Below are 112894 nucleotides of genomic sequence, written 5' to 3' on the forward strand. Positions count from 1 at the left end.
ACTAGGGTTCACTTGAAAATGAGGGATTTCCTCAGAGGGTCATGGGTCTTTGGCGCTTTCTTTCTCAAAGGCAGTGGAAACAGAGGTAGACAGACACTTGATAAGCAAGCAGGTGAAAGTTTATCTGAGGGTCACAGCAGTGTAAGTGGATCAGCTGTCATCTCATTGAATGGAAGAGAAGGTACAAGCAGCTGTCAGGCCTTTTTCTGATAAATGCATGCTCCATCAGGAAGTAATATGTTTCAATAAGATCACTATTCATTTTTCTGAAGTTCAATGGACACCCAGCCTGTCCAATCCTTCTTCTAAAGAAAAGCCCCAAATCCTGTATATCAATCAATTAAACCTTCTCTGAATTGCTCCTAACATATTTATACTTTTTTTTTGTTTTTGATTCACTCATGGACTTGGGTGCTGCTGGCTGTCTAGCAATTATTGCCTGTCCTTGGTTACCCTGGAGAAGATGGTGGTGAGCTGCCTTCTTAAACTACTGCAGTCCATGTACTGTACATTGACTCACAATGTCTTTAGGGAAGGAATTCCAACATTTTGACCTACAACAGTGAAGGAATGGTAATACTTTCCAAGTCAGGATGGTGAGTGGTTGGAGGGGAATTTGCAGATGGTGCCATTCTCCCGTTTCTGCTGCCTCTGTCCTCTGAAATGGACGTGGGCTTGGGTTTGGAAGGTGCTGTTGAAGGATCTTTGAGGCAGTGCATCTTGTACAAAGTACACACTGCTGCTGAGCATCGTTAGTGGAGGCAGTGGATGTGGTGCCCAATCGAGCCGGGTGTTTTGTCCTGGATGCTGTCAAGTTTCTTGCATGTTGTTGAACCGTACTCACCCAGTCAAGTGGGGAGTATACCATCACACTTCTGACTTGTGCCTTGTAGATGGCGGACAGGCTTTGGGCAATCAGAAGCTGACAGTATAGGAGCAGCACGATGGCTCAGTGGCTAGCACTGCTGCCTCACAGCACCAGGGACCAGGTTCGATTCCAACCTTGGGTGACTGTCTGTGTGGAATTTGCACATTCTCCCCATGTCTGCGTGGGTTCCCTCTGGATGCTCCGGTTTCCTCCCACAATCCAAAGATGTGCAGGTCAGGTGAATTGGCCATGCTAAATTGCCCATAGTGTCAGGTGCATTAGTCAGGTGTAAATATTAGATAAGGGGAATGGGTCTGGGTGGGTTACTCTTCAGAGGGTCAGTGTGGACTTGTTGGGTCTAAGGGTCTGTTTCCATACTGTAGGGAATCTAATCTAATCAAAGTATTCCAAGCCTCTGACCTGCTCTTGTAGCCACCGTTTATGTCATGAGTCTGGATGGGTTTCTGGTCAATGGTAACATGCAAGGATGTTGATGGATGATGGTAAGGCCATTGAATGTTATGGAGGTGGTGGTCAGATCGTCTATTATTGGTAACAGTCATTGCTACACAAATGCCAGGCATAAATGTTACTTGCCACTAGTCAGGATAAACCTGAATTTTGTCCGAATCTTGTTGCATTTGAACATAACCTGCTTCAGTACCTGAGAAGTTGTGAATGGTGCTGAACATTGTGTAAGCATCAGCGAACATCCCGATTTCTGACCTTATGATGGACGGAAAAGTCATTGCTGAATCAGCTGAAGATGGTTAGGCCTGGGACACTACTCTGAGAAACTCCTGCAGAGATGTCCTGGAGCTGAGATGGCTAACCTCTAATAACCACAACCATCTTCCTATGTGCTGGTATGACTCCAAATAGCAGAGTTCGCCCCCGATACGCATTGATTCCAGTTTTGATAGGGCTCCTTGATGTCACATTCGGTTGACTGCACCCTTGATGTCAAGTGCTGTCACCTTCACCTCTGGAATTCAGCCCTTTAGTCCATGTTTGAACCAAGGCTGTAATGAGGTCAGGGACTGAGTGGCCCTGGCAGAACCCAAACTGGGCGTCACTGAGCAGGTTAGTTATTGTTGAGCAGGTCACTGTTGATGACACCTTTCATCACTTTTCTTAAATGAGGAGACCAAAAATGTACACACTGCTGCTGAGCATCGTTAGTGGAGGGAGTGGATGTGGTGCCCAATCAAGCTGGCTGTTTTGTCCTGGATGCTGTCAAGCATCTTGCATGTTGTTGAATTTTACTCATCCAGTCAAGTGGGGAGTAAACCCAAATATGGTCTCACCAAGGACTGCACCAATTTCAAAATATCAGTACTTTTCTATTCTATTCCCCTTGAAGTAACCAACATTCCACCTACTTTCCAGTCACTTACTGTATCTGCATTACTAACTTTATGATTTCAGAATATCTAAATCCTTCTGCACACTCTCTCCATTTAAATAACATGATGCATTTAAAGTTATTTAATTTCCATTTGCTTTGCCTGTCTGTAGTAGGTTATGCTGTTGGATGTTTCCCTTGCCACTTTTCCCCTTATCTCATGAACTTTGGTCTCCACTATTCTCAGTAAATTAGCGTTGTCACACACACCTCCCCTTCTCCCATCACACTGGCCCATTCTGTCTGCTGTCCCCATGTAACCATCGATGATCCTTATATTTTCTTTCCTTTTCCTCACTCTCTTTTTGTCCTTTCCTCCAATTCCCTTCTACCTACCCTTATCCTTTCTCTTCCCTCATTTTTCTCTCCATCTGCATCGATATTTCTCACCCTTCTTTCTTCCATTTCACTGTTTCCACCAACCCCCCCCCCCAACGTTTTCCTCAGGGCCAACTCTGCCAGTGTGACAAAGAACAGAACCAGCAGTTTGCAGAGAAGTCAGTTCCCAAATGTATTTTTATTCCTAACTTGGCCCCTCATTTGCACTATCAAACACATCCGCGAAGAGGTGACAAGTTGGTTTTGACTGTTTTGTTTCGAAAAGTACACTATTTACAGATGTGGCAGCACCAATTGTTCACAACATGCTGATCCTCCCAATAACCCAGAAAATGGTAAAAAGCAATTACTTGAAGTTTGAACAGGTTAAAAACAAAATACATTTTGAATTTTTCAAAGTTAATCAGCAAACACACGTCACCATGGGGACACAAGAATCACTCCCCTTAGACAAACTCTGAGGGAAAAACTTAGCCAAATGAGAGGAATGGGAAGAAATAAGAAGAAATTTGGAACATTTGCCCAAAATCCCTGCCCAAATTCTTATTTACATTATTGCAAATGGAATTTCACTGGATACCTGTTAGATTATGATTGGAAGGTTGTTGTGGAGTTGGTGGTTGAAGTAAGTGGTAGCAGTGTAAGAGTAACTTAAAATAAACAATCAACCTAACAGTGGTAATTTAAGGGATTGCCTGATGGACTGCCTAAGCTGGAATACTGTGACAGAAATCCAACACTAATATAAGCCCTTTTCTGCCCAAATGAAGTAAACTGTAGCTCATAGGCTGGATTGGGAAATAAATTTAAAATATTCAAACAAGTGGAGAAATTATTTCCCATTTCTCTGACTTGCACCACATCGTCCCTTGCAGGTATCAAGTCTCACAGAGCATGATTCCACACATTTCTCATCCAGGTGTCCTGCTGCTACTTCATCACCGGTTAAGAAATCACAACCAAATCATTAATTAATGCCTGCAGGGATAACAGTGGAGCGATCAAGAGCAGGAAGGACTCAGGCCCAGTAAGACTGATGTCATTTATGATATCCCCAACTTGATTGAGACCAAAAAATGTCGCAAAAGACCCAATGATCAATTACTGGAAGATGACTAAGCAGCACATCCAACAGTGCATTGGACTGAGGAGAGGAAAATATATATTTTGTAAAGTTTTACCTGAACCTTTATCTTCCACCATGTCTTGTTTCATGTTTTTTTTTAAAAACAGCTCAAGAATCAAAAGCTCATTATATACAAATGCATTTATATTTTCAAAAGTTATTCCAAATTGATGGACTTTAGGGGCACTGGATAACTTAAACACAAATAAAATACAATATTTTTTAGTGACTCCAGGCTAAACACTAACCAACGCTCTTTGAGAAGTTGTCCTTTCATACTTTGTTCTGTAATGTAGTGTCCGTAAGCCCTGTTGATTGGAATGCACATTCCCATCATCTTGAATATAGTGAGGTGCAGCACCACAGTACAGAAATCATCCATTTGTCAGAAAAAGGTATTAAGTAAAGTGAAAACACTTTCATAACCTCTTTGCATTGTTCTTCCAACTAGGCAAGTCTACAGATGTATACATGATACCAAGCACAGAATTCCAATGTGCTAGTATCATTCATTCCATAAGTCCTAATTATAAGTCTAAAATTTCTTGGGATAAGTACTTAAATCTCAAATTTGAGATCTTTACCACTTTTGAGCTGGAAAACCATAGAGTGATATCTCTCAGCACGGTGGGACCAGTCTCCTTTTCTTGATGCACTCCCAGATCCAATTCACAGAGACCTTTGACGCATGTATATTATCCTTTGTTTCACCAACCACATGTGTTGCTGTAGCCAGGTCATATTCTGTAACCAGGTCACCATCATATGCAATGAAGTATCGTCGGAGTTTGCTGTAATCTTGCACTGATGTGGGCAAATAAAGCTTTACTCCAGTAAATATGTTCAGCAGGGTCTGAGGAAAAACAGTATTCTGTAAGTAAGGGAGGTCTCAATTTCTCAAAGCCTCTGAAAGACTTTCCTTAGTTTTATTTACCATTAAATATAAAATGCAATGTCCAGCTCAAATTCAGTGAACTAAAAACAGCAATAACACACCTGGGAAGTTCCAGAGGATTGGAGGTTGGCAAATATTTATCCTTACTTAAGGAAGGTCCTCGTAATGTCCAATCAATTAGTTCAATGTTGATGACGGGCAAGTCTTTATCAACAATAGCCATTTTAAAAAGTCAACAGAAACTTGAAAAAGTTTTGAGTTATAATGGATAGTCAACAGAAATTTGAAGTAACAGAAAGTTGGCAAAGGGAATGCAATGGATGTTATCCAAATGGATTTTAAGAAAGAATTTGGGAAAGAACCACCTAAGAGGGAGTTTAATAAAACTGTATCTCATGGAATAAGAGGGTCAGCGTGAACTAAGGTAAAGGTGGCTTACAGGCAGGAAATTTTAAAAAAAGGATTTGATTATTTTTCAGACAAGAGGATGACAGACAGGAGAAATTTAATACAGAGAAGTGTGAAGTTATAGGTTTAGCAGAAGGGGTCAGAATGTAATACTTCAACTTAATGGAAGACTATTAAGACAACTTTATAGAGACTAAATGATACCTTGGAAAGAGTTTACAAGAACAAGGGGACCTCTGGGTATTCCCATAGATTTTTGAAAATGGCAGAAAATACAAAGATTGTTTAAAAATGTTGCAGTCAGTTTTAGTTCATCTTTTAGAATGTGCTTTGGCAACCGAAGTTAAATGGGAGATGATCACAAACAACTGTTTAAGAAATTAGTACATCTGAAGTAAACACAAATTGAACAGTTCTGAATGTAGTTAATCAGTGTTATCCTACAAGGTCACAATTGATCATGGGTAAATATTGAACAAGGGCTGATCCAATTTTGAATCTCTTTGTGGATGCCCATCATTATTAATGTATGCTAGCAATTCTGAGAGTGACTTGCATACTCCATTAGAGTATAAGAAATTATTCATATACATTACAAAATCAAAGAGCTGTGTGGAAAGTAAATAAGAATTTGCATTTCTGCTGCATTATTCAAAAGAATGTCATGCTGCCATAGAGATAAGCAGGGAGATTAAAATTTTTCTGTTTAATTTACCTGCATGTGTTTACTCAAAAAGCAAGTGGCCAATAGTCTGTTAGCTAGGGACAGGCAGAGAGAAAGCATCTGCCATGAGCTGGGAATCAGCTGGAGCACCAGTTATGTTATGAAGAGCCAATAGGATCCCCTTGTATAAATCCCGAATCAAGAAGGCAGTGAAGCGCATGCTTGAACTTAATGGTTCATCGTCCAGAAGCCTTCAAACAAAAATGGAACATAATTTGTCAAAACTTAAATGAAAGGACCCCCGTGAAATTTCATACCTGAGAGAGGGTAGCTGGAATACCAAGAAGAATTCGAGTAAGTATACAGGGCTGTGGCATACTTCTGAGTTGGTCACTAAAGTGAATGGACCTTCAAAATTTTGTAAGATAAAGGAACTATCTGAGCAGAACCATTAAGTTGAAGTCAATGTATAGAAGTCTTCATAAATTATAATATTACATTCTTTTCATCCATTCATAGAGATATAGAGTCATGCAACTTGGAAACAGACTCTTCAGTCCAACTAGTCCATGCTGACCATGTTTCCAAACTAAACTAATCCCACCCATCTGTATTCGATCCATATTCCTCCAAACCCTTTCTATTCATGTACTTATCCAAATGTCTTTTAAATGTTGTAACTGCACTCGCATCTACCATTTCTATAAGGTTACCACTCAACCTCCTACGTTTCAGTGAAAAAAGTTCCAGCCTACCCAGTCTATTTTTACAACTCAAGCTCCCCATTCTTGGCAATATCCTGGTAATAATAATAATAATATCCAGTTTAATAACATCCTTTCTATGACAGGGCGACCAGAACTGCAGACAATACTCCAGAAGAGGCCTCATTAATATCCTCTACAAACGCAGCACAACATCTCAGTTCCTATTCTCAAAGTTCTGAGCAATGAAGGGAAGCATGCTAACCACTTTCTTAACCACCCTGTTTACCTGTGATGCAAATTTCAAAGAATTATGTACTTGAATCCCTCGGTCTCTCTGTTCTACGACACTATCCAGGCTTTACCATTAATTGTATAAGTCCTGCCCTTGTCTGTTTTACCAAAATGCAATACCTCGCATTCGTCCAAATTATACTCCATCTGCCACTCCTCAGCCCAATTGATCAAGATCTCTTTGTAATCATAGGTAATCACCTTCACTGTTCACTACATCACTGCAAACTTACTAACCATACCTACTATATTCACATTCAAATCATTTATATAAATGACAAACAAAGTGGACCCAGTACCAATCCTTGTGTCACAGGTCTCCACTCCAAAAAACAACTCTCCACCATCACCCTTTGTCTCCTATCGCAAAGCCAATTTTGTATCCAAGTTCACCCTGAATCCCATGTGATCTAACTTGGTTAATTTCATAAATAATAAAATTTGTTCTGGCATAAAAATGCAAAATTGTGCATGTTGTTCAGTCAATCATGAGGTGTTAAGATTTCTCTCTTCATTAATGGTCATCAGCAGGATTGTAACAGAAAGAATATTCAAACTTGGGCTTTATAAATAGATGCTTTGAGTACAACAGCATGGAAATTATGCTGAAACTTTAGAAAAATTTGACTTAGGTCACACCCAAAGTATTGTATTCAGTCTGCTCACCCCTGTAGGAAGGATGTTAAGATCCTTCAAAGGATACAGAGAAGATTTACCAGAAGTTCCCCAAAAATTGGAGATTTCAACAATAAATTTTAAATTGAAGCAGCTGAGCTTATTCCTCTTGGGAAAAAGCAGATTGAGGGGAGACTGGACAGTGGTCTATAAAATTATGACAGGTTTTGATGAAGTTAAAGTAACTCCACGGAGGCCAATATCCCATAACTAAGTCTGCCTTTATTTACATGTGGAGAGTCCCTAACACTGATCCAGTTCCCTCAGAGCCTGCTCTCGGAGTGAACAGAACCTCTGACACTCCAGGTCTTATCAGTCATCTAGGGCTCCCTGATTGGACCAGTCAGGGAACTCATATTCTATGAGGTCCACCTGGCTGACCTCATTACAACTACTACAAAGGTCAACAAAGGAAAAACTATTCTTCATCACCTGGCACAAGGACATGGGGATGTAGATTTAGGCAAGAGGAGAAACAAAAGGAACAGGAGGAAGAATTTTATTTTAAATTAACACAATGAGTGTTAGCAACTTGGAAACCTCTGCCTACGAGGAAGGTGAAAGCAGAGACAATGAACACTTTCAAGGAAATGAGGTAAGCATTTGAAGGAAATGAACTTGCAGGTCTGCAGGAATGGAGTGGAAGGAGTGTGACTGACTAGACTGCTTCAGAGAGCTATACTGACTCAAAGCACTGAAGAGCTTCTTATGGTACTACAACTGACATGAAGGTTCTAAATCAAAGACACCAATCTAAATCTGTTTTTGCTTCATCACTGTAGAATTCTCATATTTCCTTGGTTTTACCAACATTTGATAAGCTCCATTTAAACTGACCAGACAAACCAAAACTCTATTTAATAATGAGTATAACAAAGAGATCTGTTCACAATCATAAACCTTACATTCATGTTTACAGTGTGTTAACCTACACATTCTCTCCACACTACTATAAATCCTATTGTGGATCAGAGCATTTTAAAATCAATCAATGTTACAAATACAAAGTAGAGACACAAAAGACAAACTGAAATCATACTCTTACAATGCCAGAAAACAAAAATATTTTCCCTCTGTCTGACTGAATATTATTCCACCAACTTTGTTTTTGTGTATATGTGAATAAAACCATTTATGCCAACTGTCTCAATTCCAATTGATATGGAATTTCACATTAGCTGCATCTCTATTTGCCAGTTCAGAAAACAGGCTTTATCTAAAGCCCTTATGATGAGCAGAACAAGACTTAGGGATTCCCCTTTCATCCTTGCCCCATTAGAAGTATGGTGATACTGTTGGACTTTATGAATTAAAAGAGTTTTACGTACTAGATTTGGTGAGTGAACATGCAACAAACAGCTTATCATCAATTCATTGCTAACATGTTCACTGTAGGTTTTGTGGAGCTGAGTAGGAAGTAGTTCAGCTGTCAGCAAAGTTATACTGGAATATCACTGGGACGAGTGCTCAAGACCTGGTAATGGATTAGTGCCAAGGCAGCTTCAACAACAGTGAGAACTACCATTTTAACTCAAGGAACCCCTATGATTCTTGTTATTATAGATCAGATCATTCTTCTGAGTAACGGTCACTGGACCAGAAATATTAACTCTGATTTTTCTACACAGATGCCAGACTTGCTAAACTGTTCGAGCAACTACTTTTTTTTTGTTGTTGTTAATGTTTCATTGATGTCAGGGAACTAAAACAGACAGCAGCATGTTGTTGAATGCATGCATGTACTGGAAGTACAGCACTGTTATTTTATTTGCATCTTTGAAAACAATACTGGACAATACTCTTTTCGCTGCACACTCTGGTTGACCAGTCGGCTCAAATCTCAGAAAATGTTGTTACAATTAAGAGATTCATGAGATTGAGTTTTGGGGGCTTTGTTTTAAATGAAGGGGTCAGCTGATCTATTCTGAAGCCTGCTCGATAGTGAGTGTGGGCGACTCAGTTGCCAAAGAAGGCTTGGATTGTTTTACTGGGAGGGTACAAGGTGCTTCAAGATAACAGCAGCAAGACTTAAATTTACAATGCAAGTCTCCTAAATTGCAGAAAAATGTTAATAGCATCATGTAGTAAGCAGTTATGCTGAAGGAGCAGCACTAGGAAAGCTTGTGATTTCAAATAAACCTGTTGGACTATAACCTGGTGGCATGTGACTTCTGACTTCATCCAGGACAAAGCAGCCTTTTTCATTGGCACCAAATCCACAAACATTCACTCCCTCGATCACCGATGCTGACTAATAGCAATATACACCATCTACAAGATGCACTGCAGAAATTCACCAAGTCTCCTTAGACAGCACGTTTGCAACTAACACCAGGAGGACAAGGGCAGCAGATACATGGAAGATCGCCACCAGCAAGTTCCCCTTCAAGCCACTCACTATCCAGACATACATATATATCACCTAGTGTTGCTAGGTCAAAAACCTGGAAATCCCTCCTTTAGTGGCATTGTGATTCAACCTATACCAAATGGACTGGCGCAGACCAAGAAGCAGCTCACTACAACCATAAGGGCAACTAGGGATGGGTAACAAATACTGCCTACATCCCATGATTAAAGAAAGAAAACTTACTTTCAAGATGAAAGGAGAGTTAGGGTGAAAAATAGCTAATTAGCTCCTCTATCCAAATGCACAGTTAATGTGTTTCACTTTGTCTTGGGGAAGAGGATAGAGGAAGCTACTTCCAAGATCCAGCTACCAGCTTCCCAACAAATCACACTGAGACAGTAGGGGTTACGTGTGATCAGCAGAGAGAAACTAGTTGGCAAACTCGTACAGTCAGATGTCAGAGTTACATCCTGAAGTCTCTGTGGATTCTGGAAGATTTCCTTTGTCTTAGTCAGGGACAAGAATCGCTGTAACAGGCTTTATTGTAGGTGCTGGATTTAAAGAATCTTTCCAAAATCTAAAAAGCACTTGGAAATAGTTACTCAAAGTTACTATTTAGTGAAACAAGGATGCAGGAACTTATTATAAGTGACAGCAACAGTGGGCCAATTGCTTTCAGGAACATAATTCCACAGAGAGTGTAATGCAAGGTAAATATAAAAGGGGAATATTGCTTACTGTTGTTTTAATTGCCTAAACAAAAGTAAAAGCTATTAAGTCATTTGTTACAGTAAGAGTTTTAAAATCCTGAACATGCTATGTCACTCCTTAAGTTATCAAGTGAAATCTCCAATCTCTTTTTAAAAAGGTCAAAAATCAAACAACACTAGGATTATGACCTTGTCCACCTCAGTCCAAGGTTATCGGTATCTATGTAGATTGTATCAGCTATGTGAATGCACTTGTTGATACTTTAAGGCCTATTTTCAGCTACTGTGCTCGAAAGGAAACTTGAAACTTTCTTCAATTTTGCAGCACAAGGTGCACAGATTTATAGAAAAATATAACTTCTCAACAAATGTGCTGGGGAATAGATCCTCTTTATAGATAAGAAATAAGGCAGCTTTACAATCATTCATGTTGCAACATCAAGAAACCATCTGAGTAAAGCATGTTAAGCAATCAAGCTTCATTTGCACAGCCAAAAAAGGATACTCAACAGAACAGCAGAGCAGTGATTTCTAGAAACACAAAGAATGAGGAAGGATATTACCACATCACCACAATGACAAAAGTTGAAAGCCTCCGCAGCTGGGACATTTTGTTTATCTCAATGCCTTAAATGAGTAAAGGCTCAGGCTAATAGAGTCATAGAGATGTACAGCATGGAAACAGACCCTTCGGTCCAACCTGTCCATACCGATCAGATAGCCCAACCCAATCTAGTCCCACCTGGCCCATATCCCTCCAAACCCTTCCTATTCATATACCCATCCAAATGCCTCTTAAATGTTGCAATTGTACCAGCCGGCACCACTTCCTCTGGCAGCTCATTCCATACATGTACCACCCTCTGCGTGAAAAAGTTGCTCCTTAGGTCTCTTTTATATCTTTCCCCTCTTACCCTAAACCTATGCCCTCTAGTTCTGGACTCTCCAACCCCAGGGAAAAGACTTTGTCTATTTACCCTATCCATGGTCCTCATAATTTTGTAAACCTTTATAAGGTCACCCCTCAGCCTCTAACGCTCCAGGGAAAACAGCCCCAGCCTGTTCAGCCTCTCCCTGTAGCTCAAATCCTCCAACCCTGGCAACATCCTTGTAAATCTTTTCTGAACCCTTTCAAGTTTCACAACATCTTTCTGATAGGAAGGAGACCAGAATTGCACACAATATTCCAACAGTGACCTAACCAATGCCCTGTACAGCCGCAACATGATCTCCCAACTCCTGTACTCCATACTCTGACCAGTAAAGGAAAGCATACCAAACGCCGCCTTCACTATCCTATCTACCTGCAACTCCACTTTCAAGGAGCTATGAACCTGCACTCCAAGGTCTCTTTGTTCAGCAACACTCCCTAGGACCTTACCATTAAGTGTATAAGTCCTGCTAAGATTTGCTTTCCCAAAATGCAGCACCTCGCATTTATCTGAATTAAACTCCATCTGCCACTTCTCAGCCCATTGGCCCATCTGGTCCAGATCCTGTTGTAATCTGAGGTAACCATCTTCGCTGTCCACTACACCTGCAATTTTGGTGTCATTTGCAAACTTACTAACTGTACCTCTTATGCTCGCATCCAAAAGATTTATGTAAATGACAAAAAGTAGAGGACCCAGCACCGATCCTTGTGGCACTCCACTGGTCACAGGCCTCCAGTCTGAAAAACAACCCTCCACCACCCTTTGTCTTCCACCTTTGAGCCAGTTCTGTATCCAAATGGCTAGTTCTCCCTGTATTCCATGAGACCTAAGCTTGCTAATCAGTCGCCCATGGGAAACCTTGTTGAAAGCCTTACTGAAGTCCATATAGATCACATCTACTGCGCTGCCCTTATCAATCTTTTGTTACTTTTTCAAAAAACTCAATCAAGTTTGTGAGACATGATGTCCCATGCACAAAGTCATGCAGACTATCCCTAATCAGTCCTTGCCTTTCCAAATAAATGTACACCCTGTCCCTCAGGATTCTCTCCAACAACTTGCCCGCTACCGAGGTCAGGCTCACTGGTCTATAATGTCTGTTCAATTCATCCAAATAGATCCCAGGGACAATTTCTAGCTTCTATAAGTCAGACCTAGTTTAAGCCTTAATGCTTCTGAGGAAAAATTCCTACATTTAATCAGTATCCAGTCTACACTGCTGGATAGGGAATGAGAGATTTGTATTGAATAGCCTGTTGACGTTCACTATGGACATTCGCAAGAAGGTACCAGAGCATTGCTGGAAACACAAAACTCACTCCCAGCAATAGTTGATGTTTTTAGGGGCATCCTGACCACAGGAACAAAGAAGCTTATTACAAAATTGCTAAACATTATTTTAATTAAAGGAATTTATTGTGCTGGACTTTTTAAATGGCTACTAGAGATGACATGACTTATAAAGATGGCCAAAACTCCATAAGCTTCAAATAGTGGATTGTCAAGGGATGTGCCTAGAGAGCTCACACCTGTTATTGTTTGGACATACTGTAAAACAATGAAGCAAAGAGAACTCTGAACAATGGTCTCTGGGCCAGGCTCAGTTACATGAGTCATTGTGGAACAACAGACCACCAAAAAATTGCATATAGAGTCACTGAGATTCACAGTACGAAAACAGACCTTTCAGTCCAACTCAACCCTGCCAAACAGACATTCTACATTGAATCTACTTCTGTTTGCCAGCATCTGGCCCATATCCTGAAAAACCCTTCCTATTCATGTACCCATTCAGATGCCATTTAAATGTTGTAATTGTACCAGCCTCCACCACTTCCTCTGGCAGCTCATTCCATACACGTACCACCCTCTGCGTGAAAAAAGTGCCTCTTAGATCCCTTTTAAATCTTTCCCCTCGAACCTTAAACCTATATCCTCTAGTTTTGGACTCAACTACCCTGGGGATAAGACCTTGTGTATTTACTCTATCCACGTCCTTCATGATTTTATAAACCTCTGAGGTCACTCCTTGGGCTCCAATGTTCCAGGGAAAACATTCCAAGCCTATTCAGCCTCTCCCTGTAGCTCAAACCCTCCAATCCTGGCAACATCCTTGTAAGTCTTTTCTGAACCCTTTCAAGTTTCACAACATCTTCCCCAAGGCAAGGAGACCAGAGTTGAATACAGCATTCCAAAACTGACCTAACCAATGTCCTGTACAGCCACAACATGAAATCCCAACTCTATACTCAATGTACTGACAAATAAAGGCAAGTGTACCAAATGCCCCCATTTACCCGCAACACCGCTTTCAAGGAAGTATGAACCTACACCCCAAGGTCTCTTTGTTTAGCAACACTCCCTGGGATGTTACCATTAAGTGTATAAGTCCTGCCCTGATTTCCCCTACCAAAATGCAGCACCTGACATTTATCTAAATTAATCTCCATTTGTCAGCAGTTGGCCCATTTGTCCTCTGATCAAGGTCCCGTTGTACTTGGAGGTAATCTTCTTCACTGTCCACTACACCATCAATCTTGGTGTCATCTGCAAACTATCTAAGCATACCTCTTGCATTCACATTCAAATCATTGATATAAATAACAAAGCGTGCTGTAAATCTGAAATAAAATCAGCAATTGCGAAAGAAATTCAGCAGGCCTGCTAATATCTGTGGAGAGAAAACAGTGTTAACATGTTGAGTCCAGTGACCCTTCTTCAGGACAGATTTGAGATAGCGGGAGGTGATTCTGATGGAGAGAGAGGTTGAGAGCTTGCATGTGGCGGTGCATGGTACTGAGTTGGGACCCCAGGATGTGACTAGAACAGCTGAGGAATACAGTTGAGAAGTGATGCACATCGCTGAGATGTGACGTACAATAACAATGATAGGGTCTTCACTTTACACCCCACCAAGCTCCACATCGAAAGGTTTCAAAGGTGACCATTTCCACCATCACCAGACACATATTTCCCTCCCCTGTCAGCATTCCCTAGGGACCATTCCCTCTGGACACCCTGATCCACTCTTCCGCCGCTCCCAACACCTCTTACTTCCCCTGACAGAAGGTGCAACACTTGCCCGTTTACCTTCTCCCTCCTCATAAGCCAAGACCCCAAATACACCTTCCAGGTGCAGCTATTTACCTACACATCACACAATCCAAACTACTGGATTAGCTGCTCACAATGCTCCTCTGACTGGAGAGAGAAAATGCAGACTGGGTGACTGCATTTGGAATATTACATTCTGTCTGTAAGTGACCCCAAGCTTCCAGCTGCCTGGCAACGTTCCCTGGAAGAAAGTGAGGACTGCAGGTGCTGGAGATCAGAGTCAAAAAGTGTGGTGCTGGAAAAGCACAGCCAGTCAGGCAGCATCCAAAGAGCAGGAGAGTTGCCGTTTCGAGCATAAGCTCTTCATCAGGAAAGCTGCCGATGCTTCCTGGCTAACATGTGTCACAGGCCTGCTGCAGAACTCCAGTGGGCTGAGCACAAGCTGGAAGAACATCATCTCATTTTCCACTTGGGGACCCTGCAGCCTTCATGACTCAATGTAAGTTCAATAATTTTACAGCCTGATCACCTCCTTCCAAGTCTTATCCCCACTCCCACACCCTAGGTCCTGTCATCACATGGGCTGGGCTACTTTCAGCACAGCCAACCTATTCTCACTCATTCATCATTCCCATTATCACCTATCTTGCTTATTTTCTTCCTTAGAAACAAATAAAAACTGCAGATGCTGGAATCCAAAGTAGACAAGCAGGTGGCTGGAAGAACACAGCAAGCCAGGCAGCATCAAGAAGTGGAAAACAATTTGGGTATAACCCTTCTTCAGGGCCGGCTAACTACAACAACCACTTTGCCTACTTAACCCTTCTCCTCTCCTCCTATGTGGACTCCATCTCCGCCAACTGCTCCCTCACTTTCATCCCTTCCCCTATCATGAAGATAAATATCACTTTTTCCTTAGATGCTATTAATTCTGAAGGAGGATCACTGGACTCGAAACATGAACTGTTTTGTTTCTACAGATGCTGCCAGATCTGCTGACCTTATCCAGCAATTTCTGTTGTTGTTTCAGACTCATTGTATGCAACTATCTACCCCTTTAGAGTGTTCAATGGATCTGTTCCAGGGATGCAAAGTCTTTCACTAACATGAATAGCTCTTTAATGGCCACCATTATCTGTTCACGGTCAGCAATATGTGACTGAAGCTCCTGAAGAATTCCAGATAGCTTTAATCAGACATTTGGGTCATTAAATTAATCGGAGACCTATTGCCAAGAATGCAACAGACTCCAGATCAACAGATACACCTGTCTCAAGGTCAGGGACTTCCAACTTGCTTTTGAAGAGTATTGAATTCCTCGAAAAGCAAACAAAAAGCAAAACTTTGTCTACTGGCATTGCCATCTTGCTGCCTTATCCACAACTTCAAAGGAATTCTACAATGCCTGACTTCAGTCATCTGAACTCTGACTTTGTTTGAAGATCTGTACCAACTAATGTTCATAAATAGAAAATTCTGTGTGTGCGGGGGGGTATGGGTGTGGGGTGTGATTGCATGTAGTGTGTGGAGGGGTATGGGAGTGTGTGTGCATGGATGTGTGGAAGGGGTGTGCATGCGCGTGATGCAAGGCCACTCAAGAGTCAGAGATGTACAACACGGAAACATTCCCACTCATCCACTCCCACTCATGTTTCTAAAATCATGACGGCATGCATAGACTGGATAGCCACAGTCTTTTTCCCAGGGAAGGAGAGTCCAAACCTAGACAGCATAAGTTTAAGCTGAGGGAGGAAGACTTAAAAGAGACGTAAGGGGCAACTTTTTCACACAGAGGATGACGTATGGAATGAGCCGTCAGAGACTAGTACAGTAACAGCATTCAAAAAGGTACCTGGATGGGTGTATGAATAGGAGGGTTTAGAGTGATATGGGCCACATATTAGCAAATGGGACTCCTGACTTCATAAAAAAAGTGATTTGGGAAGTATACCCCAGTCATTCAAAAAAAATTAATCCACTCTGCTTACAAACAGAAGATAGGGAGAAACAAAAGAAATTCAGTTGTTTGTCTCTTTCTGGTTCCTGACAAGGAGAAGGGAAAGAAGTTACATAAACAAAAGAAAAAGAATGATGGTTGACTCATCAGACAATTGGATCCAGAGATATCTTGAGAATGATACCTGCATGTGGCCAAGGACAAGTTACTACTGCAACACTATTAATCCAGTCACCCAGGACATGTTTGAATCCTACCATACCAGAAATTTGGATTCAATTAAAAATCTAGAATTAAGAGTCTAATGGCGACCACTGACAATTGTCAGGGGAAGAAAACCATTTGGTTCACTAATGCCCTTTAAGGAAGGCCTAGAGGAACCTTGATTATCCAAAGGACACGGGCTTGGAGTATTTTGTTTAGTTAATCAAAGCCAAGCATCGGGACCTTGCACCTTGTCCAATAATCCAAAATCCAGAAAATCAAGGTTTCTCTGTATATGCAATTTGCAGCAATGTGGTTGATTCTAAACTGCCCAAGTAGAGACAATTACAAATGCTGGTCTGGCCAGTGATACCCATATCTTGTGAATGAACAACAAAAATGTACATTCAGTGGAGCACAAGAATTCAAGATGGTCTTCTTTTCAATTAAAGGAAGCCAAAACAGGACATTGATCCACCTGCCTTGGTACTATATCCTCTTTTACGTTGCTTGCAAAATCCTGTCAACTGTTATTAATCAAGGACACAGCTAATGTTTCCTGAGGATGAAAATTCAGCACTTCTACAGGTTCCTGAATGAAGTGAAAACTAAATTCTCTCCTGAATAGCTGGACTTTGATTCTAAAGTCATGTTGCAGTGTCTTAAGATTCCACCAATAGCAAAAACAGTTTCTCCCCACTAACTCCATCAATTCCTTTCAAAATGCTAAAAGGTCTTGCGACCACCAAGGAAAGTGGATCCAAGGCAATGTTAGAACCAGTGTGAATATCACAAAGTAAACAGCAGCGTTATCATATTGCAAAATGTGAGCAGAACGTCTTCCTTCCAAAAAAATAATAATTGAGTACCTGGTTGGAAGAAGATGACGTAGATGGGCTGGAAAGCAAGGAGCCGTTACTCTTTTCAGTTATGGGTGATGCGGTCTGTTGAGAGAAATAAAACACAGGCCAAGTTAAGTAAATAAAAAGATACTTTCAGTTAAACTCTGGAGGTTGCAAGGTGTATTTTAACCAGATTTCTTTATGAGTAGTTGAGTGCTCATATGTGCCAACTTAATAAAACCTTGTTTCTTGGAGCAGAGGTCGTCAGAAGAGATCAGCAACCTAGAACAGGGGTGGACAGAGGTACTTAAGACCTCACTTTTAATTATCTTACTATATTAAGCACAGTATTGATATCTTTGTGGTCAATGAACAGGTCACTGCAAAATGGAATGAAATTAAGACGCATCACATTATCTCATTCCTTCTCAGGATCTGAAAACTCAACAAATTCCTTCCTGCCCTTTTTTTCTGACAATCCATGTTGTTTAAAAGGTAAGCTCGGTATAATTTCAAACGCTGCTTTCAATTTTTCTTTGTCTTAATGCAATTTAAACATTCGGGTCTTTGTTTCTCAATCTAAAACAAATCTGCCAATAAAAGGACCACAACAAGCTCAAAATCCACTCAAAAGACAGCATGGGTTTACCTTTGCGCCAAAGTTTCTTTCCTACACCTACTCCTCCTCTACTTCTTTTTGATGTCTTGCTAATACACTCACAAACACCAATAATTTTCCTACACTGGCCTAAGTGAAAGTCATAGAGGTCTACAACCACAGAAAAAAGCCCTTTCAGTCCATGCCAAAGTTTTGGCATATATTTGGCAATGGAATGCGATTAGCAAAGCTAGATTCTCTCATCACCCAAATCCTAGATACAGTCCTGTTAGGATTGGGAATTCCAACTAATTTCTGGGCCCTTCTTAGAAAAGGGGACTGAACTCATTGTGCTCCTAGAGGTGCACTGCAAATAACTAACTCTGTACAGATTGAGGAGGAAGCTAGTATATCACTGGTATCTAGAGCTCAAGTACTCAGTGGATAATCCTAGTGTCATCAGAGAAAATTTTACAAACGTGGTCTGGATCAGTGCTCATACTTCAACAAAACAGTATTGATTACTGAGGCACCAACAGCCTATTAAAGTCTGTGGCCTCTCTCCCTAGGGAAGCACGTGATTTCCCATAATGCTGTCCTCAACCTTCTCCATCAGGCAGAAAATACAGAAGCTTGAGCCACTCACCAACAGGTTCTTGTTTGCTATGATCTGCCTGTACTGCTTGCAAAACAAAGCATTTCACTGTACTTAGGTACATGTGACTACAATAAATCAAATCATATCAACTCTTCTACAAGGCAGTACAGTGACAACTGACACCTATGTGGAAAGCACAGGTACCAATCCTTTTCCTCTAGTTCTTACAGGGCATTATCTGTAAAATATAAATCGGAAATAACATACAGGGGTAAAGATTTATTAAGAAAAGAGCTTCACCTTCTTTCCATTTGGTTCAACTGCTGTTAATTTCCGCTTCACCCCCCTTGCTGCTGAGGAATCTGAAGGTACAGGTGGCGATTTTTTGGAAGTATGGTTAGCTACAAAAGAAAGAATTTGAAATGGAAATTTTTGCAATAATACATTAAAAAACTGAAAAAAAGTTTTAATTGAGCGGAATGGTCTTTGTGTAGCTAGTAAAATTTTCCAGTAATTTGTATAGATCAGGCATGTAAAGCAGAGATGCTCACTTCTGTCACTTTCCACACTATAATTGTGCATTTAGTTGTTCCCAGTTCATAAAAGTCTGAAGGAATCCCAGAGGTCTAATGGAATGAGGAAAGAAGTAATGGCTATGTCAATTAAAGATTAATCTGGTCTGAACTGGTTGCATAAATATAGGGAGACAGTAACCAGTTTGGTGTGAGCTTTATGGAGTGTGATGAACTGAAATAAAACTCTTACAAAGTGTGGACTTGGACTCTAAAATACAGTTATCTTCTAGTGTTTAAAACCTGTGCTGTACTGAGAGAATGCAGTGATGTCTTAAGCAGTGCTTTTTAGGTAAAAAGGGTCTGCCTTTCAGGTATATCTAAAACATCACATTTCATTCTCTGAAGAGGATCAACAAGTTCTCCAGTGTCCTGAACAGCACAAATACCTCAAGCAATATTACTGAAACACTTTGGCTAATGATTCACCTCATTACTCTTACATGGTTATTATGAATCCAGACAGGCGTCCACATTTCCTAAAGTATAACCATTATTACTCTTAGGAGAGTAGTTATTGGCTCTAAAGTGCTTTGCAATGTCTTGAAGTCATGACAGGTACCACATAAAAGAGTCTGTCTCCTTTTATTTTATAAGGGTGAAAAGTAACAGGCTGCCCATTAGTCCAGACTGGATTCCCTTGTCCTAAGGTCTAAGCCACTATATCAGGTTGTTTCTCGAAATACAGTAATGAACAAGGAGACACTCACTCACCTTCTTGGCTCTTAATTTTCTTCCCAGATAATTTGAAAGGAGCTTTTGAACCCTGTGACGTCAGTTTTGATGAACCACCAGAGGACCACTCATCATCATCTTTCCCAGAAGTCACAACAATATCAGTCTTCTCTTTTGAAACCCTGTACAATTCCTAAAAAAGCAAGTTTATTGAAAAGCTTAGTAAAAGAGGGAATTCGAAAAGTAATTGTGGGTAATACAGAGTTTCCAAACATATCCTCACTGTGACCCCATTTCAAGATTTGCTAATGTCACAACCACTCGGAGAACTCAGAATAGCTAAACAGGCTCCTAGGAGCAGAGAGCAGGGTAGAATTCCTGCTAGAGAGGAGTAGTGTTCCTGCCTCAGAGTTCACAAGCCCAAAATTCCAGCTCACTATCCCTCATGGGGCCTAATTTTGGCAATTCCTGATTTAATGTTTTAAATAAAATGATATGAAAATGGACAATCAAAATTTTAAACATTGTTTGTAATTAGACTATAATGGCAGGAATTAGTTGGAAAACTTCACTGAACCCAACACACGATTAATGCCCAAGAATATTTTCATCACTGGACTCCCTGCATAGACAAATCTCAATGTACCAAGCACAGCTCTTTCAAATCATTCTCTCCCTCGCCCTCCCTCTGCCTGTCTTCTCCAAGCCTCCACAACAGTAGCACAACAATGGACACGGAAAAGCTGGTCAGCATCACATTCCAATACCAGAGTCAAGTCAAACTCCCAATTTTACAATGTTGTAATGAATCTGCAAAATCCTTGGACAGAGCTTCCCAGGGTTGAGTTATGACCCCAAGTGGGGTCACCAGCTGACATTTAGGGTCGTGAGCTCCAAAGAAGCTATGTCTGCTGCAGAGTTCTGCCAAACTCTAGCATGCCCACACCCCGCACCCACCCAAATCTTCTCATCACAATTTAAACTCAATGTTATTCAGTGTATACAACTTGCACATGGAACAAACATTTAATAATTACCATTTAAAACATCTCAATCATGCAAATTTAACTTACTGTCCATAATTAATCTATGATTTCATTAAAATTTACTTTCCCTGTATATTTTGTGAGAGAATACAAATTGCTCTATTAAAGTAACATTATTCATGCACGTTATGTCAAAAAAATTCCAACATGACCCACTGTTAAATAAATCAGAGACAACAATGAATTTTTGTAAACTTCAATATTCTACTTCAACAATATATCCAGTGATCTTGTGCAGCAGTGTTTTTGTCCCTACCTCTGAGTCAGAAGTTTGGGTTTCCAATCACAAGCTAGGACTGAAGACCTATTATGAAGCCAACCACTACATGCCAATAGCAGACAGTAAGACGACTGATTTCTTATGACTGAAGATCATAAAGTCCTGAAAGCTGGAATGTTCCTCAGGCAAAAATGAGATGTGCTCTTCCAGCTCTCAATGGAGCACTGCAGCAGGCCTGAGACAGACATATTGGCCAATGAACACAATGGTGTGTTAAATTGGCAAGCAACTGGAAACTCTGAACAAGTTAACTAAAAAATATCTTGATAGGTGCCCTTTTTTTTTTAATTCCATGCAGGAATTCTAAGATTCTTGTGTCCTGAAATGCATCATTTATCCTTAGACAGCATCTTCCATCTAGATGGACGAAGGCAGCAGATACATGGGAACACCACCACCTGCAAGTTTCGCTCCAAGCCACTCATCATCCATGTTTGGAAATATTTTGCTGTTTTTTCCTGGAATTCTCTGCCTAAATTCACCACCACCTACTCAACGGCATCTAGGGATGGGCAATAAACACTGGCTCAGCCAGCGACACCCAAATCCCGTTCGTGAATTAATAAATATCCTCCAACTCCCTGCTATCGTTGATCTTAAACCCGACCCCCTTACCCTCCACGAGTCGACTCATACTTCTCACTCAAGGGTCACAGCAATTTTCAGACCTTGAAATGGGGCCAGAGGAAAAACATTTGAGAAGAACGGTCCTAGGACACCTTGCCAGATAGTCCATTTGACTGTTTGTGCCCACTTCTTTTCTGATACAAAGCAATGCCGTGACCTTATTTACCTTGAGTTGAGGAAGATTGGTAGCTGTTTGCCAGTCTTTGTCATCACGAATACGCGTACACCGTGGAAACCGAATTGAGATGCCATCTGCAGAGTGCGCCTCAGATTTAGAAAACTCAGCCCCAGTGATTTCCCACACTGGTGCTTTCTGTAACATAGAGAGAAAGCAGTGATTGCTGTGTTCATTAAAAGATGAAAACCAGAAAAATAAGTCTTGAGAAACATCCGCCAAGAAAGGAACCAGGCTGATGTGCAGAATTCTCCTGAAGTGCCCAGAAGGCATTGGTCTTCTTTATTCAGGATTAAGTCAAATCCAAAACAGGAATGGCCTCAACTTGGATGGTTAAGACAGAGGGATATTTCATAGAATTCACAGAATCCCTGCAGTGTGGAAACAGGCCCTTCAGCCCACAAGTCCATACCGAGCCTCCAAAGAGTTACCCACTCAGACCCATTCCCCTACCCTATATTTACCCCTGACCAATGCACCTAACCTACACATCCTTGAACACTATGGACAATTTAGCACTGCCAATTCATCTAACCTAAACATCTTTGGATTGTGGGAGGAAACCAGAGCACTCAGAAGAAACCCGGGGAGAAACCTGCACATCTTTGGATCGTGGGAAGAAACCGGACCACACGGGGAGAATGCGCAAACTCCACAGACGGTCACCCGAGGCTGGAATCGAACCCGGGTCCCTAGAGCTGTGAGGCAGCAGTGCTAACCACTGAGCCACTTAAGCCATTATTTATGAGAGGCAACTCTATGGCAATATCCAATTAAGAACAGTTCATAAGCCTACCTTTGGATCTCTGACAATAAAGTCTGGCGTATAGTTCTTACTGACATTTAGCCAAGCTGGCACCTTGCTTGGATCCTGCACCAAAGGAAAGTTTATTTAAACAGCTATAAAAAGATCAAATTGAATTTTAGAATTCTATAGAATTATTTAATATTTCATAATATATAGGGTAAAGAATATACATTGTCAGAATTGTCACATTACCTTGCTTATTTTCACCATATCTAGTTCATTCTGTAAGCGTGCCAATGTCGCATCATCATGGCCGCCTCCACATTTGGTTACTGTGCACCACTGTGAAGAATCAGGGTCATAGCAACCCATCAAGAAAATGGACATCATCCCACCTGAAACCAGTGCAAGAAACCTATTAACTCCACTGACCCACGGTTACCCACATAGCATACAGCAATTCTCTAAGGTCAAGTCTGTTCCTGGCGCCACAATAGTATTATGACTTTTTTTTAACCAGGGCAACTAAGACGATGTTAAAAATTGTTCTAGTGCTCCCAATTATGGGCAGGAGCAACAAATAAAGTCAATGCTCACGTGTAACTCTGCTGATAAGATGCATGTGTGTACAGTTACAAATTGAACACTGTACTTGCTAATTGTACCTTCCTTATTAAGCCTTGCTTTATAAAGCAAATTTATCTCCACACCCTTCACGCTGAATTCAAATTAACTTAAATTAAATTATTTCGCATTACTTTATTCTATTTCACTTCCCACACCTCCACCGAAGCTCCCATCCCTGGGAGTACCAGTCATTGTACCCGTATTTTTGTCCCCCCAGCCTCCCCCTCCCAGGGCCCCATAAGCACCCAAATGGATTCCCACAGCTATATCACGGCCCTAATTAATATTGCCAATAAGTCTACATCAATATAGCTTAAAGGACCACCATGTCTTATAAAATTGCTCAGTTTTGTGGTGCACCATATTTGTGAGGTTGTCTTGGGGGAGATGCTCCATCACCAGCTTGTGCCACCCCATAACACCTGGGGGCTTTTCCAACATCAAATTCATTAAAATGTTCTTCCTCGGACAATAGATAAGAATGTTACAGTCTCTTCATGTGTTCTCCCAGAGGGCAAATTTTGCAACCCCAGAAGAAAACCCAGGTCCACTTTGACTTCAATTCCAAGGATTTCCTTCAGCTCCCTTGCTCCAGTATCTCCAGATCTTGCAATGTGACCAAAAGCAGTGTGTAAGAGTTTAATTTTACATTTGAGACATCCTGCAGATGCTCCTCTCTTGAACTTAGCTAACCTCTCTGGTGCCATATGAGCCCTGTGTAAAATCATCAATTGCATGGCCTGCACTTTGTTACATATTGCGATTTTCTTTATGTTTTCTCAAATATCTTTCCATGTTTCTATTGAAATATCCGGTCCTAGTTCCCCATTCCAAGTCCTACACAGTTTCTCCACATTTCCTAAGGCACGTCCTTTCTGTAAATGATATAAAGTACGAACTGAAAGAGTGCCCGTGCACCAGAGCACTCTTTCCTCCATGTCTGACTTGTAAGGCTGAGCCAGGAGTGTGGTCTTCCTCTGTATAATCCCTTATCTGAAAGTACCGGAAAAGGTCCCTATTAGGCAATCCATATTTCTGACTTAGTTGGCTAAAATGATATCAAGACCTCTCCCTTGAATAAATCTCCCAAATAAGAGATTCCCTTATTCTCTCATAGCTTAAAGCCGAGTCCATTGTCCCAGGTTTAAGTCCTTGGGCTCCCACCAATGGGGTAAACAGTGAGGTCTTAAGCCAATTGACCTTGTCTTGCCTCATTATCCTCCAAACTTCCACCGTATTTAAAATGATTGGGCTTTTACCCTGCTCGATTATGGATTTCGTCTTACCCGTGAATAACAGATTAACTAGGAGACATCTCGAATGCAAGGCTTCATAAGCTAACAGGGCACTTATTTAATATTTTTTCAAGTGCCTGCGACACCAAATAAAGGACCCTAGTCAACCACTGAGCCTCCATAACACTCATCTGGGTAGCAACAATGGGAGCATTCTCATGGGGTACAACAGGCGACGAAGAACATTCATTTTGATCAGGGCTATTCGGCCTAACCATGAGAACAGTAATCCCTCCCACTGTTGCAAATCCTGTTTTATCCTCTCCAATTGCCCATGGTTAGTTTTATACAGCTGGTAGAAAGCAGAGGTAATAAAAATTCCCAAATATATAAAAACTTTTGATGACCATCTAAACAGGAATTGCATTCCATCCTTCAGATCAGGCTCCACTAATCCCCTCACCGGCATGGCTGCCGATTTTGAGAAGTTGATCCTGTATCCCGAAAAACTGCCAAATAAATTAATATTTTGAATCAATCTAGGAACGGAGTCCTCCAGATTGGCCAAGAAACAAAAGGACATCATCAGCATACAGGGTGATCTTATGCTCCCCCATTCCCACCCTTGGTGCCACTATTTCAAGATCCCTCCTGATAGCCTCAGCTAACAGCTCAATTTCCAAGGTAAATAATAGCGGTGAAAGAGGACACCCCTGACAACTATCCCTCCCAATATTAAAGTTATCCAATTTAGTACCATTTGTGATGACTGCCACCTTAGGATCATTAGACAACATCGCCACCCACCTATCAAAGGCTCCCCCCAGACTAAAGCACTCTAGTACCCCAAACAGGTCTGGCCATTCAATCCGGTCAAATGTCTTTTCCACGTCGAGGGAGACCACCAAACCCAGAATCAATCTTTGCTGGCAGACCTGTACTATGTTCAGTACCCTCCTACGGCCCTTGATAAAACCTGTCTAATCTTCTTCTATCATATAGAGCAATACCTTTTCCAACCACAGGGCCAACACCTTTGACAGAATTTTAAAGCCTACATTCAACAATGAAATGGGTCTGTATGAAGCACGTTCTTCGGGTCTTCCCCTCCTTTAAAATGAGGGAGATATTAGCCTTCCTAAGAGAGGGTGGCAGACAAGCCTGTGTATATGAATAGCTAAACATCCCCAAAAGTGACTCCACCAATACATTTATGAATTCCTTATAAAACTCACTCAGGAATCCATCTGGTCCTGGTGCTTTGCCACCCTGGAGATGCTTTATTCCTTCCTGCACCTCTTGTATCATCATAGCGCATTTAACAGGGAGACCTGTTCCACGCTTATACTAAGGAGGTCCAGGTTCTCAAAAAAGAACTGCATTCGCACTGCACTGTTTTCTCTGCCCTCCGACCGGTATAACTCTGCAAAGTATTCTCTAAATCTAATATTGATCTTTTTCAACTCACAGGTAACTGTGCCAGCCTTCACTCTAACAGACATAATGGATTGGGAAGCATTTTTCTTTTTAGCCAGATATGCCAGATACCAACTGGCTTATCTCTAAATTCAAACAATCTTTATTTAGCAAAGGAGACCTCTTTTTTTTGTCACCTGTGTGTGCAATGAGTCGAGAGCAGCCCGGAGAGCTGTGACCTGCTGCAGTTTGACCAATGAAGGCCAATTATAAATATGCTTCCTCAGCTCCCTTCAGCTGTGTTTCCAGCATGCATTTCTGCTCCTCCCTCTGCCTCCTCCTCGTCGTTGAATACGAAATGATCAGGCCTCATAAAAGTGCCTTAGTGGCCTCCCAAAGTACTGCCAAATTACTGGCCATACCAGAGTTGATATCTCAGAAGGCCCTGAACTCTCTTGTAATGTACTCAACAAATCTGCTTTCCCTTAACAGGAATGGGTCCGTGCACCAGTGCTATGTATATATTCCACTACCCTTGATTATAATATCTAAATACTGGCGCATGGTCCAAGGTAGTTATATTCCCAATTTTGCAAGCCAATGCTCTGTCCAAACAAACTGACTGCATGAGGAACATGTCAATTTGTGTGTGGCACTTATGTGGGTTGGAATAAAAAGTAGTCTCTTCCATTTGGGTGGAGATGCCTCCAACATCCACCAATCCCAACTCCTCACGCAAGTCCACCAGCTGTCTAGATTGCACGGGTGTACCTGCCGGGGCCTTAAGCATCCTGTCTACCCGGGATCCATTAGGCGGTTAAAATCCCCTCCTATGATCATGCGGCGCACCACACGATTCATTAATTTTGAAACTGCATCAATTAGAAATTTAAGAGGGTACGCTGGGGGACAGTAAACACTCAAGATGTCATACGCTTCTCAATGCTTTAGAGCCTTAAGAATGATGAACCACCCATGATCATCCTTAATTTGCTCAATTTCTGGAATGGGAGGTTCCTTCTTACCAGTATAGCCACTCCTCTACTCTTGGAGCTAAAGGAGGAGAAGAATACCCCTCTGCTGCAGCTTCAGATGTTCCTCATCAGTTAAATACATCGCCGGCAGCAGGGCAATGCCCACCCTTGCCTTCCTAAGGCTTGACAGCACCTTCTTTCTTTTAAGAAGAGAATGGCTCACGTTTACATTCCAGGTACATCACCTGAATGAATCACTAGCCATGGTCATTAGGGCAGCCCGTGGTTTCCCAAGAGGAGGAAGCTTATCTTGAGGTGTGGCGACCAAAAAAGACATTGACTCTATAAAGTCTAAAAACTACTACAACTAAAAAAACCTGGAAGGCCAAACCTGGCCTTCCTTCCCAGACCTCCGCCACGGTCTCCAATACTGCGGTCTTCTGCTCCACTGCTTCTACTCTTTGGTCCAGTGTTTGAATCTCCTGCTCACGCTTTTTCAGCAAGGCAGAAATTGGCTCCATCACTGCTTCAATCTTTTCTCGGAGTTTGGGAAACTCAGAGAGTAAATGCTGCTGCTCCATTAAATCCAAAGGGGCCACCCCGGGAGTTTGAGCAAAGTCTATGAGCACCCCCAACACAGTAGGGGAGTGCCCTGCCTGCTGTACTCCTTTCGCCCCTTTTCCTTTATTCACCTTCATCTTGATGTTAGAGCTGTCACACCACAATTCTAGCAGCTCCAGATGTTTGGTAACATTTTATTATTGACTTTTCTCCAAGGGTGGTTAACGAGGTGGGGGTAAAGGTCCACCTTGCCAGGGGGTATGGCACAGAGCCCAGCACAGCAAACTACACAGACCGCCGCCATCTTGGATCACCCCCACCCCATAAGCTTTTAACACAAAACTGTTTTAGGTGGCTTTTGGAACTGTGGTTAACTTAATTGTACAGTTCAATAATCCAGAGGAGAAGCCTATTAAATAACATGCAGTATAAATATTTATATTTGATGCAAGTGTCACCATTACCTTTATTCCCTTGCCCATAGAATGCTCCCAGCACCACAAGGTCTGCAGTATCAGCCATTGCACCTTCATTGAGATAGTCCTTCTTCACTTTCAGCCAATGACGTTTGCCTGGTTCATACAGACTCTAAACATAGAAAACAATTCAGTTACAACTACAACATTTATGTAAGGTATCAATATTTCAAAAATTAAACCCATTTAGTTTGAGCTGCTTAGTCCAAAACTTCTCAAATATATAAATAGATCTGTATGCTAGATGCCCTGTAATTAAAATGTAGCACCAATAGCCACTTGGATGGGATTGAGTCGTCCTAAACTCATTCACATTTGAGATTCCTCACACACATGCTTTTAAAGGTTCTGCATCTGTTCAGCACCTCAGAATGCCGTAAGTTCATTACAGCGAGTTAAGTACGTAGAAGGTAGGAAATATTGCTCACAGCAAAGTTCTTTAATCAGCTACATGATAATGGCTAGATAATCTTTCAATGTTATTGATTGATAGACAAATACTGGTTATTCTTCAGGGAGAACACCCCAGCTTTCTGTCCAGTCAATGGCATGAAATATTCTATGTACAGCAGAGAAGTGGCTTGAGTTTCCATTTAACATATCATCCTGACAGATACACCACAGTCTGGATTTTGCAATCAAGTACTTGAAGTAAGGTTTGGACCAAACAAGCCAATTTCTCTATTATTTATGCATATTACATATACAGTCCCATTTGTGGTATGAGACAGCTGACATTTCACTATATCAACTGAGGTTTAGCAAAAGCAGCAACAGAACTGGCTGCATTAGTAAAGTAGCCTGCAAGAAATGTACAGATATAAATAGAATGATAGAAAGCAAGAAAAAACCTACACGAAGAGAGTAACACTGAGAAAGAATCAGACTCAGTGAAAAAAACATCTTAAGAGACATCGAGTGGCCAACAGGAAGCTAATGGATCACAATGGGTAAGACCATGAAGGATAAAGGTAAGATTATTTTTCTCATTACCCTCACGGTCAAGCTTGAAGTACAAAATGTCCTAGCTTGCTGAGGAAAGGAAGGGTGGAAATTCAGAAGTTCTAACCACAATTTGCACTGCTCCATCCAGGCTGGAATAGAGAACTGAAGGATGTGACTGAATATCACACCACATCAAATGGAGAAGTACAAAGTCAGCCTTACGTTGGTGATAAGGAATCTTTTAAAAACAATAATCACAGGCACTATTATTTAGCACATGGAAAAATGAAAGGCAGGATGAATTTTTTAAAAAAGGCAATTTACAACTGAATAACTTGATTGGGTTTTTTGATGAAAAGAGAGTTATTGAACAAAGTGAAGTTGAAACTCTCTCAAAACAACTTTCCATAAAACACAGGAGAACAATTAGGTCATTTGGCCCCTCAAGTCTGCTCTGCCATTTGTTCATGGCTGACATGTTTCTCAACCTCACTCTCCTGCCTTCTCCTCTTAGCCTTTGAACCCCTCACTAATCAAAACTTACCTATCACTGCCTTAAAGATAGTGATCTCCCTAATCTCTAGAGGGACATCCTTTGAGACCTAGTCTCTCCTCCTTGTGAAGATCTCTCAGTATTCTGTAGGTTTCAATGGGATTCCTCTCTCATCCTTCGAAACTCCAACTGCAGACCAAGCGTCCTCAACTGCTATATGACAAACCCTTCATTTCCAGATCATTCTTGTAAACCTCTTCTGGAGTCCTTCCAATACCAGCACATCATTCCTTAGATATGGAGCCCAAAACTGTTCACAATATTTCAAATGTAGTTTGACCAGAGTCTTTTATAGCCTCAGCAGCACATCCCTGCTCTTGTATTCCACTTGAAATGAATACTAATACTGCATTTGCCTTCCTAACTTGCAAGTGAACCTGCCTTTTAACATTAAGAGTCTCCTGACTTGGGCTCCCATGTCCCTTTGTGCTTCAGATGTCTGAGGAGGATGACAACCAGGAGGAGGACGACGACGACCAGGACCAGGAGGAGGAGGAGGAGGACGACGACGACCAGGACCAGGACCAGGAGAAGGAGGAGGAGGAGGACCAGGACCAGGGGGCGCAGGGAGCCTGTGTGTTTGAGAGAGAGTGATGTGTGAGAGCGAAACGACCATGTGTATGTGACGGAGTGGTATGTGTCTGTGCGAGAGGATGTCAGAGGATATGGTGTGTGTGTGTGTGTGAGAGTGTGAGAGTGTGAGAGTGTGAGAGTGTGTGAGTGTGTGAGTGTGTGAGTGTGTGAGTGTGTGAGTGTGTGAGTGTGTGAGTGTGTGAGTGTGTGAGAGAGAGAGTGTGTGTGAGTGTGTGAGAGAGAGAGTGTGTGTGAGTGAGAGAGAGAGAGAGAGAGAGAGAGAAAGTGGGGGGGATATGTTTAGGAGTGGGAGAAAGTGAGTGCGTGTACGAGCGAGTGTGTGATTAAATAGGTTACATTATTGCACAACTTAGTCCGCATCAGAGTGATCATATGAGTGCGAGAGAGACATGAGAGCAAAGTGCACATGCACAACGTGTATTTGAGTTACTTGTGTATGCAAGAGGCACACATGTCTGTAAGTGACTTGTGAGTGAGACAGTCATTGTTTGTATATTATTTTCGTTGGTATTACCAATGGATTGGAGTATGATAGTAAGGTAAAGACATTCAGTTAATGTAGCACTGCAAACAGAAATTAAAACTAATCTGGGAGCAATTGCCATTTGCTGATAATAGTTCCAAACTTGTATGCCCCTTGAAGTCATTAAGAACACTACTTTAGTAACTTCCCGCTTGCCTACTTTGAATTCCACCTCCCTCAGTTTTCCACATTCACTGAAGATAAATTATTTTATAATTTCAGTGCCATCTGGGTGACAATGCTGGCTATCCGGCTCTTCAAAACTGTGAAAACACAATGAATCCAACACATATACACACTTCCATTCAGCAGCTTCATTTAATTGTAGATACTTCCTTTTTTTTAATTTTAAGACACACTTGAAAGCCACAGTAAGACAGTGTGACATTTGATAAATCCCTGTGGTTGGCATAAAATTTCAGATTAAAACTCTGAACAAGGCCTCACACTGACAATTCAGGGATTGATCTGGCAGGTCAGCTTTTGGTTAGAGTCCAAGTACAAACTTTCAGAGCGGTACTCCCTCATCAGGTAGTTAGTGGGGCAGGATCATAGGACACAGAATTTATAATAAAAGATCAAAGTGTCATACAACTGAGGTAATGTATTAAACAAACCTAGATTGCCATTAAGCCTTTAATCTCTTAGAATGGGGAGGCAGGTTTTGATTCATTAATATGTAAATCCCAGAAGTCTATAAGGTGAATTTGCATTTGCAGGCACATTCTATTTCATTCAAAAAGCACACAGTTTGTAGGCAGTCAGTCCATATAACATTTCATAAATTCCCACTTTAGAAATAGAAGCAGTCTGACTCAAGGTTGGAATACAGGCAGACTCTAATGCAATGTCTAAGCTGAGATGTCACGTTTTCTTATAAAACCTTAAGTTATCTATGGAATGGACTTGAAAGAAGTTCTAGGATTTACATATCAATGAATTGAAATCTGTATCCCATTCTAAGTAATTAAAGGTTTAACAGTAATCTAGGTGTGTTCAATACATAGTATCAGTTCTATGAAACTTTGATCTTTTACTATAAATTCTGTGACCTATGATTCTGCCCCTGATGAAGGAGCAGGGCTCTGAAAGCTTGTACTTCCAAATAAACCTGTTGGACTCTAACCTGGTGTGTGTTTTTTAACTTTGTCCACCCCAGTCCAACACTGGTTCTTCCACATCATGTCATCTTTTGTTTAATCCTATCACTTTGCCTGTTTGAAGTTTGGAAAGTTAGCCAGACACTTAAGTATTTAATTATCTCAAGCAATGACTTTTAAATAGAATCTGGAATTCAATTTTAATCAATCAAGACCTGCATTTCCCTTCTAACAGAGTTCTCCACATGCAACTTCTCAGAAAGCAAACAAACATCTCCACAATGCAGGAACGTAGGAAAGAAAACAGCTTTTGAAACACTTACCCTTGCACTAGAGAATTCCAGACCCAAAGTTAAGCCTTCTCACTTCCTGCACCTGGTCATGGACCATTTGAGTTAACATAGTCCACCTCAGTCTAATGGAGAGTTTTATAGAGATAGGGAGAAGTACAGGGACAGATGTAGATGCTGGAGGGGGTGACAGCAATAGAGAGGGTGCAGAGGCTGAAAAAGATTTAGAGATAGGGAGGAATACTGGTTCTGGAGAAATTTAGAGACAGGGAGAGGTGTATGTGCTGGAGGAGGTGGCAGAGGTAGGGAAAGGAACAGGATTGGATGAGGATGTAGAGATAGGGAGGGATGTTGGTGCTGGAGAAGGTATAGGGTGGGGTATAGGGATTGGAGGAGATTACATGACAGGTTGGTGTGTAGTATCAATGAGGATAAAGATGTGCAGATCTGTAACTGCTGCACGAGGTTACAAGGATAGTGAGGGATGTAGGGGCTGGAGAGGGCTACAGAGATAGGGAGAAGTGTGATTGTAGGTGGAAGTTACAGAAATAGGTTGGAGTACTGGGGATAGAGGAGGTTACAGAGATGGGGGTTGGGTTGTAGATACTGGAGGAGGTTACAGAGATAGGGAGGAGTGTTGGGGTTGGTGGAGGTTACAGATGTAGGGAAGGATGTGGATGCTGGAGGAGGTTACATTGATAGTCAAAGGTATCGGTGCTGGTGGAGAATACAGAGATAGCAGGTATAAGTGCTGGATCAAGTGTTAGAGGAAGGGAGAGGAACAAAGGCTGGTGAAGGTTGCAGACATAAGTCAGAGTGATGGGCTGAAAAAGGTTACATCGAGAGAGAGGAGTGTAGGTGCTGGAGGAAATTGCAGAGAGAAGGAGGGTGAAGAGGCTAGGGCTTGTTATACACAAAGACAGTATTGTAAATGCTGGAGAAGATCACTAAGAGGTTGGATTGTAGGGGCTGGAGGAAATTACGTAACAGTTTGGAGCACAGAAGCAAGGAGGATACAGAGATATGGAGAGATATACTGGCTGTAAAAGATTATAATGATAGCAAGGCATATATGTAGGGGCTGGAGGGGATTACACAGAGAGGGGTGGATGTAGTTGCAAGAGGAGTTTACAACCATAGCTCAGAGCATAGGGACTCGAGGAGGTTTGATAAGTTGGAGTGTAGGGGCGAGGGGTGCAGGGAGGGTACTAAGGGCTGGGGCTATTACAATGATAAGGTGGTATATAGGTCTGAAGGTTACAGATATGGAGGTGTGTAGGGGCAGCAGGAGCATGATAGAGGCTGCAGAGAGATGAGAGAGATGGGGAGAGCTGCAGGTGTGGGGAAAGGTAACAGAAATAGGAAAAGGGATGGGGGCTGGAAGTAGTTAGAGGTTGGAGGAGGTGTCTTTGGGCTTGAGGAGTATTCTAAGATATGGAAAGGTCGTAACTGGTCCTAATTTGCAGCTTCCTCATTGAGCAGCTTCTTGCAGCCTTTGGTGATCACTAGTGAATGGACTATTTCTCAGGATTAACTCCACACCTTTCAATTTGTCTTCTATCAATGGTCAGTATCAACCTGCCATCAATCCACCGTGACAAATGTCCAATGACTTGAGATGGTGTTAAACCATCTCTTCCTTTTGGACTATTTCACTTCCTTTTTCATTGACCTGATTATTGCTACTAGATCCTCTTGACTTTGACATGTGCTTGGAGCATTTATTTTGATATTTGCTCCCACACCCTGTCCCTGATCTTAGCCTACAGAGAAATTTCTCTCTGACTGGTTATGCTGATCAAAATGTGTTCAGGATATCACTCTGGCCCCGATCAGACCTTGTTTCCTGAGATAGTTGCTTTACTTCTGTTCTGCTGACACCATTTGAATGCCATGTCTTCGATTCTGATCTCCACTGTCTGCCATGAGGAGAGGGGTGGGGTGGTTGGGAATGCATCAGCTTCCTTTCTGTGGGGGAAGATCACTGAGGGCATGACCTCCCTAGAAGACATCTATTCAATGTCCTGTCTCTGGAGGGCACAGCCGCATTGTTATTTCCCCACACAGGGTTAGTTGGGGGTGGAAAAAACCACATCACTTGAGGAATGAAGAGGACCTTAAAAGGAAGCAATTTGTAAAGGATCGGCTTCCAAGGGCACTGATCATCATCTAAGCCTTCTCCACGCACGGCTGGCAATGATACAAGTGGGACTGAGTGTGAGGAGGCTGCAGGGAATCAGACACTTTAACAATGAGGGACAGAAATGATGAAAGTGAGCTTTACCCATGAGCGCCATATTACTGCTTAATCCAAATGTGATGGGCATTGCATCTGAACAGCCAGAGCATCAATCAGGAGCAAGCAGGGTCCAAATCCAGATCAGCTTCGTGGTTGGGTCTAGCGCTGGTGCCCATGAAGAACACTCACTTTCATCAAATTATCTTGGATGGGCCAATAGGCTGAGAAGTGGCAGATGGAGTTTAATTCAGATAAATGCGAGATGTCGCATTTTGGGAAAGCAAATCTTAGCAGGACTTAGACACTTAATGGTAAGGTCCAAGGGAGTGCTGCTGAACAAAGACACCTGAAGTGCAGGTTCATAGTTCCTTGAAAGTGGAGACGCAGGTAGATAGGATAGTGAAGAAGGCATTTGGTATGCTTTCTTTTACTGGTCAGAATATTGAGTACAGGCGTTGGGAGGTCATGTTGCGGCTGTACAGGACATTGGTTAGGCCACTGTTGGAATATTGCGTGCAATTCTGGTCTCCTTCCTATTGGAAAGATGTTGTGAAACTTGAAAGGGTTCAGAAAAGACTTACAAGGATATTGCCAGGGTTGGAGGATTTGAGCTATAGGGAGAGGCTGAACAGGCTGGGGCTGTTTTCCCTGGAGCGGAGGCTGAGGGGTGACCCTATAGAGGTTTACAAAATTATGAGGGGCATGGATAGGGTAAATAGACGAAGTGGGCGGCACGGTGGCATAGTGGTTAGCACTGCTGCCTCACAGCGCCAGAGACCCGGGTTCAATTCCCGCCTCAGGTGACTGACTGTGTGGAGTTTGCACATTCTCCCCGTGTCTGCGTGGGTTTCCTCCGGGTGCTCCGGTTTCCTCCCACAGTCCAAAGATGTGCAGGTCAGGTGAACTGGCCATGCTAAATTGCCCGTAGTGTTAGGTAAGGGGTAGATGTAGGGGTATGGGTGGGTTGCGCTTCGGCGGGGCAGTGTGGACTTGTTGGGCCGAAGGGCCTGTTTCCACACTGCAAGTAATCTAATCTAATCTAATCTTTTCCCTGGGTTTGGGGAGCCAAGAACGAGTAGGCATAGGTTTAGGGTGAGAGGAGAAAGATATAAAAGAGACCTAAGGGGCAAATTTTTCACACAGAGGGTAGTGCATGTACGGAATGAGCTGCCAGAGGATGTGGTGGAGGCTAGTACAATTGCAACATTTAAGTGACATTTGGATGGGTATATGAATAGGAAGGGTTTGGAGGGATATGGGCCGGGTGCTGGCAGGTGGGACTAGATTGGGTTGGGATATCTGGTCGGCATTGAACGAGTTGGACCGAAGGGTCTGTTTCCGTGCTGTACATCTCTATGACTATGGACTAAGACCATTCAGCCCATTTGCCTATAGTGTCTAACTGATCACTATAAAAGGCCAAGGACTTCCTGCAAAATGTTATTGGGGGTTGAGGGATGGAGTTTGAGTGAATCGATTCGGGGGGAAACAAAACTTGGCACCTACTCTGACACTTTGCCAAACGAAAAGCATGGATAAAGAGAGAGGACAACCTGTACATGGAGAGGAAGGGTCAGCAAAACAAAGGAGAACATGGAGAGATTAACTGAGAAGAGAAACAACAGTCCAGCGAGTGAGGAGGACTTGTAACATTAAATTGATATACTACCTTTTGAAGCCCATGGAACTAAAGAGGCAGTGATTGTATAGATACAATATTTGCTAAGAGTCATGCCCATCCAATATGTGACTTTAGTCACACAGTAACATGGTCAACTCTTAACCGACATCAGCAGTGGCTTAGCAAGCCACTCAGTTGTACAGGGGCAACTAGAAATGGGCAATAAGTACTGCATTGCCACTGACACCCACAATTCAAGAACTAGTTTTCCAAAAAAATCTCCTACACACAATTATTCGGTGATAATTTTCATATAAACAGTCAATTCTGTCCACTTGCAGAAGACAGGGCAATAGGTAACAACCCACACTGAGAATATCTCACCTTAATGTCTTTCAGTACGAGTCCTTCCAGGCCCTCTTGAATAACGCGGTTGATCATCTCTCTCAAATCAGAGGCCCTCTACCAAAACAGGATAGAAGATTTTTTTTTTCTTAAAAGAGTCAGAGGAATGTATACACGTTTCATCAAATGGACTGATTAGCCACAGAATTGGTCACGAGCAATTTTTAGATACACGAAGAAACAACCTTGGTTTCTATTTTCTGTTACTATCTTGTGATCAAGACAACCAACTTCAAAAGCTTGATGTTTAGGTAGAGCAGCAGAAATTCAAGTTTGAATAGTAACAGTTCTGGGGCAAAAAAAACTTGCATTTATCTAATGCATTTCTGGTAGCAACAGTCAGTGACAAATTGGGGCTGTTAGAGCATTGGGAAGGGTGACCAAAAGCTTTCATCATAGCAGTGGGTTTTACAGAAGGTAAAGGGGGACAGAGTGAGCAATGCTCTGTCAAAGCTGCATTTATGTATTCTTTTCAGCAAATATCGTGATGATTCACATTAATGTGTAAGCTGGGATGTGTATGATGTCTGACAGATTACAAACCTTTGTATACCTATCAGTGGCCCATTGTACCACTGATAGGTATACACTAGCAGAAGCAGCTGAAGTGGACAGCATTTAGTTGACTAGGTTTTGTCAAAGTATCAGGAAAACAAAATGACTACCAATGTAAGAACACAAAGAAAGAAGGAATAATGGACAGGTGTAACCTGCTCACTGTTTCAATATATGTCAGGAGGTACAAAGGTTATGAGCTGATATTATGAATTTTCACCATTGGCACAGACACTGTGAAATGGAATCGCAGATTAGGAACTCAGGAAAGAACGCAATTATTGGAGAGAAAGCTTCTGTGATATGTACAGTGCCTGACCCAAATCATGTATACGTCTACACAGAGCACTACATTACACAAATTTAGCATGAAGCGATCTCCTTCCTCATTAAATCACCTTTTCCAGATCTTTGTGGGTCCTGTTTGATGACTAACTCTTGGTTTAAAAAATGCTTCAAACAAGTCGACGTTACCCTCACATTCAGTCATGGTTACTACAACATTGAGTGGCATTTGTATAAAGTTTCATTCAAAACGGGACTATACTTACGGTCACATGCTTCATCTCGGAAAACATGATCCGATTGGGGATTTCAACCATGTTGTCATGAAGGAATTGCTTTCGTTCACTGATTGGTCTATAAAGGATATTAATAACATCTCTGTGACTTTTTTGAATGCGAGTGCACATAAAGAAAGCCATTAGGACAGTCTAACTCAACCTTCCATAGCAACCCGCACTTCAAACAAGACATTAGAAGCTATTGAGCCACTATATTTTAAGATAGAAACTAAAATTTCCAAGTTGACCAAGAGAATATATTAAGATATTCAAGCCTTTCCTAGTCTGCAGCAATACTAAGAATATGTGCTAGTATTCCCAAGGCTAGTGATCAGAGAAAACTATTGTTTTGTTTTAGGAATACATCTTTGAATACTTTGTCAATTTATTTTTGGGATTGTGGCTTTGAAAACATGACAGTCAGAACAATCAGTGTTAGCTGCACAGCATAAAATCATTTAACTACAATTAAATAATCTCCAATGTCAGTTAAGATCCAGGATCATTAGGAATTTCAGTTGGATGCTGGTTTGATAGAAATGTACAGACCTGTTCATGAGGCTGACACCATTGAAATAAATGCAGTCGAAGACAAAAAGACAAACATTAGCATCCTTGAAAGCAGCTTTCTGGAAGAGAAGAAAATAGAATTCAAATGGTTTCATGCATATAATTCTAGCTCTACTAATTGCTAAAGAATCCAAAAAAAAAGAGCATTCCAAACTACATCCCTCAGAATGAAGGCACAGACTTTAAGTGAAGTACAATTTCACTGTCAGCAGTGGTAAATACCTCAACCAAATGGCCATTTTCCACTTGAACCTATATATCTCCAGCAAACAAACAACAGGATGCACCTTAGATGGGCTAAATCCATTCAAGTGCATGCATTTGATAATGATCAGGACTGAGCACCTCATCTGGAATTCCTTCCAGCTAGCCCGAGGAGCTACTGTTATAGAGGATTGTAGGCCTGGAGGAGATTACACAGATAGGACTTGTAAACAAGGATGAGAATTGTGAAATCAAGACATTACTTGACAGGGGGAAGGGGGTAGGGAAGGAAGGGGGCGGGGAGAGAGAAGGGGGGGGGAAGGGAGAAGGTGGGGGGGTGCCGAGAGAGAAGGTGGGGGAAAATGAAAGGGGGGGGGGAAATGAGAAAAGGGGGGGAAAGAGAGAAGGGGGGGGAAAAGAGAGGGGAGAATGAAGTGGTGGGGGGTGGCGAAAGAGAGACAGACAGACAGACAATGATAAGTAAAGATGAGATGAACTGCATTTCTTGACCAAAGTAGCACAACCACAGATGAACTGGTCCTTGGCCCTGCTGTCCTGGCATCTATCCAAGATATTGCTTCGACACCAAGTTGTTTACCTTCTCAAATTGTCCAAAGTAAAATATTTTCAGGTACAGAAGTTTTGGTTTCATTATTTTGAATCATTATAAAATTATGTTTTCATTCTCTACAGCCAACATCTCTTCAAAGACAGGCTGTCTCTGAGGAAAGAACGGGTTCACTTCCAGAGTATGTTCATAAATTGATTTGTATACAAGTTGGAACACAACATAAAGGAGACTTTAGTAAGTATGAGTATACACTTGCATGTCAAATGCTTAAAGTTAATCATAAAATGGGATCTTGCTCATAGGTAACAGCATTTAGAAGTCAGATGTTCGTAAATTGGGGACCTCTTATAATAGATTAAAATTTTTGAATATTGCATCTTTAAGTTTTGAGGTTTAAAGATCTCTCCTCCAAAAGCTTTGAGTTAAACACCACGTGTCGACAAGTTGACCATCAGGTTTCAAATGCGACTGCTGGAATGTATGCAGTTTGCCGAACTCAGCCGGTGTGAGAGTAGAGGTGGTGATCATTGACCTCACCAGTTAGGGTTTGAGACGTGTTGGAGAGAAACCACCCAATCTTCCTGAGTGCTCATTTATGACGTTATGCTGAAAAAGATCAGGTGCAATCAAATAGCCCTCCATGGTCAGTGACTGAGTTCGTCAACAAAGAAATGGTTATTTGGGAGTCAGGCAGCTCAGTTGGCAAGATGGCAAGTTTTCAATGCAGAGTGAAGCCAATAGTGTGGGTTCATTTCCCTGACTGGCGAAGGTCCCACCTTCTCAACCTTGCCTGAGGCAAGGTGACCCTCAGATTAAATCACTATCAGTCAACTCTCTAACGAGAGAGCAGTCCTGTAGTGCTCTTCGACTTCACAGACTACCACTTGTCAAGAGTCTAGACTAAACTCAGAAATCACATCCCAGCACAAGTTTATATTTTAATTAGAGGCAGAAACAAATGGCAAGAATTGTTTTTAAAGGTTTCCAATTCGTGCACAGGAAAGCTGAAATTCAATTATTTAACTGCAGGCCTCAAACACCTCTGAATAACAGGCACGGGATCATCACAAAATATTAGGGGAACACATTAAACCTGGATCCGTCAATCACATTACCTTATGGACACCCAGTGTTCCAAAAGGGAGTGGTTTTCCACTCTGTGTATCAATCAGCAGCACTTCAGAATCCAAAATCATGCTGTCACCTCCGACGAAAGCTTTGGGGATAAAATCTCTAAAATGGGCAACCTGGAAGAAAAGAAACGCATGAAAAAGACAAAATTGTTTTTGCAACAATGCAAGTCTGCTGAATCGGTCCACCTTTGTCAAACTAGAACTCCGGAATTTATATAGTGTTATCGACTTGATTTAGTCAGTTGGGCAGAAGTTCAAGTCTCATTCCAGCTGAGCACAAAGTAGATTGACCTGAATTTGTGTAGATGCCAGTTTATTTTTACTCATTAGTAAGAATTAGAAATTTTTGAAATTGTAAGGTGTCCAGCAAAATAAACCAAATATCAAAATAATAATTGTTGATATCAAATTTATTCCAATCCCATCCATTTCTGATGGAACTTCATCTGTTCAACAATAAATATGAGAGGGGACAACCATATGATTTATTAAGAAACCACATAAACTTAACTAAACAAGTTCAGGGGCAGAGGGCCCTGCCAATTTGTTCAATAATCCCAACTTTGATCTATTTTCATGATGTAGTTAATCCCAGTTAGTTTACTACTGACTGTAAGAAACATGATTGAATCATAGAATCCTTACAGTGTGAAATCAGGCAGTTCAGCCCATTAAGTCCACACGCACCCTCTGAATAGCACCTCACCCAAATCCACCCCACTACCTGATCCCTGTAACCCTGCAATCCCCATAGCTAATCCACCTAGCCTTCACATCCCTGGACTGTATGGGCAATTTAGCATGGCTAATCCATCTACCCCGCACATCTTTGGACTGTGGGAGGAAACTGGAGCACCCCAATAAAACCCATGCAGACATGGGGAGAATATGCATACTCCACACACAGACAGTCAACTGAGGCTGGAATGGGTCCCAGGTATTGTGAGGCAGCAGTACTAACCACTGAGCCACCATGCCGCCCCAAGTGAAGCAAGTCAAAGGAAGGTTAGCTCAACATGTATAGAGGGAGGTGGTTTCCTCAAATTAAATCTATACAAGTGGATAGATATAACCAAGAGTTTTCATGATCACAATGGTTGCTAGGATAAGACTGACCTCCACAGTATACTGTTACAGTTAGCAGGGAGATGAAACTAATACAAAAATAGTCAATAGAAAAGTGAGTAAGAAAGAAAAAAGAACATCAAGTGAGGTAACTGAGAATATACAGATGCTCTTGGATATCCCTGGTCCAGGTGAGATATTTTCATACAAAATAAAAGTTGCTGTTAGAATATAACACAAAATAAAACATCAAAGGTCCCTCACAGAGACATTACAAAGCAAAACAAATTAGTAAGATGACCAAACACTTAGTCAAACACTTACATTTTAAGGAGTGCATTAAAAAGGAGGAAAGTTAGGTAAAGCTGGTGAGGGGTTTATGAAGGAAATTACTGAGCTTTTGGTCTAGCTGGCTAGGGCAACAGAATCAAAAGAAAAAGATTTTTGGAGATTGTGGAACTAAAGTTTATTAGAGATCGGAAGGAGCAAGGTCACAGAGATTTGAAAGCTAGGAAGAAGAAAAAAAAATCGATCATCCACTTAATCAGGAGCCAGTGTAGCTCAGTGAGCACATGGGCCGAGGGTTGGAGGGGTGTGGCAGCGTATGGCATTTGTTCAGTTAGTAAACAAGAACCTAGTCTTTTAATGACCTTGTGTTTAGGGAGAGTAGAATCAGCCTGGCCAGCCAGACGTGCTTTATAAAAGCATAGCCTGGAGGTGAACAAATGCAGAGAATCTGAAGCAGGCATAAAAACAGGCAGCCTTGTCATTAGCAATACCTGACTGACAGCTCACCTCAGGTTAAAAAAAAACAAGTTTGAACAGTCTGGTTTAGCATCAGAACAGCTGTCAGGAAGAGAGAGATGGAGTGGGTCAATGGGGAGTGATGTTTGTCATGGGGATCAAAAACAACAACTTCAGTCACCCAATATTTCATGGGTGGAAATTTTTATTCACCCAGAAATGCAGCCTGAAAATTTAGGGACAATAGAGAGGATCAAGAAAGGTGGTAGTGAGTTAAACCTGAACATTTTGTCAGCATCTGTGTGAAAGGTGAGAGTCATTTCACACAAAGTCACTGCAGAATGAGAAGTAGAAAAGAGCTGATAAAAATAGATCCTAGGAACATCGGAGGAAAAGCTGCAAGTTTGGGAACAGAAGCCACTGAATGGGGTAGGTCATGCGGGCTCTCGATCCTGCTTCACCATTCAATGAAATTATAACTGATCTGATTATCATCTCAAATCCGCATTGTTGTCCCTCCCATTCACCTTTCAATCCTTTAAGGAGAATCAACCTGCCTCTGCCTTAAAATATTCAAGGACTCTGCTTCCATGACGGTTTCACAAAGAAAGAGAGTTCCAAAGACTCATGACCCGCAGATTTTAAAACAATATCTAATCTCTATTTTAAATGGGTGGCCTCTAATGTTTAAACAGAGATTCCTAGCTGAAGGTTTGCCCAAAAGAGGGAACATCCTCTCCACATCTGCCCTGTCAAGGCCCTTTCAGGACTTTGCATTTCAATCAAGTCACTTTTATGTTCTAAACTCCAACAGATACAATCCCTAGTCTGTCTAACCTTTCCTCAAACAACATACCCATTCCAGGTGTTAGTCTAGCAAACCTTCCCTGAATTGCCTCCAGTGTATTTACATCCTAAACTGGAAAAAGCTGATATGATTGGCTCTGTCACAGATTGATGAAGGTAGACCAGCAGGAGGCTGGAAGAACACAGCAAGCCAGGCAGCATCAGGAGGTAGAGAAGTCGACGTTTTGAGTATTTCTTTTCTTCAGGATTATATCTGAAACATCGACTTCTCCACCTCCTGATGTTGCCTGGCCTGCTATGTTCTTTCAGTTCCTGCTTGTCTATTTTGGATTCCAGTGTCTGCAGGTCTATCAAAGATTGTTGAAAGCTGAGAAGGTTGTGCAGGGATAATCTGTCTTTATCACAGTCACATAAGCTTGCCAAATATGACTTTGACAGAGCTGTTTCAGTACTATGGCAGAGACAGAAACCTAACCGGAGAGTTCAAACATGGAATTTCAGGAAAGATGTGCATAAAATTGGGATAGAATCATTCATGATCTTTGGAGAGGAAAGAGGGGTCAGAGGGAGCAACAATTTGCAAGGAGGGAAAGGTGAATGGAAACAGATTTCAGAAGAAAGAAAACTTGTTCCTTTAGCAAGAGGAAGGAGTTACTCACTTTATGTGGCAACACAGGTTTCAGGCTTCTGCTGTAGTACTGGAAGGTGTCCCCATTTTTATGTACTTGAACTCTCTCTCCATCATACTTGATCTCTGCATACATTCCGTTTGGGCATTTCTTCATGGCATATTCAATTGATTTGCAAGCTTCTGCCTGAAGTGCGAAAACAAGATTAGATTTTTTTTTCCCCAATTTGCAGGGAAATTTTTAAAAAATCAATTTACAGTTACAATATGAAGTACCTTCTCATAGGACACTTTTGTCAAAATTAAACATTTTTGGTCAGGTTTATTTTACACAATGCAATAGGTTAATCATGTTCTCATCACAAAGAGCAACATGTGCTCCAGGTAACCTTGTTTAGATTTAGTCACCTGCTGTGAGATTACAGTTCAGGCCCTAACTTTCCTTGAGAAAGAGATGATGAGCCACCTTCTGAACTTGCTAGATAATTCTAATGGCAGTTCAGAGTTAACCACATTGTTAAAGGCTATATGTAGCTTGGACCCTGCAGAGTGTAGACTATCTTCTCTAAAGAACATCAGTAAACCATTTGGATTATTTTGAGAACTTGAGAGTTACATGGCTACATTGACAGGTACTAGTTGATTTTGCTCTGAATTAGTTCTTTAAGTTAAATCGCATACCTATAATAGTCTCTCAACTTCTGATACCAACATAACCCAATATAAAATTCAACTTGACTATCTCTCATCTGGATTAGTGTGTTCTGGCATGAAAACAAAAGTTTAAGCCCACAACTTACTCCACTTACCACAGCCTGGTGTTTAATTTAGAATGTCTGTGCGTGCCTTTAACTGTATTTAATACTGGTTTGAACGAATTAATGTTCATATAGAATGGCCAGTTTGGAGATGGAAAGAAAGTGGACCCTTACCAGCATAGGCTGCACGGGGGTTAGAAGGTTGGCTTTGATGCTAAGAATCTTCTTCAAACCTGGCACTTGTTCAGATTCCTGTTGATTCTGGAGGACGCGGTTAACCACATCTTGCAAATTACGTGAGGCTTTGAATGCATCATAAGCATTGGGGTCAAGGGCATCCAGCCTAAGTGAAATCAGTGGGAAAAGGTACATACATTCTAGTTAGCAACTTAAAAGAATGGCCAGTGAAATTCATGCATTTCATGAACATACCAATCAGGGAGAGCTAGTTATACGAAAATTGATGACATTGGAAAAACGGCCCACAAATAAATTAGATTGAAACACTGCAATACAATTCCAAATTTTGAACACTTCTCTTAAGTACAATCCAGAATTTGCTGAACAGTTACAGAAAATAAGGTCCTGGAAAAATGGGTGAGGCCACAATTAAGGCATTGGCTCAAACCATAGTAGCAATAGAACCTGGTTCCCAGGTAGGTGAGAAGCTTGGGGCTGTGAACAAGATGGGGAGAAGCGATGAGATTTCTAAATGTTGTTTTCATTTTTAGAAGGGGCAGATGGGATGACAATTGGCTACCGAAGATTTGTAGAAAAAGGTAACATATAAAAACTGTAAATTGGCCAAAAGAAGCAGAACGAAACATGGCTAAACAGCCAATGCCAGCCATGAACTGAAGGGAATTAACAGTTTGAATAGTGTCCAGACATTTTCCAATGACTAAAGATGGCAAAAACAATGCACTTAGGAAATAGTATTGCAATACAGCTGGGAAAACAGAAAGCATCAATGTATCAAAGCAAAACCATACTGGTGGATGAAAATGGTGTTGCAAGAACGGAATGCCAATTGTTTAGTAATAATGAAAACACATTGCTAAATTGCTTTAGCAAGATTGAAAAGTACGATTTTTCAAAGTTCAAGGGAATGGATGTTTCAAAGCCATTTATGAAAAGCAACAAGATAACATGAACATCTGTTAACAAAGCTAAACTCCAGATGCCTGACAGCAACCAGTATGTGATTAGGCACTACAGGAAGTGTATATAAAGCTTGTGAAGAAACCCATTTAATATGATGGGAACTTGAAGTATAGAATATACTAAAATCTTTTCAACATTAGGAGACAACAAAAAACTTCTAACATCTCTTGCCGAAATTGAAAATGAATCCCTGGAGGAACAAAGTTCTCTGTTTAGCACAGCAACTACCAAGGTCAAACTCCTCATAACTACACCGATACCAGCCAAAATTAGTAGCGTTATTTGCCACATTCTCATATAATCAATTCTAGATTAGCATAGCATCTGCGCAGTACAATTACACAGATACAGCTTGAAATCGATCACCTATATGGTCTCTCAGTTCAGGAATGGTATACAGAAGGGAAATGACAATTCAAATTTTAAAAATGCACAATTAAATGAAAAGGTACATTAAAATGCAACTTTAAACATACAGCTACAGAACTAATTTAAAAAACTCTTCTTTTCCAATTAAAAATTAATAGCTACTTACACATGTTTTGCTCCAGAATTCATTCTTAGATCATGCTTGATCAACCTTATAATGCATTTCAGATCATTGGCTGTACATCTGCAAGGCACAACACAGCACACATCAGTTTTATTCACAAGGACATAAGAACGAAAAGCAGGAGTACAAGCCAGGTCCACTGCTCAGCAGGATTATGGCTGAACTTCAATCACAATCTTACTTTCTCGCCCAAGTCTTCATACTTCTTGGTTCTCTTAAGAGGTCAAAAGTATTCCACTCAGCAAATAAGTATCCATAGCTCTCTAGGATAGATACAAAATTACATAGAATCTGAATCCTCAGTGAAATAACTTCTCCTCAGATATAAATGGTCGATTAGATTCTCTACAGTGTGGAATAAGGCCCTTTGGCTGAACAAGTCCACACCAACCCTCCAAAGAGTAACCAAACCTGCTTTCATCTGAATAATGCACCTAACACTATAGGTAATTTAGCATGGCCAATTCACCTGACCTGCACACCTTTGGAGTGTGGAAGGAAACCGGAACACCCAGAGAAAATCAAGCAGATACAGGGAGAATATGCAAAATCCACACAGTCACCCGAGGCTAGAACCTGTGTCCTTGGCACTGCAAGGCAGCCATGATAACCACTGAGCCACTGTGCTTCCTGAGGCATCATGACTTTGTTAGACACTCTTTGGTGAGATCAGTGTCACAGCATTTCATGTGTCAAGCCCTCTTAGAATCTTGCATATTTTAATGCAATAACTTCTCAGTCATCAAAAGTCAAGAGAAGACAAGCTCATTCAACTTAATCTTCCCTCTTGTCCCAGGGGTCAATGTAGTGAACTTTCATTGTACCCAACGTAAGGCCAGCAAATTCTTCCCAATGATATGAAGATCAACATATGGGAGTGGTCTGATCTGGTCTGACCAAAACTCTGAAATTATAGAAATGATTCTTTACTCATGCACATTAGCCCTCATTAAAAAAAACTACTTTTAATTTTCAGAGTAAAAGAAAGATACAGTTTTAAATTGAGGAAATTGTAGAAGACAATCTTGCAGTTTTAACAAGTTACTGTGAGGTGTGTGCCTGTGTCGTGTGTCTAGTTTTGCTGAGAGATGTACTTTGACTGGTCTTTCAATTGACCAGTTGTTGTGGCCTCAGGAGGGCCCAGTAATGCAATCATCACTTGATTGGCTCCTCAGTCAGTGACTGCAGCTGTATAGGTAGACAGCCTGCAAAGAAAAAGCACCTCAATCTCTCTCTCTCTCTCTCTCTCTCACACTCGTTCTCTCCCTCTCCACCCTCACCCACCTCATTTAAAGGAGAAATAACAGAAAATCTCTCAGTAGCTGTCCGCACAAACCATTTCCAGTAAACTGCTTCCTTCAGGGACACTGAAAGGAGCAAATTCTCAACCGGTGAATGAAAGAGAGCATCAGTGCAAACAAACCCATCCCATCAGCAAACAATTGGAAGTAGTCAAAAGAAAACAACTCATTGACATCTATGATCTAAACTGGTGCCAGAACAGTGCTTCCCTGATTTTTCTCTCCCTCCCCCCAAAATACTCATGTCATGCTTTGTCCCTATTTCTATGCATACAGACTTCCTTTACAAAGGGCAAAATTTAAGTTTATTAGCTAACTATTCATGGTTCTTTTTTGCTATTGGTTAAAACGAGGATGATTACAATAAATTGTTATTGATAAAACCTGGTGTATATTTTATAGTGATTGTATTGAGATCAGCCAGGTGGATATCACAGAATATGTGTTCCTTGATTGGGTTTGTTAACCTGGTCCAATCAGGGAGCCCCGGCTGACAGACAAAACCAGAGTATTAACTGTATTTTGATTTAATCCCTGCCCTGCCCTCACTTTTTTTTTTGAACATGCAGTATTGCCCTTTGTTGAGAAGGGCACTGCTTGTCACTGGCCAGTCTGGTGTTTCCTTCCTTCCGGGTGGTGGAATACAAATAAAGATTTATACACTTGTTGTTCTTCACTGGTGTCCTACACCTGCTCTCTCTCTCTCTCACACACACACACACACGGGTGCTGGGGAAAAATAAGCACTAATGGTGTTAGGTGGTTGTATGGGGAAAAATAAGATTAAACTGGAGTGTCGGTAATCAAAAAAAGGAAAAACAAAAGAAATAAATATATAAACAGAAGTGTCAACACTATTTTGATTTAATCCCTGCCCTCCCCTTCACTTTGTCTTTTGAAGACACAGCATTGCCCTTTGTTGAGAAGGGCATTGCTGGTCACTGGCCACTCTGGTGTTTCCTTTCTTCTTGGCAGCTGAATATAAATAAAGATTTGCGCGCTTGTTGTTTTTCAATGTGTCCTACACCTGCGAAAAAAACCAGGAGTGTCTGAACAGTGGGGGTTCTGGCTTTGCCACCCCTTTCCCCTGTAAATTGCTGTTCCTTGTAAATGGCTGTTCATGTTAACTGTTTGTTTGTAATTTGTACTGGTTAGTAAAATAAAACAAAAAATAGGCAGGAGTGTCAGCCATTCTATTCCTTCTGAGAGCTGGCTCTGAGAAAGCCGGACCAGTGTTAAGTACTATACACATGTAAATAAACGGTGACTTGGTAATGGGATACCGACCTCTGTGGAGTTATTTCACATTTTCTTTATTCTGAATAAAACAATTAGATTAAATTGGGCAATCTGGTGGTTTAATCAATTTTTCCATTTTGGCAACTCTGAAAATAGTACTGCTTGATTTCCAATGTGCTACTCCCGTGTGTGATGGCACACTCCTGTAATAAAATGCAAACACGTGATTTACCCTCAAGTGTTTCCAAGCTAACTTTGTTATACATACAAGGAAATCAGAATCCTGTCAATCATGAACATCCAACCTTTTCCTAGTCTTCCTAAAGTCAATTACTCTACATACCTCTCATCTTGTCATCCACCCACCTATAACCCTTTGCATACTTCCTACATTTCTACCTTTCTTTGTAACATCAGCAAATTTGGTTGTTTTGTTCTGTCTCCTTGTTTAAGTCATTAACATGGTTTGTAAGTTACAGAGGCCCAAGCCCAGATTCTATCAGTGTTCAGGAAGAGCAGTGTTGCAATCTTCTTCCTGCTCATTTTCTGTCCTTTAACAATTCTTAATCATTCTAAAGTGTCATCCTTACCACACAAGATATTGTGTAACAAACTTTCACATGATCCCTTGCATTTACACCATATCCACATTTGAAAACGATTACACTACCCTGGTTCCAAGCTCCTCCATGTTTTGACAAAACTCTTTCTGACAGTATCATCACTGTTGTGAGGCATAAAAATTAACAGTGTCTTCTCTTCCACAGTATAGGTTGCATCTCCCTATGTGCAGCCTTGGGACCAGGCCTTTGCTGGACCAATCATCTGCCAGACCACAGGAGACTGTGTGTCAGAATCAGTGTGGGTATTTTTAACACAATTCAGCTCCTCTGCTCCCACCTCCCTTGACAGTATTTAAATGGTATGAACTCTGCTTGCTGCACTTTAAACTGCTTTTACATGGGTTAAATACCTGGAAATGTTCCTTGCTGCACAGTAAAATGCTGAAAATACTGCAGGTGCCAGACCACAGAGGCCACCAGACCATTGTATGCTGGATTAGGGAGGAGCAGCCTGTGTTTCTCACCTCTACCCATTGGTGATTCTATTTCCTGATCATTAAGTCAAGATTCTTCCTCATTATTGTCTTCATGTTATGTTTCATCAAGGTTTCTCTATACCTGCTTTGGCACCAAGTACTCAGAAATATTTAGTCACTATAAATCACATCTCTATAATAGCAATTAGACTGAACACATTTATCACTTCTTTATCCATTAATTTGTCTATCTCATTACAAAAACTTTATGCTTGCAAATTACGTGTCTTTAATTTTAATCCGGCACCCAGTTTGACCAGATCACAGATCTTCAACTCTCTATTTTGCCCTGTCAAACTCTGCTTATTACTACACTGGTCTATTAACTGTACTTTTATCAAAAGAAAATCAGTTTTTTAAAAAGTTCCCTGACTAAACTGAACGCATACCCCCACTCATTTGTTTAAAGCCCTGCCTACAGCCCTGACCCTTCGAAGAGTAACCCACCCAGACCCATTCCCCTACCCTATTACTTTACATTTACCCCTGACTAGTGCACCTAACCTACACATCCCTGAACACTATGGGCAACTTAGCATGGCCAATTCATCTAAGCTGCATATCTTTGGATTGAGAAAGGAAAACAGAGCACGTAGAGGAAACCTCCACAGACACAGGGAGAATGTGCAAACTCCACACAGACAGTCGCCCGAGGCTGGAATCGAACCCAGGATCCTGGTGCTATGTCACAACAGTGCTAACCACAGAGCCACAATGCCATGTAACCATCTAAGGTTTTTTGGCAGTCTTGATAACTGGAAAAAGTTTTTTTTTTAATATTGTGACCCATGGAGTCATTGGATGAGAACAAGGGTGCACTTTTCCAGCCTCAATCAGAAAGTCATGCAACATCACTTTAGGGAGACCCAGGTCACGATTTCAGAGCAAAATATCTACTCTCCGTACATACTGATCAGTGATTATTTAACAAAAGTCAATCATTACAGGAACAGTTAGCAGTTCAGCACTAAACAAATCTCTTGAATATAATAAAATAAATTCAATCATGCTGCAGTTAAGCCAGGAGAGAACAAAGAATTTTTAAACAATATAATTTGATATGGAGGTGGAAGAAATTGACAATCACAAGGGAATTATTACAATTGAAACGTCTATGGACCGGTGGGGGAAATTATTCAAGAAGCAACTGTCAAGAAGTGGAGGTTGAACCAGGAATAAAGCTGACACACCCAAATAGGAGCACCTCATTTTATAATCTGTTACAAGGAGTGTGAAAAGTGGTGGAACCTGCCTTTCAGCAGCTTCTAAATGGTTAAATAAAATAAATCCCTGACACTCACTTTAAAATCAACAAGTGATAAATTATGAATTTAACTCTAACAGTCAACAAATTAGCTAAATTATTAACAAATAGAACCATTTCTTTCTAACTACTAACTATTCTCAAATAGAGCAAGATTCTAATGGTATATATTCCAATAAATAAAAATCCCACTTATATTAAAACAACAAACAGAATTTAGTCTCTCAAATTACAGCCAGGTTGTGTCTTCCGGAATGTTCCATGCATTCTCCATCTGATCCTTCTATCAAGAATGCCTTCTTCATCGTTTCTTCTGTCTTTTCTTCATCTTTCCATCATTGGTCCCGTTGTAAACAGAGAGTTGTTATCTCTCACTGATGGCAGTTCACTATGGTGATTTTCCAATTGCTCCCTTCTTTTATACCCTTGATGACATATCAATAGTTTTACAATTGGATTGGTCTTAGGTTGTCAAAACCATCAGATTTAAATTAGGTAGATTTTTGGTATCTAAGGCACTGGTTCAAATTGATTGGCAAAATTCAAAAGTCTTGGTTTGCTAACTGTACGGCTTTTCGATACAAATATTTCCAATTCGGGTGCTCTCTGTGCATCTGCAAACCTCCACACTGCTTTTCACAGACACCCATTTTAAACCTCTATACACCGAGAAAGCACAACCTTTTAAAAGGGACCAGGCAGTGCTTTTCTCCTCTAGCATTTTACGAAAACCAAAGTCTAACATCCTGCCTCCCAATCCAGATATTTAATCCAACTTCGCAATACCACGGAGTAGAAAAAGAAATCGACAACCTCCACTTTCCCACCTACACAAAAAAAGCAACTCAAGAAGTGCGATTATGGCTCCTTCAAGTGGCTGAACAAATATAAAAATAGAAAGGGAAAGTTTGTGCAAGGGCAATGACATGAAACCTGAACAGCCTCACTGACAGTTTCAGTGGGAGCTAATTAAGCTACACTGTTCATACCAATGAACTTCAATACCCTACAAATTGCCTACCAATGTAACACGTTCACAGCAGACACCCTAGCCCTGCACTCATCCTTGGAACATCTGGGCAAGGACACTTATGTCAGACTCCTGCTCATTGACTACAGCTCTGCCTTCAACACCACTGTCCCCTCCAGAGTGATCTCAAAACTAGAAGTCCTTGGTCTTGGCTCTGCCCTCTGCATCTGGATCCTCAGCTTTCTGACCCACAGACTGCAATCAGTGAAGATAGACAACTGCATCTCCTCTACAATAACACTCAACACTGGAGTCACCCAAGGATGTGTCCTCAGCCCCCTACTGTATTCCCTGTACACCCACAACTATTGTCAAATTCTGAATGAACATCATCTACAAGTTGGCTGATGCCACCACCATAGGAGGACCGACATCTAAGAATGAAGAGTCAAAATACAGAAGGGTGATAGAAGTTTTGGTGACATGTTTCAATGAGAACACCCTCTCTCTCTCAACATTGGCAAAACTAAAGAACTGATCATGGACTTCTGAAAGAAAGGAGGAGAACATGCCCCGATCTACATCAACAGAACTGAGGTTGAGAGGGTAGACCTCAAGCTCCTCGGAGTGACAATACCCAACAAACTGTCCTAGACTTCCATGTAGATGTGACAGTCAAGAGGCACAACAACACCTCCCTTCTTCAGGCGGCGCAGGAAATTTGGCATGTCCATCAGAACCTTAACCAACTTCTACAGACGCACCATTGAAAACTTACTGACCGGGTGAATAACGGCCTGGTATGGCAACTGCTCTGCCCAGGACCGCAAGAAACTACAGAAGATTGTGTGCACAGCCCAGACGATCACAGAAGCAAACCTTCTATCAATGGACTCCATTTACATGGCTCATTGCCGCAGAAAGGCTGCTAGCATCATCAAAGATGAACCCTGGTAATGATCTCCTACAATCTGTTCTGTCAGGCACTTGAACACATGCACCGACAGATTCTGGAACAGCTTCTTCCCAGCCGTTATTAGACTGATGAATAGACTCTCAAGCCTCAAATAATGCTGATCTTGCTAACATTGATCCCGCCTAGTGCACGCCCTGTACAAAGTAAGCTATATGCCTCAAAGTTTTTTTTACAACCTTTGATCTGTACATCCCTGCTTACTGTGCTCTACCAGTACTGCTCATAAACAAACCTTTTCACTGTAATTTGGTACACATGACAATAAATCATTCAATGAATCCTTTAAAAAACAGATCAGGTAATTTAGCTGCAAGAGTAAAATAATTCTATTCTAAAAATGCTATGAAATAGATTGGCATAACGGTTGAACATCTATTATTTGAGAAGTAGAGTAATATACTTATATACTATAAATGTTATTTTACTGTTTGTTCAACAAATTTATTTGATAATAATCTGAAATAAAGCCCAATGTAGTTATCTTTTTTTTTTAAGGCCAGACAAGATTCTGCAAAGATACTGGCCAGAATCAGCAGTTAAACAAGAACTTGATGAAAGATATGCTTATTTAATCAGAGCACTTTAGCAAAAGTTACTAAGGTACAAGCACAGAGAGTCTGCTATCCAGGGTGTGAACAGCCAAGGACATGTCTAAGAAAGTAACCTGAAATACAAAATCTGAAATATCTAAGACAAGGATATTTCTATCTATTCAATTTCTATTTCTAAGACACTAAGATTTAAAGCACCTTCCCATGAACTATGTCCTACAGTGACTATCAAACACAGGCATAAAGGAGAGTTGGAGCAGATCATCTAACCTCTTCACCTTCATTTCTATATCTCACTGTATCACAGATTTTCCAGGGTTACATGGAAAAAAAACCTAATCACAAAGCGTGCAAACTAGATAATGTTTAGACGGAATGTTGGTATCAGCCCAAAAAGGGTGAATTTACATAGTAGGATGCTTCCACAAGATGATTAGCTTCCAACCACCATTGGTTACACTTTCTCTTATGAAGATGGGCAATGCAAATATTACTTGCCCTTAATCAGCCCTAGCCTGAACATTAGTCAGATCCTGAACAGTCCCTGTTTAAAGTTTAACCAACAAGAATTGTGAATGGTCCAAAACATTGTCCAACCATCGCTGAAAATCTCCAATTCTGACTTTCTGATGGAGGGAGGATTAGCAATGAAGACGGTTGGGCCTGGAACACTATGATCAGGAGACTGGGGCTTCCAACAACCACATCTATCCTCTATTGTACTAAGTTTGACTCCAGTCAATGAGGAGACTCACTCAATTTCCATCAATTTTACAAGAACTTACTGGATGTGACACGTGATCAAATGCTATCTTGATGTCAAGTGTCACTGGCCTCATCTCATGAGTAACTTAGCGCCACACTGCATAGCACTGTCGACAATACTTACCATCGCTTTGGTGAGGACTGAGAATGGACTGGTAGGCTGGTAATTGATCGTTTAGGATTTGTCCTACCTTTTGAAACAGGTCTTGGAAAGGAAGGCTCTTGTAGTTCAGCAGTATTGTCCCTATCTCTGGAAATTAGTTAAGTTCTACCTGGCCTTCTACCTGTGTATTAATAACATGCCTAAACAGGTTGATTAAAACATTTGTTGTAAACCTGGGCAAATTTCCGTTTGTATGTGCTACTATTACAGCTGTAGAAGAATAGCCTAATTGGAAGTTCACCTAGTAGAGGAGTACAAGTCTTCACCATTACACCAGGGATTTAGTTAGAAGTCATGACATTTACTACTTCCAGTATGCTCAACTATTTCTTAATATCATATGGAATACTTATAAGCTGAATTGGGGACCTCAGGAGGAGGTCATGATGGACTATCCACTCACCATGGCACTAGACATTTCTAAAATCCAAGACTTACTTTGCAGCAATATTCTGGAGCTCCTTTTGTTGGTCTTCTTCCCTAGTCAGTTTGGACAGTTGGGTGAGAGCTTCCTCGACCTCCTGAATTGTCATAACACTTTTATGGGCTGGCGGGAAAGTCTGACTCTCTTCAAAAAAGATGCGTACAGTCTCCGAGACATCCCCCTAGAGTTAAAGCAAGAAAAAAAGAAACGTATTTGGTGTCTCTTATGACCTTAAGGCATTCTAAATATGTGTTGACCTTTAAACTAGTGTTTAAGTATAATCACGGTTGTAATGTAGGAAATGCAGCAGTCAACTTAACCTCAGAAAAGCCCTGCAATCAACAACATAATAATGACTAACTTAGCTGTCTTAGTTGAGTTGGGCAAGGGAAAATAAAAATAAGCCATGACACCTAAAGCAACTCTCTTTATCTTCTTTGATATGTCGTCTTTGGATCTTCTATGTTCACCTGAGGAGGCAAACAGCTTAACATCTCATCCAAAGAGAGTCACTACTGACACTGAAGCACTCCCTCAGTGTTGCACTGGAATGCCAACTTAGATTTTGTACTGAAGTGGGATGCGAGTCACATATTTTGATTCAGATGTGTGTACCACAACTGACCTATGCCAAACATCTAAAAGGTAGTTCCCATTGTTTTTAACACAAATTTTTAAATATTAGAAAAACAAATCCCAGAAGCTGCATGGGTTGTTCGCATAAGCAAGGGGAAGGTATAGAAAGATGGGAAAGAAGTTAGAATTTTTGGGGTAGGCTAGTGTGACCACTCTAATAGCATTCCCTCAGTGCCGTCTGCAGTCTAAACTGGGGATGGTGCGCCACCTGGAGGGAGAATATGATAAAAGGAAGAAATCTCCATATTCTTGAGCAACCTCTTGAAATGAAAACCAGTTTCTGAAATTAAAGTGGGAAAGCCTGATATACAATGAAATCTTAATAATTATACATCCACAAATGTAAGTAACTCATTCCCTGTCATATCAGAACACAGATAATGAGAACTGAGCTCAGCAATCACTGACAGAACTGGATCAGAATATTTTCAATTTTTCTTTAAAAAGATGTGCACATATTTGTTTAAAGGCCAACAAAAACAGATTGTTAAAATAAACTAAAAAGGTATATTTGCAATAAATGTGTATTACAGGACATACTACTGCTTATCTCATAATGCCATTTGTACAAATTCTCTTGCAAAAGGCAAGAACGTATCTTTCAGATGCAAAGAAATGTGCAATTGTGTACAATTATATCATTCTAGAACAAATGGTACAACCTGAAATTTATTTCTGCAAAGGCTAGTTTTTGGTCAAACCTAAAAAGGGATGTTGGAAATTGTTTAGAATACTTCCCACGCACTCAGCTTTATCCCCACCCCAAGTTGCTCCTTTCAATCAAAGGTTCCCAGAACTACTGTGGTACAGATTGAAATTCTTTTCTCAGTTGGCCGCAAGTCTGGCAATCAATTCTGTAAATGAAATAAGTGTGTGCAGTCTCAGCCCAGCTGTCAATGTAAAAGCACACAACAAAAGCATACCATTGTTGCAAAATGTTACGAATGCTCTAAATTTCTGCCTGTAAACATCCAAGAGAGGACAAAAAGCTCAATAAACTTGACTTTCTAGACCTTAATTGAACATATTTATTGAAAGATTTTTAATTTGCTTCAATGTTCCTCATCCAGTGAGAAAAAGTTTCAAAATCAACAGGTTCAAGATCAATTTTCAACCTGGGAAGCAACAACAGAACAGCAGCATTCTTGGAGATTCTGGAAGTGACAATCAGCCAATTTCCCAGCTCCCCTCAGTCACCAAAGCCAATTCCTCATGGAGCAATTACTCAGCCAAGGACAGGAGAGTACTGCAATGTTCTCCACATAAAATCCCTGATGCCTGCCAAGATTTGTGAACAAATTGTTTGGCAAAACATCCACTGGTGGCAACAGAATCTTATCCCAGACTCTCCAGAAAAACATGGTGGTGAGAAAGTCAAGGGGGAGGAACGATGTAGAATATCCTAGGTCTTGCCTAAATAGTCTGCACTCTAAAAACCCTTTGTATAATTTCTTGCAAATGTCACGAGGGATCGCATTATGAATGGTTACAATAGCACTTAAATTTTTAAAATCAACCAAATCTACAGAACTATCGACTTTGATCCACATTTGGGGGACCCACAGAAATTCATTCACATTTATTTCTAGTTTCAGATCGGCTATAGCACAACTCTTTACACACCCAGAACATAACCAGACTTTGTGCTTTATATAGGCAAGGTGACCTGTTGTACATTTGCCATAGTTTCTGTTTTTATACATTACCAATGTCTTTGAATCAAACACAGCAACAAACCTGCTCCAAGTCTCGCACCATATCGTCCAGACTGCAGTTAAATATCCGGCTGAACAGTTTGACGATCTGTTTGTCATTTAGGTTGTAAACAGTTTTTATCACACCAGGCAATAGTAGTTTTATGGTTAAGTATACATCTCCATGGAATTTTCCTGGAAAGAAGTAATTCAACAGACATCATTACATAGCTTACCCTCAATTGTGGCTATGCAGTTTGATCACATTCTGAATTCTGAACAGGTCATACTGGACTCAACTTGAAATGTTAATTCTGTTTCTCTCTCCTCAGGTGCTGCCAGACCTGAGTTTTTCCAGCATTCTCTGTATTTGTTTCAGATTTCCAGCATCCATTTTGCTTTTGTATTCATTTTATCACATTACTGACAGGGTGTAAACTCTAATCACCAGGAAATACCATTACACCATCCTTCAAACTAAATTGCTATTTATTTTAGGTACTTACTGAGTGAATACTGGTCAATTACACAACAAATCTTTGTGTAAAATTGTATATCAGAATTGGGACAAGAGATTTTATTGAAAAGGTTTATGCTGAAGCATATACAAAAGGTTCCTGCTGCTGTGTGGCGGTTGTATTGGGAAAACAATCAGAATCCCCACAGTGTGGAAACAGGCCATTTGGCCCATTGAGTTCACATCACCCTCCGAAAAGTATCCCACCCAGACCCACACCCCTACCCTCTCCCTGTAACTCTGCATTTCCCTTGACTAACCCACCTAGCCTGCACATCCCTGGTCATAATGGGCAAGTTTAGCCTGGCTAATCCAACTAATCTGCACGTCTTTGGACTGTGGGAGGAAATCGGAGCATCCTGAGGAAACCCATGCAGACATGGGGAGAACACGCCAACTCCATACAGACAGTCATATGAGGCTGGAATCGACCTTGGATCCCTGGAGCTGTGAGGCAGCAGTGTCAACCACTGAGCCCATCAGTGTTTAATTCCAAACGTAAGCTCCCCAAAGACAGGAGTTACAATTCTTCAGGCTTGTTTACGTGACTATATTTTGTCAAGGTACTGGGAAACAGGTGAAATTGCAAAACTGTGCCCCAAAACAAATTCCCAACATCAGAACAGGAGGAATCCTGTCTGGCTTCCCAATCACGACAGTGAAAATACAGTCTCTGCTCTCAATGATAAAGGTTGAGAGTACATTAGAATTTGGTATCCAGCACTCTCCATTGGGTCTGCCTCATTTTTGGCAAGGATGCTTTCCAATACACAAGAACAACACTATTACCATGAGCACCACAAGACAATTTAAAAAAAAATGAAAACAGAGTGACTAGCAACTGGTAGACTGCAGGTTCTGGGAGACTTTCTTAGAATGCTACTTTGAAAGGAAAAGACTCTAAATCACAGATGTAAAATTAAACAGTCCCCTTTCATAAAGCTTGTGCAATAGTAAAAAGATTAGGCTCACCATCTCCACCAGTCCCCTTCCTGAGGAAATCCTGGATGATCTGTGTTTTAGTATTATAGCTTGGTTTATCTGCGATCATTGCACAAAGTTTTCGAAATTCCCGCAGAGAGCAATCTTTGTGATTGGGGTCACATGCACCAGCTGACAGAGCACTGCTGGAGGTCGAAGGCTCTTCTTCAGGAGATCCCACTTTGGCTACATACAGGAGAGTTTGTTTTTAAAAATGTGAAAATAGTACAGAAGGAAATATGTGATACTGTAAACGTATTGCCGGTCAGTGAGCCTGCATGAGCAAGTTTACATTTTGGGAGTGACCTTACATTGAGCTAGTTCCCACCCAAAACATTCATCTACTAAAACCCTCCTGTGGTGCTGACCGACTGTGATGAATCTGTTTTTGTTGAAAACATTGCACTTAAATATATTTCAATCAGCATTTCCCTACTAAATCTCTTAAACAAGAATGTTTTCATATAGCTCTCTCACAGACACTTTTAACAGCATAGTTAACCAAGCTCCATCAGTGTCTTTGTATCTAGCGGAGGCTTGAGTTCAGAAATAATAGGGAATTGAGGGTGTAAACAAGAATGGGAAACATGAAGGAATAATACCAGTGAAATTAATGGGACTAAAAGTAACCAATCTCCTGGACCTGATGGCCAGTTTTAAAAAACAGCAGATGCATTGGGTTAGGTCTTTTGTTCCCGATTCCCCATGGATTGGACGGTAGCAAACTTGACCCCACTATTCACAAAGAGGGACAGGAAGAAGAAACAAGAAAATTAACATCAGTAGTAAGGAAAATGCTGGAATCTCTTACTGGGGATGTGGGAACAGGGCACTTAGAAAATCAATTAGAGAAAAAAGAACGGGTTTATGAAACAAGGCTTGACAAATCTGTTTGAGAAAATTTGAGCAGGTAGTTAAGGAGAAAATCAATAGATGTATTGTACTTGAATTTTCAAAACTCATTCAGTAAAGATGATGCATAAGGCAGACTTGGAGCTCAAGGGATGGAGGTCAATATATTAACAGGTTGAGAATTAGTTTATGTATAGGAAACTGAGAATAGGGGGGAAAAAAACAGGGATTTTCAAGTTGGCAGCATGTAGCTAGGAGTAATCAGTGCTTGGGCTCGAGCTATTTCCAATCTACATTGACGATTAAGATGAGGGGACAAGGTCTCAAAATATGGACTTTAGGATGAGGTGAAGAGAAATTTCTTCATTTAAAAAGGTTCTGAATACTTGGAATTCTCAAACCTAGGCTGGTGTGGATGCTCAGTTGTTATTAGAGAGATTTTGGGTACTGAGCTAATTAAGGGCACGTATGTTGAAGGTAAAGTTGAGGTACAATATTAACACTGATCTGATTGCATGGTGGAGTAGATTCCGTTACTTATGTCTTTATAGCTAACATGTTTCCAACACTCTGTAGTGTGAAGGTGCCCATTAGAGAAATGTGTTGCAACTCATGAACAGTGCCTCCTGCTAGAAAGTGCATGTATCAATGATAGGTGAAAATAAACAAGAGTTCAGCAGTAACGGCTTCTACTTACATATAGCTTACCACATGAGCAGACCAAAATATGTTACAAAGTTAAAAAAAGATACAAAATGCACTGTAAAGTACAGAGGTTCTTCTCTACCAAATATAGAATATAGAAGATGGTATTAGTAATAACATTAGCAAATTTGCTGATGATACTAAGCTGGGTGGTAGGGTGAAGTGTGATGAGGATGTTAGGAGATTACAGGGTGACCTGGACAAGTGAGGTGAGTGGTCAGATGCAGTTTAATATGGATAAATGTATGGTTATCCACTTTGGTGGCAAGAACAGGAAGGCAGATTACTACCTAAATGGAATCAATTTAGGTAAAGGGGCAGTACAGAGAGATCTGGGTGTTCTTGTACACCAGTCAATGAAGGTAAGCATACAGGTACAGCAGGTAGTGAAGAAGGCTAATAGCATGCTGACCTTCATAACAAGAGGGATTGAGTATAGAAGCAAAGAGGTTCTTCTGCAGCTGTTCAGGGCCCTGGTGAGACCACACCTGGAGTACTGTGTGCAGTTCTGGTCTCCAAATCTGAGGAAAGACATTCTGGCTATTGAGGGAGTGCAGCGTACGTTCACGAGGTCAATTCCTGGAATGGTGGGATTACCTTACACTGAAAGACTGGAGGGACTGGGCTTGTATACCCTTGAGTTTAGAAGACTGAGAGGGGATCTGATTGAGACATACAAGATTATTAAAGGATTGGACACTCTGGAGGCAGGAAACATGTTTCCGCTGATGGGTGAGTTCCGAACCAGAGGACACAGCTTAAAAATACAGGTTAGACCATTTAGGACAGAGATGAGGAGAAACTTCTTCACCCAGAGAGTGATGGCTGTGTGGAATGCTCTGCCCCAGAGGGCAATGGAGGTTCAGTCTCTGGATTCATTTAAGAAAGAGTTGGATAGAGCTCTCAAGGATCGTGGAATCAAGGGTTATGGAGATAAGGCAGCAACAGGATACTGAATAAGGATGATCAGCCATGGTCATATTGAATGGTGGTGCAGGCTCAAAGGGCAGAATGGCCTACTCCTGCACCTATTGTCTATTGATATCTTACTACTACAAGTAAAAAGCTCACAAACCTAAATAGTACTGCAGCATCTGGTATTCACTCTGCTCCATAAAAAGCATCATTTGAAGCTGCAATGCACTATATACAGGAAAACAAACTCACATAATCTATTTGAGATACTATCAGAGACAAACTATTGATGACGTACAGTGTTTCCCTACCTGAGAATCCAGAAAATTTGCGTGGTGATGGAGTGACTGGAGTCACTGTGGTCGGCTTACTCGGGGAGGGTTTGATTTTTGAAGAAAGCAAGCCATTCTTGATTGCAAGTTCTAGGAAAAGAATTAAAACTACATTACAACTTTTCTCATCAACATGTTTACCATTGTCTCACTAACCTTCCCCTTGCACTGTCAGACATTTATGTTTGAAACTAAGGAAGACGGGGCACCATGTAAAACAATTCCTTGTATGTTTCAGTAACTACCAACTACTGGATGGGTGCAATTCTGAATTCCAATACCAAAATTTACACAGGCATCCCCGAGTACAGCAAAGCTTACACTCGTTTTCATCCATCAGCAGAAGCTGTCTCTCTTAGCAATGCAATTCCATGGGAATTGTCCAGAAATGTATCCAAATGGACATCCTTCAAGTGTGGTCAGAGAAAACAAATGGTCTTGGGTTATTTGATTACTGGAAGCATTACAATCATCTTGTTCTTACCAGGTATTCTTTCCTGGAAGGGTTCATGCAAAGTGCTCAGGATTATTAAGTAGATCTTTCCCAACCTCACCCAGACACCGACTTCATCCAAAATGAAAAGCCATTTTCCAACATTCAACATGCTGACCTTTAATGTGCTGGTTGATCAGATCCCTCTCTGCGTCCTGAAGTTCCTCATAGCCTTCCAGATCCGTTAAGTCATCAATTTTCTTTGTACTTAATCGAGCACGTTCCAGCTTTTCAAACATACATTTGACGTGGTACCATTCTTTCATCTCAGCTCCTTCTGAGAAGGGATTTGGCATTATCCTCCCAATTCGCACTAGTCCTTTTGGGAGTTTCTCCCGACACTTCTTGCAGCCAGCTGTGCCACGTTTGGCATAATCCACACAGTATCGCTGCACGGGCATCCCTGCTTTATATGTACAATAATGGCAGCTAGGAACCCAACAGAACGTTGCAACAACTGGGTTGAAAACACGCAGTCTCTGGTTTTGCTTCACTGCTAAATGTACAGAAAAGGAATGAAAAAGCCAGACTTGAGAATATGGAACAGCAAGTTCAGGAATCAAAATATAACTCCTCTGGCTTTTCAACACTAATTTGACTGGTTGAATCTGTGCTGGAGTAATCTTCTCTTGTCTAAGCAGTTTTTTTGTTAAGTGGGAAAGCAGCCTGGACATGGAGAGCTCTCAGCTGTAATTAGAAAAACGAAAAGGTATGTTGAATATTTGAAGACATTTCATCATTTTACATCTTATTTGGCAATACTCACACGTCAGTCAGAAGGCACACTGATTTCTACCCAGATCATTGCAGTAATTACAACAATACAAACAAACAACTCTGATTTCCCGAGATTTGCTCACAGCCAGAAAGCTGTGCATGTTATGCTACAATATGAAAAGTTAAAATATTTCACACCATCAATATTCCTGAAATTAGTCAGTGCCATTAATATCTGCTCCAATGTTAGAGATCAGAACAGAATATTAGTATCCAGGGCAGGATACCATGTTTTTTGCAAGTTTCTGCATGTTCTGATCTTTCAACCTGTGGGGCTGTTTGTACTTCAGCGTGACACCAGATACAAATCATTAAGGTGCTCTACTTCAGAGATACAACTAAATGTACATAATAACAATTCTAACCTTCTCACTTCATTTATATGATATGAAGAAATAAAGAGCCATAAAACACCGTCTTGGTTAGTGGACCAAATACAGAATAATTACACCTCAGTAACAAATTAGACAGCCCTGTGTGGACATGGATGTGGAACAATAACCTTCTTAATCAATCATCCCAACTGACTGGGAGTACACTTCCTCTGACCAAAGGAAATAGCGACATTTTTCCAACATTATTTCTATTCAGGGTATCACATCATAGATACTCACCATACCTACTCAGATGGTGCTTAAAATCAAGAATTAATGGAGGCTTTCAACATCAATTGAAACTCAGCCATATTGGCACTAACCGCAAATACCAAACTTTGTGAGCAGCTTAGGCAAAGATGTGCTGCTCATGAACATGTTAACTTTCACTTTAAATATATTCAAGTACCTCATTCTAACCACAAATCCAACTCTCCACCTACAATTATTTCCCCTTTCTACTGCATCTGTTGGAGCCTGCATATGAGCTAAAGGAAGTCTTCCTTTGCTTAAGGAGAACCATTGACCAGTGCTGGAAATTTACACCAACTGGATAAAGATGAGAAAGAATAAAGTAATCTTCTCAACACAGGTTTATGTTTAGGCTCAAACAGGACCAATATCAAATCAGCAGATACTAGTACCTTCGAAACAACACATTTCAGATCCCTTCCCGATTGATTCAAAATAATGCCCACTTGAGAGAACTCCCTAGTATACAACAATAGTATCCTACTGCTCAAAAACGCGCTGAATAATCAGTAGGGCAGTCCACTAATGATGTAATGACACCTGAAAATGAGTAATGCAATACTTTCAGAAATGCTCAGGCTTGAGGCCCTCCCTTCCAATACCAACCATCGCATGAAGATGTCAAGCAGGATTGACTACAGGATGATAATAGACAGGCTTGTCAGGTGGACAGGACAATGGCAGATGAAATTTAATGCTGAAAAGTGCGAGATGATGCATTTTGGGAGGACTAACAAGGCAAGGGAACACACATTGAAGCTACTAATGATTTACACCTTGACTTGGTTTCCCTAAATCCATGTTGTTGGGTAACTATTTTTCTATATTTTTCGTGCACACCACAAAGCTGAAACAAACCTTGGACTTTGCAATACAGAGGGTCCTTGTGGCTCAGTTAGATGAACTCCTGACCAAGTTTCAAGGTCTCATACTTAAGTCCCATTTGAGGGCGTGCGAACAGCTTTCAAGGCCAACAACTCTTGAGCAATTCAGAGGCACTGCACAGTCAGCGTTGCTATCTCACAAATGAGACATTAACCCAAGGCCACCCATCCTCCCAGTTCATTTGTTCAGCTTTATGTAAGAGATCCCACAGCATTCTGTCGAAGATCAAATAAATTATCTGATGCCCTGGCCAATATTTATCCCTCAGTCAACATCACTAAAACAGATTATCTAGCCATTATTATGTCACTGTTTGCGCTCAAATTAGCTGCATTTTCTGAATTACAACTTCCAAAAGCAGTTCTCTGGCTGCAAGGTGCTTTAAGGTATCTAGTGATCAGGAAAATGCCATATAAATGCTTTTTATTTATTTCCACTAACAGGTATCAAAGAGGCTTAATATGCAATCAGCCCTGCTCATTACCTAAATAATGCCAATCTTCCATTTTCTTTTCTCTCTCATTTTTTACTCTTACTAGAGGTACATTTGTTGCTAAAATAGCCAGTTCGCCTACTCATACATCTAGTCTAATTTAGCAACCTCAATCAGTACGAGCACTCCTTTCTACAGCTAAATTATCAAAACGTATCTGCCAAATAGGAAGTTAAGGAGGAAATTACAGGGCCCTTTGCAGAAATATTTGTATCATCTACGACTACAGGTGAGGTGCTGATGACTGGACAGTAGCTAATGTTGTGCCTTTGTTTAAGGAGGGATGCAAGGAGAAGTCTGGGAACTATACACCTGTGAGAGTTTGACTTTGGTGGTGGGTAAGTTGTTGGAAGTGATTCTGAAATATCCGTCTCATCTAGATAGGGTTGTTATGATGATATTTAGCATCTTTGCTCAGACCTTTGAGTCTGGGAGTTGGGATGTCACATTGAGGTTGTACAGGACATTGGTGAGGCCTCTTCTGCAGTACTGTGTCCAGTTCTAGTTGCTCTGTTATAAGAAGGATATTACTAAGCTTGAGAGGATTCATAAGCAGTTTACCAGCATGTTGTTGGGACTGAAGGGTTCAAGCTGTAAGGAGAGAGTGGATTGGCTGGGACTATTTTCCACTGGAGCTTAGCAGGTTGAGCAGAGACCTTTTAGATGTTTATAAAATTATGAGGGGTATGGATAAGGTGAATGGCAGATGTCTTTTCCAGATGGTCCAGACTTCAAGACTGGAGGCATAATTTTTAAGGTGAGAGGAGAAAGATTTTAAAAAGATATGGGGCAATTTTATTTTGCACAGAGAGTGAATTGTGCGTGGAATGAACTTCCAGAGGAAGTGGTGGATGTGGGTACAGCTACAACATTTAAAAGACATTTAGATAAGTATATGAATAAGAAATGTTTGGAGAGATATGGGCCAAGCGCAGGCAGTCGGGACCAGTTTAGCTTGCGAATATAGTCGGCATGGATTGGATAGACCAAAGGGTCTGCTTCCATCCTGTATGACTCCATAAAATAATCCTTATCCCAACTCTTTAAATTCCATTTAAGCCTCACCAACAATCATTGTTAACTTGTCCCAATCCTTACTGAAAACAAATTGGCAACATTCAAACTAAAAATAAAAAGCCAACACCATCCATACAGGTACTTTTGCAAATCCCATCAACTCCCTATACTGCCATCTTCCTCACTGCACTGACATCACCCTCTCACTCTGTGTTGCACTGGATTTGAGACCGTCCTCTTTCACTATTCCATTCATACAACACAGCAAGCACTATATCTCCCAAAATGTGTGCTCTTCCCATGCAAATGAGAGTCAACTGGATCTCCCTTATACACAGACCCCCTTATGAAGTTGTATCACAGAAAGTGGCCAGCTTTTAAAGCTAACAAAAACACTTATCTTTGTCATCCCAAGGCCACGTAAAAATTCTGTCGCTCCTCAATTGCCACCAAGACAAGGAACAACTTTCTCCAACTAAATACAGTAAAGCCAAGTGTTTTGCTATTGGTTGCATGCTTCTGGCCAATTAATGCTAAAAATTACACTTATCGAGGACAAGAAAGGGATAAGTAATGTCATAAGGTTAACACTGAACCTTTAATAAATGTCAATCTGTAAAACACCATGCTGTTAGAACCACAGGATTTAAGCTAAAGCTCATATTTATTTACAAAATGTAGAATTACAGTAGCAAAAGGAATACAGCATGTTATTTGCAACACAATGACTATCTTACAAAACAGAATTCTTTAAGAAAAAGTGTTCAGTATCTTCATCTTTTTCAGAAACATTTAACAGGTTAGAGGTGAGCACAAGATGGGCTTTTCTTCACTCCATGGACTGTCGCTGCTGCAGCAAAGTGAAAGCAAAGCAAAACAGAAGCAGAGAGATATTAGCTTAGGATAGGCTGCAGCAATTGCACCATTCACAACACCACAGACTGAAGCAGTTATTTCAGGCCAAATGCGATACTTCTTTATAAGACAGATATATGGGTTATTTGTTAAAGATTTTCCATTGTTCAAGTGGATATAACGCGAACGAAACAGGAGCAGAAATTAGCCGAATCCTTTTGGATGTTCTATGAGCTGTTTACTTGGTCTGGTTTGAAACTGTCGATTTTGGAGTGACATCCAATAACCGTTCTAGCCACTGTATGTAAGAAGGTAGAACCAGATAACCCTTTCTCATGCCAACTTGGTTTTAATTTAAATAATTGATAATATTCAAACAATTTTCAAAACAGGTTTTTTTTAAGACTTTTGTTTTTAGATTGTAATTGATCCATTTTACAAAAAAGAAGAGCTCCTTTAGCAATATGTGAAAATGTTCCCCAGAGATCAGAACCTATTCGTCATATCTTATAGTGATTTAATTATACAAGTCTGTAGGTGACACCAAATTAGAAAGGACATTAAGTAGTGTGAGAAGTTCCAAAAGCACTTTTTGTTTTGGATCCAGAGTGCCCTTGCACACAACTGAACATTGTTTTCCCATCACCAAATCGCCCATGGTATCTTTTCATCCATTAACCACCACCAGTAAATCACCTGTTTTTTACATGCACAGTCCATTAAGAAAGGGACATACATTAGGTAAGTTGATTAAACTATGGCACGTGAAGGTTGTTAGAGACAAATGCAAGGCCATCTACTTTGGACTCCAGAAGAATTTTTTTTTCCCCTAAAAACAGTAAAACGTGTGGAGAAACAAAAAGGTTTGGAAATCCAATGTGTATGAATTACTTAACAGTAATGAATAGGCACAAAAAGCATTAAAAATACTAACAAATATTGGCCTTTACTTATAATGGGGCAGACACTGTTGGGCTTTGACTTGGGTACATACCTCAAAGGCAGAGTTATGACAGGTTAATTTAAGGTATTAGCTTATACAGCAAGCTGCCTAAACCTATCTTACATAGAGATTTTCAATGTTAAAAGAATTCACCAGGATAAATACAGGGAAATTGTTTCCTTGTTCAGAGGAATGTATTTCCAAAACCAGGGTTGGCCTTCTTGAGGAAAATCAGAAAGCACTTATTTTAAAAAACAACCCAGAAACAAATCAGTATTAGAAATCTGCAATTCCCTCCCGAGAAGAGAAGACTGGTTGCTGAGACAACTAGTTATAAAGATTAAGATCTATCTTATAGCAGAACTCTCAAATCTCAGAATTATATTATTCCCTAGATGATGCATCTGCCCATCCAGACCTGCTCTTGCCATCACTAACAGCATATTGGAATGCTTCGCCCTTCGCCATCTCATTGGGCAATTAAAGCACTAGAATTAAGCCTAGGAAGGGACAGATGGCAGCTAACCAGTGTAGGATTGAGTCTAAAATCCTTATTATCTAAAACACTGGACAGGATCCTGGACTTTTCTAATATCTAAAATACCAGACAAAAGCCTGGCCTCAGGTTGCAACAAATCTGAACTGAAATCATTCTGGCTGTGTGTATGACTATTGTTCAACCTAAAATTCTAACATACACCTGCACTCCAAGAGAACAATCAAACAGACCTAACACTCTAGACCGAAACTAACTTTTACACCTTGGGCTACATAGCAGCAGACATTTTGGAACTTTTACAGATACGTCAACTTCAATCAACATTCATTCACAGAGATATCAGGCATTCAACTTTAATCAGAATCCATTTGCATGTACTCTTAACAATGAGGAAGCCAACTAACCTCAAAAGGAAAACCAGAAACACAACGACAACACATGCCCTACCTCACCAGAGAGACAGCCTTTTCAGCAACAAACTCCTGCAGAAACAGCTTCCCCAAAGGCTCCAGGCCCAACAAGCAGCTTCAGAAGCAAGACCCACAGAGGCCAAACAGAGAAGCTAAATCAGGAAGACAAACCAAGAGCATCATTGCAACAAAGGACATTGGACAGGGCAGAGAGAATGTCCACCAAACGCTATCCAAACAAGAGCTTCCAGGCACAGACGTGTTCTGACCCAAAAGAACTGACAGCACGAACCTCAGCAACCTGACACACTTTAGACCTGTATTTTCCTCAGTGGTTAGCTGAACTCTCAAGACCCCAAAGTATCCAACCTGGCTAGCAGGTGAGGGAGGCAGGTAGTGACAGTGCAGGAACCACAAGGTTAGGTAGTCTAATTAACTTCTGTGATTACAACTGCTTTCTAGCTTCTAATAGTGGTTAGCCCATGTTTAATTTGATAGTGTATTTAATTACAGTCCTCTGTATAATTGTATTGTTTCACTGCTTTATTGCCTTTGCCTTTATTTCTTGAATTACACTTACCTTTTTGTACTTAAGTAAATGCAGAGTATCTTTTGCCCTGAAACACCTCCATTCCCGAAATAAGTCATGTCAGAATCAGGGATCTGGGGGTGATTCAAACCACTTAAGAATCAGTAAATTACTGATCGCAAACCAGAACCTTAAACCGACCAAACGAAGAACCAACTGCACATGTTTCTCCATTACCATTGCTCCCTCAAATATCATTGATATCCTGGTGCATATCTATGAAAGCTCCAAAAGAAAAGATAGGTCCAGCTTTGTCTCAATTCCTCCCCCAGCTCTTTGCAAACACTTAGAAATGAATGATATGTGACATTCAGAATACAACAAGCATTACCACAGCATAAGTTACAGAAGATCATTTTATTGCTTTTTTCAAGCAATAGAGTCATAGTCATAGAGAGTCATAGAGATGTACAGCATGGAAACAGACCCTTCGGTCCAACCCATCCATGCCGACCAGATATCCCAACCCAATCTAGTCCCACCTGCCAGCACCCGGCCCATATCCCTCTAAGCCCTTCCTATTCATATACCTACCCAAATGCCTCTTAAATGTTGCAATTGTACCAGCCTCCACCACTTCTGGCAACTCATTCCATACACGTACCACCCTCTGTGTGCAGTAATCTGGCTTTTGATAGAATGTAAAAGGAAGCAGTCATGACCACTAATCTTTGAAATTTCAATTGCATAAGTGATAATTAAATCATGACACAGTAGCTAGAATTGCAAGGAAAGGTAAGTAGAATAAACAGGGAAGTTCTAACAAAAAACAAAAACGTGTGGCTGTGAGGATATAGCAGCTCCAGAAATTGAGCACAAAATATAGTAGGTAATTATTATTTTAAAAAAGAAAACTTCTAACCTTTGGAGATGGTATTGATGTTAAATCCTCCAATTGACAATATAAATAAATTATATTTTAAATATTAAATAATCAGAACTACATCCAGCCAAAACATTGTGCAGCAAATTTACTAAGAAACAGTCTATATTGGAGTCACTGGGATCTCTCAATGGGGTCAAGTAAAAAAATGTAGATTAGATTAGATTACATTACATTACAGTGTGGAAACAGGCCCTTCGGCCCAACAAGTCCACACCGACCCACCGAAGTGCAACCCACCCATACCCCTACATTTACCCCTTACCCTAACACTATGGGCAATTTAGCATGGCCAATTCACCTGATGTGCACATTTTTGGACTGTGGGAGGAAACCCACACAGACACAGGGAGAACATGCAAACTCTACACAGTCAGTCACCTGAGGCAGGAATTGAACACTGGTCTCTGGCGCTGTGAGGCAGCAGTGCTAACTGCTGTGCCACCATGCTGCCCACCTTTATCCAGCTACCATCCCATCTATAATATTGTGACAAGCGACCCCTCAAAGCGTTTTCCCAATATGCACAGGCTGTTTATTTGAAAGCAAATGACCTCAAATTGTTCTTTCCATAGCAGCATTTTAAAGGAGCCCCATTTCTGACCAGTATGCACAGCAGCTGCACTGTCACACATACACAGCAAACCAAGATGTTTCGCATCCTGCTCCCATCACACAAAGCAGTGGGGACCAAATGACTCAATATATTCAAGAAAGAAATAGATGAATTTGAAGATTTTACAGACATCATTGGGCGTGAGGAGAAGGCAGGAACATGGTATTGAAATACAGGATCAGCCCTGTGTTTAGATTTGTACTAGTTAACCTGTTCAGATGTGTTATACACTTGTAGAGCAGATGGGACATAACCAGGTTTCCTAGTTTCGAGTATGGGTACTTCCACTGTACCACAAAAGTTTTCAATTGTAGTGATTTGAATGTTTCTAAAAAGACCCTGCCTGTTAAGAAACCATCAAACTATATTGGTTTGTGCCTGGGAGAGAAAAGCTGGTCAGCTTACATCCCAGACTTTGTGATTTAGACTTTTGATTTCCAGCCCAGTGGAGCTGTCAGTCCCTCAGTTGGAGAAACACTGCCAAAGGACTTTTAAAAAAAACACGCCCATCAGCTCAAAAGTAACAATAAAGTACTCTGGGTGCAGTTTTAGGATTTGATGAGATGCCAAGGCCTGGTAGTGGATCTGTACGAGTTAGACATTTGTTCGTGTTTGTAAATTACAGGAGGGTGGGTGTTAAACATTTCTCCGCGGCCTGACGGTTACATGGAGAGAGGAGATGCCCGTCCCGTTTAAGCACGGGGCCAAGGCCTTTCACCGGCCCTTTGCAGCCGCTATGGACCTTCGGCAAAATTCTTCTTCTCCTCCTCCGCCGCCGCCGCCGCCAAATCGAGGTCCGAGGCCTCAAGGCCCAGACTCACAATCCCCGGCCGCTGGTAGTGAATCTCCCGGAGGAACCAGCGGTAACCGGGGACAACGGCGAAGGCAGTCTACAGCCGAGTGCTGGGCTAGGCTCCATCCTCGGTACTGGCTCGGGGCTCGGGGCTCGGGGCTCGGTTGTTTTCACACCCCCCACCCCGCCGCCGTTGTCCCTGTCGGACTGACCTGGTTAATGAAGCTGCGGCCCGCTCTCCGCGCCGCCCGGACACCTCCCCTTTAAGAGGTGGCCCTCGCGCTTTGTCCCGGCCGCGGCCTCTGTGACGTGGCGCCCGTTTAAAGGCTCCCTCAGAGGAACTGTCCCCCGACACAAAACCGACGTCAGACTCACTCACTCCCCGAGCGTGGCCTGCCCCGCACTCTCTCCACGAGCGTGGCCTGACCTCCTCTCCCTCCCTGTGTGTGGCCTACCTGCACTCCCTCAGTACCTGAGCATGGCCTGCACTCATTCACTCCCTCCCTTCCTGAGCGTGGTCTGCAATCACTCCCTCACCACCCATGCTCACTAGCAGCTATGTGTACCATCTGCAAGATGCACTTCAGAAATTCACCAGTGCTCCTTAGACAGTCCCACTCTGCCAAGGACATGACAGTCCTGGGCCTCCTCCACCACCAAATTCAATTCACCTGAAGAATGAGTCATCTACTGCATTGGGACCCTGCAACCACACTGCAAAAATGTTGATTTTGCCAGTTTCCTCATCTCCGCACCCCCCCCAAAATCCCAGATCCAACCCTCCAACTTGGTACCACCCTCTTGAACTGTCCTACTTGTCCATTTTCATTCCCACCTATCCGATCCACCCTCCCCTCCAACCTATCACCCCCACCTGCATCCACCTATCACCGTCCCACCACCATCCTCCAATTTATCTCTCAGCCCCCTTCCCCCTCACCCCCATTTCTGATTTTAAAAATGCCCGAAACATCAATTCTCTTGCTCGTTGAATGCTGCCTTACCTGCTGTGCTTTTCCAGTGCCATAGTTTTTGACTGATCTCCAGCATCTGCAGTCCTTACTTTTTCCTAAACTAGATGGCATAGATTTTAGGTGAGAGGGAGAAAGATTTAAAAGGGATTGAAGGGGCAACTTTTTTACGCAGAGGATGGTGCGTGTATGGAATGAACTGCCAGAGGAAGTGGTGGAAGCTGGTACAATTACAACATTTAAAAAGCATTTGGATGGGTATATGGATAGGAGGGGTTTAGAGGGATATGGGCCAAGTGATGGCAAATGGGACTACATTTATTTAGGATGTCTGGTCGACATGGACGAGTTGGACTTAAGGGTGTGTTTCTGTACTGTATATCTGACTCTAAATGGATAATCCCTTAATCTAAGATCATAGCTTCTGGTCCTAGACGTTCTCCTTGGAATATTGTACATTTCAGTAAGGTAACCTCTCATTCTTCTCAACTCCAAAGACTACAGGACCAATCGACTTAATCTCTCCTCTTAAGACCATCTCTCCATACCTGGTATCAGCCTGGTGAACCTTCTCTGGACTGCCTCAATGCTAATATATCTGTTCTTAGGTGAGGACCAAAACAATTCACAGTATTGTAGGTGTGGTCTTATCAGTGGCTTGTTTAGTTTTAACAAGATCTCTTTTAATACTTTGTACCCTATGACGTAAAGTCCAACAATCTATCTTGCCTATTTCCAACAGAATGTGGATGCTAGTTTGCTGTGATTCAAATTGTGATTTTCTTACCAGATTAGATTCTTAAGACTTCGGCTAAATAAGACCTTCACAAAGTAGAGGCATGAGAAATCCACTGGTCTGGCCTGCTGTGGTGGAGTTTTAACCTTGTCTTCAGGGTTAAATATATGGATTTTGAATTGAAAGTTAATTGTTTTTTTAAGCTTCCACTGTTACGTATGTTGGCAAGTTTCCATGTCAAGAATTTGTTTTAAATACAACCTTTCAATTTCTTTTTATTTGTTGCTGCAATTAAAGTTGCTGAAAATAAAGTGTGAAGCTGAACTCTTTTGGGGGTGCTGGGACTGCTGCACAATGAAGATAAGCTCGTGGTGTGGCACCATGTGCAGGTCGAATGCAATCATATCCTGACATCTGAACAGCAGTTTGTATACGCTGCTATGCAAGAAACAAATAATTCAATTCCAGCAAACCTCAAAGAGTCAACAGTTTTGTTCACAAACTTGGAAAAGTACATCTTGCATTCAGTTGAAACGTTCATATCTATCAAGCAGCTTGCATGTTACATTGTGAATCTAACAAGAATTAGAAAAGTATATATGATTCCACAAAATCATCTTTGGTTGATCCTACAAAATGTGCTACCTAGCTTGGTTGGAACAAAGAACATAAGATACAATATATACAATACATAGTGGGTAAAGTCGCCATTGGATCATAGCTTTCCTTTCTCGTTAGAGAGACAGAGAGATGTCTAGTGGTAACTTAACCTGAGGGTTACTGTACCTTAGTGAGGGAGATGTTGAGAAGTAGAGTCCTTCATGGTAACTTCAGCCAGTGCAGGAACTGAACCCATGTTTTTGAGATCACAACCAACTGGGCTAACTGACCTACTATACTATATATATGTAAAATACAAAGAACATAATAATATTGTAATAACAAGTGATCATGTAGTTGACATGCTCTGGCATCACATAATGTATCCAGGTTCTTCAATTTGAACTGATTATAAATAACAACTGCTCCCTGTCATCTTATTTGCAGAACTCTGATGTATTGTGTGATGACAGGAAATATCAGTTACCCGATTAACCATTAATAATGTTGTGGTTCTGTTCGCAAAGCTGGGAATTTGTGTTGCAGACGTTTTGTCCCCTGTCTAGGTGACATCCCCAGTGCTTGGGAGCCTCCTGTGAAGCGCTTCTGTGATCTTTCCTCCGGCATTTGTAGTGGTTTGAACCTGCTGCTTCCGGTTGTCAGTTCCAGCTTTCCATTGCAGTGGTCGGTATATTGGGTCCAGGTCGATGTGCTTATTGATTGAATCTGTGGATAAGTGCCATGCCTCTGGCTGTTCTCTGTTTGGCTTGTCCTATAACCGTAGTGTTGTCCCAGTCGAATTCATGTTGCTTGTCATCTGCATGTGTGGCTACTAAGGATAGCTGGTCGTGTAGTTTCGTGGCTAGTTGGTGTTCATGGATGCGGATCGTTAGCTGTCTTCCTGTTTGTCCTATGTAGTGTTTTATGCAGTCCTTGCATGGGATTTTGTACACTACATTGGTTTTGCTCATGCTGGGTATCGGGTCCTTCGTTCTGGTGAGTTGTTGTCTGAGAGTGGCTGTTGGTTTGTGTGCTGTTATGAGTCCTAATGGTCGCAGTAGTCTGGCTGTCAGTTCGGAAATGCTCTTGATGTATGGTAGTGTGGCTAGTCCTTTGGGTTGCGGCATGTCCTCGTTTCGTTGTCTTTCCCTTAGGCATCTGTTGATGAAATTGCACGGGTATCTGTTTTTGATGAATACATTATATAGGTGTTCTTCTTCCTCTTTTAGTCCAACACTACTATTATAGGACAAGCCAAACAGAGAACAGCCCGGGAATTCCTAGAGGCATGGCACTTATCCACTGATTCAATCAATAAGCACATCGACCTGGACCCAATATACCAACCACTGCAGCAGACAGCCGGAACTGACAACCGGAGGCGGCAGATTCAAACCACTATAAATGCCGGAGGAAAGATCACAGAAGCGCTTCACAGGAGGCTCCCAAGCACTGAGGATGTCACCTAGACAGGGGACGAAACGTCTGCAACACAAATTCCCAGCTCGGAGAACAGAACCACAACAACGAGCACCCGAGCTACAAATCTTCTCACAAACTTTGAACCATTAATAATATTTGTATTTGAACATGCATGGAGTGAGTCAGCTTAAACTACATCTACATGACAAAATGACACAAAAGTATCGGACAAAGTTTGCTTTTGCTGTTCTGACACTTTCTGAAAGGAATTCAATGTGATTGACATCTTGTGCTCCCTATGGTTGGCCAGTATGCCATTCACGTTAAAAAAAATCAATAATAAGTATCATGAAAAGACAACATTTCTGTGAAACTAAGCATGGCATTATATATGGCCTTACCATTTCTCACCTTTCTAGACTAAACAGGAAGCGAGTACAGCTCTACAAATATATTCAGAAAGCACTGATCTATTACTTCTGTTCTGATTCAGTTAGGAGGTTTAAACTGATTTCCCACTTCATTTCCCACTCAATAGTCTGAACAAAGTTTGAATTAAGAATATCTAGCTCAGTGTCAGAAACAAGTCAGCCAGAAATAATGTATTGTCAAATAATCTTGCTGAAGCAAATGTATAATTATTTTTAAAATGTCTAAGTGATACAAATTTATACAACTCTCCTTGAAAACTAACATACATATGCACAACCTTCAAGTCAGGGGAAGAAAAAACATAAAACCTCTGCTGTGTTAACTAGAAAATTCCTTGGCCAAGTAACTGTTAAACTCAAGAAAAATAATTTCACAAATTGTGCAAATGACAATCTTAAGCCAAAGTAACTTTGCACTGTTGATGTATGGATGTCTTCCTGGATCAATTTTAGCTCACTGAATTAATTTCTCATTTTCAAGTTCTCTTGTTAGAATACTCTATTTTTAGTGACAGGACCTTCCAGTGGGTTTTCAGTTCTCACACATAGATAAGAGGAATATCAGAGAACAGTAAAGGCAATTGCTCTGCGCAAGTTTTTTCTCTGGTTCTGTGTCCAATTCCTTTTATTGCCAAAATGTTTCAGTCTCTCTAAATGTGATACGTGACCTCTTTCTGAAGATTTTGTAGATTCAGTGTCTCCAATCGAGCAGTTTTTGGTCTTTGCAAATTAAACATTTTCCCTGCTGCAGTCAGTCTCCTTTTCTTGCAAAGTGTTCTTTCCAAAAAGTCCAAGATTTAGGAAAATGTCCAGTCAATGTATTTTAAAATTAACATTTCTGATAGGACATTCCCATAACACTTCCCACTGAAGGATGATGTTGTGTCCAACAAATAAACTATTTTGCCTTAATGCAAAATAAAATTCTGATTGTCAGATCTCACCTCCACTCACTGATAGGATGCCAATGTGTACCATTGTTCTCACATCATGATTTCTGTGATCTACCTGTGGCATTAGTAAGAACAAGCTGAGTTTCTATGTACAGATTCACACAAAATCACTTTTCACAGGAGACAGCTGGTTTTAAGGGTGCCATTAACTGCTTAGGATGCTTTTGAGCAAACACAGAAATAGGGATAGGTCATTCAGCCTGTTCTGCCATTCAATTAAATGAGTGTAATATGAACCTTGCTGCAATTTGTTCCCTTTATTTTATAACTCTTAAAGCCCTAGGGTAATGAAGTATGATCAACCATTGATCTCAATTTTCCATTGATCTAGCGTCAACAGCTTTTTGGAAGATAAGAGTTTCAGATTTCCATTATTTTCAATATAAGGAAATGCTTCCTGACATGACCCCAGACAGTCTAGCTCTAAGATTAGTGTTCAGCACACCACTATCAAAAGAACTGATTTCTCCTTATCTAACCTATCAACTCCTTAAATCTCTCAAACATTTCACACGCTCATACAATTCTTCTCACCGCTACTTTGACCTATATGTTAATCTGATAGGATTTTCAAAAAGATACATTTTATCAGGAGATGTGTTAAACACCATCCCAAGAAATGTTCACCATTAATGATTTCAAACCTATTTTGTAGCTTCCCTCCTAGGAGGCTGTAACAGTAGATTATTTGCAATGTCATTGGTCCAATCTCAGGCCTACATCAAGTTATCTGAAATCAGAGTTAATGTTTCAGGTCCAGTGATCCTTCCTCAGAACTCAATTAATTCTGATTTCTCTTGAGATGCTGCCAGACCTGCTGAGCTTTTCCAGCAATTTCTGTTTTTGTTTCTGATTTAGAGCATCTATATTTCAGTTTTTATAAAGTTATCTGATCCCTGTTTGGGGGAACCAAGGGTGGATCATGATTAGTCTCAGCGGTTGAACATCTTCTGGAATATGCTTGGTTGGAATCGAGATATTCCTGTCTTGTAATCAAATAGTCTGCTGTCAGTCACAAAGAATAGCAAGCAGATGCTTTTGGAACAATTCTTCAAGAAGCAGTGCTTACCCTAAGGTGAGGAGGAAACAAGAAACTTAGTGGATAAAAGGAAGCCAGAATATTGAATATTGCCATTTTTAGTTCAAAAAAATCTTTTTGTGCCAGTTCTTTAATTAAGTATGAAAGTATTTAATTCCAGTGAAAGATATTGCATTTTTCAAATGCAAAAACAGAGAGTTAATTAAATAAAGGAGAGCAGAACATAATGTGATAACCAGTGATCTGAGCTTTGCTTTATTCACAACCACTGTTCATTAAAAGATCTTTAAAACTGCAACCTGCATGTACAGATGCAAATGTTGGTGCAAGAACTGATGGAGTTAAATTGCTGAACAACCATCATATAAAATTTTGATAGCTCACGGTGGCACAGTGGTTAGCACTGCTGCCTCACAGCGCCAGAGACCTGGGTTCAATTCCCGCCTCAGGCGACTCTCTGTGTGGAGTTTGCACATTCTCCCGTGTCTGCGTGGGTTTCCTCCGGGTGCTCTGGTTTCCTCCCACAATCCAAAAAAATGTGAAGGTTAGGTGAATTGGCCGTGCTAAATTGCCCGTAGTGTTAGGTGAAGAGGTAAATGTACGGTCTGGGTGGGTTGCGCTTCGGCGGGTCGGTGTGGACTTGTTGGGCCGAAGGGCCTGTTTCCACACTGTACATAATTTAATCTAATCAAATCAGGGGCTGCCTTACTCCAATTCAATCTCAGCATTCAATAAGAATGAGTACACTCACCAATGAAAAGCCAACAATGTCTTGGAGTTGGTGCATCCTATCATTATAAAATAATGGCTGCCATGACACTATTCTCAGAAAATAACGGTCAGAAAAAACTGCAAACATTTGCAGGGGTCTTGGAGAGACTTAGAACATGATGTACTGAGCTGAGGCCTATTTTAACACTTTAAATACACTCTGGATTAAAAACAGTAAAGTTCGCATTGACAAAGTGCCTCAGCACTGGCTGAAAAAAAGTTAGCAAATGCTTGAAAGAAAAGGACCTTATGTTTTTACCATGTCGTTTTGCTTTCAGGACTTCCCACAGCACTGCACCATCTATGAAGTACTTTTGAAGCAGAGTCACCATTGTAATTTAGGAAAACAGCCAATTTGGACACAGTGAACTCCCAGAAACAGTAAAGTTATAATGATGAGGTAATTTGTCTTGGTAATGCTGATTTAGGGATAGATATTGGCTAGGACACTGAGGATAATTCTCCTCTCTATGTCTTTGAAATAGCATATGGAATCTTTAACATCCAGAGAGGGCAAATGGAGCTTTGGTTTAACATTTCATCAATACATAAGGCAGCATAGTGCAGCACTCCCTGCAGTGCCAGTTCAGATTCTATACTCGAGTCCAGGGGTGGGGAACCTACGGCCTTAAAGCCGCATGCGGCCTTCTGGGCCATTGTGTGTGGCCTTTTGAATGAATCTAAATTTTGCAGAATAAATCTTTTATTTTTTATTAATATGTTTTCTCATCTTTTATTATTTTTATTATAATTTTAAAATGAATGTATTTAAAATACCAGAGAGTAAAAGAAATACAATGAAAGGTTCTCTGACTTTGAGAATCATGACATCACACTGAAATTAGCATTTCAACCTCACCTAGTTGATGTCTCCAAGGCTCCTAAAGAACTACTTTGGAATTGATTGAGCTCTCAGAAGACGACATTTTAAAGTCCTTACTTGACGCTAAGAAAGATCCGATTGAAATATGGTAAAATGCAATAGAGTACCCATGCCTTCGGCAACATACACGAAAAATGCTTTCTTGCTTTTCAACCACTTATTGCTGCGAATCTACATTCTCCTACTTAACCAAACTCAAGATGCCCTTAAGGTCACAAATGATGGATACCCATCTAGAGGATCAGCTAAAACTGCAGACTTCCATGCTGCAACCGAATATTCAAATGCTTTCCTACAAAAAGCAGTCACAACAAAGTCATTAAAAGGTTAGTTAACTTTAGAATTAACATTTTTTTCTTTTTTTAGTAAATTAGTACATAGTAGTTAGGTCTTTACAAAATAATGTGAATTTTGAAGAATATATAATTGAAGTTTCTTGGATGTGGCCTTATTAGATTACAACTAACATCATGCGGCCTTCCAACATGAAAAGGTTCCCCACCTCTGCTCTAGTCTTTGGTGTGGGGGAGGGTGTTGGCATAATTTGCCTAGCCCTGGTACATGGATTTGAAGACAGGACCAGCAAAAACCTTATAGATCAGGTTAGCCACCTAATTCACTAATGCTTCCTCGTGATTCTGCATGAAGTGCAGTAAGTGTGGGCAATGGCTACCTGCCCACCAGATAAATGACGTTGGGGCAAGTTGTTGACACCATCACCAGGTGATCTTCCTTGATTGGTCTGGATGTTGGCAGCCTCTTGGAGTCATCTTCCCAGAGGCAGGCCCGGCCCTTTGTCACTGAAACCATGACTCTACCAGAAAAATGAAATGGCCACAGCCTTGATCACAATCGTTCCCATGACCCTACGAGCTGTGTGCATGGTGTTTTCTCAAGTATTAAATTGAGCATGCTCATCATTTCCATTGTGAAGCTTCCTTGTGGTTTCCTTCCTGTCACATATGCGTGAACCTCTTGCAATGGGGGTGCCATCCATCCAGTGCTCCAGGCTCTCCCACTGGGGTTTCCTGCTTTGGGAGACTGTCCACCATCTTGAATTAGACTGCCACACACGGGTGGCCTGTTAATTAAATGGTGCCAATATTTTTACAATGCATTCTATTCCGAACAAAGTCATGAGCGCTACCAACTGAACCTGTTCTATTTTCCCACGATTCACTAATCTGCACTGTGCGTTCTGAAGAGTACAACAGGTTAAAACAGTACAAAGTGCTATTGTAGTTCAATTATACTTGCAGTCATTCATTTTATTAATTTTTTTTGTTACTTGCCTTTATAAGGCAGTAGAGTAGCAGTTTAAGAATCTTTGGTGCTCTTCTAAATTATTACAATTTTTCATACAGGTTTTATTTGCTTTGTACAGCAGATTGGAAGGACATTGTTCAGCAAAAGTGTAAGCCTGTATACAAATAAATATTTTTGCCTTCGATACTGATCGAGAATATACTCTTGAAAGAGCAGTGGAACATATTTAATAATAATTTTCAAATGTAAATTGGATATCGACATTTCTGATCAAGCTGTTCAGACTTGTTATTACATACTTCTGGAGCTGACGGGACTTGAACCTAAGCCCAAAGGTAGGTTACACTACCACTGCACCATAAGAGCCCTCTGCAAACTGGATATACCTGTAGGGGAGAAAATTGTAAGTTTATAGGGAGAAGGTAGGAAATTGGGACAAATTGGAAAGCTCTTTCAAGGAATCAGCACAAGTAAAATGGGCTAATGTGCTCTTTCTGTGCGGTAAGATTTTATGTTATCTTTCTAGGCTTCTATAATGTATCATAAATGTGTTGCAACCAAGCATTTCTGTCACATTCTTGTCACCAAACACATGTTACATCCAGATTTAATTAAAAAACAGAAAATAGTCTTGTGATACAAACAATTCTTTGTTACAAATTGAAACAATCTGAAAAATAGAAAACCAAACCCTTCTTAGTTCTTTTCACCTTAAGGGAGAAATTTGCCAACAATTATTTGTTCTCTTTGTCACTAGCATTCTCTGAGCTTTTGAACACTTTATTACAATCACCCCACACAGATCAGTAAACTTAAAAGGTACAGGCCCAAAAAAAATAGATCCGTTTACAGTTAAACATAGCAACTGTGCTAATAGTTTGAAAAGGAGGCTCTCAAGAATTAAATATTGCCTTTCATTGGGCGCGACATGTGACAAAATCAGGTGGCAGTAACTATGACATGAAAGCAGCTGTCATGTTATCATAAAGAAAGTTCAGAGAATCCAGGATCACTGCCTCTGAGCTCGAAAGTCTGAGTTCAAGTCCAACCTGCCCGAGAGTTGATTAAAAGTAATTTTTATCATAAAGTTACATGCGACCCATGATGCACCTTGCTGTGAGATTGGGATTGTTTATACACGACAAAGTGTGATAGGGGCTAAGTCACTTCTGTCCATGCAGCAAAGGTCAAAAATTGGATAAATCTTCCCCTGAAAGTCTGCATCGAACGTATAGATCAAGCTCAGCTCATCAGGATTATCCACATTGTAGAAGGAGAGACGCTTTCCTTCATAATCCAGGAAGATGCCAATCTTCCGTGGCCTCACAAAGAGTGTAAGTTGGACTTTGGGATTCTTGTATGCCTCATAAATTTTTCCTTCCTTCACTCCGATCATCCAGACTCCATTCTCGGGAGTCTTATTCAGCTTTCCTTTGCGGCCTGTAGTTCCTTTGATGACACCGAGACGCCACTTCATCTTCTCGTTGACAATCACTTGCCAGTAGTGCTTGCCTGAGGAAAAGCCTTTGTTGGCGAGGATGCAGGTATTGTAGTCAAATCGTTCCTGTACTAATGACAAGCGCTTGAGGTATGTTCCACATTCTACCCTGGTGCTTCCGTTGGTTATGATCAGAAGTGGGTGCGCAGTGCTGGGATCCAATTTTAATTCCTCTGGGTCTGAAAAAAAATAGAAAAAACATTCTACATGGGGAAAAGGTCTAGCCTGGAGATAAATATGCAATTCTAGATTGCATTTTATCGATTTACACTTTACTGTAAATATCACACAACAATACCCATCTCATTGAATATGCTACAATGAGGTAGATGCAGACCAATTGTCTTATTTTAAAAATTAATTTTTGAAATACAGCTGGCAAGACCACCATTTATTCCCATCCTAGTCACACTTGAGATCGTGGTTGGGTGGGGGGTCATTCTCTTGAACTGCTACAGAAATTAGGAAGGCAAATATCATATTGGCTATTATTACAAGAGGCTTGAAGTTCCAGAATAAAGAGGCCTTGGTACAGTGTACATGACTTTGTTGCGACCCCAGCTGTAATATTTTGTGCTGTTTTGGTCTCCACTTAAGGAAGGTTTTACTTGCTTTGAAGACATTATAACAAAGACTGGTTCTTGGAATGAAAGAGTTGTTGTTATATCAGGCTGCATAAATTGGAACTGTACTCTCTAGAGTTTAGAAGAATGAGAGGTGATCTCATTGAATAGAAGTTTCTATGTCACCAATTACAGCACCAACTTAGATGCAAAATACCTAGGCACAACCTTCTTTTGTTACAAGATTTATTATAGAAATAAAATGTCCAGTGTTACAGAAAAGACTACAGTACAACAGGCCACGCTGGCACTTAGCTTCCAGTCTGCACTGGGCCCTGGCTCCACACCGTGCCAGTGACACACCACATTGGGAGACGGCTATGGGAGGCCAGAAGGTCGCCATGCTGGGAGGCTGCGATGGTTAGCCAATGTGCAGGCTAGGAGGTCGCCATGCCATGCCGCATGGCCACTACACCAGGTCAGAAAGTCGCCATGCCAACACTGGGAAGCCGCTGCGGGATGCTGGGAGGATACCATGACATGGTGGGAGGCCACTGTGGAAAGCCAGGAGGCTGCTACAGGAGGCCAGGAGACCATTGCATCAGGTTGGGAGACTGGTAGGAGAGGCCGCAGCGCCAGGCCAGGAATTGATGCTTGCCGGAGTCCGACAGTCGTCGATCGCTAAAGGCCGGGAGTCAAAGCGAAGAAAATAAGAAGAAAAAAGAAACAGTACATGGAAGGAAAAGAGAAGAGAAAGAAAAGAAGAGCAGATGAGCTTTAGCTGGAGCATCTTGCAACAGAAACATACAAGATTCTGAAAGGGCAGACACGGAGAGGTTGTTTCTTATATCTGGGAAATCTAGAACATGAGGACAGAATGTTCAGCATAACAGGTTGATCAGTTGAGGAGAAAAAAAACTTCACGCAAGAGTGCTGTGAATCTTTGGGATTGTCTGCCCAGGGTGTAACTGCTGCTGCATCAACAGCATAATTAGGGCTGGGATAGATGGATATTTCAAACTCCAATATCACAGGATATGGGCAACATGAAACTGAGGCAGAATATCAGACTTGACATAGAGTCATAGAGATGTACAGCATGTACAGACCCTTCAGTCCAACCCGTCTATGCCAGCCAGATATCCCAATCCAATCTAATCCCACCTGCCAGCACCCGGCCCATATCCCTCCAAACCCTTCCTATTCACATACCCATCCAATTGCCTCTTAAATGTTGCAATTGTACCAGCCTCCACCACTTCCTCTGGCTGCTCATTCCATACACGTACCACCCACTGCGTGAAAACATTGCCCCTTAGGTCTCTTTTATATCTTTCCCCTCTCACCCTAAACCTATGCCCTCTAGTTCTGGACTCCCCAACCCCAGGGAAAAGACTTTGTCTATTTATCCTATCCATGCCCCTCCTAATTTTGTAAACCTCTATAAGGTCACCCCTCAGCCTCCGACGCTCCAGGGAAAACAGCCCCAGCCTGTTCAGCCTCCCCCTATAGCTCAAATTCTCCAACCCTGGCAACATCCTTGTAAATCTTTTCTGAACCCTTTCAAGTTTCACAACATCTTTCCGATAGGAAGGAGACCAGAATTGCACGCAATGTTGAATGCTGGAGCATGATCATGCAGCCTATGGTCTATTCTTGTTCCTATTAGATCATGTTATGACAGGCCATCTTCAATGCTGTTATGAGAAAGTTCTTAGGTTCCAATATACCATTTGCAAGATGTGCTGCAGAAATTCACCAAAGGTCCTTAGACAGCACCTTCAAAATTCACAACCACTTCCATCTAGAAGGACAAGGGCAGCATATACATTGGAATACCACCATCTTCAAGTTCCTCTCCAAGACATTCTGACTTGGAAATATATCACTATTCTTTCACTTGCTGCTTAGTCGAAATGCTGGGATTCTTTTACTAACAACATTGTGGATCTACCTAAAGCACACAGACTACAGCAGTTCAAGAAAGCAGCCCAGCACCACCTTCTCAAAGGCAATGAGGGATGGGCAATAGACGCTGCCTCAAACCACAAGAGAATAAAACAAAATAGACACAATAGTTAATGGGTGGATTGCAATAGATTTCCACATCAGGTTGATGCATGTTTTGAAGGGGAATGTGATGGTGTTCATTTGGACTTGCTGCCCTTAACCTTCTAAGTGGTGGAAGCCACAGGTGGGATGTGCTATCAAATGGACTTTGGTAAGTTGTTTCATATATTCTGTAAATGATACACACAGCAGTCACAGTGTGTCAGTATTGAAGAGAGTGGATGGGGTGTCATAGAGTCAATAATTCTGATTGCTTTCTTCTGATTGGCATTGAGTTTGTTGGAAGAGCTACAAAACTAAACATAATGATAAAAACAATGACTGCAGATGCCGGAAACCAGATTCTGTATTAGTGGTGCTGGAAAAGCACAGCAGTTCAGGCAGCAACCGAGGAGCAGTAAAATTGATGTTTTGGGCAAAAGCCTTCCCTTCAGGCTCTCTGCCTTTATTCCTGATGAAGGGCTTTTGGCCGAAACGTCGATTTTACTGCTCCTCGGATGCTGCCTGAATTGCTGTGCTTTTCCAGCACCACTAATCCAAAACTAAACATAATGTCACGTCTTCACCCCTATTCCACTGGGATTTCGTAGTGCTTACTAACCTACAGCCTGCTGTTATACTCATAACTGCTACCTTATTTTCTTCAGCAGGATGTCCAACCATGTGTAGAATGTATCTGGAATTCCCCAAGTCAGGGAAGGGAAACATTTGATTTGATTTGATATATTTATTGACTTTAATTATTTATTCTCACGTATATTTTGTTACAAAATACAGCGAAAGGTGTTGTATAGTGTCACCACTCTCCGGTGACATCTGAAAACACAGAAAAATAAACCAAAACATAGAATATAAAGGCAGAAAATGAAGAAATAACGAATGTTCAACTTTACAGTCCTTCTTGTTCAGTGCTCTGTCGTAGACCACGGGCCTGGTGGCCAGATAGAAGTTGCCTTTGTGGAGCTGCCATCACTCAAATGAATGTCGCCACACTTTGGCGCCATCTTGCCTCCACCGACACCCTCGCCAATGCAGACACCACCAATGGCGCTGGGTCCTGCTGTAGGATTGTGGAGGACGCCCAAATTCGCTTCTACTGCCACCTCGATGCAACTGCTCTGGATGCAGACATCGCTGAGAACCCAAACCCACCTCTGCCACAGCAGCCATTATTGCCTCATTAATGCAGAAAGCTGCCGTGAACCCAAAGTTGCATCTGACACTATTGCCTTGAGTCCGTGCTGTTGGGCCTAGTTGAGTCTGTTGATGCCATCACTTCGACCGAGCTCTTCAGCAAGAAGTAAGAGAAACCAAAGAGACAAAGAGAAAAAAAAATGAGAAAAGAGAGAAAAAAAGAAACAAAAAGAATAGTGAAGTGGACAGGCTTAGAGGTCCTACTCTATCACCATCCTACCAGACATAAGAAACTGTCTAAATTCCAGTTCCCACTGGGGACTCTGAGAGGAGAGGGAAACACATCAGGACTTCAGTCCTCATCTGAGGTAAAATAAAATGCACATTCATGTCATGAAAACCTCTTTGTGCTGACTCAATTTTGGAATGAGTTTGGAACATGCCAGTTCCAAGTAAGCATAAGAGAGTGAAGTAAATCTGTTCTCAATTCCGAACGGATCTGGTTAGTTCAGTTACTGTGACAACAACTATGTAGATTGCAACATCACAGAGACACACCCCTTAAAATGTCTGGATGGTAGTGGCTAAAGTTAAGCAGGTTCAATTTGTGTTTTGCCTTCCTATTCAACAGCACTGCACAAGTCCATATACAGATACACAATGTGGTGTTATGATTTTTTTCATTTAAGAGACCAAAAGCAACAGGAGTAGAAATCGGTCATTCAGCCCACTGAGTCTGTTTTGCAATTCAGTGACATCATGGCTAATCTGATAATCCTCAATTCCACCTTCCTGGCTTTTCCCGTGACCCTTAATCCCCTTACCCTTCCCCTGATTAAAATCACGATGCAGTCTGCATTGCCCTCTGTGATAAAGAATTCCACAGATTCACTACACTCTGAGAAAGAAATTCCTCCTCACCTCTCTCTTAAATATTCTTTCGGTTAAATTTGCTTTGGGATAGGGCTGACAATGGCAAAGAGAGACTTATTTCTCTTCAGCCCAAGAATCTGAGTCATCCCCCTGAACCATTGTAATCCTAGTGCTGAAGGGGTCTCCATATTGCTTTCAGGAATTAAATTTTGGCACAGCAGTGATAAAAGAAAAAAATTGTGGACACAGAGATTATTAAATGGGCAGTAACTCCTTTTTCCAAATTGACATGTTTTGCACTGTGTTACAGGTACTCCCTATGTGTCTGAGTCAGAGGGATGTGTGAATTACATATTCCATATTTCAGTATAGAAGCATTTATTCAATGCTACAGCCATTATTTATGTTAACACTACTTAATCTTTTCACCTTGTTCTCTTATTCTTTCAGGAGATAATTTTGATTATAAACTAACACAAACATATTTTCTGATAAATAACTTAATCTGTACTTAATACTTGTAACAGCAACAAATATACTTAGTAACAATCTCTATTCATGTTCACCTGGATCATACATTAATGCCATTATTCACACTTAGCTATGAGGAGACAATTCTTTTATATAATTCCCCTTGCTCACACAATCCCTTAAATCGATTCATCTGACATTGAGTTCACCATTCAAACCCACCTGGTAAAATCCTCTTTTGCAGTTTTTTCCAGACGGTCAGTTTGATATCATCATCTCTAAAGCCAGGTTTGAAGGAGATGGTGCTGATGGCTTTGTTGGACTGTGGTTGTGTCTCCAGTTTGCAACTAAAAGAATCATAAATGGATTAATTGCTCAAAGTCATACAGCCGTGTAAGTTTGTGAAGTTTCATGCCTTCCCAAAAAAGTTTTAAAACAGACCTGAAGGGCAATGTTTTCACACACAAATTGGTTCATATGTGAAATGAACCACCAGAGTAAATGGTAGATGCACAGTTACAGCATTTAAAAGACATTTGGACAGGGACATGAATAGGAAAGGTTTAGAGGGATATGAGCCAAATACAGGTAAATGAGACAGGTTTAATTTGGAAAATTTGGTTGGCATGGATGAGTTGAACTGAAGGGTCTATTTCTATGCTGTATTACTCTATGAAATCTTTTGATTAACAAGGATATATATATGTTCTTCTTCAAAAAGTAAAAAATAAATAATTATTCATAGAGTAATACAGCACCTATCACTGAGATTTTGGGGAACTGGGCTGAGCAATCAATGGTTTAATTTCTGGGATCTAGATTCAAATCCAGCCCAGCTTGATAAAGCAGTAATGTCTTCTGCCCTGCTGTCTGTGAGGTATTGTGTGAGGTAGTGTTGGGTAGTCTCAGTACAGTTGAAATTGGCATGAAAACGAAATCAGAAATTGCTGGAGAAACACAGCAGGTCTGACAGCGTCTGTGGAAAGAGAAACAGAGTTAACATATTGAGACCAATGACCCTTCAAAGGGTCTTCAGCAATGCCTGTTTTTGTATCAGATCTTCTTTGTTTGATTAAAATCAGCATGGCCTGACAAGACACAAGTCCAATTCAACAGATGGATCTGTTTTAGTTGAAACTGGAAGATTGAGGGAATTGGTGCAAATCGAGGATGCTCTTCTGAGACATATTATCAGAAAAGACTGAATTGAAACTTTATATCTGAAAGTGTTATACTAAGCAAGAAATGTTTGATCCTGACAATGAGTTTCTTAAGTGTTTCATTTCAACACAGTTAATTTTATCTCTATAATGGTGGCCACAATTGTTCTTTAAAAGGTGGCTTTAGATGCTGATAAAAGCCCCTTTTGCCTCTGCTGGATCTATCAATTCAAATCCCATGTCATTGACTGTCTTGTCAAATGTGTAGTCAATTCAATTTTCATTGACGCTAAACTTTGTTTTAATTCATGGTTGAGTATTCATTTTCTATTAATCCACGTTTAAAATCTTCTAACTGCCCCCTCCATTCTTTCAGTCACATTCCAAACCAATTTACCAATAATTGGCAACAATTGTCCATCGTAAATTGAAAGGCTCAGACAACATCTCTGAGCAAGGAATCCCAGGTTCAAATCCCACCTGTTCCAGAGATGTGTAATAAAATGTCTGAACAGATCGAGTAGGAAGTATCTTCAAGACCATAAGACATAGCATCAGGAGGCCATTCAACCCATCAAGTTTGCTCTGCCATTCAATGAGATCATGGCTGATTGGATAATCCTCAAGTCCACTTTCCTGCCTTTTCCCCTAATACTTTACTGATTACACCTAGCAGGGTCTGCTTAACCTTTTCATTGCTTATGTACTTCAATATGCATTTTGCATTTTCCAATCCAATATAATTTTTGCTGATGCAGCTACTCTATCCCGTACCAACAATGCTAACCCACCATCCCTTACTTTGTGGCTTTTATTTTGAGAAGTCACATGCCCCTGAATATTTAGTTCCCAGCTTTGATCTCCTCATCAATGTCTCCATAATAGTTATGAGATCCCACCTGTCAACCTATATTTGTGCTGTTAGTTCACTTATTTTGGTTTGGAATCCACTTTTCTCTGTTCTAGTGAAAAAAAAGTCCTAAATGTTCAAAGTCTTCTTTACTGACTTAATATTAATTTGAGCACTCATGAATCAATCCTGCACCTCTCCTGTAGCTCTAACATCCTTTTTACAATATAATGCCTGAAACTATTCTAACTCTGGCTAAACCAATGAACAAATTCAACACTGTTTCCATGTTGCAAATACCAAAATGGATTTGTCCTCCTGTATATACTTTAGACTGAGTGTGTCCAACGATGGCGTGCAGGCCAGATACAAACTTTTCATAAAGCCCCATGTCTGCTTTACTGGGAGACATGAGGTTTGCATAATTAATCATCACATACCCTTACACAAGCAGGAGCACAGACCAAGAAACAAGATGATGTGAAGTGCAAGTTTTTTAAAGAATTTTCCTTTCGTTTTATTTATTTGAAGCCAGTGTTTCAAATTCAGGTAAGTTGAAGTGTAAGATTTTGCAAGGAGCCATTCCTCCAATCTGGGTCAGCATGGTGGCTCAGTGGTTAGCACTATTGCCTCACAGCGGTAGGGATCTGGGTTTGATTCCAGCCTTGAGTGAGTGTCTGTGTGGAGTTTACACATTCTCCCTGTGCCTGAGTGGGTTTCCTCTGGATGATGGCCATTCTAAATTGTCCGTAGTATGCAGGGATGTTAGCCATGGGACATGCAGGGTTATGGGGACAGGGTTCGAGGATGGGGTGTGGGATACTCTTCGGAAGGTTGGCGCAGTTTCTTTCCACATGGTGGGCTTTCTATAATGTGTTCTGTATGTGTTTCACCCTTACTGAGCCAATCAGCAACAAGAGTGGGAGAGAACTAATCTGTGATCGGAAGGGCCGCTAGCAGCCTGGCATTGGACCCTTGGCAGTGAGTGTGGAGATTGGGAAACTCTAACCTGGGGAGGAGGGGAAGGTGATGAGAGTTGCAGCACGATGAGAGGGTAAGGAAAGTCAAATTGGCAAAGGAGACTGCAAGTCCGGCTGCGACACTGAGGATGGAAATGACCAGCTGCTGGTTGCTCTTATTCATTATATTATTCATTCATTATATAAAAAAATCATTTTTTACCAAATTTCATTGAAGTGTCTCAAGAAAGAAAAACTTTCATATCAATATGAAATAGAAATTTCCTCGTAAATACTCTTCCTCTCTCTATCTCTGCCTCTTAACCAAAAAGGCAAAAAAAATCAGCTTTATTATTAGGTTTTGCTGCTTGGTACTTTTAATGGCCATTTCTATTAATGATGCATTTAATTGATCAATTTATTGCTTTTGATTTTTTTTTGATGAAGTCTATGTTTAATGTTGTAGTAACCCTTCTCTTTCTGAAATGTGTTCACCAGTCCCCACAAGGAAGAGAAAAATGACATGTCCTCCCACAGTGTATTGTAGATGGTCAAGGGTGTATTGCACACAAAGCACAGAGTCATATGAGTAAAGTCACTGAACTGGAAATTATAACCACCCATTACTAAGTAAATACTATAATAATTTATTAACTGAGGCAACAATCTTATTTATGTGAAAAACTATTTGCTCTGTTTGATTTATTTGCACTTGACTTAGTTGAAGTGCATGAGTAACACTTATCGTGAATTAGATAATGACTTGTGTAAACACTAAGGTGATAAGAATCATGAGCAATGTAACACAACCGAGTGAGCCTGACACAAAGAGATTCGCACCCACACACATTGCACGAAAGAAAATGCTTCCAATCTCCGAGTTTGATGCCCTCCCCTATCTAGCGGTCACCCCTTTTAAAATTAGCACATAATCTTATTTAATCATTTCTCACACTAGTGTTCATTCACACACATGAGTACCTATTTTAATCTTAGTAACTGAAAGATAAAATATCTCAGGACATGCGCTGAAACATGAGAGATACTTATAACTCAGTCTGTTAGCAGGAAACAGACACATTCACTTACTATACATTGCATGGTTTTCCACTATGGGGTTTCATTAATTCAGTTGTTTGACAACCTCTAATTCCAGGTTTCTATTCTTGTTAGAGATCATTCAGGGTTTTAAAGTTATTAATCTAAATTTTCAAACTGCTTTGGTGTATACAATAAAATCCGTAGGACATAGGTCAGTAAGCAGACCATTCAGTTCCATCACTGAATGAGACCATGATTGATCTGCTAATCTTCAACTCTTACTTTATTCCCATAACACTTGATTTCTTTATCAACTTCAGTTTTGAGATACTTAATGATTCAGCCTCAACAGCCCTTTGCTGTAAAGAATTACGACATGTGTAAACATTGAGATGATAAGAATCATCAGCAGTATAACACAACAGAGTGAGTCTAATACAAAGAGATTCACACCCACACATCAAAAGAAGAAATTCCTCCCCAACTCTGTCTTCAACGTGTGACCCTTATTCTAAGATTACGACCTCTGGTCCTCGACTCTATGTCCGAGGGAGCCTTGATGAACAAAGAGACTTTGGAGTGCAGGTTCATAGCTCCTTGAAAGTGGAGTCACAGGTAGATAGGATAGTGAAGAAGGCGTTTGGTATGCTTTCCTTTATTGGTCAGAGTATTGAGTACAGGAGTTGGGAGGTCATGTTGCGGCTGTACAGGGCATTGGTTAGGCCACTGTTGGAATATTGCATGCAATTCTGTTCTCCTTCTTACCAGAAAGATGTTGTGAAACTTGAAAGGGTTCAGAAAAGATTTACAAGGATGTTGCCAGGGTTGGAGGATTTGACCTATAGGGAGAGGCTGAACAGGCTGGGGCTGTTTTCCCTGGAGCGTCGGAGGCTGAGGGGTGACCTTATAGAGGTTTACAAAATTATGAGGGGCATGGATAGGATAAATAAACAAAGTCTTTTCCCTGGAGTGGGGAAATCCAGAACTAGAGTGCATAGGTTTAGGGTGAAAGGAGAAAGATATAAAAGAGACCTAAGGGGCAACTTTTTCACACAGAAGGTGGTACATGTATGGAATGAGCTGCCAGAAGAAGTGGTGAAGCCTGGTACAATTGCAACATTTAAAAGGCATTTGGATGGGTATATGAATAGAAAGGGTTTGGAGGGATATGGGCCGGGTGCTGGCTGGTGGGACTAGACTGGGTTGAAATATCTGGTTGGCATGGACGGGTTGGACTGAAGGGTCTGTTTCCATGCTGTACTTCTCTATGACTATGACTCCCACAACAGGAAACTTCTTTTCCACATCAACCCTGTCAGGTCCACTAAGAATCTTCTATGCTTTAATAAAGTCCCCTCTCATTCTTTGAAACTCCAGTGAGTCCAGTCCCAATCTACTCAACTTCTTATAAGACAGTCCCTCCATACCTGTGATCAGCCGGATGAACCTTCTCTCGACTGCCTCCAGTGCATATATATCGTTCCTTAGAAAAAGAGAATATAAGAACATAAGAACTAGGCCGTCTGGCCCATCGAGCCTGCTCCACCATTCAATAAGATCATGGCTGATTATTTTACGGACTTAAGTCCACTTATCTGCCCACTCACCATAACCTTTAATTCCTTTACTATTCAAAAATCTATCTATCTTTGTCTTAAAAACATTCAATGAGTCAGCCTCAGTTGCTTCACTGGACAGCAAGTTCCACAGATTTCCAACCCTTCTAGTGAAGATGGGCCGGATGAAGTTCTCCTCAACTCAGTCCCAAATCTGCTTCCCTTTATTTTGAGGCTATGTTCCATAGTTCTAGTCTCACCCGCCAGTAGAAACAACCTCGCTGCTTTTATCTTATGTATTCCCTTCAAAATGTTATACGTCTCTATTAAGAACCCCTCCTCATTCTTCTGAATTCCAATGAGTCAAAACTATTCATAGTATTTTCCTGGTGTGCTTTGATTAGTGCCTCGTACAGTTATAGTAAAAACCTCTCCATTTTGTATACTCCATTCCCTCTGAAACATAGGCCAATTTTCCATTTGCCTTATCTACTGCCCTCTGAACTTGTAAGTGACCTTTTTTATTTATGTATGAAAACTCCCAAATCCCTCCGTTCTGCAGCTTTCTGCAGTCTTTCTCTGTTTAAATAATAGCTCTTCTAGTCTTCCTGCCAACACTCATAACCTCACATTTTCCCACATTAATTAAAGGTTATGGTGAGTGGGCGGATAAGTGGACTTAAGTCCGTAAAATAATCAGCCATGATCTTATTGAATGGTGGAGCAGGCTCGATGGGCCAGACGGCCTAGTTGTTATGTTCTTATATTCTCTTTATCTGTCAAGTTTTTGCCCTCTTCTTAACTTCTCTAAATCTTCCTGGAGACTCTCCGTATGAGCCTCACCAGTTAGCTTTCCACCTATTTTTGTGTTATCTGCAAACTTCGTTATAGTACATTCACTTTTCTCATCCAAGTCATGAATTTGTATTGATAAGTAATTGTGGCCCCAGCACTGATCCCTGCGGCACTCACTAGTTGTAAGTTTGTATCCTAAAAATGTCAATCCCTCCATCTCAATTCTATTAACCTTCCAGCATAGGAAAAAGTCGGCTAGTCATTACTTAGATTAGATTACTTACAGTGTGGAAACAGGCCCTTCGGCCCAACAAATCCACACCGACCCTCTGAAGAGCAACCTACCCAGACCCCTACACCTAACATTACAGGCCATTTAGCATGGCCAATTCACCTAACCTGCAGTTTTTTGGACTGTGGGATGAAACCAGAGCATCCGGAGGAGAATGGACAAACTCCACATAGACAGTTGCCTGAGGTGGGAATTGAACCCGGGTCTCTGGCGCTGTGAGGCAGCAGTGCTAACCACTGTGCCACCGTGCCGCCCACGAGCTGCTAGTAATGCAAGAAATTAAAACTTGAAATTAAGGAAAACCATATCTTTCATCAAGGAATTTGGAATGCATATGGAATACAATCAGTGAGGGAAGGATTTTTATAAGGTGGGCAGAATGGTCTGTGCCTGTGCTTCATTCTTTATTCATTCATGAGATGTGGACGTTGCTGGTGAGATATTTACTGCCCATCACTAATTGCCCTTGATCTGAGTAACTTACTCAGCTATTCAGAGGATAGTTAAGCATCAATCACATTGCTGTGGGTCTGGAGTCATGTGCAGACCAACTTGGATAAGGATGATAGGTTTCATTCCCTAATAGCCATTAGTGAACACAGATGGTTTTTTAAAACAATAATTGATGATGGTTGATATGGTCACAATAAATTCCAGATTTATTAACTGAATTCAAATTTCACTAATTGTTAGTCCAGTGACATTACCACCACACATCATCTTCCTCTTTGCAAGCATTAAATCAATTACCCAGTAATGTAGATCTTCCACAAAGATAATGAATTATTAATAATGCCAGATCTAGTTGAATAGGGAGCAGGTACAGTGGGCCGAATGGCCAACTCCTGCTTCTATTTCCTAATCTATTACACACAGCCAGGGTAAAGGAGAGAAGACACGTGGACCTGCAATATGTTAATCCAGGTAGCCAGCATAGAGGGCAGGAGAGCCTTCGCACAAGCAGTGCTCAAAGGTGTTTCGATTGGGAGGCACTTGTCCATAAAGGGCCCTGAAGGACAGTCTCAAACAAAATGAGCACTGACAGGGAGGACACAATTATTTTTTTTAAGAAGACCAATGTGTGTGTGTGCGCATGTGTAGGAGAGTGATCCTGTTCATTATGAGTCTCATCAGGCCATTTGAGTAATGAAGTCATCACTGACAAGCCCCATTATGTCCTCTACCAGTGGCCACACTTTCTCCCCAGGAAGGGTCACAAGATGATGATCAGGAATCAAAGAGTCATACACCAGGGCAACAGTCCCTTTGGCCCACCATGTCTATGCCTACCACTAACACCAAACTACATTAATCCCATTTACCTGCACTTGGTCCACAGCCAGTTTTGCCCTAGCATTTTAAGTACTCATTCACATGTTTCTTGAATGCTGTAAGAATTCTGATCTCCAATACCCTCTCAGGTAGCACGTTCCATATTTCCACCATGCCCTTTTATAGCCAGAACTGATTAAAGAACATGCTCCTCACTTTAAATGTACGCTTTCTGGTTTTAGACATGTCTGCATTCAGGAAGAGATTCTGATGATTTACTCTGTCTATGCCTCCCATAATTTTGTATATCTCAGTCAGATCCCACCTCAGGGAAAGAAAACATATCAAACTAATCCAGTCTCTATGGATAACTGAGACTTTTCATCTGAAGGAACATCCTGGTGCATCTCCTCTGAACCTTCTCCTGTGCAATCAATTGTGTGGCAATCAGAATTGCATAGAGTATTCCTTGAATGGCCCAACCAATGTTTTATAAACTTGTAACATGATTCCTTGCTCCGATATTCTATGCCCTGTCTAATGAAGGGAAACACCTTGTATGACTTCTTCACCACCCTATGTACCTGAAGGGATCTATGGGCTTCTACAATAATGTCCCTTTGTTTGTCAGTACTCCTTAGGGAGCTACCATTCATTGTGTATTTCTGTTCCTTGTTAGACCTCCCAAAATGCACCACCTTGAAGTTATCAGGATTAAATTCCAATCGCCATTGCTCTGCCCAATTTACCAGCTGATCAATATCAGACTGTAGCCTGAGACCATCCTCCTCAATATCAACACCACCAATTTTTGTGTTAACTTTAAACTTACTAATTATACCATCTTACATTCACATCCAAGTCATTAATGCACATAACAAACAGAAAAGGTCCCTGCATTGATCCTCGTGCTCCCGAGGCTTCCAGTTACAAAGACAACCCTCCATCCTCACCCTTTACCTCCTATTTGTAAGCCAATTTTGGACCCAGTTTGTCAACTTGCCTTGGACGCTATGGGCTCTTACCTTTGGACCAGCCTTCCATATGAAATCTTGTCAAAAGTCTTACTGAGATCCATGTGAAAAACAATCAACTGCTCTACCCTCATCAATATACTTAGTCACCTTTTCAAAAAAATTAAATTGAATTAGTCAAACTGGTTTTCCCTCCAACAAATCCATGTAGACTATCCTTGACTGATCTCTACCTTTCCCTGACCTTTAGAATTTTTTCCAATAATTTCCCTCCACTGACGGCAAACTAACTAGTCTGTAATTACCTGGCCTTGATCTGCTGTGCTTTTTGAACAAGGGAATAAGATTCTTTACTAATTTTATTCGGTGCTACCTATCTGAAGGGTAGTAAAGACATCTTTGGGCTGAATCATCTCTGAGCTGCCTGGGCTAGCAATCACAGCTCCTAGCCTGTGTAATGTCCTGCTGTACCTCACACCATTCTTTCCCAACAAACATCAAGGGGTTTGATACATTTCAGGGAAAATCAACAAAAACCTAAGATTAGGAAGAAACAAAATAGTCAAAAAGTCTTTTTCTTCATTGCCTCAGCACCCAATAAAATAATAGAGAAGCTGCAGATTACACTTACCTTGAGACAATTGAACTGTACTTCTGAAAAGTGTATAGAAGAAAAAATTAAAAGATTTAACAGAGGTAAATACAGAAAAAAATTAGAATTTAACACTCATCTATCTTAACTGTAGATCACACCTCCACATTTTGAAGCCACACACCCTTCAAATCTGAGATGGCTGTGGGAAATTTGTTATTAACTGCTGGTGATAGTATTCTGAACAGTCTCAGAGTCTACACTGGGCTGAATTTTATCAGTTGTGTCAAAATCCCAGTGTTGGCTCCAGTTCTGGTCTGGAACCCAGAAGTAGTTGCTAAGTTTTCTCATGCTTTATGGGATTGTCCTTTATCCTGACGGACCCATCTCCCTTAAGGAGCACTCTTAGTTCTAAATTTCTAGAACAGTCTGTGGGAGTCTGAGATTCTTGATTCAGTGATTTGATCAGTAGAGAGATGATAGTGTCGTAAGTCAAACGTTGTCAATTTTGATAGGATTAAACCCACACCCACCAGAACACCACCTTCATTCCTCCCCCACTGTCACCCTCACCAGAAAACCCCACCCCAACTGCCTCCATTCAATTTGTCACAAGTACTCCCAACATCCAGGTCCCATGGGTGAAGAAACCCTTATTTTATTTCAAAGATGTTTGTTACTCTGGTAGACTTGACCAATTATTGGTCGCAATCTTAGAAACATAGGATCTGAGTAGGCTATTCAGTCCACTGAGCATGTCCTGCCATTCAATATAATCATGACTGATCTTCCCAATTGGTGGCCAGTTATGGAGTCAGATACAGGTGCCCAGTCCAATTTGTCATGGTGGTGGACTGAAGAAGAAAGGGCCTAATAGGAGGACCAGCAGTGAACAGCAGGTCACCATTTGGTGAGATGTGCATTGGTGGAGTGGTAGGAAGAGACGTGGAGCTTACATCAAAATGGAAGAGCTCATGAATATCTCCTTTCTCGGCTGTGATAAAGGGAGACTATGAGGACCTCAAGGTGGAAGGATGCCTGTAACTGCTCCTGGGCGCCTGAGAGCCTGATGGCTCTCCCTATGCCACTACTCACATCTCCAGCTCAGACTGCTGAAATGGGCTCTCTCCTTTGGAAATTGGAACTACGTGGGTACTTAAATTGGTTATCTGCCCCTGGGGTATTAGGTTTCAGGTTTCAACAGATCTGTCAATCAGTATATTATTTTGTCAATCAATATATTTACATTATATCATTGATATAAAAATAAGCACATGAGGATTCTGGAACAAATTGACTTTACAATGTGATTGGAAAGCTCTACAATGCCATGCTGGACATAATAATTGGTGATGGTGCTGGATCACCGATTACAAAGGGCATCAACCAAAGCTCTCTACTCATCCTCTGCTTCTTCACTTTGTTTATTTTCCAGCCAAACTGGTTAATTGCACAGCAGATACACCTAACAAGGGGTGTCTAGACTGGGTAGCTGTCTCAATAAATAGTCAAGATTACACATATTCTATGATTTTCCAGACATTATCCATTAAGTTAGAGAGGACAATACCTGAATTAACCTGGTGCCTATTTGGATGGCGAGCTTTCATGCTGACAGGAGAGTTTTGAAAGTCATGTATGTGTTGAACATTAAACTGAAACCAATTTCTAGTCAATCAGTTTTCAAGGTCAACCATAATGATGTACCAAATTGCATCAGATCAGCCTTAGAATGAAGTCAATATCACTGAAGGGTACAATTAAGTTAAACACTGTGGGGTTATATACTCTCACTAGGTTTCCCCCATCCTTAACCAGGAAAACTGAGGTCACCATGGCATTCAAATTTAAGATGAAGTAATACATCAAAAACCAGAGATTTATATGATTAAAATCAAACTAATTTTGCAATTATCAATTACCCCTTCCCGTAACTACAAGGTTGTTTCATTCAGTAATGCTGAGTTAAATGTAATCATTCCATCAGTGAAGTGTGAATTTCCAGTATATTCTTCATCTTCAGCTCTCAGTTGCTCAGGAATAAGAAAATGGAACGGATGCATCAAACCAAGATCTGACAACATAGAGTACGCTTCTACTAAGTTTGGTTTGCATAGTTTCTCTTGGTCCTTTATAATTTGATTTTGTATAACCCAAGGGATCATAAGAATGACATTTGAGGATGGGATTAAAATTGGTAGACATTTGAGTTGGATATCCAACATTATACCTGCACCCAAATCTTTCCATAAATCTTTTGAAGTTTCTTTGCTGCTTCTTTCTTTCTAAAACTCAATGCATTCCTATCACTCATTTATCTCTTTTGCTATCTCTTAACCAAACAATAATTTGAGACAATTAATTGTACTTACTTGTATGAAATCTAAGTGATTTTCGTTGCTTAGTTTCATCAATGAAGCCTCAGCTTCAGCAAACTGCTTTAAAGATTTGGACATCTCTTCCAACTGTTCATCAATTGATTCAATGGCAGAAGTACATTTTAATTGTATGGTCTCGATGATATTGGCCTCTTCATCATCAACAAAACTCCTGAGCTCCTGGAATTCCTTCTGAATTACCAATTTAAAGACGTCAGATTCATTCTGGGAAAATAAAGATCGCATAAAACTTGGGCCAGTGGGCCGAGGAGTAGCAGATGGAGTTTAATTTGGATAAATGAGAGGTATTGCATTTTGGAAAGGCAAATCAGGGCAGGACTTATACACTTAATAGTAAGGCCTGGGGGAGTGTTGATGAACAAAGAGACCTCAGAGTGCAGATTCATAGCTCCTTGAAAGTGGAGTCGCAGGTAGATAGGATAGTGAAGAAGGCGTTTGGTATGCTTTATTGGTCAGAGCATTGAGTACAGGAGTTGGGAGGTCATATTGCTGCTGGACAGGACATTGGTTAGGCCTCTTTTGGAATATTGTATGCAGTTCTGGTCTCCTTCCTATCCGAAGGATGTTGTAAAACTTGAAAGGGTTAAGAAAAGAATTACAAGGCTATTGCCAGGGTTGGGAGTTTGAGCTGTAGGGAGAGGCTGAATAGGCTGGGGCTGTTTTCACTGGATCATAGGAGGCTGAGGGGTGACCTTTATAGGCATTATAAAATCATGAGGGACATGGATAGGATAAATAGACAAGGTCTTTTCCCTGGGTTGGGGGAGTTCAGAACTAGACAGCATAGATTTAGGGTGAGAGGGGAAAAATCTAAAAGTGATCTAATGGGAAACATTTTCACACAAAGAGTGTTGTGTGTAGGAATGAGCTGCCACAGGAAGTGGTGGAGGCTGGTACAATTACTACATTTAAACGGCATCTGGGTGGATATATGAATAGGAAGGGTTTAAAGGGATATGGACCAAGTGCTGGCAAATGGGACGAGATAAATTTAGGACATCTGGTCTGCATGGGCAAGTTGGACCAAATGGTCTGTTTTGTGCTGTGTATCTCTGTGATTCTATGACTCTATGTGATTCTCCCAAGGGAAAACTGAAAGAAATACTAGGAGTAGAAAAAGATGGAATGTTAGTGGAGAGAATATGGAGCATCCAGATTACAATTTAGGACAACAGACCCTAGCAAGAATATCAGAGAGTTCCTGACCTAGAAACATTAGAAACAGGAGCAGATCATTCTGCCCATCAAGCCTATTCCACACTCCAGGAAGATCATGGCAGGCCTTCCAGCTCAGTTACAATTTCCTGCTCTAACACACTAAAACAGACAAGGAATTGGTCATTACGAAGGAATAAATGAACTCTGGAGAGATCACATTAGTTTAGACAGAGGTGAATTTGTTGAAATTTTCAAAAGGTGATGTGAAACAGACTCAACAACTGCAGACAAAATGCCAACTTAAGGGCTCCATCTCTCCACAGCAGGAATTCATCCAGCAGTGGGCTGCGGTTGCCACTAGGAAGACCTAGAAGTATTCAGAGGGAGTGGAGTGGAGTGCTTTATTCAAAAGCAGTCAGTGCCTGGCGAAAGGGCACAATTTCCATTAAAATCAGTCCACGGTATCAGATAAGGTGAATTATGGAAAAGGACCGAAATGATGATACATTACAAAATGACCCTCATGTTATCAAAAAGACATAGTTGATTGCTTTCTGAAAGGATTGCTTTGTGTGTTGCATGAGAGTGGAAGAACAAGGTGGGAAAAGTGAGGTAAGACAATAAACAAGTATTATGCTGCTGGAAAAGCACAGCCAGTCAGACAGCATCTGAGAAGCAGGAGAATTGACGTTTCAGGCATAAGCCCTTCATCAGGATGAAGGGCTTATGCCTGAGATGTTGATTTTCCTGCTCCTCAGATGCTGTCTGACTGGCTGTGCTTTTCCAGCACCACACTCTTCAACTCTTATCTCCAGCATCTGCAGTCCGTACTTTCTCCTAATAAACGAGTATTGTCTGGAGAAATAAACTTGTTTTATCTGGGCCTTCAAATTAGATATTGTCAAGGATGAAGATATTGCATGTCAAAAGGGGCACAGGAAAGACTTTGCAACTTATCTTGCTGTCTGAAAAATGAATACTTTGCAAATGACTAATCCCTCAAATTCCACCACAAGTTCTGTCTTGCCTGGGAAATGTTGAATGCTCATGAAGCTCGTAGCACATAATCATCATTAAGAGTTGTTCTTAGGACTAAAGAATTATATATACTATTGCAGCATCAGAATCAAACATATTTCTCATTGAATGTGCACAGCTGAATCTCTCACACTACAATGAAAGCCAAAATTGGATATGAACATAAATTTTTCCTTGTGAAAAGTACTCCTAGTAATGGTGTAATAGATGACAGCTTATCAGTTTTCAGTTCCCAGTTCCCCCTACTTTAAATGTGGATTGATCCACTGCAGCAGTGACTCAGGGTTCTGAAAGTCCACTCTATCAGAGGAACTAAGCCAGAAGATTCTGGAAGGAATCTTAACATTCTGGACATTTTGTTATTTAGGAAAGAAAATCAAGTGTCCAAGTTGAGCATTCGCAGTGTAAATTATTCTGCTGTATTGCTTTTATATTTGTATTATTATGCATTTTCATTAAACTTGGCATGTGTTTTAGCCTGAAAAATACATAATCTTGAATGTGATGTTTGCTATCGTATGGATAGGACATGAAAATATGGTGGGGAACATCCAAATAATTTAGCAAAGGGTTCTTCCTAATCCTGTAGCTTTCCTCTCTCATTCAGAGATTGTACAATTGTATGATTTGCTGATTTTAAAAGGTTCAGGTTTTTCTGTAGTCTAATAGCTACATGTGGACTACAGTAGTCTGCTACTCCCATCACATAATTATTGAAGAACATATTTCAGAACACATTGTCTGGGATATCAGTCAGACCTGCCCCTAAACCTGCAATTTATGGACTATTTATCCATTCATATCAAACTTTATTTCAAAGAGGAACATTGCTGAGATGATCTCTTCGAAAAGTATGCGCTGGACCTTGTAAACAATCTCCAGTACTACAAACTCACAATGATACGTGTCTTGTTGTGTATCAGCTTGTTCATTTGCCCCTCCATGCTGTTCTTTTGGGTCTGAACTCCTGTTATGTGCAAAGCAAGTTGTTCCTGTAAGGAAATGTAATATTAATTAGGCTGCCGCTAATGTTTCTTGATATGACCAATATAAAGATTCAGTGTGAGGAATTCTCTCCTGTGACAAATTTCCTTAGTATATCATATTCATATCACCCATGAATTTCTGGCAATCATTCTCACATCTGATGTTTGTAGAGATTTATAACCACCATAAGGGCAAAACTGGTGGGATTACATTTCAAGCTCAGGTTGTGTATGAAATGACTTCAGAATCCAAAGAAGTGCAACTTGTTGCTACAAGTGGTGGTCTTACACTTTTATTGTGCAATATACCAGCACTGGATGGTATCATGTAAAGTTCAAGGGCAATCAAGACATGTTTTCTCTCTGTCCTAACCTACTTAAGTACAATTTGGGTGATAGTGGAGAGTTGCTTTTCAGACTGGAGGCCTGTGACCAGTGTGTGCCACAAGGATCAGTGGTTGGTCTACTGCTTTTTGTCATTCATAAGGAGGTATAGTTAGTAAGCTTGCAGATGACACCAAAATTTGAGATGTGATGGACAGCAAAGAAGGTTACCTCACAGTACAACGGGATCCTGACCAGATAGGCCAATGGGCCGAGGAGTGGCAGGTAGAGTTTACTTTAGATAAATGTGAGGTGCTGTATTTTGGAAAAGCAAATCAGGGCAGAACTTATCTACTTAATGGTAAGGCCCTGGAGAGTATTGCTAAATAAAAAGACCTTGGAGTACAGGTTCATTGTTCCTTGAAAGTGGAGGTTGGTGAAGAAGATGTTTGGCATACTTTCCTTTCCAGAGAATTAAGTATAGGACTTGGGAGGTCATATTGTGGCTGTACAGGACATTGGTTAGGCCGCTTTTGGAATATTGTGTGCAATTCTGGTCTCCCTCCTATCAGAAGGATGCTGTAAAACTTGAAAGGGTTCAGAAAAGATTTGCAAGGATGTTGCCAGAGTTGGAGGGCTTGAGCCAATGGAAGGGGTTGAATAGGCTGGGACTGTTTTTCCTGGAAGCTATCAGTGACCTTACAGAGGTTTATAAAATCACGAGGTGCATGGATAGGGTAAACAGACTAGTTGTGATTCTCTTTGCTAGCAAACAGGAAGGGGCAGGTTGTCTAACCAGTCTGACTTCAGTGAACTTCCTGCAGACTATATTATTGAACTTCTTTGGGAATACTGCTGAAAGCCTTCTCAAAAGTGCTTGAAATTTTAATACCACGGGTGGGATAAGAAATGGTTATTGCTGCTCCAAGAATCAGACTCACAGAGTCTTGATAACAAAACAGAATTTTACTTCCAATGATATGACAAAATCTACTGAGATAGAACTAGTTATCCATTCTACCATAATTAAATTCTGATTTCATTTGGATCTTAACAATCTTTAAGATCTTGTGCCTCTGTCAGAAACAATGGCATCTCCTGAAGATTGGCATAAGCAATGACCAGTGTTATTAATGCAATGGCCATGAAATATTACATTATTACAGCTCCATCTAAATAAGGCCATATCTGAGCTGGGACGTCTGGTGGAAGTGATGCCAGAAAATGTGGCTAGCTCTATAATAATTAAGGATCCTGTATTCCGGGGGTCTCGTTCATTCCCACCTTCCCATCAAGTATCCTGCTAGCCCATTGGAAAGGAAAATCCTGTTTACTGTCTAATCTCGCTGACAATCTGAAGAAGACTACTTAAAGCTGAGCGTAAATACAGCATTGTAAGTATAAATGCTTAAAGTGCTTCTTTCAAATGCCATTGCTAATTTAAAATAGGAAATAACCCAAAACAAGGGAACATCACTGATCGCAATTTCAGGCCTGAAATTCAGTTTGTGAGTGAATCCAATTATTCTCTGGAGAATTTAAATTAATTAGACTAGATTAATGAACAAATATTTCCTAATAGGCTAATTTTCCAAACTCTTTGAAATGCAAATCCAAGTATAACATTTCGTAAGTGAGTAAGTGAGTGTATGAAAATATACTAATGACTTGTAAAGACTTAACCAGTGAGACATACAGGTCCAGTTCATTCACTTTCTTAGGTAACACCAGAACAGCACTCCATAGGTAGATAAACACACATTACTATTTACTGATTATACAAACTAAACAGTTTCAGAAAAATAATACGACCTTTCCACAACAGAAAATACCCGCAATCTTTCATTGCCATCAACCTGAGATACAGAAGGTTGAGACAGAAACAGGCTGTTACAGCCGAGTTTGGAGGATGACCAGATTCTTTTCCTTGTCCCACTTCCCCATTGGTCATAACAAAGTTTGCATTTGAAAAAGGAGGATATTGGCAGCTATACATAAGACTCTGAATAGCTCCGTATCAGATTCACACCAGCCAGGCTCCTTTAGTAACAAGTACAGAATCTACACCTGTCTAGATGAGAGCAGGTCCTCCAACATTCAAGAAGCTTGACATTATTAGGAATGAGATTACGCATTAATTGGAAATGCATGGTAAACTAGGACAGAGTCAATATGGCTTAGTCAAGGGAAGGTCATGCCTGAAAACTCTGTTCGAATTTTTTGAGGAGGTAGACAAAGGAAAGTTAGTCAAAGTCATTTGACAAGTTACCACGCAGGAGGCTGCTAAATTAGATAAGAGCCCATGGTGTTAGAGGCAAGGTACTGGCATGGATAGAGGATTGACTGATTGGCAGAAGGCAGAGAGTAGGGATAAAGGGATCTTTTTCAAATTGGTAGCCGCTGACTAATAGAGTTTCACAGGGGTCAGTACTGGGACCACAACTATTCACATTATACATTAGCAATCTGGATGAAGGAAATTAGGGCATTGTTGCTACATTTGCTGATGACACAAAGACAACTGGAGAGACAGATAGTGTTGAGGAAGTGGGGAGGCTCCAGAAGGATTTGGACAGACTAGGAGAGTGGGCAAAGAAATGATATATGGAATACAATGTGGCAAAATGTGAGGTTATGCACCTTTGTGGGAAGAATAGAGTTGTCGACTATTTTCTGAATGGGAAGATAATTCGGAAATCTGAAGCAAAAAAGACTTGGTAGTCCTAGTTCAGATTTCTCTTAAGATTAACATGCAGGTTCAGTTGGCAGTTAAGGAAGGCAAATGTTAGCATTCATTTCAAGAGGGCGAAAATACAACAGCAGGCATGTATTGCTGAGGCTGTATAAGGCTCTGGTCAGACAGCATTTCGAATATTGAGAGCAGTTTTGGGTCCCATATCTAAGGAAGAATGTACTGGCATTGGAAGGGGTCCAGAGGAGTTTAACAAGAATAATCCCAAGGGTGAAGGGCCTGGCATATGAGGAGTGGTTGAGGACTCTGGGTTGGTACTTGATGGAGTTTAGAAGGATGATGGAGGCGATCTCATTGAAATTTAAAGAATACTGAGAGACTGGATAGAGTGGATGTGGAGAAGATATTTCTATTAGTAGGATAGACTGGGACCCGAGAGCTCAGCCTCAGAATGAAGGGACAACCCTTTAGAACTGAGATGAGGGGGATTTCTTCAGCCAGAGGATGGTTAATCTGTGGAATTTATTGGCGCACAGGGCTGTGGAGGCCAAGTCATTGAGTCTATTTTAGTCAGAGATAGATAGGTTCTTGATTAGTAAGGGGATCAAGGGTTATGGGGAGAAAGCAGGACAACATATCAGTTATGATTGAATGGCATAAAAGACTCAATTGCCCAAATTCTGCTCCTATACTGTATGGTCTAATAGTGCTGTAGAAATTCACCAATTCCTTAGATAGCACCTCCAAACGCACAACCACTACTATCTAGAAGGACAGCAGGGACATGGGAACATCACCATCTGTAGGTCTCCTTCCAAGCCACTCACCATCCCATTCCTTTAGTGTCGCTGGGTCAAAATTCTGCAATTCCTTCCCTAATGGCATTGTAAGTGGATCTACACTATAGACTGCAGCAATTCAAGAAGGCAACTCTGCACCACTTTCTCAAGACCTAGCCAACTATGTCCACATCCCACAAATGAATTTTTAAAAACTCGAGCACAGATTATTAGGGGCATAATTTTCTGTTCTCCAGATCAGCGTAGAAAATATTGAAAAATGTGGGACCACAAAGAAAATTTTTAAAAATCAGAATTTCCACATTGAGGAGAAAATCAGAAATTGTTTTCTCAATGTTTAAACAGCAAGGTCAGAATCTCGCTAATGAATGGTGACTGTCTTGTTTCCATTGATGCTTTTCAAATCAACAGCCCAACTCACTGTTATTTCCCATCATGTAAGTCAGGGCAGTTACCAAGCAGCAACAACTTGATGCTTGCACCTCCGGGCCTTCATCTAACTCTGTCTTCATCACAACACCTTGCATGTTCCTTGGACACCATGCTCTTCCATCCTTCATCCACCCAGGTCAATGACTATAAACCAACAGCCTTACCTTGTCATTGTGGATGCTTATGGACCAACTCAGACACCAATTCAGCTCTTTAGGACTTCACTTTGGAACTCTGGGAACACGTACAATTTGCATGTTTCTGACAGATTGCTTTGCATGTAGGGACATCTCATGCAGCTACACAGGACTCATCTAATGGCTCTTAGTTTACATTCACTTACTCACTCTGTGCTTACTTGGAGGCTGTTGGCCTTTACGACTTGCTTTGCTTTTTAGCCAGAGGGAGAGGCAGGCAGCTTGTCATGGTTTGAATAGTCACGTGAATGGACATATTGCTGCACAGTACCATACTCCATCAATTTCACACCTCCAATATGTGCCAAAAGTTATGCGGCCTAATACTGGCATGAGCTTTAATCAAACAGCCATTTGTGAAAGTCAAAGGAGGCCAGTCCTTAATGGGATCAAGGGAGAACCATGGTTAGTCAGAGGGCATCATTACAGCTCATCCAATTTCAGTCCAGGAGGTTGGTGACGGTCACTCCTGGAAGGTCAAGTGCCACCTGTCCAGGGATTACAAGTGGGTCAATTGGAGTGCTGTCATTAGTTCAAGGCATAGACCAACTTTCCTGCAATGAGATAAAGGGAGAGATTGAGTGTGTTGGAAGTAGTTGGAAGAGCAGTCAGTGATGATGCAGAAGTCGGAGAGGTAGTGAGGTAGTGGTGTCCCCAGTAGGAAGTGCAGGTGGCAGGAAGGGGAGATAGTTTGAGATGGGTGAGAGTGGTTGAGTCGATATAATGTTTTAAATCATGAAAGTTGTAGTCCAGGGGCCTTGGGGAGATTAAGGTGTTGTGGTGGCCCTGTGACTATGAGGTAGCAGAGAGAAGATAGTGACACTTAAACCTTGTGAAGCACAGAATATTGTTAACCTTATTCCATCATTTCTGTACATTTTCACCCAGGGCTCTACACTGACCCTCGGCCACCATCTCAGTGCAGGATGGCTGTGTCCGGTGGTGTTGGGCTGTTTTGCTGCTCAATTAGAAAAGGCATTACTTTCCTTTCCACCGGAACCGCTTGGTCAGTGAACCAAGGAACTAACTTCTCTTTTCCTTTGGGATGACTGGCAACACCTCAGCAAAGGGAAATTCCCAGCTTGCAGCAATGTGAAATGGTACATAGCTGGAGTTCAAATATGACATCAGAGGCATGAATGTCACAAAGTCTCAGCAGCAGTAAGCACCTTTGCCTGTCCTATAAGGTGCACAACATAGAACATCTGCTTGCACACATGGATCACAATGGCTATTCTTAATGGTAGCACCCTGTACCTACATGGTGAACACACAAAATATCAGGAGGAAAACAGATTTGTCAGTCTGTGGTGTACATAGAGAAATGCTTTTTTCCCCAATTTCTTTCTGACATATAAATTATATAAGTCATATATAAATGACATGAAGGATGGAAGTGAATGCACTGTAGCTACATTTGCAGATGACATAAAAATACGTGGAAAGGGAGGTTGTGTGAGGGCTCCAGTTTTTAAAGAGAAACCGAAAGAACTGTGGATGCTTTAAATCAGAAACAAAATCAAAGGTTGCTGGAAAAGCTCAGCAGGTCTAAGAACATCTGTGAAGAGAAATGAGAGTTAACGCTTCAGGTGACCCTTCCACAGAACTGCTTTTTAAAAAATAAGAGAACTAGTTTATTTAATATCCACAGGAATATATAAAAACTGCTGTGATAAATCAGAAGTTTAAACAAGTTAAAAATAAATGCAATGTGTGAACCAACATTAATACACAATTAACTTGCAACATAATTTGCACGGACTAGTTAGAAGCTGTGTATGAAAGCTTTCAAGTGGGAAACAATTATTAAGCAGGCAACAGAGAGGTTTGCGAGGGAAAGATGGGAGGTGGACACAAAGTAGGAGCCCAGAGCATTGGAGGAGGTTGGGAGTGGATGCAGAACTTCCCTTAAGAAAATCTCTGTTTACATTTTCAAAATATATAGGGTTTCGTTATATTCGTAACGCCCGCTCATACCAATGTCACTATTTGAACAGACAGCAAGTACTGCTGTTGTTTATCCAATAACAGTCCCTTTTGCCTGACAGCATCATCCCTTTTGTCACTTAATCTTGCCTTACATCTTATCACAGACCTTCCTTCCTGTTCTTTAACCCCTTGCACTTGATTCAAACTGCTGCATCTCCAACTCCTTCCAGTTCTGATGAACTTCTCCACCACACAGGGTACCTTTCCCTACAACTGCAAGAGGTGCAACACCTGCCCCTACACCACCCCTCTCACCTCCATCCAGAAGCCCCATACAATCCTTCCAGATCCAGCAGAGATTCACCTGCATTTCAACTAACTTGATCTATTGTATCTGTTGCTCCTCTGTTGCTCCTAATGTGGTCTCCTCTATATCAGGGAGGCCAAACGCAGATTCGGGGACCAGTTCAAGGAGCATCTGCACTCTGAGCGCAATAACTAAGTCGGCCTTCCAGTTGCCATCCATTTTAATTCCCCCACCCCACCCTTGGCGACATGTCTATCCTTGGCCTCCTCCACTGTCAGAGCGAGGCCAAATGGAAACTGGAGGAACAACTGAAGCTTACAGCCTAATGGCCTCAACAAGGATTTCACCAATTTCAAAATCCCTCTCCCCCCAGCCTTATCCCATGTCCAGCCCTTCCCCTCACCTCCTGACCTGTCTTAACCTGCCTATCTTCCTACCCAGCTATCCGCTCCACCCTTCCCACTAACCAATCAAAATAACACCTATCTGCATCTACCTATCACTATACCACCTGCCCATCTCCCAGTTTCCCCCCCCCCCCCCCCCCACCAACCATTTACTTCTGGGTTTCCCATACCCTCCCCAGTCGTGACGAAGGGTTTCGGCCTGAAATGATGACATTCCTGCTCCTCGGACGCTGTTTAACCTGTCATTCTTCGTCTACTGACTGATGAAAACACTAACTTGAAATGTCGACTGCTTCCCACTCTTTCGATGCTACCTGACCTCAGTGCTTGGAACTATTTTAAGTTTCTTATAACTTATTATTGTTAAAAGCACTCAAGAAACCTAAAGCTGGTTTCAAGTCATAGAGTCATAGAGATGTACAGCATGGAAACAGACCCTTCGGTCCAACCCATCCATGCTGACCAGATATCCCAACCCAATCTAGTCCCACCTGCCAGCACCCGGCCCATATCCCTCCAAACTCTTCCTATTCATATACCCATCCAAATGCTTCTTAAATGTTGAATTGTAGCAGCCTCCACCACTTCTGGCAACTCATTCTATACATGTACCACCCTTTGTGTGCAGTAATCTGGCTTTTGATAGAATGTAAAAGGAAGCAGTCATGACCACTAATCTTCGAAATTTCAATTGCATAAGTGATAATTAATTCATGACACAGTAGCTAGAATTGCAAGAAAAGGTAAGTAGAATAAACAGGGAAGTTCTAACAAACAACAAAAACGTGTGGCTGTGAGGATATAGCAGCTCCAGAAATTGAGCACAAAATATAGTAGGTAATTATTATTTTAAAAAAGAAAACTTCTAACCTTTGGAGATGGTATTGATGTTAAATCCTCCAATTGACGATATAAATAAATTATATTTTAAATATTAAATAATCAGAACTACATCCAGCCAAAACATTGTGCAGCAAATTTACTAAGAAACAGTCTACGTTCAAGTCAAGCAATGAATTCCTTTGCTGGGACAAAGCTGTCATTCTTGTTTTTGAGTTACAAAAGCATAGTTCTTATTGTGAAGAGCTAATGTAAACATTCAGTAAATCTCCACAGATAAATCTTCTCTATTAAGTCGTTATTTCTACATAATTGTTAATAAGCATTACATTCCACAATTACAAATTCACTGAAACATTGGACTTAGGTTTAAAAGTTATGAAGTTGTAAAAGGCATCACCTTATGTGTCATTTTAAAGATTAATCTTTCAAGGCAGAAACAAAACAAAAGTTGCTGGAAAAGCCCAACAGCTCTGGAAGCATCTGTGAACAGAAATCAGAGTTTACGTTTTGGGTCCGGTGACCCTTCCTCAGAACTCCAGACCAGTTTATAAAGAGATATTGATAAGTTAAACAAGAGGGCAAAAAAAGTTGGCAAAGGGAGTATAATGTGGGAAAATTAGAAGTTGTTCATTTTGGAAGGGAGAACACAAGAACAGTAATATTTAAATGGAGAAAAACTACAGAAAGCTACAAAACAAAGGGGACTTGGGAAACTCATGCACAAAACACAGAAAAGCTGGCACACAGGCACAGCAGCAAATCAGGGAGGCTAATGGAATGCTGGCCCTTATTTCAAGGGGGATGGAGCATAAGAAAGAATACGCAAGTCTTACTGCAATTGTACAAAGTGCTGGTGAGATCACATCTGGAGTACTGCAAACAGTTTTGGTCCTTTGATTGAAGAAAATATTTTATTTCATTGGAGGCAGTTCAGAGAAGGTTCATTAAGATGAATCTCGATACAGCGGTTGCCTTATAAGCAAAGATTTAAAAGGTTGGATTCTACTCATTGAAATTTAGAACAATGAGAGATGATCTCATTGAAACATAGGATTCTAAAGGGTCTTGACTGGGTAAATGCTGAGATAATATTTCTACTTCAAGGAGAGTCTAGGACCAGAGAGCACAGTCTCAGAATTAAGGGTGTCAATTTAAAACTGAGACAAGGAGGAATTTCTTCACTCAGAAGATTCAGAGTCTTTGGAACTTCTTGCCACAGAGAGCTGTGGGGGAAGAGTCCTTGTGTATATTTCAGGCTGATTGGATTCTTGATCAGTCAACAGTAATAGGAAAGTGGACATGAAGAATGTTAGATCAGCCATGATCCTACCGAATGGTGGAGCAGGCTGAATGGTCTACTCCTGTTCCTATATCTTATGGTCTTATTAGGAATGATATGAGTGTTGATGTTAGCAGTGAGGCCTTGCGTATGTTTAAGGCTGAGATAGATAGATCCTTGATTAGTCGTGGAATCAAGGGTTCTGGTGAAAAGTCAGGTAAGTGATCCTGAGAAATGTTGGATCAACCATGATCCTACTGAATGGTAGAGACGTCTGAAGGGCCAAACTGCTTACTGCTATTCCTGTTGCACATGCCTAATGGTCCGAAATCTGTGATTCTTCAACTGTATGAGTTCACTGCAATGCTGTTTCTGTACATGCACATTCATTACTCCTCCAAACAGGGGTGTTACCTATAAATGCAGCATTTCTGGAGATGGTGTTGCTGTAAAATCTTCCAACTGAAACCTCCACTTGCAGTGATAAGGTCTTCCAGTCAATTTTCGACCCTCAAACTTTGATAAGAAGGCTTCCAGAAAAAAAAGAGAAGGAAGGCATAGGCTGTTACTCAGTCCACATTATCTCTTACTCTGTGTGCAAACCCAAAACTATTTATTTCACTGACAAAGTCCAGTCATGTGACCTTTCTCTGAAGGAGTTGCAGATTCAGTGACTCCCGATGGGCAGCTTGTGTTCTTCGCAAATGCAACATTTTACCCTGCTGCAGCCTGTCTACTTTGTTTTGCAATGTGTTCTTTCCAAATAAAAACAAAATATACATGCATTTCCAGTCAATGATATTCTAAATTAATATTTCAGATAACACATACTCAGGACGCTATATTCCCATTCAGCACTGTTCTAGCTCATTGCATTAGGTCATGGAATCATCAATACAAATTGAGATAAAAGATTACAGGTCACGTGCGAGCTAGGTCCATTGTGGACCCTGGCCCACTACTTTCAAACACTAAGATATTTTAAAATTTTAAAATTTCTTTCCTCACTTAAACAAGCCAAGCTTGATCGTTAAACTGGTAACAATCTGCTTCAGCCTTTGCCATGAATCTCTGATGTTGTGAGGAAATATGACAACTGATTTTGCAAATTACTTTCATGGCTTTAACCATTTGTGCTGTACTCTATTACATTAGTTGTCACATAAATGTCAACAATGAATCTTGTGAAATCTGCAATTTGAGTGTTAACAAGTAGAAAGTGAATACAATGATAATGACCCTTACCTTCATTCTCTCATACACACTTGAGAGTGGTGTTATTTTATGTTGCTTGTGCTGTCCGATGATTCCACAGAGCCCACATATTATCTGCTGGTCCTTCTCACAGTATAGGCTCAATGGGTTGTGATGATCCCTACAGGTTTCCTGATCACTGCTGGACCCATTCATTACCATCAGGGTGTCAATGACACGAGCCAGAGAGACATTGGGAGAGGAGCTTCTGCTGTCCACAGCCTTTCGACACACAGGACAAGTGAAACAACTGGCCAGATTTCCAGAAAGGGAGTGGACGCAATTCTTACAATAGCTGTGACCACATTGCAGCATCAAGGGCTGCTTGAAGACCTCCAGACAGATGGGACACAGGAGATGATCCTCCAGGCATTGAAAATTCTGTCTTGCAGCCATGGTTAAACTTCCACTGTAATCAGCCTCTCCTTGTGTTGACTCGGCTGCAGCCCTTATCTGTGTTCCTGCAGGATGGGGGAAGGTACCTTTGGGCACCATAATCATATGATCTTGTTTTCATTCAAACTGCTTTTTTTACATTGTAGATTCCAGTACAATTAGGTCACTTCAGTGCCTGTCTTTGAAATGTTCAACTCTCTTCATTTTTGCTATTACCTCCTTTCTCTCTATTCTCAATTTTCTCTCTGAAACATAATTGCTATTCTATAGGTAGTGGCTGCTTTCTGACACCTCATGTCACGAACTTAAGAGCTTAGTGTTATTCCTTTATTTTATTAGGCATCCCTATGGACTACAGAGTACCTTTACTATTCAAAGTTTGGTAGAAGATTTGT

The 112894-nt window shown here is 41.0% G+C and overlaps 2 protein-coding genes across 10 annotated transcripts; both read right to left on the minus strand.

Moving 5' to 3' along the window:
* Nucleotides 1-2771: 2771 nt before the first annotated feature.
* lig3 (ligase III, DNA, ATP-dependent) lies at nt 2772-71230 on the minus strand. 9 transcript variants are annotated; one of them, XM_072589433.1, is made up of 23 exons: nt 71099-71143; nt 69129-69222; nt 66036-66148; nt 61619-62187; nt 60987-61097; nt 58195-58389; nt 56749-56900; nt 54390-54556; nt 45606-45683; nt 44081-44249; nt 43180-43335; nt 39887-40018; nt 37976-38055; nt 37415-37502; nt 36288-36365; nt 28027-28150; nt 23002-23144; nt 22798-22872; nt 21993-22139; nt 19913-20066; nt 18927-19027; nt 17458-17532; nt 2772-4591 (listed from the first exon to the last, which is right to left on the minus strand). In XM_072589433.1, exons 4-23 carry the CDS (start codon nt 62172-62174, stop codon nt 4358-4360), a joined length of 3015 nt encoding a protein of 1004 aa, XP_072445534.1. In that variant the 5' UTR covers nt 62175-62187; nt 66036-66148; nt 69129-69222; nt 71099-71143; the 3' UTR covers nt 2772-4357. The 9 variants fall into 9 exon arrangements, with proteins under 9 accessions (XP_072445534.1, XP_072445530.1, XP_072445529.1 ...); XM_072589429.1 differs by lacking the exon at nt 71099-71143 and adding an exon at nt 70760-71073 and having other exon boundaries at nt 69129-69218; XM_072589428.1 differs by lacking the exon at nt 71099-71143 and adding an exon at nt 70760-71073.
* An 8729-nt stretch (nt 71231-79959) lies between these two features.
* On the minus strand, nt 79960-112598 carry LOC140491192 (E3 ubiquitin-protein ligase TRIM50-like). Its single transcript, XM_072589171.1, has 6 exons — nt 112095-112598; nt 101550-101645; nt 98431-98661; nt 96098-96120; nt 86790-86914; nt 79960-81635 (listed from the first exon to the last, which is right to left on the minus strand). Exons 1-6 carry the CDS (start codon nt 112596-112598, stop codon nt 81091-81093), a joined length of 1524 nt encoding a protein of 507 aa, XP_072445272.1. The 3' UTR covers nt 79960-81090.
* Between the last annotated feature and the right edge of the window lie 296 nt (nt 112599-112894).

The sequence above is a fragment of the Chiloscyllium punctatum genome, chromosome 19 (genome assembly GCF_047496795.1).
Source record: "Chiloscyllium punctatum isolate Juve2018m chromosome 19, sChiPun1.3, whole genome shotgun sequence".
NCBI classification, from domain to species: Eukaryota; Metazoa; Chordata; class Chondrichthyes; order Orectolobiformes; family Hemiscylliidae; genus Chiloscyllium; species Chiloscyllium punctatum.

Excerpts from the sequence above, each read along its gene's own strand:
- LOC140491192 (XM_072589171.1), bottom strand. The coding sequence starts at position 112,598 with ATGGTGCCCAAAGGTACCTTCCCCCATCCTGCAGGAACACAGATAAGG. Across the intron at positions 96,121-98,430 it reads ATCACTTAGATTTCATACAA|AAGTACAGTTCAATTGTCTC; the intron begins GTAAGTACAATT and ends TACACTTTTCAG. Across the intron at positions 86,915-96,097 it reads TACAGTTCAATTGTCTCAAG|TTGCAAACTGGAGACACAAC; the intron begins GTAAGTGTAATC and ends TGATTCTTTTAG.
- lig3 (XM_072589431.1), bottom strand. The coding sequence starts at position 62,174 with ATGTCCAGGCTGCTTTCCCACTTAACAAAAAAACTGCTTAGACAAGAG. Across the intron at positions 22,873-23,001 it reads ATATGGTGAAAATAAGCAAG|GATCCAAGCAAGGTGCCAGC; the intron begins GTAATGTGACAA and ends CCTTTGGTGCAG. Across the intron at positions 4,592-17,457 it reads CGTCATCTTCTTCCAACCAG|ACCCTGCTGAACATATTTAC; the intron begins GTACTCAATTAT and ends GTTTTTCCTCAG.